This window comes from Chelonia mydas, chromosome 9 (assembly GCF_015237465.2).
Source record: "Chelonia mydas isolate rCheMyd1 chromosome 9, rCheMyd1.pri.v2, whole genome shotgun sequence".
NCBI classification, from domain to species: domain Eukaryota; kingdom Metazoa; phylum Chordata; order Testudines; family Cheloniidae; genus Chelonia; species Chelonia mydas.
The window spans coordinates 2,212,381-2,355,253 of NC_057855.1; the positions used below are offsets into that span (position 1 = coordinate 2,212,381).

General features: G+C 49.2%; 3 protein-coding genes and 1 long non-coding RNA gene across 5 annotated transcripts; 1 reads left to right on the plus strand and 3 right to left on the minus strand.

The window, feature by feature from the left end:
* Nucleotides 1–9,835: 9,835 nt before the first annotated feature.
* On the plus strand, nt 9,836–62,536 carry ATP13A5 (ATPase 13A5). The gene is made up of 30 exons (XM_007069028.4): nt 9,836–9,898; nt 18,654–18,827; nt 19,966–20,112; nt 20,306–20,376; nt 20,467–20,547; nt 21,201–21,270; nt 23,084–23,218; nt 25,280–25,352; nt 26,146–26,277; nt 26,871–27,041; nt 28,792–28,949; nt 29,137–29,325; nt 30,571–30,632; nt 35,044–35,194; nt 39,003–39,086; nt 40,779–40,935; nt 43,294–43,411; nt 43,985–44,109; nt 44,437–44,600; nt 45,555–45,677; nt 46,991–47,070; nt 48,374–48,416; nt 50,499–50,608; nt 50,933–51,029; nt 52,358–52,430; nt 53,501–53,675; nt 54,874–55,076; nt 56,690–56,778; nt 58,771–58,851; nt 62,037–62,536. The coding sequence occupies exons 1-30, from the start codon at nt 9,836–9,838 to the stop codon at nt 62,235–62,237; spliced, it is 3,600 nt and encodes a 1,199-aa protein (XP_007069090.2). The 3' UTR covers nt 62,238–62,536.
* Nucleotides 62,537–63,642: 1,106 nt separating this feature from the next.
* PLAAT1 (phospholipase A and acyltransferase 1) lies at nt 63,643–78,616 on the minus strand. 2 transcript variants are annotated; one of them, XM_043522657.1, is made up of 4 exons: nt 77,315–77,510; nt 73,018–73,156; nt 66,662–66,930; nt 63,643–65,380 (listed from the first exon to the last, which is right to left on the minus strand). In XM_043522657.1, exons 2-4 carry the CDS (start codon nt 73,154–73,156, stop codon nt 65,279–65,281), a joined length of 510 nt encoding a protein of 169 aa, XP_043378592.1. In that variant the 5' UTR covers nt 77,315–77,510; the 3' UTR covers nt 63,643–65,278. The 2 variants fall into 2 exon arrangements, with proteins under 2 accessions (XP_043378592.1, XP_007069084.2); XM_007069022.3 differs by lacking the exon at nt 77,315–77,510 and adding an exon at nt 78,560–78,616 and having other exon boundaries at nt 63,659–65,380.
* A 1,822-nt stretch (nt 78,617–80,438) lies between these two features.
* On the minus strand, nt 80,439–100,752 carry LOC102934211 (zonadhesin). The gene is made up of 17 exons (XM_027831153.3): nt 100,702–100,752; nt 99,734–99,975; nt 98,798–98,962; nt 97,729–97,856; nt 96,734–97,002; nt 95,566–95,774; nt 94,662–94,806; nt 92,609–92,859; nt 91,446–91,575; nt 90,229–90,397; nt 88,905–89,084; nt 86,019–86,149; nt 84,716–84,915; nt 83,455–83,593; nt 82,839–82,979; nt 81,710–81,821; nt 80,439–81,477 (listed from the first exon to the last, which is right to left on the minus strand). Exons 2-17 carry the CDS (start codon nt 99,917–99,919, stop codon nt 81,348–81,350), a joined length of 2,685 nt encoding a protein of 894 aa, XP_027686954.3. The 5' UTR covers nt 99,920–99,975; nt 100,702–100,752; the 3' UTR covers nt 80,439–81,347.
* A 14,684-nt stretch (nt 100,753–115,436) lies between these two features.
* On the minus strand, nt 115,437–119,963 carry LOC119567106. The gene is made up of 3 exons (XR_005226870.2): nt 119,792–119,963; nt 116,088–116,196; nt 115,437–115,528 (listed from the first exon to the last, which is right to left on the minus strand). It is a non-coding gene; the product is annotated as an uncharacterized LOC119567106 (long non-coding RNA).
* Between the last annotated feature and the right edge of the window lie 22,910 nt (nt 119,964–142,873).

The following is a 142,873-nucleotide window of genomic DNA, read 5'->3' on the forward strand; positions in this document are numbered from 1 at the left end:
CTTTTGTTTTGCGTGTGACCTTTAAGCTGGACCTCAAGAGAGCTATTCTTAATGCTTAACCCTTGTAGTTGTTTTTTTAAAATCTAGCAAAATTCCCAGATGTATTTTCTTCTTTTTTTATTAATAAAATTTACCTTTTTTCAGAACAGAATTGGATTTTTGTGTCTTAAGAGGTTTGTCCACATGTTACTTAATTAGCTGGTGGCAACAGCTGATTTCCTCCCCCGCCCCCCTTCTCAGCTCTTCCCTGGAGGGCGGGCGTGAAAGAGCTTGAGGGTACCCCACAGGAAGGAATTCCCAAGGGCACCTTCCTGTTCTCTCAAAGGGGTTTTGCACTCGGGTGGTGGCAGCATCTACCAATCCAAGGTCAAAGAAAAGCTGTAACCTTGGGAGTTTAATACAAGCCTGGAGTGGCCAGTTTTAATTTTTAAAGTCCTTGCAGGCCCCCACCTTCTGCACTCGAAGTGCCAGCGTGGGGAATGAGCCTTGACAGAGGTGACGTTCTTACACCGATGGAAAAACCCCTTCTGTCAGGATAGGATATACCTACACTAGGGTCAGATTGGTTCATGAATCTTTCTACAAAGCTGGGGTGAGTTTCTAGTTAGTGACAAACCCTGACACCAGTCGAATGTCGTGTGGTTTCATATCTTGCTATAAGCATTTCCTACAGTTCTGGGTGGCAGGCTAGTGTAGCTTTTTCCTCCAATCGCATCCCTAGATACCCCAGGATCATTTCACTGGAGGCCAGAGCCGCTCCATAATGTCTGAGAAAGCAAAAGAACAAATCCTAAGAACCCATGTACAGAAACGTATCCGCCCCCGTCAAGTGAGTAGGTAGCTGCAGGAACGCTACAGGCTGGGCAATATCACCTGAATTTGTCACAACTGACATTCATCCAGCAACCGTCACCCCCAGGAAACTTAAAGGGCTTCAACAGCTCCGCCAGCTAAAGGAAGAGATCCCTTTACCTGCCTCCAACACACGGCTGTACCCATGGTGAAATGGGGCAGCTGTACCTGGAGCAGGTGAAGGTGGGAACACCGTGCAATGGCTGGGGCTGGGATGTGAAGAAGAACTGATTGAAATGGCAGTGGGGGTGGCAGGAATAGTAAGTTGGGCACCTAAATAAAAGTGGTGTGAGGATGTTCAGCAATGCTGAGCCGGTTGGAACTGAGCTAGGCCATCGGGTCAGTCATTGCCACTGCAACGAGGCAGGGTGGTGTTTAAGGATGGCAGTTGGTTAGGACCAGCGTTACTTCCCATCTGACCCATAGTCCCTATGCTAGCACAGCACCCTCTCACCAGGCTGGGCACGTGTTCCAAAAGGAGTCACCAACCCCACATCCCCCAGCCATCACCACCGGCTCCAGCTAAATCCTGAACTCTGCCTGGGATGTGAGACTCAGGTTCCCGCTGTCACCACCTCCCTCATGTGTCCTTTTCCTTTCCACCTTATTTCTTCTCTCCTCTCTCCCTCCCTTTGCCTTTTTTTTAATAAGAGTCTGGCTTAGCTGGCCAAGACTGTGTATTTTGCAACACTGCTGTTAGCTTGTGACCAGTCCAGCAGCTAAAAGAAGTGCCTGAGACAGCCTGAGGCTGGTACCAGTTTGCCAGCTCTCGGAGCAGCTGATCAGACCATGTGCCATGCCAGGTCTGTGTCTCTCCAGCAGCCAGGCTGCAGGTGGACTCAGCACCAACTCCAGGAAGTGCATTTTCTGTCTTTGTTCTTTCCTTTCCCCTCTCTGTAAGGCAATTGGCTCAGATTGTAACAACAACAGGCCCTGCCCCTCGCAACAAACCTCCCTTTTCAACCCCAACACGACCTGCTAACACCACCTGAAACATTGTCAGAAGGGGCTGGGGTCTTCATTCTACACACCTTCTCCAGCTCCAGGGACAGTGAATGAGGGCTTCGGTTACCAGGAAAGCCTCACTCGGTCAACACTTTAGCAGCACCACAAAGGAACTCTGTGGCCGAGGCGGAGGCAGGGAGAGAATCCATTTCCCCAGCACAGCATTCAACTGCCTTAACCACGAGACCATCCCTTCTCTTTCTGCAATCCCCTGCCCCAATCACCACGCACCTTCCAACTGCTACAACAAGTGAGGCTGTGGGGGTCTGACCGACAGCTGCTTCCTTCGCTGCCCAACCGGGAGCACATGGATCCTGGGCACAAGCAACAGGTCACCAGGAAATACACCTCATCAGGGCACCTTAGTCTGTTTGCCTCTTATAGGCAGCAGGTGCAAAATGTCCAGAAGCCTTCCGGAAGAGAGCCCCCCACTTATGCTCACCTAGGGTGTGTCTGTATGGGGAAATAGCCCAGAAAAGCCATTCTACACTAGCTAGTCCACTCTAGCACCCCAGGGGCACTAGGAAGTGGATTAAGCCCAAAGGCACTCAGTGCGGAAGAACAGTGCCCACTTAGGGAGTTACTGCAGAATAGCTAGTGCACTTGTAATTCACCCCTAGCTTGTTTTGCAATAACCTCCCCATGGAGACATGCCTTAGAGCCACCACACATTTAAAATCTAGGGGCCAGCTCATGCCCAGTGGGTTCTGGATGGCATTGGCGGCAATGCCCTATGGGGAGCAGCGGGAGCTCTTCTGTGGCTTACGGAGGCAAGTGCCCCTTGGCCTCCCCGATGACTAGGGTACTGAGTTCATTACAAGGCTCCTGCAGGGCTGTGTCCCCCACCCCAGCAGGGCTCCCATCAGAACCGAAAGCTGCCTGCCCCGGCAATGGGACCAGTGTGATCTCCCTGGAGGCGAATGCCCACTCCAGTGCCCTGCTATTGCTGGCAGAGGGAGGTGATGGGGTGAGGGTGAATTCATTTATTTACCAGGTTCATTTGGGGACGTTCTCCAGGGAAACATGCCCTGAATTTTTGTGAGGAACAATCTATTCTCCTCACTCAGTGATTATGAATCTGTGAGCTACTCGTGCCAGATTAATAGACCTTGGGGAAGGGACGGTTAATTCTACAACCACTGATGTTAGTTGTTACCTTTGAACTGAGGCTCATTTTATCGGGCCAAGCTGTCACCTGGGACAGCACCATCATAACCCAGCCCAGTCACATCAGAGAGGGATGTGCTGGGTTTCTGAGTCTGTGTTGCACAATGCTCATTACTCCCAAATACTCACATTCCTTTAGCAGCTACACCCCTGATTATGTTTCTTTGGAACGTGTCTCAGCCCCAAGAAGTCTGATTGCCAAGCCAGCAGGTCCTGTTAGGACAGTGAGTCTGCCTTCCCCCAGCTACCAAAGGAGCCTGACAGAACCCAAGCAACTTGCTCCCCATGTCACAGGCATGCAGATGCTGCAGGGCCAGGCCCAAACCAAGGGTCTGAGCAACAACAGAGGGAGCCGTTCAGCACCTGGCTCTTGGTTACAACCCTGGATTAGTCACTGAGGGCCACAGCACGTCCCTGCCCAAAGGGCTTGCCATGGGAGGAGACCAGACTGGCTGAGCTGGTCTCCGGTGTGTTTTGAGGGTTCAGCGCTATGTTACTCGTGGGGTGACTCAAAGAGGGATTTGGAGGTGTGGAGGGCAGGGGCTTGGCACAGGGGTAGGGAGGGTGTTCCAGGATTGAGGGGCAGCTGCCCAGGCAGCGGGAGGCACAGAGACAAGACAGAGGTGGAGGGAGTGGTGAAGCAGGATGAAGGGGTGAGAAGGCGTGAGAGCAGAGCTGGAGGCTGGGGAAGCCCTGCATGAGGCCAGAATACTGTGGGAAGGCCAGGAGCTTACACCTCATGGAAGTGCGGGGGAATGGGTGAGGGAGGTACTCGGCCAGAGAACAGACAGGAACATGGGAAATGTCCTACCAGATCAGACCAGACGTACATCTAGCCCATGTTCTCTCTCCAACAGTGGCCAGCACCAACTGCTTCAGAGGAAGGTGCAGGACACCCTTAGCGGACAGCTGTGAAATAACCTGACCATAGTTTCTTCCTAACCCCCAACAATTTGAAATTGCCTTATGCTCTGAAGCCTGTAGGTTTAGATCCTGTCTACAAACTTTGTTTTGCACTGTTTCAGGTAACTGAGCATGTTCCCATTAGCCACATAAACATCTGTCCCCTTTTGGAATCCTGCTAAATTCTTCGTCTCAATGATATCTATTGGCAATGAGTTCCACGAGCTAACTACACGCTATGGAAAAAAATTCCTTTTACCAGTGAAATCTGTTGCCTTTCAGTCTCATTGGCCCTGCCCCATGGTGTATCAGGAGTGGCTAAATAGGAGCACCTTCTCTGACAGTCATCATTTTGCATGCCCCACTTCATCCCCCTCTATTCATCTCTACACTCTACACAGTCCTAAGATTTACAGTCTCTCTTCATATGGTATTTTTTCCAGGCCCTTGATCAGTCTTGCAGCCTATCTCTGAACGCTTTCTCTTCCTGCTTTACTGTTACTGAGCTGCGGTGGCCAGTCTTGCATGCAGTACCCAGATGAAGCTGCCCCACTGATTTATATAAAGGCATGGTGATATTCTCCATCCCCATCCTTATGTACACTCACATTCTGTTTGCTTTTTTAACTGCACCTGCACACTGAGCAGAGGTTCAACTGACCTGTGCACGTCCTCTCTTGAGTAGTTACAACGAATTTAGAGCCCAATAAGATGTATGAGGTCTGAGTAGTTCAAACTCTCTCTCCCACCATGCAGTATATTGCATTTACTACCACTGGATTTCACCTGCCCCCTGCTTCCCAATCCCTGGCTCCCTGGAAGTGCACCTCAGCCTTCTGCCACTTGCAGTAACCAGAATAATCTTATGTCAGCTGCAAATTTTGCAGCATCACTGGTCCCCCTGCCCACTTTCTTGACAGTGTGTGGGGAGTAATTCAGTCCTGTTAACCCCAGGGTCTCTTTTCAAGCTATACAGGTGACTTCCTGCCTGGGGCTTTGTTAATGTCTAAGTTTGAATGACACCGAACTGCTGCCTCTGGAGTCACATGTACGTCAGACCCAGCTCCTCTCCTTCCACCTCGCATCCATTGAAACCCTCCGGCACACTCCGTTCTTCCAGCATCTTCCAGCACACTCCGTTTTCATTCCTTGGAAAGTCTATAGGCCTCAGTTTGTCACAGGCAACTTCCCTGCTCTTAAAGTAGATTTAATTCCGCCTAGCTCATGAGCCTTGGCTCTCAGAATAGGACCACTCACTGGGGCGACTGGTTTTGGTGGAAGGACAGAAGATGCCTCTCCACCTTGCGGCCTCTTTTGGAAACAGGTGTCTATACGTTCAACAAAGGAGAACAACTTGTGAGGGTCAGGTCGTGTAAGGTCTAATGGGAGTTGCACACAGGCAAGCCAGCAGCAGAATCCATCAAGCCAGAGCTTGCTGGTAACACCTGTTGGTGAACGTGTGGAACTGAACATGATTATTGTTGAGTGACACGCACCTGGCTGCCATCATTGGGGAAGCTGAGCTGTTAGCTTGAGAAGCACTGCTGTAGCTATCTGATGTGGGGGACCGGCTATTTTATTTTCCAGTGTGCGCGCAGACTGGCAGCCGATGGCTCGCAGACCGGCAGCGGTCTGCGGATCACCACTTTGAGTAGCACTGAGCTACAGTACAAAGGAGCCAATTAATTCCCAAGTCAGCAACGGCAGCGGCACCCCTGGGCTTTGACAGAGCACAACACTGCCCCAGGCGGGTGGGGTGAGAAGCCAGGAGAAACCCCCTTTGCTAGAGTGGGTCAGAATTTTTCAGCTGAAAAATTTTCCCATCAAAAAATGGAGTTTTGATTAAATTTTTCATGGGAAGTTTCTCAACAAAACAAAATCTTCTATTTAGTGCCGCACTGAGCTCCGTGGTTTGCGTCTGTTTGCAAACCCCAAAACATTTTTGGTTTTGGTTCTCAGATATTTAGAGGGGGGGGGGGAGGGGGAGGAGGTTCCCCCTTCCTCACCTGTTTCTACTTTCCACCTTTTCTGGTGGCAAAATGGGAAGGAAAGTAGAAAAGGGAGAGAAAATGGGGGTGGGCGGCAAATCCCCAAACTGAAACTAAATTAAAATTTCAGTTCAATATTTTCATTTACTTTAAAATTCCCCATTGAAAATTATCAAAGAAAAATATGTCATTGGTTTTTTAAAACAGAAAAAAAAATTCCAATTTGTCAAACAACCCTAGCAATTCACCCATCCCTGCTGCAGTGCAGCATTCCAGTGGACACCGCCTCCCTGGCAGAGCCCTCCAGGGCGGACAGTAACTGGAGCACCCTGAGCCTGCACTGGGGTGAATCTTTCCAGAACACTGGTGCAGTGAGATCCGGCAGTGGCCTCTGGGCCAGCTGGAGCTAATCCGACCCCAGGCTGGTCTGTTTTAAAAAGAAGAAAGATGCACCTGGCCATGGGTTTCACTTCTCTAACAGGTCATTCACTGATATTGTGTCGGCCTGTTGATTGTGTATGTTCTAGAATGAATCCCTTGGGAAGCACAGAGGCCTCTGGATGTGAAGCACTATAGTGTCTGGACCCTGCCTGGTACCTTATGTTGTCACAGACATCCGTGCAAAGTGCATGTAAATCTCTAGCAAGCCAGAACTCTCCATTCCCATCAGTGGCAGCAAATTGCACTCACCTGGCATAGAAGCATAGGACTGGAAGGGACCTCTAGAGGTTATCTAGGCCAGTCCCCTGCACTCAAGGCAGGACTAAGTATTATCTAGACCATCCCTGACAGGTGTCTGTCTAACCTGCTCTTAAAAATCTCCAATGATGGAGACTCCACAACCTCCATTGGCAATTTATTCCAGTGCTTAACCACTCTGGCAGTTAGAAAGTTTTTCCTAATGTCCAACCTAAACCTCCCTTGTTGCAATTTAAGCCCATTGCTTCTTGTCCTATCCTCAGAGGTTAAGAAGAAAAAATTTTCTCCCTCCTCCTTGTAACAACCTTTTATGTACTTGAAAACTGTTATTATGTCCCCTCTCAGTCTTCTCTTCTCCAGACTAAACAAACCCAGTTTTTAAAATCTTCCCTCAGAGGTCATGCTTTCTAGACCTTTAATCAATTTTTGGTGCGCTTTTCTGGAATATTTCCCAATTTGTCCACGTCTTTCCTGAAATGTGTCACCCAGAACTGGACACAATACTCCAGTTGAGGCCTAATCAGCACAGAGTAGAGCGGAAGAATTACTTCTTGTGTCTTGCTTACAACACTTCTGCTAATACCTCCCAGAAAGATGTTCGCTTTTTTTGCAACAGCATTACACTGTTGACTCATATTTAGCTTGTGATCCACTAGGATCCCCAGATCCCTTTCCACAGTTCTCCTTCCTAGGCAGTCATTTCCCATTTTGTATGTGTGCAATTGATTGTTCCTTCCTAAATGGAGTACTTTGCATTTGTCCTTATTGAATTTCATCCTATTTACTTCAGACCATTTCTCCAGTTTCACCGGATCATTTTGAATTATAATCCTACCCTCCAAAGCACTTGCAGCTTGGTATCGTCTGCAAACTTTGATGAAGATATTGCACAGAACCGGACCCAGAACTGATCACTGCGGGACCCCACTCATTATGCCCTTCCCGCATGACTGTGAACCACTGATAACTACTCTCTGGGAACGATTTTCCAACCAGTTATGCACCCACCTTATAGTATCTCCATTTAGGTTGTATTTCCCTAGTTTGTTTATGAGAAGGTCATGCGAGACAGTATCAAAAGCCTTACTAAAGTCAAGTGTGAAGGATTTCCCAGCATGCCAGGCAAGGGAGGATTAGGCCCACCTAATGAATGAATGCAAAGTTGTATTTTGTAACAATGAAACAAGACAAAAGCTGGCACATTTTTAAACTCCAAGACCTCTGATTTTTGCCTTGATAAAAGACTGTTTTCAACCATGTATCAAACCTTGTGTCAGAAAAAGAATGGACAGGGAACACAAAGTAATATAATATTTATATTCCTGCCTCAAGCTAATACCTAATAACCACCTCTGCAAAACACGGGGCTGGCGAGTAGGAATGGGACAAGACTGTTTAAAATACAATAACTCCTCACTTAACATTGTAGTTATGTTCCTGAAAAATGCTACTTGAAGCGAAATGATGTTAAGTGAATCCAATTTCCCCATAAGAATTAATGTAAATAAGGGGGGTGAGGTTCCAGGGAAAATTTTTTCGCCAGACAAAAGACTATATTGTATATATATATACACACACATATACACAGTATAAGTTTTAAATAGACAATTTAACACTGTAAAATTTAACAATTTAACAGCAATGGTGATTGTGAAGCTTGGTTGAGGTGGTGAAGTAAGAGGGTGGGATATTTCCCAGGGAATGCCTTACTGCTAAATGATGAACTAGCACTCGGCTGAGCCCTCAAGGGTTAACACATTGTTGTTAATGTAGCCTCACACTCTACAAGGCAGCAGGAATGGAGGGAGGGGAGGCAGCATGACAGAGAGAGACACAGACACACACTGTGTGTGAGAGACGCGCATTGCCCCTTTAAGTATGCTGACCCCACTCTAAGTACATTGCCTTTTTAAGTAGATCAGCAAGTTGAGACAGCAGCTGCTGCCCGCAAGCTCCCTCTGTCCTGAGCCCTGTGGTGTCTTCCACCCCCCACAGCTCTGTGGAGAAGGGGTACAGGAGTGGGGGGCAGGGAGACACTCCGCCCTTGCACAGCAAGCAGGAGGCTCCTGGGAGCAGCTCCAGGGCAGAGGGCAGGAGCGGCACATGGCAGTGGGGGAGGGACAGCTGAACTGCCCGGCAATTGATCGCCTGCTAGGTGGCTGCCACACAGCGATCTTAGGGGAGCTGATGTGGGGACTGCTGGCCCACCCTGGCTCCAAGCCCCACCAGCTCGCTCCAAGGGGCTGCTCTTCCTGCAAGCAGTGGACAAAGCAGGTGGCTACTAAACAACATTACAAGGGAGCATTGCGCAACTTTAAACAAGCATGTTCTCTAATTGACCAGCAACGTAACAACGAAACAACATTAACCGGGATGATGTTAAGTGAGGAATTACTGTAATGATACATGCAGAGCCGCCCTGCTGCTCCTCTCTTGCCAGCAGAACTCATGGAGGGTAACCCCCCTCCAGGTCCCTGCTTTGCAACATTTCCCACTGAATGCCACTTGCAGGTCTGAGGGTCATCGGCTGTTTGCTTGACCGCACATAACACATCCAGCTGTACCAAAACCATAGTTCTGTACAGTGCTCTGAACCATGGGAAATTTGGATCATAACCACATCCCGGCTTCCTTGCCTGGGCCACACCAAATCCCAGACTCAAACTTTGGGGGAACTCTTCTTTTGAACCACAAATGGAGACTTCTCTCCAATGAAATGAACCCGACTTCAGTAGCCCAACATCTCCCAACTTCGGGATCCAAATCTGTGTCTCTCTATGGACGCTAATTCCCTCCAATGCCTTGTCCTTACTGATCTGCTCTGATTTCCCTTCAGTTTGTCAGCTCCTGTTTGGTTCTGAGGTGCCCAGAACTCTAGGCGGGCCCAGCAGGAGGCATGACTCACTTGCTCCCTCCCTCATTTTGCCTTTGGTGGTGTCACTTTAAATGGTAATTTTCACATGACTGAGCAAAATAACACTAGATGGGAGAGGCGTGCAGGAGTTGCATAAGTAAATACCTGAGAGCTTTACAGGCGAGAATGGATTTCCTTCCTGTGTTGCCAGTTCAAAAACAAAGGTGCATGCTCGGGGATTTTTAGAGGCAGTGGATAGGACCATGGTGAGAACTAACTGATGTCCTGAGTTCAAGTCAGTAGCAGCATCCGAGACCTCTCTTCCCAGCCAAGAGACAACTCCCTGGAGTGAAACTAACCCAGACTGATGGAAGAAAAGTCCTGGAAGGATCACCATGCATTGCTCAACCCCAAAGAGGAAAACGAGCTGGTAAAGGAAGGAGGGGGGTGATTTCTGGTTTTCTTTTACACCTCACTGAGCCCTCTCAGCCTGTGCCATTTCCAATGGAGCTCTGTATTTTCTACAGCTAAATTCAGCATTCAAAGTGGGCTTGGTGTTTTCAGCATAGGTTCTGGTTGAAGGCTGAATCAGAGGGTCAAACCCTGAGGTCATTTATTCACTGATGTCAGTTGGGGTTTTTTGCCTGAGTAAGAACATCAAGATTCAACCCACAGAAATGAGAAAGGAAAAAGACCTAGTGCCCCTGCCAGTGAAGGACTGTTCTGACCAGTACTTTTCCTCAGGCTTTCTCCAGTCTAATCGTAACATCCTTAGCAATGGGGCTTCCACCCCTTCACAAGGGACACCACCTTGCAGGTGAACAGATCACAGGGAAGATGCTTATAAACTGGCCACATTTTTCTTTTTCCTTGGTTGAAGTCAACCCTGTATAGTTCTTCCAAGCTGGGACTGAGTCACTCTTGCTGAGGCACACCCTGCTGCAATCTTGCATAAGGATTTCTGGGGTCCTACCCTCCATGCTGTAAGTCGGGGGGTGACTAAGCTTTGCCATTGCAGCCCCCAGGGTGGAATCCCATTGCTCTCCAGATGTGCTTGCCCATCTAACCCCTGTCTTCAGGATGCTTTTGTTAATGTTCATAGAATCAGCCCTATCTCTTTTTTGTGGTGAGCGTTCTTGTGTGACTGCCGCATTTGGGGGAGGTGGGAAAGGTGGAGCAGGGGGAAGTGCTTTGGAAGTACAATTACTTCCACATTTTAGCAGCTCATGCAGTGTGCACAAAGGAGTGGTGGTGGGGAGAGCGAGAGAAGGGGGCTTTCTCCTCCCAGGCACTTGTGCAAGGGGTAGCTAGAATCCGGGTGCTCATGCTCTGATGCTGCAGCAGTCTCAGTGCCAGATGCTCCTGAGGGACTAGGAAAGGCGAGTTGCCGTGACCCTAACCCTTCTGCATCCACTGCAGACAGCTGCTGGGAGGGGCATGTGCTACACCCATTGACAGTAGAGCAGTGTCCACTCTCTCCTCACCCAGCCCCCCGAGGACCTTTGAGCCTCTGTCCTCTGCTAGCAGAATGCCCCCAGGAGCTGCTTCTCGGGTTTCCCCCTGATGCAACTGTAGCTTTTTACCCAACCCCAACTTCCTAAGAAATATAAATCTTATAGCTGAGCTTTGTAAATTACAGTATTTTAGCAGCGCCTTTTGGCGTTAAGCAGCATCCCTGAAGAGAGCTGAGGGTCTCAATCCAGTCCCTGGTGAATGGCAGGGGCTCCTATATCACATACAGGGCAAGATGGCGAGGTTGGATGTTTTAATGTCTTGTTGGCTAGCCCGGGCACATCATCCAGCTACACTGAAGAATGATTCTTAGCCAAATCAAGGCTGTCAGCAGACTTTGCTGGTGTCATGGCCAGCAGCTGAAAATAACTTCACCACAACCAACGAAAAGCATTTCTCAAAGTTCTAATTCCTGTACAGTCAGAAAAACAGACATGCCGAGACCACCTGCAACAGTGGCCTCTGGGGCGTCCCAATGCTGTTACAAAGTTATGGGCTGTTTCCTGGGGGGTGCACAGATGAAAGGCTTCCGTGCACCTTTCCCCTCCCTTGCAGACGGGGCAGCCAGACTGCTCATGAGTGCCAGAGGGAGCAGGAGGAATCCTCCTCTTGCTATTACCCCTTTGAGAGGTTATCGTTACAAGTCCTAGCCTCGCACGGGGCCTGTACTCCCCAGCTACACCGTGTCTGGCCCCAGTGGGGGGTTAAAGGATGTCTCTCTCTCTCTCACACACTCTCTCTCTACCTTGCACAGTGTGGCCCTTTGGTTGCACTCGTCTGTGGCAGGGAAGAGCGTGTGCTCAGGAGGTTGAAGGCTCCAGCTCAGCACATTCTGTGCCAGTTCCTCAGACCAAGAGACAAAGCGCTGCTGGAATGGGGCTGAGTTGCCATGGGAATGTGTCACAGCTCTGCTTGCCAAAGCCATGGCCGCCTGATTCCCAAGTATTATGTTGCCTTTAGGTGGCATCATCCTGCAACATCTTTAATGCCACAAACAGGTTCCTAGGCTCAGCAGAAATGATCCTCAATGTCCTGTCTTTTCCCTCAGTTCCTCTCTTCTATACGTTTTATCGCCTGAACGTTAAGCATTCGGCTTCCAGAGCAGTCTGTCCATACATTATCACAGCTGGCTCCTCTTGTGCTGGATCTGTGTTGGGTGATCCTGTCGATGGGATGCGGGGCATAGGGTCAACAACGTGGTGTAGAACCAAACCCCACTTTGGCTGCTGAGCAAGTGTTTACCTGCTATGGCAACACTAAGTCAGGAGGATCTGGACCTGTTCCATCCCATTTCAACAGCCTTTAATATGCCCTGCACCAGGAACCTTCATCAGCTGAAGATCTGCCCAATTTTCTTCAGGTTTTTAGCGCACGTTTTCTTTCAAAGGCTCCACTCAGGGCTCAACTTAATGAGCACTCAGCAGCTTCATGGGTCAGGTCCCAGGAGACTGGGGAGCTGCTTAAATCGAAGCACGGAGACTTGACAGTGAGGTGCTTTATTGTGAGCTTTCCCAACTGTGTGTGCAGTGCATGGGCACATACCCTCATTCCTATGCTAGGTTCAGTGTAAAACCTGGGATGCGATCTCTGGGGGCAGTCTGTTCTTTGGTTGTTCTAAAGTCCTGGTTGGGCACTTCGAGGGGATAACCCCAAGAAGTTACATCAGTTAGTACAGAACATAGAGTTCACCAGCATAGATGAACACTAGTGTCTCATCAGCTTCCAGGTTCAGCAAAAGGTGTTAATTTTAATCTATAAAGACCCATTAGATTTGGGACCTCCTTTACGAGTGCCCACCTCTTTATGCGCCATCACAAAGGACAAGGTCAGCGGAAGCCATTGGGTTGTTCATAGTCCATTTATTCGGAAGAAGGGGAGGCAGGCTGTTTCAGTGGAGAGAACACAGGCTCTGATAGCCTGCTAGTCTGGTTCAGATGGGGAATGGCCCATGGCTCCTCTTTCCACCTAAACTACTGTTTGATCGATGGAGTAGCATTCCTCTGGCAGGATGTGGGCTGTCCTGCACAGCATTCGGTCTTTGAGTGTGCCTCAGAGATCAGAAGCCACGACGATGGGCACACAATACATTGACTTTAAGAATGCAAAAGCATGATCTACTATCAATTGTGAACTCCTCCTTTGCAGTCCAACTTGTTCAATATAGTTCAATCAGGCTTCAGGGGACACAGAATTAGAGAGGCCACATAGCTGGACATGCTGCCATGTTTTTTTATGACAGCCAGTCCTTTTACTTCTCATCCTCGCATTGCTCAGCATCATTTGGTCTAATTAGCTAGTGATGAGCGAACTAGTTCCACTGGAGCAGTGGTTCCCAAACTCGTTCCGCTGCTTGCACAGGGAAAGCCCCTGCCGGGCCGGGCTGATTTGTTTACCTGCCGCGTCCGCAGGTTCGGCCAATCGCGGCTCCCACTGGCCGCAGTTCGCTGCTCCAGGCCAATGGGAGCTGCTGGAAGCGGTGGTCAGTACGTCCCTTGGCCTGCGCCGCTTCCAGCAGCTCCCATTGGATATTCTTATTTCAGTTTAACCAGGCTTTAATTTAAATTGATTAGGAACAGGTTTAAGCTAAATCAAATAAACCACTCTCAAACTGAACTAAGAGTGTCTACACAGGTTCTTTATGTCTGTTTAACTAAATAATTTTAAAATCCCACCTTAGATTTAACTGGTGAAACCTACTTGCTAGGAGTTCGGCTTCCCTAGCCAAGTTCCAACATGTGGAATTACATTCTGTTTTCCTAAACTCCCTGTGGTTTCCACCAGATATGATCTTCTTTGGTTTCTATCCTGTAGAAGATTAAGCAGTTGAGACTCCCTCCCCTACCCCATACAGAGGTGGTTGTATTTCAGTGCTGGAGTATGTGATCCCTACTATAGTGAGTATATTAAGATTACAAGTGCTGTTAAGCAGTTTGAGAATCCTTCGGGATGAAATAAAATAGAAATTTTCTTTTTTAAATGTACTTATTAACAGAGGCTGGGTCTGGGGATTCACATACCTCCAAACAAGTGGGGACCTACAATGCCCTGTGAGTGGTTTAAGTAGTCACCTATGTTTTATTTAGCTTGCGTGGATGACACAATATTGCGGCATAATTTGATTCTCGGAACCTGATTATTACTTGCAAAACCTTTTAAATGTGGGTGGCTGGCAACATTTGCTCTCCTGAGCGAGGCATTACTCTCAGGGATTATGAAGGTGGGAAGAGGAATTAAGAGGATTTATAGTCATGTGGAGCACACTGTGTTGAACCCATGTGAATTTCCTCCAGTCATTTCTGAACATGGGGTCTCCCTTGTCTTAGCTGACTCAATCCTAAAGTGGGCCCAGGTAATTCTCTGAGGATTTTCCCAGGGAGAGAGAGAGAGGAATAGACCCTTGCAGTCTGGAAAATGCATATTGGCAAAAGAGAAGGATCTGTAAAGGTGCAGCAGAAGAAAAAAAACAACCCTAAGTCATAATGACAAGCAATGGAAATGACCCATCCAGTTTTAAAGTCCTCCTCCACTGCCTGGGGTGGTTTGTTCTTTACAGACAATAGAGTTATACAAGATTTGAGTCTATAGATACAGTTGCTCATGCCAGAGGAAATGTAAGTAGTTTGTGTATAGCTGGGAGAGGGATGAAGAGTAAAGATGGGCGTGAATCCAAGCATCAAAATGTGCATATGTCTGTCTGATGTTTCGGAATCTGGCTCAAGATACAAATTGTGCAGTTGGTCCTTGTCTCAACAGAGATTGAACCACACTGCAGAAATTCAGAGTGTTTGAAACCAGACTGGAATCAAATGTCTTGGGCCTTTCACTAGCTAAAAATTTAAATAGGATGGATGTGTGACATACCAGGATACAATCCAGAGCAGTGGGGGACTGTGTCACCCCTGCCCTGCAACCTGGGGTGCCTTACAATGCCTTGCTGAATTAGTTCCCATCTGGGCCGCTCACAAACAGCCTTCCAGAATGCATGCCACACCCAGAGTATCTGTGTGTAACTGCAGCCTGCCAGCCACACACGGGTTATACCCTGGCTCTCACCAGCCTTGGTTATACTGCAGGGTGACCCCAATACACCCCCAGTCTTACATTTCTGGGGAGAAATCTATGTCCTGTACTGCCCAGCCCTCTCCTGGACAGTACAAAATATGTTAAGTCCATTATTCCTGAAAGTGAATAATACCAATTCTGTAACCTTTCCGTTGTAAGCTGGTTAATCAAAATCCAGCCCGTTACGGATTCACACATATCATTGAACTCTACAAACAGGCAATATTAATCAGAGCAAAGTTCTGAAGTGAACATATAGTTCCCATTCACCTTGCAGGACCTGAGAAGTTTGTGATCTCTGTTTCATGCTTGTATTTCAAATGAACAGATGGAAGAATATGCTGACCCTTCCCTTTTACACAAATCCGATAGAGATTGATAGAGAATGATAGCTCTCTACAGATTTTTTTTTTAACCAACCAAGAGAATTTAATAGAAAATTATATTCTTCCTATGGGACTATATATAAAAAAGAAAGAAAAAGAAAGGATTTCACTCACCATTTAAGTCAGCAGATATTTTTTCTCGGTAATCCGATTAAGCTTTTGGAGAATGCTGTTGTTTTAACTACTATTAAATTCCATAGGACTTTCCCATAAGGATTTGGTGACTGTTTGGGGTCTAAGCTTCCTCGGAGTCCAGTCACCTTAAAACCTGCGTGTGTCTATAGTTTGCACCTGCGTGAGCCATAGAATCACAGGACAGAAGGGATCTCGAGAGGCCCTCACGTCCAGTCCTCGCCTCCCCTACCCCAAGTGACAAGATGTAGGTGTCTCCTCCCTACACTGCTGAGTATGAACACGGGAGCGACCGACCAAGCTATGGCCAACACCCCCCGCTAGTGAGGGGTGCGCTGGATGTCACAGGGTGACTCAAATGCCCTCCGCTCTTACAGAGAGGCAGGTAGATTTCTGCCTGGGTGCCGTCTCCCCAGGTGTCCCGCGGATGGTCTCTGGGAGGTGGCGGTCCCGGGAAAGGCGCCAGGGGCACATGGGCAGCGGCTCCGGCAGGAGGTGGCGGGTTTTTGTGCCTCAGAGGTGGCAGCCCGGCCTCCGGCTGGGTGCTGGAGGAAGGCAGGGGGAGCGCGGGAGGGGCGCAGAGCAGGGCGGCTGGCGGTGTCGGCTGGCTGGGCGGCCGTTCTGCACCGAGAGCCAGGGCGGGTGCCAGCGCGGGTGCCAGCCTGGGCGCGCTCCCTGGTTTGCGGTGCCTGCCCCGCGGCGCCTCAGGCCGGCCTCTCCCGAGGGCGGAGGGCCTGCGGCCTGGGGGAAGTTCCTCCTCCCAGCCCCACAGGGCCCCGCGCCGCGGACAGGCCCCCGCGGTGCAGGCCGGCCTGGGGCTGGCGGCTCCCCGGCCTGGCGGAGCGTGGCAGGCCGCAGGCTGGACGGGCGGCCCTGGCGGCCTCACAGTCCCACACCTGCCTCCTGGTCGCCAGGTGCGGCAGCACCAGCACCGCCCCCTCCAACCCCGGCCGCAAGCCCTGGGCCGGGCACGTACGGCCGGGGGGAGATGGACCCTGGGGACGGGGCGGGCGGAGGAGGGCGGGGCAGATGGGACACCGTGTGTGGGAGTGGGAGAGCCACACCTGGCGCGGGGGGGACAGGTCCCTGGAGGGGCAGAATGTGAGGGAGGGGAGGAGGGTGGGGACACGGACAGGCCCCTGGTTTGGGGAAGGGAACTGTGTGTGGGGTGGAGAGACAGGGCCTGGGTGGGATTGGGGAGGGGGCTAGGAGGGTGGGGACACAGACAGGCCCCTGGTTGGGAACTGTGTGTGGGGTGGAGAGACAGGGCCTGGGTGGGATTTTTGAGGCAGGGGGAAGGGAAACAGGACTTGCAGGGGCAAGAGGAGAACGATGCGTGTGTTGGGTAGGGAACCAGGCCCTATGCTGGCAGTGGGGTGATAGAGACAGGGGCTGGGCACAGGACATTGTGGGAGTGCCCGGACGGCGTGTGTAGAGGACAGACAGGAGTCGTAGGGAAGAAAGGAACCAGGAGTGTTGGGAATAGAGACGGATGCAGGGAGGGGAGTAATCTGCGGGGAAGGGCAGTGGGATGGGACAATGGAATAACGTGCCTTCGTGGTTTGTGTGATGGGGAAGAGTCCAGTGAGCCTCAGTAAGGGGGGTGAGAGAACCAGGAAGTGGGCTAAGAAATAAGGAGAGATACAAAGCAGACTGGGGAAACATTCGAACAGTGAGGGGAAAGGAGGAGCGAGAACAATGAAGGTGAAGATAGGTGGAGGCAGGCAGCAAAAAATAGTTATTCACTTGCTCACATCTGGGAAAAATGGCGTTTGAGGAGCGACACAGACAGAGGCTGCTGCATGCACTTTCATTGGAACTGCTGTGCCTGCCGTACAGCGCTGTGCTGAGAAGGGTTGGGCCTTCTGGCCCTATGCAGAAGGGTTGACCCCTCTGGCACTATGCAGAAAGGATCTCATTTGTACTCACTTTGGAAACGGCCTTTCAGTGTCAGTGAAGTATTGGCTGTGGAAATCCAAGTGGACACTTTGTGAATCAGCAGATCTTCCCAGTAGTTGGTTTGCAAAACACCAGCCTGGGAGCTACTGTAGACTGGGGAAGGAGCAGACTCAGGGGGTGAAAATCCTGGCCCCTATTAAAGCCAACAACAAAACTCCTGCTGGGCTTCAGTTAGGCCAGGATTTCACTACACATTTGTTCACTTTAGACAGATTTGTAGGTGTTGAGTTGTGGAGTTATTGCACAGACACCTACCCAGGGTCCTGAGTGCAAGGGATGGACCATAATAAAAGCATTACGAGCTACAGCACACATAATAGGTGATTGTCAGAAGTGTGGACCAAACATAAAGCAGACTAATGTACATGAAAATCCAAGGTGCAGTTGGAGGAGAAACATGGGGATTAGAAAATGCAGTAATAATTTTTTAACAATAGAATGTTATTAGGACTACAACAGCATGCCAGGTTATGAAAGTGGAAGGACAAACAGGGAAGATAATGAAGGATCATAGAAAGGTGCTCAGGGTTCTGTGTATGATTAAGAACCACATTATGGGACATCAGGCAGGAAAAAAAAATTGCATCCTTAATTATGTATATGGCACCCAGATACTACATTGATAGCACATTAGAAACTCAGAGATATACTATTCAGAACCACGAAAAGTCTTCCTAACTTCAAGGGGGTTTCTGTCCTGCAGGGTAGATTCCCTGCAGTAACACAAAGTTCCTGTACAAATACACTCCACTGCTGCAGGGTAGCTGGGGTTTTAAGGCTCTGAGACTATATATGAATTAGATAGGTAGAAGTATTACTGTGACAGACCAGCTGGATTATGGCAGGGAAAACTATAGGATCAAGCTAATTCTTCAAAGCTACATGGATGGAAGGTTGAGAATGGGCCTTTCCTTCCATATTAAATATGTGATACTGCCTGGTTTTGGTGGGTTTGGTGTATATTTTGCCTTAATTTTAATGACATGTTTAGCTGATACACAATTTCATCTCCCAAACTGAAAACGTGGTTGCTTAAAGGGGGTGTATTAGCTAGAAAGTCTTTGCAGCTCTGCCCTTTAAAACAAGTCTCAATGTCAAACCGTTTCAAAATAATGTCTTGTCTTTGTCCCACAGGAGATATTTGGCTACAAAACTCAAGGCTGCCGGAGAGCCATGTGCATTGCTGGATATATCTTCTCCTGTGGGGCTCTTCTCCTTCTGTTTTACTGGAAGCCAGCATGGGATGTGTGGGCAAACTGCATCCCATGTAACTTGCAAGAAGCAGATGTCATATTGCTTAGAACAACAGTAAGTGCACACTATAAAATGTACTTTTAACTGGACATCTTATTAATTAATTCATATAAATATAATATAATTCATATTCATTTCACACACACACACACACACACACACACTTAAGCAGCCTGTCCTACTCTCTCAGTGTGTAATAGCAATTTTCTAGTATTTTCCAGTGTAAATACTTGAGTTCAGATGTGGACTGGCAGGGAGAAGTCAGGCATTTGAGGAGCCCACTAACTCCAAATCATTTCCATACAGACATTTTCAGGGAAAGTGATTCAAAACTATTGTGCAGAGGTTAGGGTTACACTAACTAGAATTCAGATACTTTACCACTGAGCATTAGATGCCTCGTTTACACTGCATATCCCCATTGCTTAACCACTAGCATTAGAGTAGGTCTCATTCCAATGTGATTACTGCATAACACTGCAGAATGCTAACTTCTTCTGTATTTGCTTACCCTACCTACCCCCAAGAATGCAGAAGACAGGACACAACAGAGGGGTCAATCCTAACAAATATGGTTGAGCCTATCTTTTGTGTAATGCATGTGGCTAATATCATGAGAGAAACTCTATAGGATTGAATTTTAGAGAGCTGTATCTTAAGCCTGAGTTACGTTAGACTTCCACTAATTATATCAGTGCAAACACCTAATATGCATTTGATCCCCAATATATGCACTACATCCCGAATATAGATGCACTTAAAACAATTCATAACTTACTGCATTGTTGTAATAGTGATTAATAACTGACCACACCAAGCTAGATTGATTAAAGCACAATTTAAACTGGTTTAAGTGCATTTGTATTTGGCATTTGCACTTGTGTAATTAGATCAAATTTAGTTACACTGGTTCTCATTTTCTACTATAGCAAGGCCTTAGTAATATTGCAGCCCTCATTTTGAGAAACACATGTTTTCCAGGGTCAGGAAGCATGATTAAAATGGGCGATGTTTTAGACCTAGACAGAGTTCACTAGGCGAAGCAGACCGTAATGAAGCTCTCTGTTCTTGGCTCCTAACCAAAAGTTCTGTAATTATGTACTGCCAGTCTCTGCCATGGCTTTACACAGAGACCTACACTAAGAATGTGTCATTCCTTCAAAGCACACTGAACTTTTCTTTATTCCTCTAGGATGAATTTCAAAAATACACCAGAAAGAAGGTGACCTGGATTGACTTGTCCACAATGAATCTATCAGTTAGAGATTCATCAGATAGTCTCTTTGTTGCTGACAAAGATTCTGTCATAAACAGAGCCATAATGAAGCCAGAATTAAAAGTAAGTCATGGATGGATGTATACAATACGTGGTGTTAGGTGAAGAGGCGGATGAAAGCTCTTATCTCAATTTCCTCCTGTGGCTCCCATTAACTTTGACTGGAATTATATCCACACATTAAGGAAGGGAACTGGCCCTGTAATACAGTGAATCTGGGTGTTCTAAGTGGCATTTGTGCTATTTGGTTTTGCAGGTCAGAAGCATTCAGGTACAGAAAATCCGGTATATTTGGGATCTCTCTGTGAAGCAGTTCCAGAAAGTTGGGTGAGTTTAACCACTCGTTACAAAGTTCTTTGAAGAAGCAAAAGCTCCTTTCAGGACATCATTGTTTGAGCTTTCTCATGGTTATCTTAGATCGCTAGATGACAGCAACTCATGTTACGATATACATCACAAGTTTGGAACTGGTCTGACGTGCGAAGAACAGAATATCAGGTACAGTCCACAGCATTTCTAGTCTATTCAGTATTTCAGATTTAAATAGGCATACGGGCCCAATTCTTTTCTTCCGTACTCACATTTCACATCAGTTTATTGCCATTTACTTCAGTAGTAATGTAAAGTGCACTGATGACATTGAGAGGGTGGACAAAAATGAATGCAACTTTCACTCTGAGGAGCATAATCATGAATGTCCTCAATTACAGTAATGTAAATCTGCAGAAATGCCATTGACTCAATGAGGTTACAATTGGCCCTAAGAATGGGAGATGAAGGGAGGAGGTGCTGCCATGTTTCACCAGTCTACCAAGCCAGGCTCACAGCAAGAGTCAGTGGTAGATCAAAGACGCTTTTCGGCCTTTTATAAAACTTGCAGGAATTGCATGAGACAAGTGAACATTGGTCTCAGCATAATTCCACCTCGGATTCAATAGCTTCTTGATAGACTTCTGTCCCAATCAACCATCTGTGTTCTTGATATTACTTTTAAGATATGGTTTTACCATTATTTTATAATGTCATATTTTGTGTGTGTGAATTCTTAGTTACATCAGAGGTCTGAACTGAAAGAGCTAGGGACCTTCTATAAGGGAGTATGCCAGGGAACTTTGTTTCTCTGATATTAACCAATTCATGATCTCATGCAGGAGGTTAGTGTGTGGGCCCAATGCCATTGAAGTTGAAATTCGTCCTATTTGGAAGTTACTTTTTAAAGAGGTAAGCTGCATCTCTACTTTTAAGTCTTGTTATTTGAATCGTAGAATCATAGAAGAGTAGGGTTGGAAGAGACCTCAGGAGGTCATCCAGTCCAACCCCCTGCTCAAAGCAGGACCAATCCCCAACTAAATCATCCCAGCCAGGGCTTTGTCAAGCCTGACCTTAAAAACTTCTAAGGAAGGAGATTCCACCACCTCCCTAGGTAACCCATTCCAGTGCTTCACCACCCTCCTAGTGAAATAGTGTTTCCTAATATCCAACCTAGACCTCCCCCACTGCAACTTGAAGAGATAGCTCAGAAACGTTTTGAGAGTAATATTTCATTTTTCTACCCTGGAATTCAGCAATTGATGGCCTAGATCCTTACTAAAACAAAGCAGTGTAGAAAAAACTCAGTGATACATGGTACAGTCATCCCTTCAGTTATGCCAGTTCCATTCCTTTAACTACAATGGAGTTATACTGGTATAACACAGAGGACAATTTGACCCTTTATGTACAGTTTAAAAAAAAATAGATGGCGCATTAAAAAAGAAAAATGTGATTGCTGGGTCTTGTTCTGGTCTCGTTGTCACTGTGGTATAAATCAAGAGTAACTCCACTGAGTTACATTAGTGTAAAGCTTCTGTAAGAGAGAAATCAGGACTATTCTGCATATGAGCACATCCATATAGGGTGTAGCCACACTACTTCCGATTAGGAACTCATTGTATCTCATACGATGAGCCAGACATGAGCAGTACCTTGATGGGTGACCAGCCACTTTCACAGCAAGTGGTGTTGGTGACTGAGTACTTGTTCCCTCGGGGTCAGTACTAGATTGATACCCATCCTGGTGTGAGGAGTCACCATCTTTAAGACGAGGTGTACAATTTCAGGTTTGATCATTAATAATCCAATAGCACGTTTTGCAAGGATAGAGGTTAGCCGAGTGTCCTACATTCTGTCTCCTTAAATTCTCCTTGTCAATTGAAATACAGAAAGTATTTTTGACTTTGTATCCTAAACTATTCGTTCATAGTGCTGTACCCTGCTAAACAGCTGCTGTTTCTCTGCAGAAGTGACTGCATTCAGTATTGAGTGCGGGAATTGTAATGCCCAAGAGAACTCCAGGAGAGCACTTTAAAACAGGCTAGTTAATTTGAACTTTACACGGGCATGCAAGTGTGCAGCCTCATGCGTGACGGTTTTTAGGACTGTGCCTCTAGGCAGGTCTCTGAAAGCTGTGGTGCTTTGCACAAGGAAGTGTCCGAGAAGGGGTGCCCTGGTGGTAATATTGGCTGGGCTGCTACTGTATTGGCTGAGCGTACATCTTTGTTTTGCTCCTGACCCTTCATTCCTTACACCTGGGTGAATATTTGTGAAAGTGTGTTCCCATAATTTTCATTCAGGAGTTAAATTTTTCAGTAAATTATTTACTCAGTGCTAGCCTTATGCAGGCAAAGATCCCATTGCCTTCAGTGGGTATGCTGACTTCTCCAGAATGGAGCCTTTAGTTTAATGACTGAAGAGAGGGCTAGTATCTAGACAGCTTGAGACCACCAATTCATTTTGGAGAAATCACTGCACAGCCACCAGATGGCAACTAGTTCTGAGCCAGATCAAATTGACAAAGTGGAGGTGAAAGCGATCAGTCCCCTGAACCACCATGGGAGAGCGTTGGCTTGTGACGAGCACCACAATTTTGTTTTAAATTACACTGAAAAGATTCCTTGAAATCTCTGGTGAAACCTTTTCATCTTGTCCCACGTGTAAGCGGCCGCTGAACAACCCGTGAATTTCTCCTGACGGTGTGATACTTTTGTGTTTGCAGATTTTAAATCCCTTTTATGTGTTCCAAGCCTTCACTCTGACTCTGTGGCTGAGCCAAGGTTACATCGAGTATTCCATGGCTATCATAATCTTGTCAATCATTTCTATTGGCTTAACAGTGTATGATCTCAGACAGGTAAGGCTGCTATTCGTGTCATCAGTTTCCCAGTTCAGCCAGCAGTAATACTTTCATTTCTCTCAGACACAGAATAAGAAGCAATTTCTGCACTCAGTGCTTTTGGTTAGCTGGTATTATTGCAGATTCCACAAATTCACTGAAGATTAGAGTTGGGCCATCCATGAATTTTGAATCCAGCTTCGATTTCCCCAAAGTGCAAGGGGGTTCAGAGCCTGCAAATAACAGGCCTTAACATAAAAAAAAAATATGTGGGAGTAGTTTTAAATTCTCAGATGAGTTAATACATCTCTGCCTTTTAGACACATCTTCCAGTAACTTCACTTTACCTCAGTCATTCTCTGAGGAAAAAGATATTGTATTTTTCAGATGAAGCCACAAAAATGTTCCGAGTTGGCCTATGCACCCAAAGCTAACATGCTTATCCAAGATGTACCCGAATTGCTTCATTTAGTCTGCATACCAGGCTTAGAGTTTATTAGTTCAACCTGATGAGGTACTTGCTCACTGGTCTGGGATCTCAGCACTTTGCAGGACCAGGCTGTTTGTGAGGACAAATACTCCTAACATTTCTGGCACTTCCTGCCTTTAAGTCAGGCTAAAAGTACAGAGAATAGCCTCTCCTGGTATTCAGAGCTGCCAGCCATCTTGGCCAGGCAGCGAACTCCGACTGCGAAAAACTATGCAAAGAAAAATAACCCTATTTTCAAAGCTCAAGGAACAGGCAATTCAGGCATTTGGGACAAGGTTCGGCTGGGTGGTAAAGTAGTTTAATTTCAGCAGTTTGGCATTCCATGGTTTGCAAACGGAGTGACATAAATGCATTGCTGAGGTGGCAGTGGAAGGGGGAGGCAGTGGGAAAGTCAGCTTTCAGACTTCCGACTGACTGTCATCTCGGTGCAAGGGACACTGCTTTATCACTTAAACATGGGTTGTAAACCATGTGTAACAAGCTACAGTGTGAGTCACCAGTGAAAGATGGCCCTACGTCTGTTACATATGACCTCCACTGAATTACTAAGTCACGTACTTAGAAGAATTGAATCCTAGAGCAAGTGATAGTGGGCTCTGCCCTGTTCACCACCACCCCGGAGACAGATGATCTACTGTCCTTGTTGGAGTAGATTATGGCACTGAGTTACTTCTAGTTTGTTACTGTCCTAGCTCAAATGCACAGCACAAACCTCACACAGGTCTAAGCAAGCATACGGGTGAAGCAGCCCCAGTGTGGCATTTCAATTGTTGTGCACATCCAGCATTCCAGGGCACCCAGAACGCAAACAATGGGCTAGGCGGTGTTCTTGGGCAAGGTCAAAGTCCAAGCTTTTAGCATGAAGAGTGACAGCTTTTTGAGCCTCAGGGTCTTCTTCCAACTGGTATGAAGTTTTCATAAGAAGAACACTGATTAAGAAGCCCACACCTATGACTAGATTTTATAAGTAACTTTTAAATTAAGGTGACATATCCCTGCTACAATACTGTACACAGCCCAAACCTGTGATACTTCACCTCATCAGGTTAGAACTCTGGATATGCAAATTGCTAAATTGGATTACAACCAGCCACCGGCCATGTAGAGATACCTAGCTAAAATGACCAAAAGTATAGATTCTGTTTCTGTTTTTTTGCAGTAGTAACCTCTGTAATAACTGTATATTTACACTCAGTTGTTCTATTGAGCCCCTTTCTAGCAGGGAAAAAAATGGACCAACATGTGGAAATTCACTACTTGGGGATTGGAAATGTCATTGAAAACAGCTTGATTCATTTCTTAGTGTTGCAAAGCAGGAGTAACTTTACTGATGTGAAATTTGAATGAGTGGAAAATCAGGCCTCAATACACTGTACAGCTTGTTCTGTTGTCTAACTAGGGGAAAACCTTTTGAACACATTTCCTGATTAGTAAGGAAAACATAGGGAGTATGAATCTTAGCACTTATAATCCAATTAAGTTCAGTTTCACTATTATGAAGCTTACTCTTGATCACTAAAGTATAATGTTTTGCTTGGCACAAGTTCTGTATTAGTATTTCAAGACTTAATTTGCTACCCAATCAACAGCAATCTGTCAAGCTGCATGACCTTGTTGAGGAACACAACAAAGTCCAGGTTACAGCCTGCACAAAGGACGAAGGTAAGTGATGTCCAGTTGGCCTTCTTCCCCCTACCCCTTCTAATTCAATAGAGGGTCAAACTCTGCATTTGGAAGTACACAGACATACTTAGGCTTATCTGCTTGCAGGTGTATTTCAGTATCAAGAACAAATTGGGTAAAGTAATTCTATAGTACAGTGATTAGGATGTTAGCCATTGACATGTGAGACAAGGGCTCAATTCCCTGCTCTACTACAGGGTTCCTCACCTCAGTTTCAGAGTAACAGCCGTGCCAGTCTGTATTCGCAAAAACAAAAGGAGTACTGTGGCACCTTAGAGACTAACCAATTTATTTGAGCATAAGCTTCCGATGAAGTGAGCTGTAGCTCACGAAAGCTTATGCTCAAATAAATTGGTTAGTCTCTAAGGTGCCACAAGTACTTCTTCACCTCAGTTTGTCTCTCTGCACCTTGGTTCTCTATCTGTGCAATGTGGATTACACCCTACCTCCCAGCGATGTTGTGAGGCTGAGTCCATTAGGGATTGTGAGTTGCTCAGATACCATGGTAATGGGGCCCATAGGTACCTTAGGCAGGTTCTCTTATCCAAAGCAATTTATAGACATTAACTAATTAAGCCTCAGAACATCACTTCAAGGTAGGCAGGCAGACAAGTGTCTTCACTTGTACCACTGTAGATCCATAAGTGTGGTTCCTCCGAAACCAAACAATGGAGGAAGGCAGGTTGGTTGTGTAGTGCAGGCCTTAATATGTTCCTGTGGATCATAACCTGCGTCTAAGTCAACACTCACTTCATTTTATATTTTACTATAGGTTGCAAAAAGCTGGAGTCTCGTTATTTGGTCCCAGGAGACATCCTTGTTTTAGAAGGAAAGAAGCATTCTTTGCCATGTGATGCTATCCTGATCGATGGAGGCTGTATTGTAGATGAAGGCATGCTCACAGGTATAAACTTGGATTTTGATTTGTCTTTTGTCTCCATGCAGTTCCTTGCTCTCTCTCTGGAGATATGTTTTTATCAATTCTGATTACAAATCGTTTATCCTATGTCAGAATGAGTTGTTGCAAAATAAGGAAAGACAGTGTTCTGAATAATTTGCAGTCTCCTTGGGAAGGGCTTCTGATTAGTTCTAAATTGCTCAGCATAACTCAATTTCTTACTAAAAATGAAACCAGATCTATGTAATGTATTGTCAGGAACAGGAAATACAACAAACACAAAAAAATTGTTTTTAAATGCTCGGATGTTGTAATGCGCTCTGCACACACTTCAGCAGCAGAATGCAGTGTCACACATATACACTTAGCCACTATAAAACTGTGTCTATCTGAGGGCAAAGTTTGACCCACGTCTTTAGATTGAAAACTAGGGAGGTGTCTGAAGTGCTCGGATTTTAAAAATCGTAGCCATCATTCAGTGAATTTATTTATTTATTTATTAAAAATTCTTGCTAATAGGGAATGTGCAATTTATATATATTCAGAGTCTGATGGAATTTAAATACATCCTAACTGGAACTGTACAACATGATCTTTAGGTGAAAGTATTCCAGTCACTAAAACCGCTTTGCCCCATACTGAGAACACCAGGTCCTGGAAAACACATAGTGCAGAGGATTACCGAAGACATGTCCTCTTCTGTGGAACAGAGGTCATCCAGACCAAGCCCACAGGCAAAGGACCAGTGAGAGCTGTTGTGCTGCAAACTGGTATTTATTTTTGATTTTACTGGTCAGGGTGGTGGGGACCAGATGGCCCAGGGGACATATAGTAAAGCTACATCTCTGGTTCAAATCCAGCCCATGTCAGAGACTGGAAGTTATTTATTCCCATCTGATGGTTGTGTTTTGGTGGGTCTCAGTCTAGTTCCTAGTGGACAGGGGCCCACATTCCAGACGACCAGTGTTACTGGGCTCCCTCGACGGCAGTCTCAGTAGATGGGCCTGGGTTTGTCTACTCACAAAACCCTCTGGGGGCTTGTCTACAGACAAAAGCTTTAACCAGACCATTATAAAGTGGTGCAACCTGCAGTTATATCAGTAGAAAGGTTTCAGAGCAACAGCCGTGTTAGTCTGTATTCACAAAAAGAAAAGGAGTACTTGTGGCACCTTAGAGACTAACCAATTTATTTGAGCATAAGCTTTCGTGAGCATCCGAAAGTGAGGTGAAAGTGAAGTGAGCTGTAGCTCACGAAAGCTTATGCTCAAATAAATTGGTTAGTCTCTAAGGTGCCACAAGTACTCCTCTTCTTTTATCAGTAGAAAGGTGCTTTATAGCAGTATAGCTATTCCCATATGGGAAGGGAAATAAGATGTATATATCTTTATACCGGTGTTACTGCATTCGCACTAGGGTTTGTACAGGTATAACTATTGCAGTCACCCAAAATAGTTATGGCAGCACAGTAACTGCGTGCAGACCAGACCCAGGTACGCTGCCAGGATAGCACAGGAAGCGTGAACGGCCACTGCTGGGTTCTGTATCTCTTCCTTTCGCACTGACTAGTGGACCTCGATCTCCATGGCTGTCAACCTGGCACCTTTCACCACTGCTGACAGCTTTTTAGAAAGAAATCTCACTATTCCCGTTTAATGTGAGTGAGCTGATCTATTTTGGTAAATAAAGAATGTTTAGTCCACTGCAGTCTGAGTTTTATTTAATCACAGATGACATTCACCCCCTCCCTCCATCACACTCGCAAAGGCTGAGTAAGCTATCTTACTGCACGGCACTAGGGGTGTGTCTCTGCTGCATCTGGGAGAGAGCTTCCCATCCCACAGACTTGTGCAAGCAGGGTTCACACTAGTACACTAAAAATAATTGTTTAGACGGTGATTTACATTGCAGCTGAGGCTGGAGCTTGCACTCACACGCCCGCCCCATCCCTCTAGACTTTAGTGCCTGAGCTCCAGCCCGAGCCACAATGTGAAAGCAACATCTACACCGCTGTTTATAGCACGCACTCTGCTAGCACAAGTCTGTGGGCCCAGGCTGGGAGCTTGCTCCCATATGCAGTGTAGACGGAGCCTACGGACTAAAGCCCAAACCCACAGACAAGGTCCTTTGTGGCTGCTATTCCAGCCCTACTACAGAATAGTGTCTCCTGCTTCCCCTCTGTGCTCCCAGTATAGGGGTTCCTATAAGCATAGGTACAATGACTCTTCCCCAGGTCTCTCCCATCCATGCCTGTGCATTCAGAGCAGGGGTGAAATCCACCTCCCAGAGGCACAGAGTGCACTGAGGGATCGGCTACCACCACCCATGTGAAGGTGTAAAGTGGGGTGTTATGACACGGAGGATCTTTGACTGTTGGTGAATTTCACCCTACATGAGCTGGCCAGATATTTTGTATTGCCTTCAGAAAGTCTTTATAATACTATCCATCTCCTAATTCAATTGTGTTCAACCTATCATGCCATTAGATAACATATACAATTTGTGGTTATTGTCTTAATATAGGGTTCAACACAGCCAAAGGCGATCTGGTGAGGTCCATCCTCTACCCCAAGCCCATGAATTTCAAACTCTACAGAGATGCCTTAAAATTCATCATAATCCTTACATTAATTGGTGTGCTTGGACTGATCTATACAGTATGTGTGTATGTACAGCACAAGGTAAGTATTAGTAATGTGATAATGGAATTCCTTCCCCACTGAAATTCCTTTCTTCTGAACCCTGAGTAAGGCAGGTGTTTGGAACATCACATTGCACATACAGCTTCTGTTCAGATAGTCCACGCTTTTGAACCTTCAAAGAGTAAAAATATCATCAACAGGTTTGTTGTGTTTGTTTCTTTTCCAGAAACCAGTAACTGAAACAGTGGTAATGGCGCTACTCCTCTTCACTTCTTCTATCCCTCCTGCAATACCAGCTGCTTTGACAACAGGGATTGTTTATGCCCAAAAGAGGCTGAAGAATAAGAAAATTTTCTGCATCAGCCCCCAGAGGATCAATATATGCGGGGAAATAAACCTGGTTTGCTTTGACAAAGTAAGAAATGTATTATGGCTTTTAAAGCAAGATTGCTACAATAGATTTTAATGCTTTTTGCAGGTTTGGGATTCTATTAATGCCATAAATGTTCTTGGCACTTTTGTTCTTGCTCGTTCACAGCCAAGAAGTCAAATTCAAGCTGCCTGCTCTGGGTATGTTGGACCCAGGACCAGCACAAAGCTTTCCAGGCAGAACCCTCTTCAGGGAGCTGAAGGGGTGGGGGTAGTAGCCACACAGGCATGCGTGCCACCACACAGCCTGCTTGCCAGCGAAGCATGCTCTGTGCCAGCTCTGGGGCATGGTGCAGAGGGACCCTGGGATCTGTGCTTGCCTAGGAACCATCACATACAACAAAGGTCATGGAGTGGCCTGCTATTTCACACCTGTCCCCAGCCCCAATATAGATTAGCTCCTGAAAGCCCAGTTTCTCAAGTGTCCCTGTGGTCTCTGAGAATCTCTTTCCTGTGCATGTTTGCAGGAAGAGGCTGGGTTCAACTGCTGTGGAGTCCCCCAACCTCACAGAGTTCACACACATCACTCCACCTCAGGCAGGAACAACCAATGCTGGGGCTCTGTGTAGGGCTGTAACTGGATCAAATCGTGGTCCCCACCCCCAGGCGGACACTGCCTCCAGACTGGGACCAAACCCTGGTTCCCCCCAGACACTGCCTCCAGATTCATCTCTGGATCTTTCTTTGGTTTTTACATTAATTCTGTTGTCTTTTAACACGTGGTGAATAATATAACTCCAGACACTGAAACTGTCCTGAAAACAATGGGACAGATTTACAGCAAGTACGAACCAGCGCAATCCCACTGCACTGTGTGTAATTGTGCCAGTTTAGGTAAGCTGGGAATTTGGTCCATAATTTCCTTTTATCCCCAATGTTCACGCTTGTGATCTAACACCCCTTTCTAAATTCCTGAGATGTCTTGACTCTCTCTGCCCAGAACATACCATTTAATTTTCATGTTTTCAGCTATACAAGGCCAGCTCCTGGGCTGGGATGAACCAGTTCAGCTCCATTCATTTCAGCAGAGCTAGGATGATTTTCACAACTGAGTATCCAGCCTCCTGCAGTTTGTTGTAAATGTATTGTTTGTATTCCTGGTTCTCCTCTCAACTACAGCAGTTTTACACTGGCATGACTGATTTCAGTGCAGTTTGATTTACACTAGCTTTAGTCAGAGAATCAGGGCCTGAACTTCTAATAAAATAATCAGATGTTTGTTTGAACCTAGACTGGCACCCTAACAGAAGATGGACTGGACCTCTGGGGGCTGATCCCTTCAGAAGGAAGCTGGTAAAGATCTTTGTCCACAAATGGATTTTGTATTTTGGGATTGTGTTTAGTGATTGGCAGATCTCAGCTATATTGTCTAAACAGCCAAGAGTTCATCCAAACCTTACCCATGAGGGAGCTTCCTCATATGCCCAGCTATAGTAAAGAGAGGGGCAATGCGGTCTAATGACTAGGACAGTGGCGTGGGAGTCAAGAGAACTGGGTTCTCCTCACAGCTCATTCCCTGGCCTGTTGGACAAGTTGCTTTGCCTCTTTCACTTCCCTCGTTGTTCTGTCCTGTCTAGCCAACCATCTGTCCCCCAAACAACTTTAAAAATAAATTAAATAACTACTTAGGCCACTGTTAACATCCAGACCACCCTCAACAGACATACCTTACCAGCCAAGCTCATCAGACTTAAACGTTCAGACTCCACCCCTCTGCAACAAATTCCATTTCAATTCCCCTTCCAAAATTTTTTGATAGCCGGAGGTGACAAGTGGTGTGTAATTTCACAACTTGTTTATTACAGCCAAAAATCAGTTGTTTATTGTTCATACCATGGCTATAAAATTAATTTTAAACCCACATTGCACTGCGCATATTCCATTTGGCTCAAATACATTTGAGGAAAGATTAGCTGCCCATCATCTTTCGCAGGGGATCAGCATATGCATTATATCAACATCCCAGACTTTAGCAGTGGTTGCCAACATATCGCGTACTTCAGCACAGAGGAGATAATTGTATCATGATGAGTGATAAAGTGAGCCAGAAAGTTGCAGTGCTGTAAAGTGCCAGTGTAGACAAGCCCCAAGAGTCTCCCACAGGGCAGAGACAGAACATTTTCTTTGGCAGAAAGCTCAGAAACCACAAAAAGGAAAATAGCCCTGAATAATGTCATGATTATTTCACTTGAGTTAACTGTGCAGTTCAGTGTAGTCAGTGTTGCTGTGTCTGTGTTGGTCCCAGGATATGAGAGAGACAAGGTGGATGAAGTAATGTCTTTTATTGGAGCAACTTCTGTTGGTGAGAGACACAAGCTTTTGAGCTTACACAGCGCTTTTCTTCAGGTTCTGGCCACCGGGTGTCTCTTTCACCAATAGAGATTGGTTCATGTGACAGGGTCGGGCCAGATGGCTACAGGAGAGTGATAGAAGGCAGATATATTAGCCCCAGGTTAAGTAGGTTCCTTTTCCCTGGGTAAGGTAACAGGGAAGGTTCCAGAACAATCAGGAACCTTCTGGAAACAATTAAGACAGACAGGCTTATTAGAACACCTGCAGCCAATCAAGAAGCTGCTAGAATCAATTAAGTCAGGCTAATCAGGGTACTTTGGTTTAAAAAGGAGCTCACTTCAGTTTGTGGTGGGCGTGTGAGGAGCTGGGAGCAAGAGGCACTAGGAGCTGAGAGTGAGAAGGCGTACTGTTGGAGGACTGAGGAGTACAAGCATTATCAGACATCAGGAGGAAGGTCCTGTAGTGAGGATAAAGAAGGTGTTGGGAGGAGTAGCCCAGGGATTGTAGCTGTCGCACAGCTGTTCCAGGAGGCACTCTAGACAGCTGCATTCCACAGGGCCCTGGGCTGGAACCCGGAGTAGAGGGTGGGCCCGGGTTCCCCCCAAACCTCCCAACTCCTGGTCAGACACAGGAGAAGTTGACCTGGACTGTGGGTTCACAAAAACCACGAAACTGAGGGCTGCCGTGAATTTCTGAGGCAAGCAAATCCACCAATAAGCGCAAGACCCACCAAGGTAGAGGAGGAACTTTGTCACATCCAGTAAAAGATATTATCTGCAAATAAAATTGACATTGATGTACTAGAAAATTCTATAAGGTGTCAACAGGGGCATCATTTCAGATTTTGAAATCAAGGTGGACATCACACATTTCCAACAGTTGACAAGAAGATGTGAGTATCAGCTGACCCAGAAGTCACCTGCTACAAGACAGGCCCAACAAAGAAAGTAACAAAACGCCACTAGCCGTCACCTGCAGCCCCAAGCTAAAACCTCTCCAACGCACCATCAAGGATCTACAACCTATCCTGAAGGATGACCCATCACTCTCACAGATCTTGGGAGACAGGCCAGTCCTTGCTTACAGACAGCTCCCCAACCTGAAGCAAATACTCATCAGCAACTACAGACCACACGACAAAAACAATAACCCAATAACCAATCCCTGCAACAAACCCCATTGCTGACTCTGTCCACATATCTATTCAAGGGACACCCCCATAGGACCTAACCACATCAGCCACACCATCAGGTGCTCGTTCACCTGCACATCTACCAATGTGATATATGCCATCATGTGCCAGCAATGCCCCTCTGCCATGTACATTGGCCAGACTGGACAGTCTCTATGTAAAAGAATAAATGGACACAAATCAAACATCAAGAACTGTAACATTCAAAAACCAGTAGGAGAGCACTTCAGTCTCCCTGGATACTCAATAACAGATTTAAAAGTGGCAATTCTTTGACAAAAAAACTTCAAAAATAGACTTAAATGAAAAACTGCAGACCTGGAATTAATTTGCAAACTGGACACCGTCAAATTAGGCCTGAATAAAGACTGGAAGTGGATGGGTCACTATAAAACGTAATTTTCCGTCTCTTAATATTCAGCACTTCTTGTCAACTGTTGAGAATAGGCCACTTCCATCTTTATCGCATTGGCCTCGTTAGCACTGACCCCACACTTGGTAAGACAACTCCCATCTTTCATGTGCTGTAATATTTACACTGCTCACTGTATTTTTCAGTCCATGCATCTGATGAAGTGGGCTGTAGTCCACGAAAGCTTATGCCCAGATAAATTTGTTAGTCTCTAAGGTGCCACAAGGACTCCTTGTTGTTTTTGCTGATACAGACTAACATGGCTACCCCTCTGAAACCTATGCAGTTTCAGTAAAGGAATTTCACTCAGCATGTGAAATGTCCTTTTGTACTTTTAAACAAGATAAAAGAACAGCAAGAAAGCTTATACAGCATTTAACTGCTTTAAAATGCTTTATAAGCATTAGTTAATTAATTTGCCAAATTACAGTAGGAGTCCAAGGGCTTATCTAAGTTGCCTGAAATGGAACAGATTTTGGTGGCTCACAGAGACTACGGGATCCACAATGCAATGCTGCTTTTGATCTCATATTGCCATATTCAACATTGTTGAACTCCACATGGGTTGCATTTCACCACGTCTGATTTAGTAGTAAAGGAGGATAAATAAATTATAGCTTCTTTTTACCATGCTCACCTCAAACTTAATGGGCCTCCTGTTAGTTCAATATGCCATGTAGCAGATACATTCTAAGAAAACAGACAGTGCTAGGCTGTGTAGTAGGTACATGTCCTAGAGCCATAGGAAAGAGAGAAGAATCAAGATTATAGTGGGGGAGAAATAATCCAGGATGAAATTGCAAAGACTTCACTCAGCCCAAACTGATTTATGCTCCGTTTCTGCCTCAGGCAGGAGGAGAGAGCATATTCAGGGAATGTTGCATTACACTGCAATGTTCGGGGCCTGAGTCTCTTCTGACTTACCCCAGTGTAAATCAGTGGAGTAATACAGGTTTTAAAACAGGTGTAAGTGCGAGGTGTCTCAGGTCCTTAGATATTAAGGCCACTTATATAAATGAAGGGGTTGGACATAATTCTCTGCACTGCACCTTGTGTCATCATTTACACTTGTGCTGGGTGGATGTAAAATGTTAACAAGTCAGAATTCTCCACTTACACCAGCAGTGGCCCTTCACAGGTGTTGACACCGAGGTAAATAATAACTCATAGTGCAGGGCCGTGGAGAATCAGGCCCAGTGAAGTCAAGCGTGTCACTTTGACACTTCACCAACACTCTGTTGGGCTCCCAACAGGAAACTGTTCGGTGGGATGTTTGTAGTGTTGTAGCAGTGTTGGTCCCAGGATATGAACGAGACAAGGAAGGGGAGGGAATATCTATCTTTCATTGGTCCAGTAAAAGATATAACCTCACCTACCTTGTCTCGCTCAGTGAGGTGTAGCAGACTACAGGAAGCGTCATCACTCTTTTCTGTTGTGTCTTAAGTTTCCAAGATATCTCTTTTAATAAATAATATCAGGAGTTGTCAAGCAGGGCTCTAAAGCTCCTGTGTTAACTGTAGTATTCATACCCGATTCCCTCAGAGATTATCTTTCCAGTAATAACAAAGTATGAAGCTCAAATGTAAAGCTCCATGCTAATTATGTTTAAGATACCTTTGGCTCATTGAGCAGATTAGGCCTGTATATCAAATGGACTGGGGCCTGGATCCTCAGCTGCTGTAAATAGACATAGCTCCACTGAAGTCAGCCGAGAGGAACCTGTTTACACCAGTTGAGGATTTGTCCCCGTGAATCTAAACATTTCTATTTGTAAAGAAATTGGACACTAACCCTATGTTTTAAATCAGTTTCCAGAACGTCCACAGCTTTGCCTCTGGTACTCCTTTGCCTTGGGGACTGCTGTGTGGAGCCATGGCGAGCTGTCATTCACTCGTAGTTCTGGATGAGAAGATACAGGGAGACCCACTGGACAAGAAAATGTTTGAGGGCACTTGCTGGGTAACGTGACAATTATTCTAACTGCATGTACATAGTATGCAAATCCTTGAGAGCATTCCCTTAATCATCAGGCAAGCAACTACATAGCCTGGTGGAAGAAATATGTAATAACTAATGAAATTCCAATGCCATGTCTACGCAGTGCTGTCATAACCCCATAGTGTAAACGCAGGCTACAGTGACAGAAGGGGTTTTTCAATTGCTGTAGGAATGCCAGCTCCCCAAGTGACAGTAGCTAGGTCAACAGAAGTATTCTTCCACTGACCTACCTGTTTCCACACAAGGGGTTAAGTCGACATAGCTACAGTGCTCAGGTGTGTGGATTGTTCACACCCACCAAGTCTCAGTTCTCAGTCCTTTTGATGAAAGATCTTTGTTTTCCCAAAATCTTTGGAACAAAAAACCAGATCAGAAGAAAAGAAAATCAAGGCACTTTTTAAAGTCACTGGGCCAAATCCTGTTCTCAGTTACACTGATGTGAATCTTGCACAACAAAGCTGATTTAAGATGAGTTACTATAGTGTAACAGAGCAGAACCCGACCTCCCCCTGCTTGCAGTGAAGGCTTTGGCAGTGTGTTTCAACAGGACATTTAAAAATCTCCCCCACATGGTGGATGCAAGAAAGGAAGGTGGATGAGCTGTGCTGGCTGTGAAAATAAGTTTGAGTGTAAACCTATTCATTGTGTTGGATTAAATCTGCAGAGAGATGTGAGTTTCCCACACTGAGAACGAGGTCTGAGTGGAACAGAGCATGGTTGTGGCTGAGATTCAGGCTGAAAGTGGGGAAACTGAGGCAGCTAAGGAGCATTGCCAAATCTATGGTATCCACCCAAAGGCTGGAAGTGCCCAAGTATACAGTAGCTGCTTAGGAGATAGCAGAGGTAACCACAGCCAGGAAGAAGGGGAGGGACTTCTTCCCCCACTCTGACTGCCTGATGATCCGTGAATTGTGAATCACCCTGAGCAGGGTGGGGAACACATGGGAAACTCAGTGGGGTGGGGATGTCAGTATACTACCTCCTCCCCCAGAGAGCTTGGAGTGATGCCACAGTGGTCCCCAAGCCCTGACTACCAGGAGGTGGGGCAGAGACAGGAATTGGCAGTGGGGAAGATGCTTCCTCGGCAGAGGGTTTGGATCCCTCAGCTATTAAAATCACTGCACAGTTAAGAGCATCCCTGGCTGGGATGATTTAACTGGGACTTGGTCCTGCTTTGAGCAGGGGGTTGGACTAGATGACCTTCTGGGGTCCCTTCCAACCCTGATATTCTATGATTCTATGATTCTATGATTTGCAGAAAGCCAGCCTTACCTTGCTCCCCCCACATGCCCAAAGAGTTACTTCCTATAATACCCAATGGGTGGGGACCCCCAAGATCCTGCTGAGTGGCTGACACTTTGAGAAGCAGAGGGTCACCAGCCTCACTCTCCAGAGGCTGGATGGGAGGCAGGAGTGGAAAGCCCAAGTCTCAGGTTCACTCCCAAAGGTTTTGGGGAGTCAGGGCTCAGGCATGGACGGCTGGTGACCCAGCCATTATGGGAGGCTAGCCCCTGGCCCCTCCCCTCCTGCCCAAGTCCTGTCCCCCCTCCCTCTCCCTTTTTGTTCCCCCCCAGAAGCCCAGAGCACCCCCACCACGGCTGGGTGGCATGGCTGCAGTGCCCCCAGCACCTGAAGCCCCGGAGCACCACATGGGCCAGGGCAGAGTGTTGGGAACTGCAGGGGAGGTCTGGGGGCAGAGTGTGGGTGGAACCACGCCAGGCTGTTTAGGGAGGCACAGCCTCCCCCAGCCTATGATACCTGCCACCCATGGCTAAGGGGGCATGTGAGAGCTCTCCCACTGCATATCCCTCCAGTAGGTACTAAGAAAAAAATATGGGATGGTTATCAAACAGCTCTGTACTGTTTAATGAATAGAGTATGCCAGCTTGTTAGGAAAATGTTTTATATGAATAAAGACATTTGAAATAAGAGATAACTTGCAGATGTGTCTTCCAGGTCACAAGCCTATGGCCTTCCCTAGGATACTGGTCTAGTATCCTTGCTGTGTCCACTTTTAAAATAAGGAGAGATGGAGACCTGGGAAACATCTGATTTGTTTTTATGAAAGACTGTGACTCAGTTTCCCATCTCATCTTGTTACCTGCCGGGTGTGAAAGTGTTAATTTCTTTTTTGGAACAGAACAAGCAATGCAATGTCTGTGGGGATGCTTAGTCTATTCATGCTTCTGATATCAGGAACTAAAAATCATTAGGGGGTAATTAATGCAAATCCTTAGACAGGTAAACAAGGCTATAGGAGTACCACCCCCTGGGGAAATTGCATACAGTGGTTTTGACTAGCAGACAAAGAACTGAGAATTGTATAAAGTGGGCAGCCTGCTATGGGTGAAGAGTCATTCTCACTCGCTCCAAGAACTGATAAGAGGGACAGACTACAGAAAGGGTTCGCGGGACATTCAAACCTACTGGGGTCTCCATGTGGAAGATGGGCGACTCCTGCTCAGACGGGCATTCACATCACCTGGGTATAGTTTTCAAGTTATGTTTTCTCTCTAATGCTTTGGTTCTAAATAGATACTCCACGGTATGACGGCTGGCTGGTCATTGGTTAGCCCTGCCATAGTGGCCAGGAGAGAGAAGGTTGGCAGATGCTGAACAAAACTCAGACTTGTTCAGGTGACCAGTGAGTTGTAGGAGAAAATGGCAGCCTAAATCCCTGGTCTGGAGGGAGGGGGAGGCAGGTTTCTGCCCAGAGAGGGGTGGTGGGTACAGGCCTGAAACCCAATTAGGGTGCCCTCAAATAGGCCATGAAAGGGTCAGATGTACTTACCTCAGAACGATGACAACCCTCAATCCCACAGAGCCCCATGACTCTTCCTTCATGGTCCTTTCTGCCCCCTCCTCCCCCAAGCAATAGCAGCATGGCTGACCTGTGGCTGTGCAGTATATGATGGAGACACTGAGCATAATGGAGAGGAGAATTTTGACCTAACATGGGTGAGGACACATTAAAGGCCCTTTTCTAAACACTGCCTTCCAGATGCACCTGTGCTTTTTATAGAAGCGTGTTACTTTGTTGTTTAGCACTCAGGAGAAGTGGGCATTACACTCTGGGACTTACTAACAGAGAATAGGTGTTCACAGCATGAGCCGATGAAAAATGTGATCTCTCATAACCATAGACACCCCAGATTGTGGTTGGCAGGCACCTCCCAGTGTGTCTAGCCAAATGCTCTGACCAAAGCAGGAAGGGTCCAGTACTACTCTTTCCAGAGACTCACCTAACCTGTTTTAAACAAGGGATTATGACATAACCAATTGGTTCATTGTCTAAATGAGTCTAGCTTCAACATCTTGTAAAACCCATGAATGTTAAATTTACCTGTATTCCATCACCCTTTGTGTTTACACTGGTGACAGACATATGAAAGCATGGATGTCATGTATGAGCACCCATGGGATCAGCCCAGGAGAGCTGAGATATCCAGCTTCTGCTGGCAGTTTTGTGAGCGTGACATTTTGAGTGAAAGGTATGTTTTCTGGTTGGTTGGCTTTTGTTTTTTTGCATTCTCACAGAAAAAAAACCAAACCAACCTCGTTTGTGAAATATTGCAAAGCCACATTTCAGAAGTGCAAAGAAACCAATATGAAATGGTGAAAACTTGAGCACAAAGTTTAACCCCTCAAAGACTGGAACTTTTGCACATCCCTAAGTATACCTGTGGCCATAGGTGTAGGTTGAATATTTAAATGCTTCCTGGTCAATGTCCTAATTTTATTATTGGTGTAATTTCCTCCCCCCCAAAAGGAAATGGAAGATTCCAAAGCTCATAGTAAGGTTGGAGTACCAGATACAAGTGTAATCGTTAAACCAGGACCGAATGCTAGAAATGTGAGTTCTCTGTTTTTAACAGAACGATTATGGTGTGTAAGTAACTTCTAGCAGAAGTAACATTCATTTACCTCTCCGATGTTGAGAATTGGCTGGCAGCTTTAAATTGCCTTAACTGTTCTTTTATGCTATTTTTGCATCTTATGAAAGGTGTCCCTGTAATGGGGTCAGCACCGGCCTCTCACGAGTGCCCCCTTCTCTGACCGACAGTGCCTGCAATCTTTCAGTTCTTTTCAGCAGGGCAGCACCCACTTCTCGCGAACGCCCCCCTCCAACCGATGGATCTCTCGGCAGGTCTTCAGTGATTCAGTCCTCTGGCCGAGTTGCGTACACTGTCCCCCACTTCCAGAATACACCGTCCAACCGGGCCTATCTCAAAGTCCTCAGTAATGATCTGTAGCCCTCCCTGAGCACCAACACCTCTGTAGCCCGCCCCGGTCCTCAGTCTGACCAACAGGGCCTATCTCAATACCTGAGTTGGCCAGCTTACATGTGAAGTTCCTGCTCTGGAGTGGAGCAGCATTCCCAGGGCTTCCTCCCTGCGGACTCTTTGCCTGGCCTTTAGTCCTCTGACCCCAGCTCTCCAGCTGGGTCAGTCTAGTCAGCCCCCTTCTGGGAGGTAACAGTTCCATACATAGTCCCTTCCCCATGGCCTGTCTTAAGTGAGTCCTGGCAGCTAGCCAAAAGCTATTCCCTCACTTCCCCAGTCCCTGCCAGCAACTACGTGCCTTAACCCTTGCAACCAGACAGGGGCATCTCCTGCTTCCCCAGTCCCTGCAAGCAGAGTGCACTCACGCTCCCTGCAGCTCCTTTTATATGCGCCTGCTGGACCCTCACTGGCTGCTCCCTGAGTGGCTGAGGCAAAAACTATTTGCTATACTGGTAGCAGCAAAGTTTTCCTGCATGTTTCTTTCACACACTTGGGAAGAGTCTTAGAGATGAAAAATAGACAGACATTCTAAGAGGTAAGGACAGACGCCTCGAGAGGAGGACTCTAACATTACGACAAAGCAAACGTGCTTTTCTAGGCTATTCAAAGTGAAACCTGTGCAGGGAACAGCTGACACAACTGGATATTAACAAATCACCTGAACGGGATCAGATACCCTGGTTACCAGACTGAACTAATCTATAGGAAGAGGCATATGCATTGTAACACACTGAAAAAAAAATAAACAGAACACTACAGGTATTACTTTACTCCAAGCATTTCTCCCTTAGCTCTCAAAGGGTTTCACACAAATAAATGCAAAATGGCTAATGAAAGGCAGACTAGAACAAAGCACAAAACAGGATGGAAAGCATAGGCTGACTATCAGGGAGGAAAAAACCCATGGAGGTCTATAAGCTGTGGAATAGTTTGCCACAGGAAGCAGTGGTAGGAAGCCCCATCTTCAGAGACAATTTAAAAGCTAGCCGGGACTGAGCACTGAAGAATGTGCTATAGGGAACAGCCCTGAATTTTCTATGGGAAAGTGTATGGAAATAGATTAGATGTTGTGCAATTTGTGTCTGGTCCCTGTGAGCCCATGTGCTAAAGGTAGCAAATGAAATGCCCTCAGACTAATTAACTCAACTCCAGAGAGAATTCACAATAGGAAACAAATACCAGTCTAGCCAAAGGATAGATTTTCTGTTTGCAAAATGAATTGAGCATCTAATTAACATCTTACCTTCCCGACCTTTCCTCAGACTCCAGTGGATGGGATAGCAATCCTACATCAGTTCCCATTTTCCTCCGGGCTGCAGAGGATGTCTGTCATTACCCAGCAGATTGGGAAGGACCCGTATGATCTGTATATGAAAGGAGCACCAGAAATGGTGACCAGCTTTTGCAGACCAGAAACTGGTATGGAAACGTATATATGTGTGTAAATATATATATATATCTTTATTTTTGCTCAGTCCAAAAGGGAATTGCCCTTGAGAGTTACTGTGCACCTGTAAATCTCATTGACACAGTTACCATGGCCTTCTTGCACGGTCCAGTCGCTGGTTTGATGTACAGTAAGATGCTATGATGATTTACTCTATCTGAGTTTCATTGACGTACATAGTGGAGGATTGAGCCCATAACTGGATGTTAGCATGTCCAAATACCTGATTTAGATATGCAGTCATGGTAATTGCACGGGCAGTGGCATGCATATCTTTGATTAACAAAAGAGGTAAGAGCACAAGTACGGTTTCCAGATGTACATTCAGTACTGTAAGACTGACCTGTCTCACAGAAGCTTTCAATCTGAGTGGTGGAAGAGGAGCTACGTGAATGTAAATTATTGTTAACAATAACTGCTGTAGAAAACTGCCAGCTTTCTTTTTTCATTTTTGAGATTTGAACCAGGGCTTCCATTCTCATTCTGCTAGCAAACATAAGCTCTTTTTTTATTGTGAAAACACCACTAACAACTTGAAACTCAGATCAGATTCACTGAAACATTTTCCAAGTTTCATGAAGATTCTGAGCAAACATGGGATGGAACCAATGTATGGCTTTGTGCTTTTGAATGGCGCTGAACGGAAACCAGGTGAAAATGGATTTGCTGAGACACTCTGGGAGATTCTGGGGAATGATGGGAGGGTGCAGCTTGGCCATCACAAGCCTAATTACATAAATCTCTGAAATGAGTTTCACTCAGTTCTATCAGTCCAAACAAGAAAAGCATCTTAAACTGATTCCTGTTCTGGTTTTTCAAGTTTCTGAACTTCTCCTCTTATCCAGCCATTTTAGTTTAGGTGTTGATTCACAGTATAAAAAATAATTAGGCACTATACAATGCAGCTGCACTATGAAACACTGCTTTTTTCCCCAGGTTAAATAAGTAGACCATCCTAAAGTTACATTTGCCTTTAAAATCTCTGTATGGAATTATCAGATCCAACTGTAGATTGCAGGCTTGAGCCTTAGCTACTTCCAACTCACACTGTGCACAACTGAGGGAGGGACAAGAGGCAAAAGTAGCTTTAATTCACTTTTGTGCCTCTCTTGGTCCTGGGCCTTCCCCCCCACCAGTGTAAATTATAGCAGTAACAGAAGCCTCTCATGTCTCTGTCCTGGCCTGGGCCCAGCCCAGCCCATTCACAAAGCCAGCTGCTTGCCATCAAAGAAAGCTCCCACTGAGGCATAGAAATATTAGGTGATTCACCCAAAAAGTTACACAGCATTTAAGTGGAAGAACTCAGACTAGAAAGGGGCAGAGCAGGGTCAAACCTGAGGTTGAGAGTAGTGGAGAAGTTCATAGCCAAGTTCCAGGCTGGGGTCAATACCAAGGACCAGAGTCCAAGTCAGGGTCCAGATAAGGAGACGAGATCCACATCAAGGTGAGGTCAAAGCCAGGCATTCAAGGGCAGACATGGTCATGGTGGCATAGAAGATCCACACTGTTGCCTGAACACTTCCCAGAATGTCCTGTGGGTTTACATAGGGTTGGGTGCCAACCAGGAGCCATGAGGCTGCTGCTTGTCAGACTCTTTGAGGTGGGACTTTTTGTGGGCTGTGGCCAGAGCAGTTGTGAATAGTGGAGCGCAAGCTAATTACAGCTGCCACTGGAAGTGTTGCATGCCTGGCAGCTCTGCATGCCCAGGTTCAAGACCTGCTAGGCCTTATGTTATCCCCTTTCTATGGGCACCCTCTGCTGGCCTGGGTTTGCCAGGATGGGCTATGTGATGCTGTGGCCTCCCCACACTGGCCCTGACAAGACTGAATTAAGCCAGACAGGCCCAGGAAACAAGGGAGATATTTTATGAAGAGGCTGCTAATTGGAAGCAAGATCATAGGTGGGTTTTACTGTGGCATACCAGAATACAATCCTTACCCGGGGGGAGTGGGTGGGCTGTGACACTCCTGCAGCCATAGGTGCCTTACAATGCCTTGTTGAAGTAGCTCTCCCCTGGGCTGCTCACAAACAATATGCATGCTACACCCTGAGTGACTACATTCAGGCTCTCACCAGCCTGGGTTATACTGCAGGGTGATCCCAACATGCCCCCAGTCCCAGATTTTCCCTAGAAATGTATGTTCTGTACTGTCCAGTCCTCTCCTGGACAATACAAGTTATATTAAGTCCATTATTTCTTTAAAAAATAATATGCACACAACTTGTCACCCCAGAGATTAAGCCATAGAAGACAAGAACCAAAGACTGGATGTTCTTTAAGTCACTAAAACCATAAGACTTGCCCACATGTTCTTTTCTCCTCTAAACAGTCCCAGCTGATTTTGTAAAGGAGCTTAAGGTTTACACGAACCAAGGTTTCAGAGTGATTGCACTGGCACATAAAGCACTAAACATGGGAAAGGATGTGGAACTGGACAACTTAGAGAGGTAAGCTTTGCTAATGTCCTGTTATCACTACTGCATACCTCTCCACACCAACTCTGCACGACCTGCCAGTGGAGAGGGATCCGGGAATAGCTAAGCCATTTAGCATGATCCCTACACTGCTAATTGCCAAGTAAGCTAATGGGTTAAACTCAGCCCCCATGACCTTCATCTTTGCAGTAGCTCTGTGTTGGCGTGCTGCCAGCCCAGCATGACAAGCAGCTGGGGATGGGAGCAGAAAGGAGGCATGTCTCCTCCCCATGTACGCTGTCTTCCAGGGGGTACAGCAGATTTCTGATCCTGAAGATATGTGGCGTCTGTGTGTGTGTCCTGGCTACGCTTCCTGCTTAGTCCACATGACCATGTTGTGGAGGCATGGCAGTCTGTGGAAAGCTGTAGAAATGTAAATGAATCAGCTTTGCTTCGAATTCAGTATGAGTTACGTTTCACTGGAAAGAAAGGTGCATTTCCATCCCCGTGTGGATTCTATATAAAACAAATGCTGCACTGAGACTCTCCTCCCGACCCAAACACTATCAAAACAATCTCACTGGGTGTTTTTATCTTCATTCTCAGGAAGGAGGTGGAGTCTGACCTCACGTTCCTTGGCCTTCTGATAATGGAAAATCGGCTGAAGGCAGAGACCAAGCCTGTCCTGGAAGAACTCAGCGCTGCCCGCATCAGGAGCGTTATGGTCACAGGTATCGTCTCTGGGCCTGATCCTTGTAGCCCTCCAGGTACAGAACTCCCACATTGGACAGCAGGAGTTCCATGAGCCGATGGCTAGCAGGATCTGGTCCACAGACTTGCTGCCCCTGTTACATTAGCTCTAGATTAGTGCAACGCCACTGAATTAAACAGTTACAGCAGCATACCCGTGGTGTAACAGTGGAGAATCAGCCCTCTGGTCTCTAGAAAAAACTGAGGAGAGAAAAGTGGGGGTGGGCAGAGTGTGTAGCACAGTAAAGTTACAGTAGACGGAAGAGCAGATTTGTTGCCACAGTCTGCCTCACTTGTTTGTTTTCCAGGTGACAACCTTCAGACAGCTGTTACTGTGGCCAAAAGTTCTGAAATGATTTCCAAGACCAGCAAAGTGATTCTCATTGAAGCAAGTGAACCAGAAGGACCCACCCCAGCATCCATTACCTGGCAACTAGTGGAAGATAGCAAACAAAATGCATCTGGAATCACTGTAAGCACAACTGGGGGTGTTGGTCACTTTTCAAATGCTGATGGGATTTAATGAAGCCTTGAGGCTTTTAACATGTGAAAAGTGGTTTTCTTACTGCTTTGCCCAATAGGCTTGAAGTGGCTGTGACATGAAGGGACTGAGGAAACATGAAGGATTTTTTTTTAAATCTTCCATCAGCTGGGGGAGTGATATTTGATATAGCCATCAGCTCAGAACAACTCATAAAATATAATAGTAAATAATAATAGTACTCTGCAGATATATAAGCATGTCTCATTCACCCAATAGGGCTCTATGGTTAAATACAACTAGAAACATATGTTAAAAGAAAAGGAGTACTTGTGGCACCTTAGAGACTAACCAGTTTATTTGAGCATGAGCTTTCGTGAGCTACAGCTCACTTCATCGGATGCATAGCATATCATGGAAACTGCACTATGCTATGCATCCGATGAAGTGAGCTGTAGCTCATGAAAGCTCATGCTCAAATAAACTGGTTAGTCTCTAAGGTGCCACAAGTACTCCTTTTCTTTTTAAGAATACAGACTAACACGGCTGTTACCCTAGAAACATATGTTGTGTCTGGAAAAAACTTCAGTGTAATTTCTATAGCATAACTGACAATCACGTTGGTTAACGTAGTAATTAACAAGTGTTAGATCACAACTAAGTAGTCACATGGAGACAGAGCCACAAAGTTTTACAAAGGGGTGGTAAGTGAGGTAAATATTTTCCCCATTTTACTGATGGAAAACTGAGGCACAAGGTGGTTAAATGTCTTTTCCAAGGTCTATGACAAGGTGGACAGTGGAACCCAGGTTTCTAGATTCCATTTCTCTAGCCACTAAGACCGCAATACAGTCGTGGTTTGAGCAATTACATTTGTCCCCTTCATTAATCACACGTTAAGACACTATGATCCCAGTCTAAGAGTAACTCTTGTCTGATTTCTAGGACACATGTGTTAATATTGAGGAAAGGACAATTCCTGAAAGGGAAAGCAACAATTACCATTTTGCCTTGAATGGAAAATCCTATCAGGTTATAGTGAAGCATTTCAAGAGTTTGCTGCCAAAAGTAAGTTTGCGAGGAAACAAAGAGCTGTTTCTTACAAAAACTTTGAATTTCAAAGGTGCTATACTGATAAACAGGTGTGAGAGTCACTCAGCTCATTCTCAACAAAGAGACCATGACCATGCAATGGCCCCCGTGTTCCCCAACTTTATCCTGAATGTTCTTCTCTTAGCTGGTCTCAGTGTTCATTCTGCTGAGGATTCAAATAAGAGTGACAATTGTGGGGTGAGCTATATAATGGAATTACCACTTTCCTTTAGAATTTAATTAAGAACATCAACTCATTTCTTGTCGGCCACCAACACAGCCATTGACTAGTGGCCACTATCAACCTGGGCTGCATTTGAACTGTGAAAATTTGAACTTAAAAGCAAAAATCGTCACCTCCTGCTGCCCACCCCATGATACATGCAGTGACCACAGAGGTGCTCTTTTAAAATCTCTGAGCCAGATTTTCAGCTGTTGGAATTCATTGTAGTGCCATTGACTTTAACGAAGCGACACACCAATTTACACCAGCTAAGAATTTGTCACTGTCTGTTGTGCAGTTCGAAAATCCTACTATAACATCATGGTTTCACATGAGCAGTATATAAAGATGGCCCATTTAGGGCATTTTGAACGTTCATCTGTCTCACAAGGAGATAAGAGGAAGCACAAAATTCATTTAATTGTAACAGTCTAATTAGGGAAACACACAGGCATGAATCAGCATTTCTAGAGCTGTGGTAGTAACTAATAAAACTGGTCACTAGCGCTACTGGTGAATGATAACAGGATCACATAGACTGGCGATCCTACTTGATCCTGAAGAGTTGAGCTAAATTTAAAGGGATACTGTTCATGGAGCAGGAAAATGATCACACAGAGATGGGATCACATTGCAAACTCCTACAGGCTGATCCAAAGTCTATTAAAGTCATTGGAAAGACTCCCATTGACCTCAGTGGACTTGGTGTCATGCCTTTATTTTGGAACTGGATTTTTAACACTTCGAAGTTTGTGGGTCTTGTGACCCTGGGTTTCGGTACAGCTTTTTATGAGAAGAATCAGGTTCAGATTCCAAAAACTCCAACATGTGGGGGGAGGTTCAAAGTGGGGGGTTTGGTCCAATGCCGTCTGTAGATCAAAGAAGAAAAGTGAACGGTTTTATAAAAAGCAATAAGATGCTATTGCAGCTGATTCAGTAATGAAGCAGGGCTGAATTCTCCCTTATGCTGCTAAATATCATACAAGGGACACTGGATTCCTAACAGCGCTAAAAATATTTGTTTGTTTTTTTTCAATCTAGTACCTCAACGTTCTTCTCTCTACAGATACTAGTGAATGGGACTGTTTTTGCTAGAATGTCTCCTGGGCAGAAATCCAGCCTCGTTGAAGAATTTCAAAAACTGAAGTAGGCTCAGTAGAATGTTTTGTAACCATAATTACAACAGATACTGCCACACGGAGAAGTAAAGCACAGCGTATCTTTACGTTTGATTACAGAACTCAGCTTTCTCCCCCTCCCTTTCTCCAGGCTTAAAACCTCTATGTACCCTCTGAGCTCGCAGTGTATGGTCCCCTTCCACCCAAATTCACACCTAATCTATCTATACACAACTGTAGTGACTTTAGCCTTAGACCAATGTTAGCCATTACACTCTACATTATAATATATAAAAGGCACCATTAAGCACGAGTGGCAGGATGAAATAAAAGTCCATGGGTCAGATTCTAATTTCAGTTACCACAGCGTAGCTCCAACTGAGCTGAGTGGAGTTACCCCAGGCTGCGAAAAGCAGATCAGAATCTGGCACATGATACTGGACTGAAACTGGCTCATTCAGGCATTAATGTTGAAATTAATGTTTCCCATGGCCAGATGTCACACTGTTTGTAAACACTGTCTGCAATGCAGAAGCAAGAGAAATACTTTTTGTAACTTTTTTAAAGTAAAATGATTGCTTCTGATGCAATGACCACTCTGGAGATTGAAAACTCTGCTCATACACTGTTAAGGTAGTGCAGAGCAGGGACAAAGACAGCGTAGGTTTCCCCATGCTGAACACTGCAGTCTCCTTTGTTACTCAGTAATGGGTCACACGACTGAACTCTCAAAACCACTTTCTAGCATGTTGTATAGATATTAGTGCAGAGGTTCCCAAACCTGTCTGTGAAGAATTGGCTGGTTACATGGTGATGGGTCTGCCTCTTTCCAGCCGCACTCAATGATAAAACTATGGTATAGTGTAATTGGATTTTCAGAAAGCCTTTGACAAAGTCCCTCAGCAAAGGCTCTTAAGCAAACTAAGCAGTCATGGGATAAGAGGGAAGGTCCTCTCATGGAGCAGTAACCAGCTAAAACATAGGAACCAAAGGGTCGGAACAAATGGTCAGTTTGGAGATAGGCAAATAGCGGGGTCCCCCAAGGAGCTGTACTGAGATCTGTGCTGTTTGACATATGCATAAACGATCTGGGAAAGTTAAAATGTAGGCAAGTTAAAAACAAAACACAAAATTGGAGTAAGTACCATATGAAAACAGCCACCTCTAACCCGACCAACACACTCTCCTGCAGTAGGGCAGTAGGTGAAGTGTAGTCAGTCACCTCTTCGTTCTGATGTGACATATTTGAAGATCCTAAATGAGTGTATGAAAGAGTATGTTAAATGATAAAACAAAGTTCACCTATTAATTTTTTTCTTTGTTCCTCTCAGTTACTATGTGGGTATGTGTGGAGATGGAGCCAATGATTGCGGGGTATGTAGAAACAAAAATCCCTCATTCTCCTGAAATGGTGTCCTTCCTTTTGTCTTTCTGCCAAGTGCCATGAAAAGAGTAGCTTAATCTACTGCCATGAAACATTCTAACTGCACTGTCCAAATGAGGTTGTCAGAACATACAATATATCCTTCAATGTGTCCCTTTTAGAAACATTCTTTTATGGAATTCTTCATGTAAATGTAAATCCAACTAGAGTTATTCATTGTCAAAAACATTGGATAGGAATGTTCCTTTCTTATATTTTTACAGTGTAATCTTCTGGGATGCATGGTGGAATAGCCTAGTCATTAACTATAAATAGGGCCCTATCAAATTCATGGTCCATTTTGGTCAATTTCACGATCATAGAATTTTAAAAATTGTAAATTTCATGGTTTCAGATAAATATGAAATGTCACAGTATTGTAACGGTGGGAATCCCGACCCAAAACGGGGTCCTGGGGGGGATCGCAAGGCTCTTGTAGGGGGATCACAGTGTTGCCATCCTTACTTCTGTGCTGCTGTCTTCAGAGCTTGGCAGCCGGAGGACGGCTGCTGGCCAGGCACCCAGCTCTGAAGGCCGCACCCCGCCAGCAGCAGCGCAGAGATAAGGGTGGCAATACCGTACCCTGCCACCCGCATTTCTGCGCTGCTGCCGGCAGCCGCACTGCCTTCAGAGCTGGACTTCCAGCGGATAGCTTCAGGGCTTCCTGCAGCTGGGGGAGGTTCCTGGAATGGCATCGGGAGCAGCCCCTGCGGAGGAAAGGGAAGTCCTGGCCCTCTGCAGCCCGTCCGGGACTAGCAGCTATAGCCCAGCACGCAGTAGGAGCCCCTGGCTGGGGCGCCCCCAGCCCTGACCCTCCCCAGCTCCAGGCCCAGCGCTTGGGAGTTAAAGGGGCAGTGGGCTGGCTGTGTGTGTATGGGGTGCGTGTGACCACAGCGCCACCCTGACCATGGGGCCCTGGGTGGTCACCCGCTCACCCACCTGTAAGGCCAGCCCTGCCCCAGTCCAAAGTGACGACCCCCCACAAACTAGGCCACCCTCACTTCTGCGCTGCTGCTGGCGGGGTGCTGCCTTCAGAGCTGGGCTCCCGGCCAGCAGCGGCTATTCTCCAGTCACCCAACTCTGTGAAATCTGATCTCCCTTGCATTAGCCAGATTTCACAGGGGAGACCAGATTTCACAGTCCAGGGCGTGTGTTTCACAGCCGTGAATTTGGTAGGGCTCTAACTATAAAATATGTTAACTGGCTTTACACAGCTTGGCTCACAAATCACTCACGTATTCTAAGGGTACTGAACAGGAAGTTTGAAGGTATGAATAAATTCAAGGGAGTTCACAGACAGTAATAAAAAATGAGTAGGGGACGGGAGGGGTTGATCTAAGAGAAAAGATCAGATATAACACTGTGGCCAAGAGGCTACTTAAGCCAGGTCTACACTACAGATCTGTGTCACTATAACTATGTCGCTCAGAGGTGTGAAAAATCCACACCCCTGAGTGACGTAGTTATATTGACCTAACCCCCCGAACAGACCGGGCTACGTCAACGGGAGAGCTACCGCCTCTCAGGGAGGTGGAGTAACTATGCCAACGGAAGCAGCTCTCCTGTTGGCATAGAATCATAGAACTGGAAGGGGCCTCGAGAGGTCGTCTAGTCCAGTCCCCTGCACTCAAGGCAGGACTAAGTATTATCGAGACCATCCCTGACAGGTGTAGCGTAGCATAGTAGCGGCTTCGCCCGTGCAGCTGCGCCACTCCAGCACTGTATGTGAAGACACGCCCTAAGAAGGGAGGTAACAGCCTACAGATTTTGGAAGGGTGTAAACAAAGCAGGCAAGGAATTAGGGTTCAAACGGATACAAACAGGAATCATGGGATGAAAAGAAGGAAGGGAAGGAAAAACCTCCTGACAATGAGGTTACATTAGACTTTGGAATAGAGGCAGATCAGTTTGAAACAAGACTGGACAAAACACCAGAAAACATACAGGACATACTGTGAGGAGCAAGTTCACATGGGCAGGGTGATGGACTCTGTAGTAATGCCTTGTCCTGCTCATACACTGGTGTATTTCAGGCTTTGAAAATGGCCCACGCAGGGATATCACTGTCAGAGCAGGAGGCGTCGGTGGCTTCGCCTTTCACCTCGCAAATCCCCAACGTAGAGTGTGTGCCCGAGCTGATCAGGTAAAGCAATCTCACCGTGGGCTTTCTGCTCTAGTACGTTATTTACACACTGCTATTTCAAAGCACTGCGTCAGGACTGTTCCCTATGCAACTTCTGTTTCCTGTAGTCACACAACAGTCACCACCTACCCTGAAACCTTTCGTGCAAAATCAGGAGTACACTCACATATAAATATCCAAAATGGGTCCTGAAAAAACACAGTAAATTTCCTCGTAACACCGTGAACTAAAATTCAAACAAACTGAGCTGCCTTGCTTAGGCAAAGCCCCTATAGCGCTTAAAATTCTTGTTCTATAGTCACCATAGAATTTTTTTCCTAACAGGGAAGGCCGTGCTGCTTTGGTTGCTTCTTTTGCTGTGTTTAAGTACCTGACCCTGTACGGCCTGACTCAGTGTATCGGCACTGCTTTGCTTTACTGGGTATGTGTCTAAAACCAATCTCTCATCAATGAGCTGTGTCTTTCTCCAGATTGTAATCCTTATTAACAGCCCATAGCTAGGAAGAAAAATTCTGCATTGCTCCAAAGTATTGTCAAGGTGTTACGAGCTGGGTAACAAATAGTGGAACTCAGTCACATTTACTGTTACGGGCAACAGAATGAGTCCTGTGAAAATGGGCCGGTTCCCCCAGAAGAAAGGGAAAACATCAGAGTAGTTAGGAGTACTCACCAGCTGGAAGAGAAGGAGACACAGCAAGCAGGACTGGTAACAAAATGGCTCCTTTAGGGGTACAGCTGCCTCACTTTCCAAATTTAAAGGGCCAGTCCCCACAAAGGAATGCTGGGGAAAGCTCTTATGTGAGAGAAGATAAGGAAGACGCTGTAGGAGGAAGGGGTTTCTTCTGTGTGTCATTGCTTGAGCACAAGACTATTATTATTATTATGTAGGAGAAATACTGAAATCCTTGTGCAAGTTCTACTCCTGCTGAATTATGCATGTGCTTCCTTTTGCACAGGTACCATAGTGTCAAGGAGCTCAGTGGGGCCCCTCACGTATGTAAAGTGAAGCACATGAATGTTTGCAGAGCTGGTGCCTTAGTAAACACAGTAACATCAGACGCTGGTAATGTCACAGATAGAGCAGACAAGCACAGCCGGCAAAGATCCTTCATGTGCAAGCACAGACACTGCAGGAGATTGCTATTGTAGTATTTAAATCCGCGCATAGCTAGTGTATTGCTATTTAAAAAAATCAGCTCTGCAGGACTTATTGATTAAATAAAATAACTCATCTGTTTTCATATCAGAATAGCTGAAACCAGTTACTAAGTCTTAACCCTATATGCACGGCCACCAACTTTGGTTTAACAGCTTCGTCTGTGTTCCCCTCACATTGGACAATGGCAGGCCTGGCAGCGCGGCCACTCCCACTGAAGTTACCGCCAACTGTATGTGCTTTGGGCAGGGCTGAAACTGGCCCCGTCATTTGTGTCAGTTAATGGAACCCTGCACAGGGTCAGCTCCTTAGCTGGTGTACAGTGGCACTGACTTCAGTGGGGCTGTGCTGTGCAGCTGGTCCATCAGACTTACCGGGCTGTGCCTTTTGACTTGAGAGTACTGGGAGTGGCATTATGTAGCTCTGAAGTCATATTAAATATTATGCTTTCCTAGAGACAGGACAAAGATAAACTGGTCTGGGCTGATACTCAACTGGTGGGTACCATGGAAATGTGTATCATAATGGAATAACCTTAACAAACCTGCTATCATGGGAACCTTGGATGAGCTTTTTTTCTTTCTTTCTTTCAGCAACTACAGATCTTTGGGAACTACCAGTACCTTGTGCAAGATATTGTCATCACCCTTCTGGTTTGCTTAACAAGTAAGCAGCTCAGCAAAGGGTGTGCTTAAGTCTTTGTGTGTGTAAACCATCGACTTCGCTTTCTTTTAGAAATCTAAAAAGCGAGCCACATTCTGCTGATACTTACACCATAACCACTGACTTCAGTGGGGCTACCTGGGTGGAACTGAGAGCCGGGTTTTGCCCAGAACCTTTTGGCCCAGAACCCACAACCACAGTTCTCCTGTTCAGAGTATTCAGCATTCAGACACCTACGGCAGCTGGAAGAGGAAGGGTGGGCTGATGATTAAGACACTAGGCTGGAACTCTGATGAGCTGGGGTCAAGTCCTAGCTCTGCCATAGCCTCCCTGTGTGACCTTGAGTAAATCACTCTGTACCTCAGTGCCCTATCTGTTAGTGGAGACAATAATGCGCCATTTCGCCCACTGTTTGCATACCTTGCCTATTAGATCATAAGCTCTTTGTGCAGGGGCTGGCTCTTATTGTGTATCCATCACGTAGCACTGCAGGGCCTGGTCTTGGCTGAGGCCACTGGGCGCTATGGGAAAACAAGTAATTGATAATCATACAGGCAGAGGCTGTCAGACCAGGCCCGTGGAAACACAATGCAGGACCTATAGAGACCCTTTGAGAGGGCAACAACCCGTAGCACTGAGGTGTGATGTTTTCTGTGGCAATGTTCAGACTCCGGTGCTGATTTTGAATGACAATGGGCCAAGGGCCAATAGGACTAAACCCACTGGCTCCCAGCAGGTACTTAAGCAGCAGCGTCAGAGGGCCAGGACATGGGAGTGAGCAGGTGGTGGTGGAGTAACATGCATTGCTTTGCTGTTCAGCGTGGTGCAGTTTATCTGTTGAAGGGCTGGAGGGCAGGATGTAGCCACAGAAGCAGTCATGGCAGGGCGAATAAGGCCACAGCTTTCCCATTTATACTGGACAAACCTTGCAGTCTTCACACGTGGGCAAGTCAGTGTGCTGTACATGCAGAAGGGCTTTCGCCTCAGGCTGGGACTGGTCATGCGCCCCGCCCAGCAGTGGAGTAGCCAGGGCTGCATTGTCTCTGAGAGGAAATGTGTGTTCTCTTTTTCAGTGAGTTTGACCCAGGCCTACCCAAAGCTGGCCCCTTACAGACCTCCAGGGCAGCTCATCTCTCCTCCTTTGCTGCTCTCAGTCATTCTCCATACGGGCATTACTGCAGTCATGCTGGTCTGTGGCTTCCTTTTCGTGAAGCAGCAGCCTTGGTACTCAGAGATGGCCAACCACAGGTAACTCCTCTGCTTCCCATTTCTAATCCCAGTCTCGCAAAATCCTGCTGCCAGCCGAGACAGCATGCTGGAATACGAGACAGTACTGCACCATTTGGGGGCAGTGGGCACTCACCAGGACTTCTCCATCCTTCACCTAGTCACACTCCACATCCCATGCACACTGTAGAGTCGGCTGTGGAGTGGCTGCCTGCGGCCTGGCATGGGGAACAGATCCAGAAGCCACTTTCTTCCTCTCATCTATTCATCTCCTTTCTTCTATGAACTTGTTCCTTTCTGCAGCATGCAGCAGAATGGAGCGTCTAGCCCAAAGTGAGAATATTGCTATTAGCCTTATGCATGTAGTCAACAGTGAATAGCCAGGACCGTGAAGCAAGCTGGTGCTAATGCAAGCAAAAAGATAAACGGACCCAAACCTCAGTTTCATGTTGTCAACAAACAAATCCACTTCTTGCTCTCTGCTTCCCTCCATGCTGCCCTCTCCTGGTATCCTGTTGTGAGATGGCTTCTCCTGGGAGCATAAGACGACCTTGGGTTTGATTCTCCCTTCTCTTTCATTAGTGTAATTTGATTAACTTTAGGGGGGAGACTGTTGTAACGGAGTGGGGAATCAGGCTCCTTCTCTGTGTGTTATTTAGTTTAAAATCTCTCTCCAAATCCAGGAGCCCTTTATATCCTGTCATCATGGAGAAATGCACATTCAGGGCTGAAAATATGGCAAGGGTTTGCAGTGGGAACTTTCCCGGATTAACAGGGCTATGACTGGGCCCCTTTATTGCTGATGATGTTCTGTACTTTAATGGTTGAACACTTGCCAATGAATGTGGAGGCTGCTAGGATGCCAGTTACCATCGCTGCCCCCAGAGCACAGGCGTTAACCAGGTGGAGCAGAGAGGTTAGGCCTTTTTGAAACAGAATTAAACATAGCTTTTATTCTGGTGTGTGACACCTGGACATTACAGTGATGGGCGCAGTAGAAACACAGAGTGGATAAGTTATGATAGAGAAAGCTGCTTTATTCTAGCCAGCCACAGCTTAGCAAGTGCCTCATAAATACTGAGGAGTCCTTGTGGCACCTTAGAGCCTAACAAATTTATTTTTATAACAAACAAGGACTCCTTGTTGTTTTTGCTGATACAGACTAACATGGCTACCTCTCTGAAACCTGTCCTCATAAATACTGGTGATTCTTTTGCAGAGAGTGCCCTCCAGCAAACCACTCCCTGTCTTCTGTCAGCACCATTCTAAATAGGAATGGAACTGCAAATGCCAGAGATGTCCCCAGCAGCGTTCTAAGCTATGAAGACACCACTCTATGGCCACTAACTACAATCAACTGCATAATTCTAGCATTTGTCTTTTCCAAGGGAAAGCCATTCAGGAAACCCATCTATACTAACTGTAAGTATAACTGCATTAATACGTGCTTTCCAGATATTTACTCAACACGGACAAATAGTTTGCTAAGAGTAATGCTTTGATTTACCTCCACCTTTTGTGATTTAACTGGACTTGAACCCATGACCAGCATAGCAAGCTGTTATTGATGGAAGACAGCTCCCATTTCACCAGCTGGAGGCCAGACTCAGCCAAAGCCCCAAGTGTAGGCTTTTTCACCAAGGTTAATTTTTATACCAGCATGACCCGAGAGAGGCGAACTGGCCCTATTTGGGAAGTGGGCGTTTAGAGAGCAACACAGCAATTAATGCCAGAACTGTTTGTTAAAATTTGAAGACAGATAACAAAAAGGGGGAGATTTATTTGCTGAAATTCCATAAGCAAGATCTCCTTGCGATCTTTGAGGTACCCAGCTCTGTCCGGCATACGTTCTGTGGGACAGGAGCAGAAAAGTCTGTGATAAAGGCACAAAATTGGATCACTTTCATTTGAGTTCTGCTGAGTGATTGAACGACCCCTGATTAACAGATAGCTCCTTTCTGCCTGCAGCTGTGTGCTTAGAGAAGCAAGAGGAAAGCTTTGCTCAGCCACAGGAGGGTTAATTCCAGTGTGTACTTTAGACTGGAGTAGGCCCCAAGGTGTTCTGTAGAGCAGCAGTCGGTGGGTAGCTGCCAGATTTCAAGCTCCCAAGCCGAGTCTGGTGAAGAGTCTTCTTCTATGCTGACAAACAGGCACAAATGCTCTTAATGGGAGCTGCCTTTTGGCAAATGTTACAGTGCTCCTGCAAGGCGCTGCTGACATCCAGCTTCCTCACCTCTCCTACATGCTTCACCCTGCTCTGGAGGGTGTCACAGAGCAGTTTGCTCGCCATGGCCCATTCATCCTCGGCTGCTTTACCAAGGCAATGACCAAGGCTGCCTCTTGGTGTCAGCTGTGGCAGCATTTTTTGTGATGTGGATACCTGGCCACTTGGAATTGCTCTGCAACCAGCAGCGCCTTGCACTTGAGTAGGCAGAATGGCAACAGCTTTCATGCATAGAGGGTATGGGCAAGATACATATCAGCAACCTGGAAGCGTAAGGCTCTGTGTCTGATTAGCAAGTCCCTGAGCCATCCGGCCCTTACTTCAGGGAATACTTTCACCCAGGTAACACAACACCACTGAGGATCATGTGCTCCCATAGTCCATGTGTGGAGTTCACCCTCTCCTCACTGGTTGTGCATATGGATCAGAGCATACATCGGGAATAAAACCACCTGTCATTTGAGACCATGTTATCCTGGTGAGAAGCTTGTGTCTCCACAGGGTGGCTTTTAGTTTACACTGGTTGAATTAGTTAAAGCCTGCATTTGGCAAATCGCCCAGGCAGTAACACCAATGTGCACTTTTAGTGACAGAATGGGTGTGGAGTCTCATTCTTGTTTCAGTTCTGCAGCTCCCTTTGTTTGCTGGTAGAATTGGGAAGTTTTGCTAAACAAGGAGATGTGCTGCATAGCAATTCTGCAACACATCACAGGAGCTGCCAGCCCTTTATAAATAATAACCCAGTCCAGTAGCAGGGGTTTTTCTGGTTACCAAAACACTTCACAGTGCCACAACGCTCTTGTTCCCCCAGACATATTTTCAGTCCTGCTGCTCATCCAGCTTGGAATTTGCCTTTTCCTCCTCTTTGCTGACATCAGTGCTGTATACAAGGGCATGCTGGTAAGTGGAACTGAAGGTGCGTGTCCTTTTCACCCTCTCTGCATTTTGATCAATTATAGAATCATAGAAATGTAGGGCTGGACGGGACCCCTTCTCTGATGCAGGACCATGTAAATCTAGACCAGGCCTGACAGGTGTTTGCCCAACCTGTTGTTAATAGCCTCCAGTGAAGGGGATTCACAACCTCCCTTGGAAGCCTAGTCCAGAGTTTCGCTTCCCTTAGTGTTCGAAAGCGTTTGCTAATATTGAGCCTAAATCTCCCCTGCTGCAGATTAAGCCAATTGTTTCTTCTCCCACCTTCAGTGGACATGGAGAACAATTGATCACCGTCCTTTATAACAGCCCCTAAGATATCTGAAGACTCATCAGGTCCCCCTCCCAGTCTGCTTTTCTCAAGACTAACCATGCCCCATTTTTTAATCTTTCCTCATAGGTCCGGTTTTCTAAAACTTTTTATCATTTTTCTTGCTCTCTTCTGGACTCTCTCCAATTTATCCACATCTTACCTAAAGTGCCGTGTCCAGAACTGGACACAATACTCCAGCTGAGGCCTCGCCAGTGACTAGTGGAGCGGGACAATTGCCTCCCGTGTATTACATATGATACTCCTATTAACACCCCCCGAATATTAGCCTTTTTGCAACTGCATTACCTGGTCGGCTCATATTCCGTTTGTGACCCCCCAGAACATCCAGAACCTTTTCAGCAGTACTGTCCCTTAGCCCGTTACTCCCCGTGCTGTAGTTTTGTATTTTATTTTTCCTTCCTGAGCACAGTACTTTGCACTTGACTTTATTGAATTTCATCTTGTTGAATTCAGACCAATTCTCCAATTTGTGAAGGTCATCTTGAATTCTAATCCTGTCCTCCAAAGTACTTGCGACCCCTCCTTCTACAAATTTTATAAGCACTCTCTCACTCCACTGTTCAAGTCATTAATGAAAATATTGAATAGTTCCAGACCCAGAATTGACCCTGGCAGGACTCCACTACATACACCCTCCCAGTGTGACAGCAAACCAGTGATAACTACTCTTGGAGCAGAATCCTTCAGCCAGCTGTGCATCCACCTTTGCACAAGCAATGCAGAATGTGATCCATGAATCTGATGGTATTACAGATTTATTGACAGATTTGGCCATGCTCCTGCTCTAACAGAAAAACTCCACATTGTTAAATGGACATTTTGTCCATGGAGTGACTGCAGGGCAGGGCTCCGATTGGGGTACTCACAACCAGGTAGCAAAATGACAGAAACCACCAGGCCTGTATTCTACATGGGATATTCCTGGGCAGGGAGTCCTAACTACTCCCCTGCCAGCACCCATCCTTCAGGTGTGATGCAACCATTGGCTAACTTTCCTCCGTGTCGATATAGCAGAAACTTCTGTGGAAAGGTATCCGTGTTTAATGCACTCATCCTTAGAATACAGGTGCATGGTGCAGAGAGCTGCTTTCTGCCTTCTCCCCAAACAAGGACAGCCTGAACATTGGGGAGGAACTTCCCCCAATCTCATTGGAAAGGCATGCCATAGCGGGAGGGAGTACTGCGTATGCCACTGGTCCTGACAACTCCTTTCCAAGCACAGACAAGGAGGAGAACGGAGCCTTCTTTACACAGTTAGTGGGCACTTCATCCTTCCTTTCCCCTCCACCCCACCCCACCCCACCCCATGATCTTAAATAGGGTTTCATTAATGTTCAGTGCTGAAGCAATAACTGCCTTGTCTGCCACTAAACCCATTTCAAGCAGCTGCTTTAGATACATTTAGGTCATTTGCACCCTAGGAAAGCAAAAGAACAGGATCCGTGTTTTAACATGACTTAATCCGTTCAGGGATCTCTGAGAAGATAAGATGGCACTAAGATTTCTTTAACTTTAGTGCTGATCCATGTAAAAATAAAACTAGTTGGTCTTACAGACTGTTAGAAATCCATGAGAATCTTAAAACCATATTCAAAATCAAATGACTTGCATTTCTTTTCCAACAGCTTCTCTGCACTCCAACGATCTGGAGGGTTTACATCTTAATCATGCTGTTTGTCACATTTTGTGTATCGGTCTTTGTGGAGGTGAGTGTTTTAGTTTACCCATTTTCCTCAGGACCATGAAGTCTAGCGGAAGTGCTGAGTTCTCCCTGTTCAAATACGACAGGGGGGATAGCTGGCGTGGTGGAGGTACTGCTGAAGAGGATCCGGGGGGTCCAGTGGAACACAGAATGAACGTGTGCCGACAATGCGATGCAGCTGCAAAAAGGGCTAATATCACTCTGGGGTGTAGAAATAGGAGCACAGGCGCCGACTCCGTGGGTGCTCTGGGGCTGGAGCACCCACGGGGAAAAAATAATGGTGGATGCTGGGCAGCCACCGGCCAATCAGCTGTTCGGCAGCAGGCGGGAGGCGCTGGGGCGAGGGGGCAGAAAGAGGTGGAATGAGAGTGGAGTGCGCTCAGGAGAGGGGGCAGAGCAGGGGCAGGGCTTCAGGGGAGGGAAGAGGCGGAGCGAGGGTGGGGCCTTGGGGAAGGGGTGGAGTGGGGGCGGGGCCTCGGGGGTGGAGCACCCACCCCGAAAGAAGAAAGTCGGCACCTCTGAAGAGGAGCGGTGTATGTATGACACAGAAGGCAATTATCCTGCTCTGCTCAGCACTGGTGAGGCTGCAGCTGGAGTCCTGTGTGCAGTTCTGGGCACCGCACCTTACAAAAGATGTGGACAAACTGGAGTCCAGAGAAGAGCAACTGTCAGGCTCTGAATTCTAGGCGGTCAGGCCTGGCAGCTGGAGCGGCAGTCTAGAACAGCAGTAAGGGCCAAAGCTGGACTGAGAGTCAAGAGAGGCTGAGAGCAGCAGTACCTGGGATGCTGGTACCTGGGGATGCGCCGTGGGTCAGAACTAGGCTCAGAGTCCATAGACAAGCCCAATCAGGATTGTAGTCACAATCTGGAAGCAGACCGAAGGTCAGAGCTGGGTTGGAGTCAGTCCAAGGGCCTGGGTGTCAGGAACTGGTCAGGAACAGGGCTGGAGCAAGGTCAGAATAGGGCACAGACAAGACTGAAGAGGGCTGGAACAAGGCTCGGGCAAGGGTGGGGCAGGAACAGGGGCAGGATCTAGGGCGGGCTATAAGCACAGGGTTCTGTAACACTCCGAGGCAGCAGGAGAGTTCGTAGCCGAGTAATGCTGCTGTTGCACAGACTAACTTGTGGCTCTGGCGGTGAGAGTGAAATACGTGTGCCCGGGGTTATCTGATCCAGGCCCTGCCCCAGGATAGACTGCTGCAGCACACCTGAGAGATGAGACACTGCAGGTTCTGCTGGAGGGGTGAGTCATTGTACTACTGAGCATCTGGGGTGGGGAATGGGTGGGCAGAAGCCTGCCCACATGTAAACGACCCCCCCAGCCAAAGGGGAGGAGCTACTGGACCCAGAGCTCAAATAATTCCAGGGACAACATATGTCCCCCGGGACGGGAGTCAGGGTCACAGAGTCAAAAGCAGGGATCCAGAGGGGGACACTGAGCAGAGACCCCTGAACACCATCCACTGCTCCTCAAAGGCGTCCAGGGAGCCGGTGGACATGCCCAGAGGAACTCTGCCCAGAGACGTGACCTAAGGGAGGATCAGAAATAGGCCCCACAGTCACAGAACACCTCCCTGTCCAGCTTCCTCCTCCTAGTATGGGGGACAGCTGCCTTGCCCAGCAGCAAGAGAAGGTTGATGAGGAGGTCTCGTGACTTCGTGGGGCCATAGATGGGGTTTCAGAAGTGCCGCCAGAACCTGAGGAGGAGATTCTGGAGGAGCTGGAAAAGGGGCTGCAACTTGGCACACTCGAGGTAGATATGCGCCAGGGTCTCCTCTTGCCGCAGAAGTGTCAGGTGTTGGATAGCGGGGTGAACTGCACCAGGTACACACCTGTGCTCCCGGCTCCTTGAATGAGCTAGGTGAGTCATTGTAGCTAAGTGAGCAGCCCGGTCTGGCTGCGGGTTTGCCTCACAGCAACAAAATGATAAAAGGTTTAGAAAACATGGCCTCTGAGGACAAGTTCAAGAAACCGGGCATGTTTGTTCCTGAGAAAAACACCCTGAGAGGGGGACCTGCTGACAGTCTTCAAATATGTGAAGGGCTGTTCTAAAGAGAATGGCGATCAATCGCTCTCCATGTCCACTGAAGTTAGGACAAGCAGTAACAGCTTAGTCTGTAGCCAGGGAGATTTAAGTTAAGTATTATGAAACTCTTTCTAACTCTCAGGGGAGTTCAGCTCTGGGACAGGCTTCCGAGGGAGGTCGTGGAATCCCCGTCATGGGAGGTGCTTAAGAACCGGCTGGACAAACCCCTGTCAGGGATGGTCCAGGTTTACTTGGTCCTGCCACAGTGCAGGGGGCTGGGCTCGATGACCTCTTGAGGTCCCTTCCAGCCCAACATTTTCTATGATTCTTCTTTCCCTTTCAGCTGCAACATTATCTTCCTTTAAACTACGTACCCTAAACACTTCTAATGCAAGTAACCTGATAAATAAACCAAACCCCATTTCTGCACACCTTGGTGTGCGGACTACAATGCTCCTTCTCTTTGTATTCCCTTTGGAAGCATGAGACTGAACATATTCAGAGAAGACGAGCGAGTCCTAAATCACCTGCTGGAGAACAGTGCTTGCAGACAGTAGTTTGTACCACGGCATGTTTCCATACCAGCGGCAGACATTTGGGGCCAACTTCTTAAAAACTGCCCCCTTTGTGCCCCCAATATGCGGATGCAAACAGCTAAAGGCATGGTTTGTCATTGTAGGAGTGAGAGCTCACAAATTAGGTACTTCAACTCGTAAGTGACGTTTGTTGGCACAGCATTGCACCTCCAGTTATTTGTCCCTGCCAAGCTGAAACCTCACAAAAGGAAGGTTACGGTCAGGTTGAAAATCAGGCCCTGTACCCTTCAGATAAATCAAACTGAAATCCCTACATTGCATGCATGTAACAGGAGATGCTGCTTGTAAACTGGGAAGAGAGATTAATGTAGCACCGGAAAGTTGCATGCTTTGTCATTCCAATGTAACAAGTGAATAAGGACCTGACCCTACCTATCTGGAAGCCTGGAAGAGTTTGGGGTGCACATGAGTGCGGGATCAGGCCCTGGCTAGGCAATATTCCTGTGTGTGAGGGCAGAATTTTACCCACGCTGCTTTAGTAGTGGGGGAATGGCAGGTGTAGGCCTCCTCCACTCACTTCAGAGCTTTAAGGGGAGCCAGTATTAGCAGCTCTATTTCACTTCACAGGATGTCATCCTGCAAAACAGACATCTCTGGCTGCTGATTAAGAAATGCTTTCGATTCCGGTCTCACAGCCAGTATCGGAAGTGGCAGAGGAAGCTGGAGAAGGATCCAAACTGGCCTCCTTTGAAGAGAAAAGACTTTGCAGAAAACAGCAAGAATGAAATCTACATCAACCCAATCTATGAACACGACAAAGAGAACTAGAAGCCAAAGATGACAACTTGTCCTACTTTATATTGAACCTAGAATATTTTCAGTTTCATTGGTAAAAGATTCAGGGGGGTTTGTGTAAACACACGAACCCAAAGTCATTGGAGAGATGCAGGCAGTGTCTCTTACAGCTGTACCCTTGACAGGAATTATTTTATGGCGAATTACCATTTTTTGTGAAGCTTTATTGACCATTTGAGCACTTTTTCTGTCCAATTACAAATATGCTGAAGAAGATTAGAGTTTTGCAAACTTCCTGTAAAACAATGAGCATCTGATTCTCCGCTGTTGCTGCCAGGCTAGTCAATGTACTCTACTAAGACTCTTGTGTAAGCTGCCAAACTACAATTAAAAAAAAATAGAGTTGATTTTTCCTGGGGTTTTGCTTTTGAAGTTCTTTGGGAGAATTTCAAGCTGCAGGTTTGGGGGTCATGTTTCTTTGATCCCTGCATAGCACTTCATGAATTTGGGTGGTGTATTGGGACTGCATGACTTTTCTGGGCATGGGGAAAGACGTGTATGTAAATTTGCAAAATCCAGCCCAATATGGAAACCTAAAGACCAAATGGCAAAGATGTGTTGTTCAGAGAGAAAATTTCTTCCCTACCTGAAGGAGCTAAAGATGCGACAGGTGACGTACGTAATCCCCACAAAGCCTGACGTTATCCCCACCCAGACCCCCACATCATCCCCACACAGAGCTGCATCCTCCAGTTCTTGCACAGGTACTGGCTGCAGAAATGGGACCAGTGAGGAGTAGCCTACTGTAATGCAGCGGATGAAGGCCTAACACACTGAAAATTTTCCCCTAGTGGCTGGGCTGGGGGTGGGCATAGTCACGCACAGTTATATTTATACTAAGGAGAATGAGACACATTCTCCATTCACATCCCTCACAACTTTTCAACAGTGCAACCCCAGTGACTTCAGTGTGGAGTGGGGTAAATTTGATTTATAAGGCTTAGGCCTGGCTAGGGAAGATCAAGTTTTAGTCATCTCTCAATCTAACCGCAAAAACCTATCCATTGCAATGGGAATTTGCAGGCAGAACCAGAGAGAAAACACCTGTTACTTCGCTGTCCAGAGTCTGATTTTCCCTGGCTCAGACTCATATGACTGAACCATGTATACATACTGCGCCAAATTCAGCCCTCATGTAACAATCATGTCTCTCCACTGAGTTCAAGGGATTAAATGAGGGGAATTAGTGCAAAGTCTGGTCCTCTTTGTTTTCACACCCACCTTGCTGATGGTGAAAGTTGAAACAGTGCAGTTCAGGGCTCAGACATCATCCATGCATGAGAGGCTGAGCGCCTACAGAGCTTGGTTAAATGCAGCTCCTTTACTCGGAAAGCGTTTACCCGTCCAATAACATCTGCCGAGAAATGGCCCTTGGCTACACAACATACGCTCAGATTTATTTTCGGATTTATTATAATAGGAAGTAGGCGTTTGTTTGTTTTTTGCTATATTTAATATCCAGTTTAGTTTAAGAAGAAAGGGAAACACTAGACAACAGTGCACTACAATATACACCCAGACGTCAGACTCAGTCCCCCAGACACGGAAACAAGTGTCAATAAAAAAGCTCTGATTCAAGTAGGGACGTGTTCAACAGCAGACAACACTCTGCAGTAAGTACCCTGAGCCGGACCTGGGGTTGGCCTGCGCACGACTGCAGTCCATGGAGTGGCACAGCGTGACAGCCAGCACTGGAGTTAGTATCTTGTTTTCAGGCTTCAAAGAACAGTTCCAAACCAGTGGGCCAGTTACACCAGCTGCTAGCCAGTGAGAACGCAGCTAAATCACTCAAGCACAAAACCAGAGTCATTACAAAAAACCCAGGTGTCACCCACATGGGACTGGAAAGTGAACCGATGCTAACAGAATCTGCAATACACGCAACTTGCTTTCTTTGGCACATTCCCCACACCACTTCAGGAATGCTGTATCTACCCTCCAACCAGCAGGAGGAAACGCCCAAGAACTGAATTTAAACACGGGCTCAAGCTCAGTTTCTGGCTGAGGCTCTGGGGGGTGAACAGCTCCAGACCAAGGACTGGTTTTGCAGGATTTAGAGTTATTTTCCCAATCTTGGCTCACGGAAGGTCCAAGCCCCAGGGGTCACTAAGGAACCAGGAGAGGTAGGGTTCAATGCTAGCAGGTACCCGCTATAGCAGCCCGTCTGAGCACGGGCAGTCTAGAAAAATAGTGGGGGCTGGGCAGGAGCGCAGAGTAGCCAGAAAATGCTGCGGTCGCGTTCTTGGTTCTGCCCCCCCTTGGTGGTCTGAGAGTGAGCTAGACCGGTCCAGAGGAACAGCACGCAGGAATCATTTCACAGGTGGGAAACAGGTCTGTTTCTTAAAGCGAAAGAGCATCACATCCAAGACAAAACACTCATTTAAAAATAAAAAGGGACCCTTCTCTCCCTCTTCAGGAGAAGGGACCTGCTCCTGCATCCCATCTCCTGTGGCCTGGAGAGCAGCTGTGGGTTCCAGCATCGCAGGTGCAGCATACGCCCTGGTGCACAGTACCACACCACACAGCACACACCACAAATCTAAGCAGTTGGGATTTTCCACTTGTAAAACCCACCGGTCGTGGGATGGGGAAAAGGCCCCTCAGAATATTTGTAAGTTCCATTAATATTCTTTTTAAAAACACATAAAAACATTTCTCCAAACAGGTAAAAAAATATAAATTATTCACTGAAAAAACCCAGCAAGTCAAGTCTATAAAAACACTGTCAGCAGCAATTGTGTATAAAGCTCTTTTGTTGGCTCACGGGCCCAGTCACCAGCAAAACAGCACCAATGAGGATGAAGAATTTGCCAGGGAGTCAACTGAGGCTAGCAAGAAAATCATTATCTGCAATTGAATACAAGTTGCTATGACAAAAAATACAGCTAGTGACCTTGGCAACAGTGACGTCCTTGGCAACAAGCGTCTATTGTAGCTTTATCCGTGGACTGAGCTGGTTCCATTCCAATCTGGAATCCAACCATCACATGCTGTAAGTTTACCATGGTATGTGGTTAATAATGCCGCTCCCTGGATTTGTTCTGGAAAAAGCCCAGCAATGAGACGGCACCCGCAGCAGCTGTTACAAACCCAATGGCACTGATTGCTCTGTTAGCCTGCAAAGGAAACACAAAGCTGCCTGACGACATCACGAACGTTGGGTTTTTCACACTTGAACAATCTCTCGTGATGAACACAGTGGATACAAGAGATGCATGCACGAGACAGAGCAGAGCCGGCCGAATGCTGATCTCACAGTACACTGGCTTCCTGCCTGTGGAATTCAGGGACTTCCAAGTAACTACTGATTTATGCAAGCGTGAGATCAGAATCAGGCCCAGGACTCATGCCAGGAGGTCACTCACCTTTGAGCAAAGCAATGTCTGCTCTGCACTCAGTCCACAGACAGTACATGAGGTCAAACGCTGCTCTCAGTTATGCCACTGTGAATCTGGAGTGAATTCCATTGACTTCATGGTTATCAGAATCTGGTCCTCAGCTTCTCGTCCTGGGCCTGATCCAAAGCCCACTGAAGTCAGTGGGGGTCGTGGTCAGGCGGCATATCGCTCGCCCTTGTGGCCAGAGGCAGGACGGGTTTAAGAAGCACATTTTCAGTTGAGTGCGCAGGGGTTTCTCTGCACAGCTCGATAGCAGCGTCCCCAATGCAAAGCCAGTAGAGGCCACGGGGTTTAAACCTCCCCCAACAAAACACACCCAGAATTCACCACAACAGGTTTAAATTGCTGGGACTTCCATATACCAGGTTTGTTCTTGACAAAACCTGCAGTTAACAAAACTTGCCCAAGTCCATGCAGGTTTCTCTGCATCAGGGAGAAAGGACCAGATTCTGCGTGAGCTCCACACTGAGAAAACGTCCCCCCTCGCTTTGGGAACTTGTGGAAGCCACCCCCGCAGCCCCCAGATATGCTGCTGGACAAGGGCATGCTGGGATCGCAGCTGGGGAGCAGCTGCTACCCCTGGGATAATGCAGCTTTGAGCAGAGAAGAGCCTCACTCGCTACAAACAGGGGGGTTCAGCCGGAGGAAGTGGGACTCCTTAGCAAGCTGTGCGGCTGAGCGAGTCCTGCAATCAAGGCAGAGCAGCCGGCCAAAGCCAGGCAAGGCTCAGCGGCTCTGAGTTTGCAGCGTGCACTGCATCCCACCCCACCAGCCCTTCCCCTCGGAGGGAGGACCATGCTGCAAACTGAGCGAGAAAAGCCCTAGGTGGTGGCCTCTTTGCACAGAGCTTGCTGCAGGGCTGGTCAAGCTGGTGCCGTGTGGACACGGTGCAGATCCTGCGGGACACCCGGGAGGAGAGGGGAGTAGCGCTCCCCGTGCAGGAGACGGCAGCCTGCCTGCCCCACACTCAATGCAGCTGCATGCCCACGGCACCCCTACCTGCTCGGAGACCCCCTCCCCATAGCGCAGCAGCGTCACAAAGTGCTCGCAGTTGTTGCCGAGGAGGTCGTAGGACACCTCCTGGCCGATGAGGAACTCCGAGCGCCGGATGATCTCCTCCACGGGCAGCGGTGTGTAGGCGTTGTCGTACTTGTTGTTGATTCTGTACGTGTCGCTCCCCACCACGTCCTTCAGGAGCTGCATCTTCACCAGGGCCTTCCTACTGAACACAGACTTGGCACTCGCCAGCGACGACGCGGCCCCTTCCTCTGGGAAAGGCAGAGACAAGGCTGAGCCGGCTGGCCGGAGTGCAGGACAGCCACAGCACCAGCCGTCCCGCTGGCCACGCTCGGCTCACTCAGGGTACTTCCCCTGGGGCCAAGGGGGGAACCCAGAGCCTGCCCTGGGGTGCCTGCCCTGCGGGGCGGGGGGAAATGAGACCAGAATCTGGCCCCTCGCGACCAACTGGTAGTCAGTCCTTCTCCGAGTCGAACGATAATGACAGAAAGGGGCTGCCCCTAGGGGGAAGGGGTGGGAGAAGGGGCCATCCTCCTCTCGGCCCTCATGCACTGTGGAGGGCAGTCCTAGTCTTCCTCTCACCTGAGCACAAGGACTGCATGAGCCACCCAGAGAAAGGGACACAGGCAGGGCTTGATTTGTGCCAGGGCTGAGCCCCGGCACCTCTGGGCCCGGCACCTCAGAGCCCTGGCACCTCCGGGCTTACCACATCAGTTATGGATAAGGCTACGATTTAGTCACAGGTATTTTTAGTAGAAGTCATGGACGGGTCACGGGCAATAAACAAAAATTCACGGCCCATGACCTGTCCACGACTTGTACTATAAACACCCCTGACTAAATCCTAGGAGCTCTGGGGGGTGGGGGAGCGGCACGGGTCGGGGGGCTGCCCCAGGCCCCACTGCTGCTGCTCGGGGGCAGGGCCGGACTAGGGTTATGAGGGGTCTAAGGCTAATGGGAGGGAAGGGCCTAAGTATGAATTACCGTATTGCAAAAACAATTATGAAGTCATCAAACATTTATCTACGTACATATTTACATATTATTTATTTACGACAAATTAACAAGTTTATTCTACTCTCACTACACTCAATTCTTCAAACAAACAATTTTTCCCCCTAGCTTTAGCTGTGGCAAAGTCATGAATGATGTCATCATAATCCAAAGACCTGACGATTTCATTCTCAGTGCTCAAGACGGACAAAACACTGAGAGCTCTCGAGTCATGGTGGATCGAGGACATTTCTGACCCTTGTGAGACGAGATGGAACAATCTCCACTACAGCTAGTGATCATTAGTGACAAATACAGCCGTAAGGCAGTTTCAACATTCGGGAGCCATTTGATCACATTGGGCTCAGTGATAACTCGGCACATCCAAATAGATTTGCTTTCGTCATCTTTTCTCTCTCTCTCTGAGAGTGATGTGATGTGAATTCAACAAACTGGAGAAACTCTTTAGTAAAATCTACTGGGACATTGTCTGGGAACTTCTGACACAGACGTTTGATACCTTCACTGACTTCAGAACTTGAAATGTTAGGCGAAAAATGTGTCCATACACTAAAGGTTTTGTCAATATTTTCATAAGCCTCGGTCCAATATTCTAATGAACTCTTCAGTTTGTCAATGATTGTGATGAAGGTATTAACTCTGGAGGCCTCCTTGTCACTGAATGAGTGGGCAGTTGCATCGTTGCATGTCTTCTGTCTTTTCCGGCGTTTGGCTGACTTATACTCATGGTTAGCAGTCCTTGCAGCCCCCTGAATTTCATACTCATCAAAACTATCCCGCAATTGTTGAAGAACATTTCCAAGACTCCTCATTAGATTTACAGCAATGGAAAGGTCAATCTGAGCACTTTGCAAGCTTAGACTGCACCTGCTGAATGGCTGAAGTGTATCATTCCAGACCTCACACAAAATACCAGTTTCCAAAGTGTGCATTGCATCACTCAGGATCTTTGCATCTTTTCTTGTTGCTGATTTTTGAGATTCATCATCCCTGATGCTCTCTAGCTCTCTAGCGCTTCAAGGATGTTGGGGTATCCCAGAACAGCTGCAGGCACAGCTTCAGTGCTGGCATTCCACCATGTCCCTGAGAATGATTTGGGCACTGGGCATCCCTTTGGTAGCGAATCTCTAAGAATTGTCCAATGACTGGTTGATGCAGAGAAAAGATTGTAAAATTCTTGGACAAATCCAAAAAACGAAACTGCTTCAATACAACAATCCACGGCAGACTGGCCAGCAAGGGTGAGAGAGTGGGCAGCACCTGGCATGTAACCAACCAAAGCATTGCGCTCTTTTAGCTTTGCCTGCCTCCCTGAATATTTGCCACTCATACTGCTTGTATTGTCATAGCTTTGGTCACGACAAAGGCTGATGTCAATCCCATTTTCGGTGAGGAAATCGAGTAGGTACGAGGCAAGTTTCTCCCCTCTGTGGCTGATGATGTTTATGAAGGTCTCGAAACGCTCAAGTGCTCCACTAGGTAGCACGTAACGCAAGATGACCGTCAGCTGATACACATGTGACACATCCGTCTGTTGAGTCATGTGATATTTCACACCATATTCTTTATGAAAATATGCTTATGATATGAATATGACATAACTGAGATGTACTTTATGCAAGATGGGTCTTGTAAGATCATTGGAAAGATTATAATTTACTGAATGTGATTATCCAATCTGTATGCCTGTATCATTTCTATATCTGAAGTTAGGAATATTGACTATTATCTGTATTTCAACTATGCTACTTTGGGTGACGCCCACTGCTAACACTTCAGGTACAACAACAGAAAAGCCAGACAGGGCGGATGGCCCATCAGCAAGGACAATGGGCTGTGAAAAGCTTGGCCTTCCTGTGGACGCTCCATACTGCCACTGAGTCATGGACACTGTGATACTACAGGGTCAGGTGGTCTTGTCACCTGATACTAAAACATTACCTGGGACTTCTTGTAACTTCCCACTGGAAGGGAAGGGGAGTCAAGTTTGGGAAACAAAGGATTTCCGCCTTATGTAAATCCTATTTAAGGGTGGGGAGGAAGGCAAACAGGACTCCTCCTCTCCATGGCCTGTCTGCCCAAGAAGAAAGACCGCAAAAGCCACCTGAAGGGAAGGCACGGGAGAGTCCAGACTGAGATAGGGTCCAGTCTGAAAAAGAATATAACTGGAACTCTGAACCACAGAAACTTTGCAACTTGCCTAAAGTAACATTTAGGGTGAGAATTTACATTTTGCATCTTAAGTATATTGAGCTTGGCTTGCATATTTTGCTTTATTTGATCAGTAATCTTCTTTGTTCTGTCTGTCATCTCTTATATTCACTTAAAATTCACCTTTTGCAGTTAATAAAATTTGTTTTGTTTTATTAATATAACCCCGTTTATGTAATTTCTAACTGGGGGGGAAAGAAGTTGTGTGTATCTCCCTCCACATTGAGGGAGGGGGTGAATTTCTTAAAACCTTTGGGTTTGTATCCCTTAAAGGAAGTGGGCGCCAGAGTGTTGGGGCAAGCCCCTAAGGCTGAATCATTCCAGAGCGGATCCCTGTCTCTCTGTGCAGCTGGGTGTGGCCCTGCCTGTGTGCTTGGCAGGAAGAGGCCTGTGAGCTGAGCCCAGCAAGGCTGGGTAAAGGGGACCCAGGCCGGCAGAAGAGGCTGACTCAGTGGCATCCCAGCACATCCGGTGACACCACAAAGGGCTCAAACCTGTCACATGTCGATGGACATTGAAAAAAAATCCCACACAGAATCATAGAATATCAGGGTTGGAAGGGACCTCGGAGGTCATCTAGTCCAACCCCCTGCACATGTGCAGAATTCATGTCACCCACAGATTTCTTTGCTTCCCTGTCAGAAGTCAGATGATTTAGTTGGGGATTAGGTCCTGCTTTGAGCAGGGGGTTGGACTAGATGACCTCCTGAGGTCCCTTCCAACCCTGATATTCAATGATTCTATTCTATGATTCTATGAAGGTCTCTCAGGTCCAGGGTGAAATTGAGAGCGACCCCAAGCAGGACCAATCCTCAATTTTTGCCCCAGATCCCTAAATGGCCCCCTCAAGGATTGAACTCACAACCCTGGGTTTAGCAGGCCAGTGCTCAAACCACTGAGCTATCCCTCCCCCCCACCAAACTTTGATCTCATCTACAATGGCTGAGAGCGTCGTCTTTCCCAGCAATGCAATGAATTAATCACAAATAGTCTTTGATAGATATGATGTACGGCCTTTTCCACAATCTGCATGTTGATTGATGTGCTGAGCTAAGAAAGGGTGGAACTTAGCGATTAGCTCTAGAACACCAAGGTAATTGCCATTGTGTTTCGATCCAACAGTCTCATCTGAGCCTCGGAATGGCAGACCACGTTCAGCAAGAAAAACTATGGTTTCAACTACGTGTCCGAGAACGTTCTTCCAAAAACTGGTTTTCCATTTGGGTATCAATTCTGCCACTAACTTTCTTTGGGGTATGGTAGCTGCTAACGGACAATGTATGCTGCTCACTCATTGCATGACTGGTAACGTATGCAGTGTTCTTCCAACCCCTGAAGCCTTCGCAGAACGTTCCCCACTTTTTGGTATCAGAAAACAAGTGGCAATAAAAACACTTCACTTTCTTCTGAGAAGGCGAATAGATGAGCCATTCTCGCTTGCCAGTCTGTTTGTTAGGCTTCCCATAGTCAAACATTGGTTTGGTCAGATAATGATTCTGATTGGTGTACTCTCGCGTTGTCAATGAAAAGTCAGCAGCTAGACTGTGGCATTTCTGTGGGCCCGTCTCAGTCCAGTGTGCCATGAGCTCTTGAGAAGTGGTGTCCCACTCGCCTGGATCGCTGGAGAAGGATGTGTTTGTATTACGATCACTGGGAAAGTCTTCGGGGGGGGGGGGGGGGGAAGAGACTTCAGCCAGAGAAGTCACAGAAGTCAAGCTGCTCCTTTTCATCAGGGGCAGGCCTGGCAGGTTCACTTGGGCTGGTATTCGCCTGGACTTCCCCGCCATCAGACTTAGTAGGAGGAAAAAACATTAGGAGAGAAGGAGTTCCTTCCAGCACTGCATCTTGTCTCTGCCGTCTTTCTTCGGCCTCCTTCCATTTCTGCCGTCCTCCTTTCCTCCGCATGGTTTCTGTTGGCCAGTGTAGGCCTACTGTGTACAAAGCTCAGTCTGGCTTGGGCCCACAAACACTTCCTTAGCCCACAAAGACAAAATCACAACCACCATCCATTGAATTCACCATCTGGATGGATTCATTTGTACAAAGCAATATCTAAAGAGACAAAAAATATCTGAGGGCCCCGCTACCAGATGTTACTTCAATATGGAAAGGAGGGCTACAGTAGGGCCTAAAAATAGAGGGCCTAAGGCTACAGCCTTATTAGCCTATGGGTTAATCCGGCCCTGCTTGGGGGTGACCCAGGGCCCTACCGCTGCTGCCCTGGGGGTGGGGGGTGGCCCGGGGCTCCTCCACTGCTCCAGAGCAGTGTCCGGGACCAGCTGCCGGTGGCCGCCCAAGCAGCGGGAGGTGCAGCTGGCCCCGGGACCGCCACACCGGCTGCTGCAGAAATCACAGAGGTTCCAGACAGTCCCAGAATCGGGGACCTCCGTGAAAGACTCGCAGCCCTGAGTTCTGAATAAAAAAACGGCTTGAGCCCCGGTACCTCTTTCATTACAAATTAAGCCCTGGACACGTGGTCCCTTGGCACCAGCCAGCGGCGCTGGAGAGACCCTCTCAAGGGGGACTGGGAGCCCGGCCATGCCCCGGCTGCTGAGAGCATGCTGAGGCACAGCGTCTCCCGCAGGGCAGCTCGCTCTACCCCCACCATGGGACAGCGCCGGTAGGGCAGTGAGTCCCAGGACGGCCACTCCCACTGCCCAGACCCCGCTGACCCAGGTAACTGAGCAGCCACACCCCGTTCACAGCCTGGGGCAGGGCCATTCACCCAGCATCTCAGGGCCCCATTGTGAATGTCACCGGAGTCCCCACGCCCCAGGAAGCGTTACGGTTTTAAAGAGGTGAAGTTAAGTGACGTGCCTGAGGTCACCCAGCGGCCAGTAGCAGAACTAGGAACATCCGTTACACTGGCCACTGAGCCCCACTTCCTGCCCTCAGTCCCATCTGTATCACAGTCCTGTACAAGACTCCCAAAGCCGCCCGCTATTCCCAACTCACAGCCCTTTCCGAGGGACAGACCAGGCCAGGACTGCCAGAGCGCGCACCCTCTGCCCCTTTTATCCGAGAGCCGCGGCATTCACCCTGCATGTGCGCAGCCGCTCTGGCTGGCCGGGAACGCTCCTCCCCCCAATGAATCAACGTGGGGCAGCTCTTACCAACAGGCGCCACATTGATGATGTACCCATCCCCCAGATACAGAGCCCAGTGCTGATAAGCCGGCCGGAAAATCTCGATCAGGTCCCCGGGCTGGGGGTTGCCCAGATACGCCAGACTGAAGCTGTCATTAGCCGCCATCTGCAATGGGACAGACAGAGACACCAACTCTGAACGTGTCCCTCCCTGTTCCACTCAACACGCACAATGCAGGAGGGGTCTGGAGTGTGGACAGGGAACCACTTAGGCAGGTACCAGGAGACAGTGGAGGAACAGAACATTTAGACTGAGAGTTAGCATAAATTCCTGACAAGGTACAACATACTTACAAAGCATGCAACTTTCTTCCCTCCGGTGGCTGGAGGGTAACAGCCTGCTACTGCTACCAGCTCATATAACTGTTCCTTTGGCTCTGGTGGCAACGAGTTCGTGCTTTGGTCTGGGACGCAAACCCTGCTGGGGGCTGTTGCCAGGGCAATCCTTCCCCTCACCACTGGGACAATTTGAATTGGACAAGGCACTATCGACCTGCTGGGGGAAGAAGTCACTGCAGCAGGGGATGGGCTAGAGGAGATGCCATCCAGGGCCTTTTCCATCCCAAGCTTCTATACTCCTGGGGGAATTCTGCACCCAAATAATAAAAATTCTGCACCAAAAAATTAAAAATTCTGTGCACAATATTTTAAAATTCTGCATATTTTATTTGTCAAAATAATGCAATATAATCATGCCAGTTTCAATTATTTTGGTAATTTATTTAAACTACAATACAATGGATGGAGAATTGGAGTGGGGCGGATTGGAGGAAATCCCCAAACTTCCTTTGTCTAATAGTAATGTAGCTTGGTTTGACCCTTTATTTCCAGTTATTAGGCAACAAATATATGGAGCCATATGCTCAGTGTTACATCATAGGCAACTGAAGAGCAAGTGAGGGATGGAGAATTTATATTGGCTATTGACCATCTCCAAAAAGGTCAGCACCAAACAGTTCATGGAGCACATTTTGATAGGAATTTTTTTCGCTCCAAAAATTTAGACCATTTCTAATCTCCAAAACACTGTAAGCATTTCTAAAGCCATGATGTCCTTTACACCACTCTGGCAGTGTAAAGGAGCCTTAAAACTTTTACACCTGTTTCATATTCCTGGGGGAATTCACAAAGACAATGGGAACAATTCACTAAGCAGGCAGGCTGCTACGTTCTGCTCTGCCCCACGTCTACCTCCTAAGAAACACCCCCAAGCCCTCCTCTCCATGCCGAGCGTGTTGCGATAGCGAGCAAGAGGGACAGAGCGTCTCTCTCTCTCATGCATGACTGCACAGCCCCCCACCCACACCCCATCCCATCCCAGCAGTGATTTATGTCTCTATCAGCTACTCCAGGCGCCCGAACCAACCTGCCTGCACTGCCAGGGAGAGGTGCATGACCACTCTTGCGGGCTTCCCTTTGCGTCCCCACAGAAAAATGGCTTCATAGAATCATAGAATAGAATCATAGAATATCAGGGTTGGAAGGGAGCTCAGGAGGTCATCTAGTCCCACCCCCTGCTCAAAGCAGGACCAATCCCCAACTAAATCATCTGACTTCTGACAGGGAAGCAAAGAAATCTGCGGGTGACATGAATTCTGCACATGTGCAGTGATGCAGAATTCCCCCAAGAGTAGCTTCTACCCCTAAGTGGCTGCAGGCCAGATTCTCCCTCCTCTCACATGGGAAACTCTGTGAGGTTACAGGTGCCTGCTAGTGGTCCCCAACCACCAGGCTAGAGAGTTATTCCTTCCCTCCCTCAGTATTTAATGTATCCACAATGGAATGGCTTCATCAGGAGGCACTGAAAGAGCCCACCCCAGCACACTATAGCCAAGCAGTTAGGGGACCAGCAGGGGTGTGGCCCAGCCCTGAACCCACATCTCCCGCATCCTAGGCACTTGCCCTGAACAATGAGCTATTGGCTGCTCTGGGGTCGCTCTCAATTTCACCCTGGACCTGAGAGACCTTCCCGAGGAATGTCTCCTTGAAACCAATACACTGCCATGAAAAGTTTCAGTTTTGACAAATCCGCTTTTTCCAACAAAAGAAAGTTGTGTTGAAAAACTGCAAACCTGCTCGAGTCCCTCCATGAGAATCTCCGGTGTTATTTAAAAGAAAAAGTAAGTTTTAGCCCTCATGATTGCAGAGAAAAGCTGGAAAATGTGGCCCTGAAACTCTCCAAACTCAGAAGGCAAATAAAAAGACCCTAAAATTATTTTACTTTTAACTTATCATGATTCTTAAGCCAATTTCAGGATAGTGTGGGACCAGGCACATCACGCTATCATTTGGGGTTGGTGAGATTGCGAGCAGGATGAAGAGAATAACAACACCTACCGCCTACTTAGCACAGATCATCTGTGGATCTCAAAGCACTTTACAAAGCAGGTCAATGTCATTATCCCCATTTCACAGCAGGAGAAACTCAGGCACCGAGAGGTGAGGATTTCCGCCTGATGGATTTGTAGTTGGGAAGATTCAATTACAATGGACTAAATGGAGAGAAGTGAGCAGCAGTAGAAGAATGTGTCAAACTGAAACGTAAGCTCTACAGGGCGGTAATTAGGCCTGTACTGGTGCCTGGCTCCGAATGCTGGGCATTGGGGAAGAATCGGGGCAGATCTTGAAGAAAGTGGAAATGAAAGAGTTGGATGGATGCCTGGAGCTACACTGATGGACCATGTTCAGAATGAACAAATCAGGGGAAGTGGGAAGATGGCACCAACTACAGAAAGGCTGAGGAAATCCAGGCTTAGGTGGCTTTTGGCAAGTGCCAAAAACAGGGTTACATTTAGGAATGGAGGGTCAGAGAAGGGTTGGAAGACACAGCATTAGATGAATGGATGTCATGGGCCAGGATCTGATTAGCCGCGGAGTTCCCGAGGAATTGCTCCAAGGCAGACTGGAATGGGGGAGCAAAAGGACTCAAAGAGGCCAGCCAGGACCGGTGGGACTAAGGCTACAAGAGGAGGAATTCGAACCCAGAACAAGCCGGAGTAATAGCAGTGCGGTCTCCACATATATCCAAATGGCGATGCCCATTGGATCTGTTTTGCTCGCTGGAACAAGGAGGTCAAATTCTCCAGGCTCAGCTTTGCAGATGTTTCTGCAGAACAGTTATTCAAATCCATTTTGTGGGGCTTCTCCTCTGTTTTGACACAAATCATTTCAGAAACCCTGCGCCTCCTGGCTGCGTTCGGAAGCAGGCCTCACGGGGGAGAGCAGCTCTGGCAATTACAGGAGCAATAAGGGTGGTCTTGCTAATCAGCCTAATTTCCCCTTCCTTAATGTTTTGCCATGACTGTTTACCACCTTGTTTAGCAGCCTGCTGAATAAGCCCCCCTCAGCAACCGCGTAATCCTCTCTGGGCTTCCCAGGTACTGCGGTGACGGCCACTAGGATAAAACAGTAACGCCGGTGGAGAGGACCCACATTCAGCACGTTTGGTCTTTACTCTTCACTCCCTCCTGCCCGCCTTGGCTCACAAGTGCTGCTCTTCTCTTTGCCTGCAGCGACTGCCCATGGTGCTCAGTGCCCGTGCCACGCAGCACCCACGCCATGCAGCGCCCATGCCTCGCAGTGCCCAGTGCTCAGCACCCACGCCACGCAGCACCCATGCCACGCAGTGCCCATGCCACGCAGTGCCCACGGTGCTCAGCACCCACACCACGCAGCACCCAGGGCTCAGCACCCACGCCACGCAGCACCCATGCCACGCAGTGCCCATGGTGCTCAGCACCCACGCCACCCAGCACCCATGCCACGCAGTGCCCATGCCACGCAGTGCCCACGGTGCTCAGCACCCACGCCACGCAGCACCCATGCCACGCAGTGCCCATGGTGCTCAGCACCCACACCACCCAGCACCCAGGGCTCAGCACCCACGCCACCCAGCACCCATTCCACGCAGTGCCCACGGTGCTCAGCACCCACGCCATGCAGCACCCATTCCACGCAGTGCCCATGGTGCTCAGCACCCATGCCACCGAGCACCCAGGGCTCAGCACCCATGCCGCTCAGCACCCACTCCACGCAGTGCCCATGGTGCTCAGCACCCTGACCCCCCAGTCCTGCCTTACCCCGGGGCAGCCGGAGGATCACCCACAGCAGCAGCCAGGGCAGCAGGGCCCGGCCCGGGGCTGGCACCACGCCCCCCTCCCCCCCCCAGGCAAAGCGGGGCGCGGGGGCGACTGTTCCCCGCGACGCCGGGGCAGGACCTTCCCAGACAGACGCCGCCCGCCTTGGCCCGGGCCGGGGCACTCACCCGGGGGAGCGCTGCGGGATTGGTGCCGGGAGCAGCTGGGGGGCCCCGCGAGCGGCCCCCGGGCTCCGGTCCCAGCCCCGACACGTGTGTGACCCGGAGAGCCCCCGAGTCAGCCCGGCCCGGCCCGGCCCCGGCTGACAGGGACACGGACACGGACTCACACAGACACACACACGGAAAGCGCGCATCCACCGCGAACACACACACACACACACGCTGCCATCACTCAGCGGCAGCTGCCTCACACTCACACACACACTCACACACGCCGCGAACACACACACAGACACACACGCTGCCATCACTCACCGCCAGCTGCCTCACACACACACACACACACACACACTCACACACGCCGCGAACACACACACAGACACACACGCTGCCATCACTCAGCGGCAGCTGCCTCACACTCACACTCACACAGACAGACACACACTGACTCTCTCTGCAACACAACCGGCCTGTTGCCGGCGGCAGCTGCCACGCGAACCAGGCGCCCCCCCCCCCCAGCGGCCCCAGAGCCCGGGGGGAGCCGGCGGGGGGGCAGTCGGCCGGGGGGGCGGGTTCGAAGCTCGCCTTGCGGCCCCAGAGCCCGGGGGGAGCCGGCGGGGGGGGGGGCAGCCCCCCATCACGGGCCGGGCCGGGCCGGGCCGGGGGGGGGGCGGGTTCGAAGCTCGCCTTGCGGCCCCAGAGCCCGGGGGGAGCCGGGGGGGGGGGCAGCCGGCCGGGGGGGCGGGTTCGAAGCTCGCCTTGCGGCCCCAGAGCCCGGGGGGAGCCGGCGGGGGGGGGGCAGCCCCCCATCACGGGCCGGGCCGGGGGGGGGCGGGTTCGAAGCTCGCCTTGCGGCGTCCGGCCCGGAGGGAGCGGGCAGCGGGCTCGGCCCCGCGGCCCCCAGGCAGGCGGAGATCCGGGCTCGCTCCGTGCAGGGGCCCGGAGCCAGGGGAGCCGGGCCGGGGGCTTGGCTCGGACCTGTCCCCCTCGCCCTCGCACAGGGCGCAGGGGGGCGACCCGCACCCGCCGGGGAGTGGGGCCCTGCGCCGTCTAGGGGCACCCAGACCCCTTAGAGTCCGCCCCGCAGCCCCGGCTGTCGGCCCACGCCCGGCTGGGTCCGGGGCCAGCCCCCACCGGCGACTCCGACAGGCTGTTCCCCGAGGCCGGAGCAAACGGGTTAATCTCTTTCCGAGGGTCCCGGTGCCACTTGAGGGGACAGACCAGCTCCCCCCGACGGCGTGTGGGTCACACCTGGCGGGAAGGAAGCTGGGAGTGGCCCCCTTGGCAGAGCTGGGGGCTGGAGGGAAACCTGGGATCTTGTTTTCATAGCCCGTCCCAGCTCCAGCCCTGCCTCATCCCAGACCAAGCCCCCACCACGCCCCCGCCCCAGTAATGCTGCCGGGGGGCCTCATGGACTGCCCCATTGCTGGGTGTTTTGCCCTGGTGCCCCCACGCCTGGCCCATGGTCTCCGTCCCGGAGTTTTCTTGGATCTGTCGGATACCAGGATCAGGGCCCAGACCTCGCCCTTGAGTCTGCTGGCCGGGAGGCGGGGGAGGGCGCGGAGGGCGGGGGTGATGTGCTGGCGGGGCAGAGCAGGGGGGCTGCCCTGTTCTGTACCGGTTGGAGGTTCCTGCCCGCGGAAGGATGGCCAGGAGGAGATTCCCCCCAGGGTTATTTAATGAGGCTTTTTGCTGCGCACGTCATACTTTTACATGCAGTATCCCACCGCAAGGCCCAGTGACTCCACTGGAAACAGTGACATGGCACCAGGGGACGTTATCTAAGCTCGTCAATCTACTGCCCTGTCCACATGGCCCCCCGAGTGCCTCCCTGGGATTAAAAGGAGACGCAATGCCGTGCACACACGTGATCCTGTGCATTCACTCCAGGACAGCTCAGCTGTTCCTCATGTCACACTGGACAAACACTCCCTCCTTAGGGGGTCAGTGGGACACAGTCACCCCTGCAACGCGCTCTCTGTGTCGGACTCTCTGGCACTGATTCAGGCGTGGGGAGTGGGGACAGCTGTCCCAGCCGGGTGGGGTGGGGAAAGCTCTTTTCCTTGTTGAGGAATTGGGATTCAGGAGCCCTGGGAGGGTGAGGGTGACATTGGTTCAGTGCTTTCCACCTCTGCTGCAGGGAGATAAAGGGTGGGGGGTTAATCCCTAGGGGGCTCTCCAGGGATCCGTGGGTGCTGCTGTTCCACCCTCCCCTTCACCCCGTGATGGAACGATCTGGGGGGAGTTCTGGCCGGGGAACTGCACAGAATCTCCTCCCCTGCAGCCACATGTTCAGTGCTTGGTTTTTGTAACATCAGGTAAAGTCCTACTAGTGAGGTGAGTCTGATGCTCTCAGCTGATCGTGTCCAGCAGGCATCTGTGGCCTGGGACAGTGGCATGGGAACAGGTTCCCTGTGGACACAGCAGGAAGCTGCATGGGGGAAGCTGGCTTTGCACCCGGCATCCGGCTCGCTCTGGTGTGATCAGAGATTAAAAGAAAACAGTTCGGAGCGACACAAGTATGAAGCCTCTGGCAGCTCATGTCAGAGGATCATGGGACCCATAGGAGAGGGAGAACAATCATACTTTTTACACGGTGTCATTCTGAAGGGGCACTGCTGACACGGACTAGTTCATTCCGTGCCACAGAACGCTGCTGTGCGCTTAGTTTGGCATCGGTTCAGGCCTGAATTGTTGACAAGGTTTTCAGTGGGGAAGTGAGGGAATCCTCACTGCAATCAAGTGGGAAAAGGTACAAATCCATGGAAACCCAGGAATCTGCTCTAAATGTGCGAATATGGGCCTGGCAGCTCAGGGAGGCCTGTGGTTGGATCCTGCAGGATCCTGAGTTCCCTCAGCTCCTGCTGGCTGCAATGGGCACTGAGTGTGCTCAGCGCCTGATGAAAGCTCTCTGAACTATGCAGAATTGGGCTTTTAGCATGTAGGAGAAAGAGTCTGATCATTGTCAACAGGCAGCTAGTTTGGAGCAGGTGAAAATGAGGCTTTTATAATTGCCACGAAATTCCGATGGCGACAGTGCTTGTTTGCCAGAGCAGGTCCCTAACCCTGTTTGGTTTTATTTTCATTAGATAAGAAATATAAAGCCTTTCCCCCCCCATTTATATCCACTTCTCTCCTCAATAGCTGCACATTCTGAATGTACAGACAAAGGCCATGTTCTTGAATGTGCTGGCAGAACAATGCACTTTTCATCCACCCAACCATTCACGTAGCTTCCAAATACTCTCCTGGCTGATGGGCAGAGCTGGATTTACACTTTACGTGCCCCTAGGCACAGCATCTTTAGTGCCCCCCCTGCCTACAGCTGACCTTAGTGTTGCACACCGTTTCAGAGAGGTAAGGTGCCCCTAGAATGCCAGCGCCCCTAGGCACGTACCCACTGTGCCTAATTGGAAATCCAGCCCTGCTGATGGGATGTGAATGAATCAGCACATAAGAGAGTGTGCACACACATAAGGGGGCAGCGTAATGGTTTTTAGAGTAATAGTAAGTAATATTCCAGCAGGAACAAAGGAGAGACTTAATTATTGCTCATCCCCTATATAATTGACAGCAAACCTGAAATTCAATGGAAGACCAGCAAAGAGATCCTGATCCAAACCTCCTGGCATAGTCAAGGAAACCCACTGATGTCAGTGGATAATTGTACAGAGCCAGCACTGGGCTCTCTGGGCTGACGTGGGGCGTTAGTGGTGTCTAGGCCATGTGGGAAGTAATTGTTGCTAGGCCTTGTGCGGGGTGAATTCCATCCAGTCCCGACTCAAACGAGCAGTGCACCTGAAGTCAATGAGATCTCTAGTGTGAGTCAGGACGAAGTGGCTTCAACAAGGGTTTGCAGGAGACATTAGGAAGAACAGAGCATATTAGAGCATTCAGAAATACAGTGGTTTATTAGACATTATTATTGTTTAGGAAAGGGTTAGAAACACTTGTTAGAATACAACAGCAAAAAAAAACAACAAAAACAAACAGATGGAAGAAAAAAATGCCAGTAATTAAAACGTGACTGATTTTCATCCTACTCAAATGCAGCATTGGTAAGGGAAATGTAGTCTGGCACACGTGAGTTCTGGTCCAGCGCATCTCTTGATTGGGTCAAAGACGAATTCCTCCTTCTGGGGAATTCCAGTGACTTTTTCCTGTTAATTCTGTAAAGAAAAGTTAACAAGAAATAAAAAGCTGCACTCCTCTTCTTACCGGCGGTGCAACAGAGATCAGACACTGTTTAAAATGGTGCCTTGAATAGTCTGGCCCACTCCTGGCTGTTCTGGGTTTGAGGCATGATGTACATAGTGTGAATGCTCTGAGAGCTGACAAACCCTGAACTGGGGGAGATGCCCCTCGGCCCTGCTGAGCTGCAGCAGTTGGGAAATGCCGTACCTTAACCTGGATAGCCACACAACCAGGGAGATGATCGCAGCGAGGACGATGATTCCTGCTGAAACTCCCACAATGATGTAGACCAGAGAGTTGCCAGGTTTCGATGGGACAACTGAGTGAGAAATACGAGCCTGGTTTAGTACACAGGAGATGAGTGCAAGGGAACAGTGCTGGAAATGCCATCTCAGACTTACTATGGAACTGCTAGCTCCATGATCCAAACAGCAAATGTGTCTGTCTGTCTGACTGACTGACATTGTGTAGATGGGCTTCTGGAATGCAAGCCTGGGACAGATCCAGGCCCCAGTGCTGCCCAGCCCTGGGCTGGACCATCTCTCCAGCGAGCTACCAGAGCTAACAGCTGTTCCCCATTTGGAGGTCTAACTTTCTTCCCTCCAAACAGAGCACCCCCATGTGCGCCTCGGTAATCTGGCGCACACCCCTTCTGCAGCCACAAGGGCAGGGCGCTGCAGGAGGCTATCCTACGGCATAACCCAGTGCAGAAGCACAGGTACCTGGGCGTGATGTGAACTGCTCCTCGGGCAGGGAGCGTCCGAGCCCCGTCTCTGTGATGCCACCCAGACACAGGTGTGCCAAGGCCTCTCCTAACTCCTGCAGGGTGTGGAGCTGCGACCCCGCTAATGGCGACAGGCTGTTCTACTAAGCAGCCGTTTGTTAATGTGAATATGCCATTTGGCTGGAACGCCTCCGTCAGCACTGCAGAGCATGCGTCCTGCTCCACGCAATGGGAGACCTTCCACTGACCTCAAGGGGACCACGACGCTGGCCCTGCAGGCCCTTACACACAGGAGTACTCTAAAGGGCTTCAGTGGGACTACTCACACGATCAAGGGTTTGCAGGATTGGACCCTTAGACCAGTGTGGTTAAATCTAGTGCCCTAAAACGTGGCATGGGCCTGATTCTGCTCTCTCATTGGCCTCACTCCACTGCCTTCAGCAGAGCAACTCCTGATTTGCACAAGTGTAACCGAGAGCAGAATCAGGTTCTGTATGTCCTGGTCACGTGGCCTTTCTGTGACCTTTGGGCCACACTGTCCATACTCAGCGCACAAGGTTTCTGCTGCTGCAGCACTTAACTTTCGAATGACATTCAAAATAGCTGTTTTACCTGGTGTTTCAGCCTCACAGAGAGGCCCCTCGTATCCGTCAGGGCACGCACAAGTGAAGTTGGAAGAGCTGTTGCTGGATTCGCTTGTATCCTCAATACAAGTCCCACCATTCTCACAAAGATTCTGCAGACATGGGCCAGCTAGAGAAATGAGAGAGAAACAGGTCAGCATCTCAGAATTGCCTACCCCGGTGATGCTTTCTGCTGTAGGTTCCAGTAACCAGTCATACTGGACCAGCCCTGTATTTTTAGGGCACTACCCTTTGGTGATTGCCATCCCATATCAGCTCAATTGAGGATGCTCGTCCTGTGCTCCAGTCAATGGTTTTTCCGTACAAGGCTGGTGCCACTGTCCCCACATAACACAACAAGGTGTGGGAGGGGATAGCTTTTATTGGACCAGCTTCTGTTGGTGAGGGAGATGAGCTTTGGGCCACTCAGAGCTCTTCCTCAGGTCTTCTTCCCGTATATGACCTCACCCACCTTGTCTCTCTAACATCCTGGGACCAACACAGCTACAAGACCCTCCACAGTGCTGCATTTCGCTGGTAGACAAACACACAGCAAAGACTTCACAGCCCCAGAGACCAAGCAGCGTGGTTAGGAATTGACTCACGTATGTAGCATCCGCGGGTGAAGTTAGCGATGGCACAGATCTTTCTGCTGGAACACGCTGCCCGGGTGCAGGCAACGCTGGAACTAGTTGTGCACTCACAAGCCTGAGAGCAGTCATCGGTCACAAACGTTTCTCCAGTCTGGAAGAGAACAGCTAAGGTGTAAAGGCATCTAATCAAATCAGCCAGGACAATACGAAGGATGCACTAGGGACGCAATCCTGTTCCCACTAAGTCTATACCAAATGTCCTGTTCACTTCAGTGGGAGCAGGAGTGGGCCCTTTGCGGTTGGGTAAGGTACGTACAGAAAGCAAACCAGCAGCCTAGGGACCCCGGTAGCCTGGGAAGCCCTAGGCCTGCTCCTAAGGACTAAAGCAGAGCCCAAGTAAAAAGGTCACCCAAGGGTCTGAGAATGAGTGATGGATCCTCACCCCAGCTCAGTGCCCTGTGCAGCCAGGCAACATCCAATTAGAGCTTGGGACCAGAGACAGCAGCAGCTGCAGCCCGCTGCACTCCCATCCTATGGGGGCTTATGGCCACGTAGCTCTGTGCCACGTGCCACACCTCTGGCAAACACCCGGCATGTTCCTCTGATCCTCACAGAGAGCTGTCTTGAATAGTGATCTGTTCAGGTTTAGTCCTGGTGCACATCAGAGCTATAGCATTTAAACCTCAAGCCATGAAGCTGCTTCCATGAGGTCTGAGCCTGCCTCAGGGTGCGCCTCAGTTCGCAGGGTCAGGCCCTATTTGCAGAAATCTTCATGCAGGGTCTAGTTCTGCAAGATTTTGAGCACATCCCATGTTAGCGCCACCTCATAGGATCAGGCCCACAGCGAGGGTACTAATCCGGACTTTTGTAACTGGATTTTTACATCTTTGGAACCCCAGGGTATAATCTTACTCTCGGATTCCCATGTGTAATTATTCAGAGCAACCATGGGACAGAATGAACATGGACTTCGCAGGGCAAGCACATGGGATCCCAGAGAGCATGCTCTTACTGCAGTGCTCTGCATGCTTCCCGCAGACAGCGTGTCAGAGATACACTGGCGGTGCTTGCTGTTCCCTTCCTTTGCCTTCCCTCTCTCAAGGGCCCAGGATGTCAGGGCATGAACTGCTGTTGGCTGCTAACCGAGAGCAGCATGCTGACGAGAGCGGGAAGGAAAGGAAATCACTAATGGGGGGAGTAATACTCGACACCAGGTGCTGATCACCTCTCAGAGTGTGCCAGGCTGGCATTCCTCAGGCACTTCCTACCATACCTTATAATATGTGTTGAGGAAGCTGCAGCCGCACTCCTTGTAGGGCACGCAGTCATAGCCACTGAGAACGTATCCAGGGAGGCATTCGCAGCCTTCGACACAGGGCGACTCGCACTCGGAGGAGGCCACCAGGTTGCCACAGGAATCTGGGCACGCAGTCATACAGCTGCTGTACTTGCTGTTTGGGGGACACTGCATCTCTGCAAGAAAAATTGGGAGAGCCAAATTGTATCAGGGCGCTACTACACATGGGGACATACGCTGAGCCTCGTGAAAATCCCCACTGTGCTTTCAGCTGGAGAAGGCGTCCTTCCTCCGCAGTCCTGAACCACTGCTGGGTGTTATTTATATATTGCCCTTCCTACCCCAGAGGTGGCTGCATTTCAGGGGTAGGTGAAATGGTCCATATATGTTTTAGAAGAACATTCAAGTTGCAATTCAGGCACTCGAGAGTTAGGAAATGGCAGAATTAATCTTGCACATGCTTCCTGCTCTCAGGTCTGCGGATCAGTGATCTCAGTGCGACTGTTCACATGCTTAAAGTCAGCCATGTGCTTAAGTACTAGAGCTGGTGATCGGGAATTTTTTGGTGATCAGGTTTTTCACCAAAAAAGGTGGATTGATTGAAACCAGCCCTGTTTGCAAAGCCCAGGTGGTTCTGTTGAATCTTCTAACTCAAAAAGTTTGGGGGAAAAGTTTCAAGATTGTTAAAATGGGATTTTCAAAGTGAAAAGATTTGTTTTTTCAAGGCAAAATGACTTTCTGTGCCAAAATGGTAGTAAATATGGACTAAAAAAAGGCCAAGGCTGAAGCAAATCATTTCCAAATTATCAAATGGCAGGGATTCAATTGACCCAAACAGTTTTTTTTTCTTTTCAGATTTTTGGTTGGTGAAAATTTTCAAGATTTGGCTTTTCATCCAGATTTGGGATGGGAAAATTACACAGTCTCTTAAAGAATGTTCGTAAGACAGAAAAACAGTTTCTCTCCTAGCTCTGTTGAGTAGCTGGCTGAAACAGGGCCTAGGCGAGACAAGCCAGCCTAGGACTCAGTAAGACAATTCAGAAGAGGGAGAGCAGGAGGGGGCTGGTTGAGCCAGCATGCCAACTGGCCCGTGCCCCTGGATCCATGCAAAGACACCGCAAGAGCTGAGGGGAGGATGGAGTTAGGGTTATTTTTAAAGCCCAGTAAAGAGCTGACTCTTGGCAGCTTCCAGGTAAAGAACCAGACCTCAGATCCTGGGGGATCTTCCCAGCGGCAAACCCTGATTTCTGGGTCCTATAAAGGGCTCTTCTATTCTCACCACAAGGCGTCTGCGCTCTCCAGTTTTCCAAAGTGATCCCGTTCTCCTGACAGACCAGTGCGTACTGCTCCAGGTGCCGACACAGCACAGCATTGTTCTCGGCTTCCACACACAGATCAAAGGCACAGCCCCTGTGTGCAACATGAGAAGGCATTCATGCCGAATGCAATAGTTACTGCTTTTCCCCTGCTTCCACATGGGGCCCTTTGCTGACTGAGTAGCGTGAGAGAGGAAACAGTTGTGGGTCCTTGGGAAGATGAGGCCATTTGTTCTACAGTGGCTGCAGCTAACATGCAGCATATGCACATACGCCCACGCAAGAAGCAGGGACATGAGTATTTCAGAGCAGGGCCATTCCTTCGGCCTCTCTGTTCCTGTTTGCTGACACAGCTGTTTCAGATTGATAAGGGGCGGCATTTTGCTAGGAGGCGAAGGATTTCCTAGTGCAGCTATGTTTGAGAGCACACACCCATACACACACTCCGGGCAGGTCTAAACGCTGCATCGGCGCAGTGGAGGGCTTCAGTGAAGATGCTGCTATACCGACGGGACGGGAGAGCGTCTCCCTTCAGCGCTGTTAATCCACCTCCCGGACAGGCTGTAGCTATGTCATCTTGAGACACTCTCCCGTCAATATCGCGCTGTCTACACGGGGTTAGGTGAGTATAATGACATTGCTCAGGGTGTGTAATTGTATTGATCTAAGTTTATAGTGTAGACCTGGCCTCATCCCACCCCCCCCCAGACCCGTCCCATATGCACACTCACCATTAACATTGATCCACTGTGACCCTGTCACCTGACCTCATCATCTTGAACATTGGCCGGATTTTCAGAGTTGTCTAATGCCTGTAACATTCCTCTGACTTCAGTGTGTGTGTGTGTGTGGGGGGGGGCAGGTGCTAAGCCCCTCTAAAAATCAGGCCCTTACTGAGAAGACAGAGCAGACCATCCAGGGAAGTTCTGAGGTGTCGAGTGAGGAGTTTCATTATTCGTTGGCAAATGAATAGGGGGCCTGACTCCTTTCAACTAAAGTCCCTTCACATCACTCTGGCAGCATAAAGGGGCCATACAGCGGGTGTTAACTGTGTTTGCACATCCAGTGTATGCACTGTTGTGGTAGATGTGGGTCCCATGACATTTACACGCTGACGGAAGGATCCCAACTGCAGGTGCAGCCTGCTAGGTGCAGGAGCCTTGGCAGGCCTGTGTCTGTGCCTGTGATGGGATGAATCAATGGGATCCCCAGAGGTTTCAAGTGAGTTACCAGCAAACTGCAGGATGCTAGCAGAGGCCCGAAACATAACCGAGGAAGTTCTCATTGAAGCCAACAGGGCAAATGACTATGGTCCTTGGGAGATGCCTGCGTGGTACAGGCAAGAAGTGGCACTGACAGTTTCAGCCTTTTTGGCAGGAGCATAAAGGCTGCATTTTACAAGTCACTAAACATTACAGCTGGAATTTCCAAAGGAGCCTATGGGAGTTAGACACCCGAATCTCACTGAATTTTAATGGGTGTTGGATTCCTAAATTCCTTAGGCTCCTTTGAAGAATCCAGCTTGTATGCCGCGTAGGTGTGGCCGTGTCGGGCCCAGGATGCTAGAGAGACAAGGTGGGGGAGTTGGTATCTTTTATTGGCCAAATCCCTGTTAGTGAGAAAGACAAGCTCGTGAGCCACACGGAGCTGAAGAAGAAGTGTGTGGCTCAGAAGCTTGTCTCTCTCACCAAAATACGTTGGTCCAATAAAAAATATTCCCTTCCCCACCTTGTCTCTCAGAAATCTAGCTTGCAAGTGTAAGGGTTACCCGTGCAAACATGGCTGTGCAACAAAAGGGGAAAGCTACCTGTGGTGGGGCAGCTGCCCACTACGGCAGAACAGGGGTTCAAGGCAGCCCTGGCGAGGGCTGCGGCTGGGAAAAGCAGTGAGAGCAGCTGAGGGAGTAGCTGACCACAGCTGTGGCCAGCTCAGTCCGGGCCCAGCTGGCCCTGATAAGAGGGCTGGGGGCCAGGAGCTGGAAGTGTCTCTCTCTAGCCCTGGCCTGGGAAGGGCTGGCTGCCTGGGAGCAGGGTATCTGAAGCAGAGCAGTGCTGGGAAAAAGGGCAAGAGGAGCTGGGGAGCTCTAGCCTGGTAAACCCCCAGGCTGAGGCCTTGTTAAAGGCCCAAGAAGGTTCTGGGGCTGCAGAGGGGCAGCCCAGGGATGGGCAAAGGCAGCAGGTCCAACCTCCTTGCCAATGATGAGTGGCCATTACAGGCTGCAGTCTGCCCCAGGGACAGGGGGCTAGATGATGGCTGGCAGTAGCCACTGACAGGGCTGGCACCAGGCACCAGCGTTCCAAGCAGGTGCTTGGGGCGGCAGTTTGAAAGGGGGGGCTGTTTTTCCGCGGCGGTGGCAGTTGTTTTCACTGCTTGGGGTGGCAAAAACTGTAGAGCCGGCCCTGGTCATTGAGGCAAGGTGGGTTTAGAGGGTTGGGGGTTCCCCCGGGAGGGGAGACCCAGAGTGTGGGGGTACTGTGGGGGCAGAACCCCGAGGTAAAGGGGCACCGGGGTCTGGGAGGGACACTGGGCCTGAGGCAGGTGAGCCACCTGCCAGCAGAGGGCACTCCCAGGCTGGAAAAGAGCTAATTCCCAGACGACCAGCAGGAGGCGCCGCCGGTGGCAAGTCTTCGCTTTGCTACGCTACCTTTCAGAGCTAGGGATAGCGCGAATTCCTCATCAGACAGAGACACAAACATACCCTTGAAAAATGCTCAAGCAGAATCTTATCACTTGCTAATGCAAATCTTGGGCCTGAGTCCCCCTCAATTTCCAAGGACTACACTGGCAGCACTTGCCAGGATCAGGAGAGAATAACAGGAGAACAGCGTGTGTGTCTCTAAGGTACTCACATCTGGAAGAACTCGACGGAGACATTGGACTGACACTTTACAAAGGGACCTTTTGGATCGGTAAGAATCCCACACTTGGAAGTGGCGTTCACAAGGCTCAGCTCACGGGGATCGCAGCCTCCAGCGAGCCCTGTGTTTAACTCGACATTGTCAAGCTCCTCGTCTGAAAGGACTTCTCGCCTGCAATGAATAAAAGATTGACTGACCATCCGTTTTCTCGGTATGTCCAGCATTCACCTGAATATGCTCTTGGTAGTACAGTGAGCTAGTGCAGTGCCATGGGCAGGTCTAAGTTTAAGCGGATAGACCTAGGATCCTGGCACCTACGTTGAAGGAGATGGATGAACACAACATCAGAGGAGTATTACAGCGCCTCCACAGGATCTCACCGGTTCCTGGATTTTAAAGTCAGACGGGACCGTTACGACCATCCAGTTAGATGTCCTGCAAACTACAGGCCAGAGATTTCACCCAGCAATTCCTGCCTCCAGCCCACTAGATGCCTCTCAAGGGGTGGCCACAATGACACAGCTGAACTAGGACAATTGTATCTCGAAGGTACCATCACTTTTCAATGCCAAGGGCGCTAATGGACCATTGCCAGGTGCCTGAAGGCCAACCTGACTCTGTGTATCTGACTCCTGGGACACATTTGGGTCGCCCCGGGCCTGTATATTGTTTGCTTACGTTCTACCGGACAGCCTGCTGCAACAAGCAGTGTTCTAACTCATGCCATCTGCTCTTTGACTATCAGGGGAAAAAACCCTCTGGGTCAGGGACTTAACGGTGGGTCAGCACTGTCCATGTGGCTGGGAAGGGAGCCTAGGTAGGGAAGCGAGGAGGTGCAATGAATTGACACCATCGCCACAGCAGCCTGCTTTGGCAGGGATCACGGCAGTCCCTGACAGAATCCCAGAGGGAGGGCAGATGCTGGCAATGGAGCCTGCCCTCCCTTGGATCATCCCTCCCAACAGGCAGGGAGGAGTAATTGACACCTTCCTGCAGAAAGGCCTGAGAGTCCAGCTGGACACAGGGTCTGAGTCACCTCTCTATCCCTCTGGGTTTATGGGGTTGACTCCTTGGAAGTCATTGGCATGAAACTGGACCAATGCAGTGATGCCTCAGGCCCATGCTCTCCACACGCAAGGGCGCTGTCACTTCCTCACCTTAGCAGTGAGCAGGACAAATACATAAGTGGACCCAGAGAGGGAGAAGAAAGATCAGAGATGCACTACGCAGTGCATTACCTCCTGGAGCATTAACTAGGGTTTAATGAACTCCTTTCAGGAGCCAAGTCTGGTCTGTATATATGTAGGGCCAGTACCTGCGCCGGGAGAATGTTCTTGTGATGGGGACTTTCCAGCTTTCCCCAAACACATCCACATCCTTCACTTGAGTGCCATCTGGCTTGGTAAAGTCGTTTTTATACTTCCCATCAAAGTTGCCGCACAAGCCTTCGACTTTGTTCTTGTAGGTGTTGGCCAGGGTTATATCTAATGGGGGCCAGAAGGAAAAGCGGATAGAAAGAAACTCGTAGCCACAAGTGCACAGGGGACACAGAACGGAAAGTTAGGCAGCCCCCCAGCATGAGCCATGCCACAGGCTGAGAATGTGGCAGGTGCCCTGTGCATGGGAGACAGACCTGCATTCAGAACTCCTCCAGGGCTAGGCCCACTTATACGGGCGACATAAAGGGAATCACTGCTCGTTGATAATAATTACCCTTATTTATAGGACACCTCTGCCCAAGGGCTCCTACACAGCCCACATACTTGTGCGCACATCTCACTTTCTCCCCCACACACCCTACAGACTGACATATACCCTCGACTCACCTCTCCGATACAGTCCATCTGCTCTGGAATGGTACATCTACACTGCAATGGAAGACCTGCAGCACGGCCGCGGCTTGCCCAGACCAGCTGACTCAGGCTTGCGGGGCTTGGGCTGCCAGGCTAAAAATAGCAGAGCAGATGTTCGGGCTCGGGCTGAAGCCTGGAATCTGAGGCTCTGTGAGGAGGGAGGATCTCAGAGCCGGGGCTTCAGCCTGAGCCTGAATGTCTACACAGCTATTTTTGGCCCTGCAGCCCAAGCCCCGCGAGCCCAAGTCAGCTGACTCAGGCTCTGGAGCTCAGTGCCCTGGGTTTTTTATTGCAGTGCAGATGTAACCTAAGGGATCTCCCACCCTGCAAGGTGAATTCTATTGAATATCATTGAGTTCTTGGAAAACAGACCTTCCTTTCCTGCAAGACAGCTGGGATTTTAAGGCTTTGGGACTATGATTCGGTGTATAAACACCTTGGATCCACGCCCCGTTCTACCCAAACCAATGATGTTCTGGGGGTCCAGACAGAAGATGCCAGTATTGCTGTCTCTCTAGTTCCCGGGAAATAATTTGTCACCGGTTATCTGGGATTTTATATTACAGAGAAGAATCATGCAGTTAGACAATGCAAGTTCACAATTTACTTTGGGATTGGAATCTCCGATAGGACATGGCATTCAATGCATTCTACAGTGAGTTCTCTTGGTCATTCTTACCTAAGTTTTCAGCACCATCATAGCTGATCGATAAGCCAAAATCTGTCTCCATGTAAATTCTTGTTGGTCTCTGGTATATGCGAAGACCTTCATGAGGCTGGGCAGGGGGGATGGTTTTCACTCCATCCAGCTAACAGAGACAGAATTATTTATAACTCAGTGGACAGATCAAATTCAGACCTGCTTCCAGCGGAGGTATGTAACACTCAGCTAACCTTTCCTGTTGTCAGGTTTTGTAATGAAATTTTCAGACAGCGATAACCATAAACAAATGATGTTCATCTCCTCACTGTAGCTAAATGCTGTGTGGAAAGAAGCCGGATTGATCTGAATTTCAATATTTTCATACCACTCTGGGAGCCCTCTGGGGTTTGGCTAGAAAAGACAGTGACTAGGTTTTACTGCCAGAAGTGTTAGCAGCAGCAGCAGCTGCCTGTCTCTGGGGGTGCCTCCCAAGACCAACCCAAGCTGCCCCATTTGTGATTCCACGCTGGGAAAGCACATCACGCTGTGCCAGGCAGAAATGTGACCCATTGTTGGGAATAGCTGACTTGTTGGGTCCAGAGTGCAGTGTTGTTTACTGACCTGCCTGAGCGAGACTGGGAGCCAGGAACTCAGGGATTTTAAACCCAGCTCTGACGCTGATATCATCAGCAGGTCCATTGACTTCTCAGTGGCTCGGTTTCCCCATCTATAAAGTGGGGACCATTATCCATATTTACCTACCTCACAAGGCAGCTGTGGGAGATACTTGCTTAATCTTTGCAAAGTATGATGAGAAGCTGAGACACTGAGAAGCTTTGTGTGCTAGTTAGTTTGCAGAAAGGGCTCAAATATAGTGGTGCGTATTCTGTGAAATGCCTATTTAAATACAGCCCCGCATCTGCACTCAGGCATTGTTCCTGAGGCCAGCATCAGACTTCACTCTGAGCAAACACGAGACAGAGTTTCCAGTGGTTACGCTTAAAGTCCATTTTGGAACCAGACAGCAGCATTTATGTTCTTCATAGGCCCATTCAGAGACCATGAGACATTCTGCTGCAGTCTAGAAACCCTAAGTGGCATAATCAGCACACCTTACAAATGGTCAGGAATCCCTATTGGTCACTCCACATTTTTTGATGTTACAGCACTAGGAGTGTGCAGCTTAATGCACTTCTTACCACAAGCTGCTTCTTCTGCCTGAACCACACTGTGTGATTGTAAACGGTGACATGTATCTCCTGGAGGAAAGAAATGTGGGACACTCCAGGGAAAAGCTTGTTCTTTCCCTCAATGCTGAAGGATGGCAGGCGGTCGGGGATGCTGGAGACAGTCTGAGACAGCATGTATGTATGTTTGCCTTGGAAGTGATGCATCAAGCCATCAAACGTCAGGTAGTGTGGATCTCCAATGATGAGGCACTTCCCAAAGCCTAACAGAGAACAGTCACATTAACCTCCAGCGTATATGCAGAGCCCAGTCAAACAGGGCCGAGTCTGTGCTGTGGCTCAGTTTTAATAAAGGGCTGGTGAGTTATGACATGCTTTCCTATGAAAGCTACGATAGGTGCTCAGATACCACAGTACGGACACACAGACCGGCCGGCAGATGGTGAAACTCATCTCTGTGCCGAGAGCCAGTGGAAGTCCTCTGGGCTGAAGCAAGGTTTGAGTGGTTCACAGGCCCTGTGAGATGTGCATGGCACATACGGTTCCTCTGCAGAGGGGTGAGTCTCACCATGACAATGCAGTGGGCTTAAAGTGGGCTCGAAGAAGTGCCAGTTCGGTCATTGCCCAACAGCGGAATTTCAATAAGTTGCAACACAATGTTGGGGCCTTTACACCTTGTGTCTATGTTTGAAATGACACTTTGTCCGGCTCTGACCTGCCTCTCACCTACCTCTGAGGTCTTTGTATTTATTGCTGTTTGCGAGACCTTGCAACCAGCTTTTAATGTGTTGGATAAAAGCAATAAAGGGGTAGGATGTGGCTGACCCCCATGAAAGTGCACAAAGGAGAAGGACGGGGTGCAAGAAGGCTTCTCCCCTTTTCCATCCGCCCATGCAGGGGCCAGCCACAATCCAAATCCCAGTGCTCTCCTAAACACAGGCCCTGCTTCCTTCTGGTGCCACAGGAGTGCTAGGACAGCTCACATGGGGAAGGCAAGAGGCTGGAGTTTTATCATCCTTCCACACTGGCCAGCTACACGGCAGAAAATATGCCACCCTGCTCTGCAAATCACAGCTGGGGAATTATTTGCTTGGCAATGAAATACAAGAGCATCTCTAGCAGAGCTGGTCAGACATCTGAGAAACTGATTAATCAAATCAATTATTTGATGAGAAACAACCCAATCCCTTGACAGCCACATTCAACAGGTAACATTTGTCCAGCTCTGATCCCTGGTGATATTTTTTTTCCTCTTCTTTCATTGTTGTTCTCAGGCTAGCCATGCACTGGAGGACAATGGAGTAATTGCCAATGGATTCATAGGCACTAGTCTTTCCTTCTTTTTAAACTTCATTCTCCGCTGTAATCTGAATTTGACCTTTGGCAGAGATAACATAGGAACTTGTTGCCTTTTGTATCTTTGTTACCAACCAAATATCAGGTTAGTTTCTCCTTAAAAAAATACATCTCAATCTGTTGTTCCATTTTCCTCCACAAATTCGGTGTCTGTTAGGAGAACACATCACTCAGAGAGTGGAGACCTTGCCATGTTCTCCGATCAGTACCATACTATCACTCAGACAGTCAGGACTGAAATGGAATTATACTTATTGCAAATGCAGGCCTGATTCGCCACGGCTCTACTCCTTGCACCATCACATCCAGAGGGGCAAAGTCAGTGGAACGTCTGTGAGCGTTTTATGCCCACTTTGCCCCAGCTTTCTGCAGGTGAAAAGGACAACACATGGAGCAAGGCCACAGAGGGTCAGAGCCCTTGTGTTCTGTCATGTTTGGAAAATGATAAGTGAATTTTCTGTTACAGAAGCACTGGGGGCCAATTCTTGTTTACACTGGGACCCCTTTGCACCGCAGTGGCAGTGTAGAGCGGCCTCAGGGTGGGCACACGTTACTGTTACCTCTGCTTCTAAGGTCCCCGTGCACTGGTAAATGGCCCTCCCTTGTGACACAAACAATGGCTGCCTCCGGCTTGGATACACTGGAGGGTGGAATGGACTCTTGGTGCCCACCCCCGCCCCCACACCTGCCAGGACCTAGATGCACATACCTGTCGGTTTACACTGGTATTTCCCCTTGTTGTTGAGAATACAGATCTCCCAAGCATCACAGCCATAGAGCTGGCACTGGATGGTGTTGTCCTTCTGACACTTGCATTTGTGGCTGCAGTGGGGTTTTATCCAGCTCTCCCCAGCCTGTGGGAACGCATGCAGTGTTAATGATACATGACACTGCTCTTCTTCAGGTGTGCAATACAAGGTCAGCAGCAAAGGAAGTGAACTGTAATCGACTGTTCAGGCCATTCCTTGACTGCCTAATCAAGGCCAAGTCTCATGGAGAGCCCATGCGGGGATACCAGACTCCGTTGGCTGCGTTAGGGCCACAGAGAAATCTTGAGAGCTTCGCTTGTGCCCTGACAAACATATACAATGTTACCTCTGGATTCACTGCAACAGACAGTCTTGTCTTTTCTCTACCCTGCTACACTACAGTGACAACAAAGCTGAAGACCTGCTGGTCTTATTGCCTGGTGTGTGCTAATTTAGACATAAAACAGGACAGGGCCAAACATCCAGAGAGACCTTTGGCAAATCACCAGCAGCCACATTTTCAAAAGGGGCCACTGATTCTGGGGCCTCTGTTTCGGAGGACCCACCTAAGATACTCAGCGTGGGGGATGGACTCGATGACCACTGGAGGTCCCACCCAGCCCTGTGTTGCTATGATTCTATGATCCCTTGGTTCTGATTTGCCAAAGCACTGAGCACCTGCAGCTTCCACTGGCTTCATCTGGAGCTGCAGCTGCTCAGAAGCTCTGCAAATCAAATCCAAGGTGTCTCCGTTTAGTCACTGCAGATTTATTTCTATTTGACCCACCAGGGCAGCAGGCAGATGCTCCAGCAGCTATTTACAGCTGTTAAAGCCGATAATCACCTGGTACAGAAACTACTTACGCTGTAGTAGTTATCTTCATCATCCCTGCAGCCACAATCGCTCAGTAGTACACACTGGTCATCGCTAAGCACGTAACCCTCATTGCAAACACAACCTTCCGTGCATTCTGCTGGCTTTTCACAGAGGGAGGACGCATAAATATTATTACATGTGGCTGGGCAGGGAGAAGCACACTCAGTGTAATAGCTGTTGGATGGACAAGGCAATGCTGTGTGAAGAGAATAAAAACAGCGTTATTACAAAATGCCAGAGAACTATTCGATGTTCCAGAGCAGACATGCCTGGTGCTGACTGGAAGGACTTGGATGGCAACAGAGCACTAAAGGTTACTTCTTTATGATGCAATGGTGATGGCATAGTTATGGATTCATTTATTGTTGAAAACAGGTAAGCCCCTCAGAGGCTGTCAATTCAATTCTAGCATGAGCACGTCTGAGTTTCTGGGCATTGCTCTGAGATGTGCTTTTCATCAGTCTAGTTCAGTATCACATCTAGTCTTGGTCACTATTCAAAAAATAAACACAAGAAAAGTGTGACGGCCAGATCCACCAGTGTGCTCCAGCGGCTTTGCATTGCTCCGGTGACCCAAAACAGCCAGAATCATGGTTTAACTGACTGGCAACATTTGTATTTCTGTCTCTTGCATTGCGGGAGTGGTACAAGCTAGCCAGAGTGTGCAAGCAAATCTGGCTCTTCATATGCAACAGACCCTTAGTCCTTCCTCCAGCAACACGGCCATGGATGCCTAGAGGAGTTTGGAATGAGTCCGAGCCATGTAAGGACGGCAGCACTAGGCTCAAAGGGCTCATGCTCTCTAGTCTCCTTATCTCCCTTCTTCATTGTAGCCTTGTTACCGTGTCTACCAACGTCCTCTCGGCTGCTCAAACCAACCCACCACAGAGCTGCTTCTCAGAAGTGGGCCTAGTTGTGAATGCTGTTGATCACTTTTAACTCCCATTGACTTCAGTGGGAGATGCAAATGTTCAGGATTTGGCCCAGCTATGAACACAGGCCCATGCTGTAACAGAGTCCTAACTGCAGCTAATGACACTGTATCTTCCTGGCATCTTTGATTTGTTAATTAACCACCCAGCTAACACCGCTTGTTAATTCTCACGCCACTGTCAGCCATTGAAATGCCAGGCTGTTTACGCTGAGTCTACTTACGGCAGAATGTGCTGGTCCTCCATTTAATGATGACTCCCTGCTTCTTGCAGGTGTCCACGTAGGCCTGTGTGATGGCACAGAGAGTGGACAGCATGCCATCATATTTACACATGTCGTAGATGCAGGTCTGGATGAAGAGGTCAGGCTCAATCAGATGGTGACATGGTTTGAAGGTGTCCGACTTTAAAACATTGCACTGGTTTTCAATGCCTGGCTTCTCCTCTGCGGTGCAAGGTGGGCCCAGCTCTTCTTGTGTGTCTGGCAAGCAGCTGCAAGAAAGCACAACACGGCATGTTTCAGTTTGGAGAGGACCGTGCAGGCTGACACCCAGGCTGGAATGTTGGCTGCTGGTGAGAGGAGCCAAATGACGGAGGCTGCAGTGTTCTCTCTAGTCACCATATGCCAGGAGCACCGCCGGCTTTCACCACCCCATCAGCGTGTCTCAGCCCTGACACAGAGGGACAACCTCCCTAAGTTGTTCAGATGCAATGCTCATGCAATCCTTGGCATTTCTGCTGGGACTGCCCGTTCAAGCTAACTGGGATGTCCATTAGGGAATAACCGATACCACTAGTTCACTTCACTTACACTATCAGAAATATTAGTGACTTCAGATTGTTATTGAATGGGACTGGATTTGACCTGACAAAATGCTGGTGAGCGGTTCTGTAGCTCATTGGTAAATCCTTGAGCCACTCCTACACACATAACAGATTTCACTAACTTTCATCACAGAGGGGAAAAAAGCTTTCACCCTATGCCTCTGTGACCTTCGAGACTTAAGAACCTCTTTCCTTCTGGGGCAGTGGCCTTTGCTGGAGACCCAACAGAATGCCAGCTTCTCAAAGAAGGTGCAGAAGATACACCAGGCAGCATGGCCAGTGCATTTCCCTCTACTTGGCATGTTTTAGAGCAGGGATGTGGTTAAAATGTCTGCAAGGGAGCATGTGATCTGAATCAACCCAAGCGGGGGAATGAAAAAGAGCCACGTTTACCCCGCATCACTGTCGGCTTCCACTTTCCAGCTGTTTCCAAACTGTGTGACATTGTTAGCCTGCATGCCATTGGGCATGAGCAGCTCATCCCCACGCTGGCCATTATAGTTACCGCACATGCCACATACCTACAGCAGAAGAGAATAAAATCATAACCAAGGGGCTCTCATCCCATCCCCACTGCTGACCAAGGAAAGATATGGACAAATATTGCGAGAAATCGGTTAGTAACTTGCACAGCGCTTCCCAGTTCAAGCCGTCACTGTAAAATCTTAATGCACCAATGGAAAAATGAAATGATATTGCAACATATCTGTGGCTCCCTAAGACTTCCTGGCATTTGCCTTGGGAGGGGGCACGCACTCCCTCCAGTAGAGAGGAGGCTAACGAGCTCTTCTGGGCTGAGTCAGCACTAACCGGCCACACCTGGAAGGCTTGGGAGGCCTGGAGGGAGAAAGCTTAAAAAGAGAGAGCCTGCCGTCGACAGGAGCAGTGACCAGAGATTGCTGGCTACAGGGACAGATCAGCAAAGAGGATGGCACTCGCAGACCTCGCCGCCCCTGAGACTGGATGGACCAGGTATGAAGCAGGGGTGACCCCAAAGGCGGAGCTGGAGGCAAGCCCTAACCCTGATGAAAGACACTGAGCCTGCAGAGAAGCCAGACTGCCTGAGAGATGGACCTTTTTTCACTCCCTCACTCGCGGAGGGAGAGGGACAGGGGCCTTTTTGTTTGTTTGTTTTGTCTGGAGAATCCCTTGTGCGCCACAAAGAGGGGAAGGACGCTGTAAACCACTCAAATTGTGGGGGACTCGGGGGGGTAGTCTCTGTAACTAACTGCCAGCTATGCACCCAGTTCTGTCATTTCCTGTAACTATCCCTTTGAAACACCCGTAGCTGGTTGTAAAAAGGAAAAGAGAAGAAAACAACGGGTGTGTGCAGGCAGCGTTACTGCAAGCAGTAATAATAAAGCAAGAGAAGAAAATAAATTCTAATCAAACCGCAAAGCAGAAGAAGAAAATCCAAGCTTTGAAGTGATGCCTTTTATTTTCTTAACACACTGAATCTCACCTTGGAGAAGTAAGATTCTGGGAGGCTGATTTCCAAGTGCTGATTTCCATCATATTTCACTAGCAGTCCAAAGTCAGCTTCCACCACCATGTAAATGCCCACATTTCCTATTGACACGCCTCGTAATCGGTTCTTTACCGGAGTGTGGACTCTCTCCTTATTGAGCTGGTGACAACAGACCATTTGTCAGCATAGAACATAGTCACCTAGTAACGTTCTTTCTGCTCATAGTTTATTTTCTCCAGGGGATCTGGAGGATTCCCCAACAGAACTTTAGCCCCTTCACAATTCCAACCTTTGAGGCCTCATGGGCTGCAGCGACCACACTTCTGGCCAAGGATTGGACAGAATTCCTATGTCATGCCTTAGCCAGGCAGCTGGAAGGGTCACTGTTGGGGCCCAGGTCCCTCCCCACCAGCCGGGCTGAGTATACATCTCCATTTAATTTCTGGTTCCTGGTTAGCTAATGCAAAAGAATGTCATCCAGTCTCACCTGGTGCGGCTCTCTGTGACCGCAAGTGTCTAAGCCATATAGAGATGTTTGAGTCCGCTACAGCTTTTGACTGTGAACCCTGGTTCTTTAGCTAGTTCAGGCAGTGGAAATTTATGATATTGGATCCAGAGATTCGGGGATCAAGCCCTGCAGACAATGACTCACGAAGGGACATTGGTGCTGCAGCATACTGCAAATAGGTGCTGCAAGAAATTACGTGACATCTCAATGTCACCGTCCTGGGATACATGCGATGGGTGAGGCAAAACCTTTCCCTGGACCGACACAGCGACACCTGCACCGCACAGACCGTGATACACATGGCTATCAACGAAAGGCATGCCTGTCCCTTACTAAAATGTGAAGATCCCTTTTCCGAAGGCTGTTTTTCTGTGCTGCTTTTAAGTTATCTGATCTCAAAATACAACAGTCCCACTACGTACCAGGATTGCCTTATTCTTCTGAAGGGTGATTCGGTTGCCATAGATGTCAATGTAAACCTCTTTGAGATACGTGGCCCCTCTTTGTCCTCGGTCTTCGTTTTTGCCACTGATAGTCACAGGAACGACACTGCTGCTGTTGCAGACTCGGACCAGGGTGTAGGTGCAGGTGCCCAGGAAGGTGTGCATCACTTGGTCAAAGGTGAAGTAGTGGGGATCTCCTGCCACCTGACAGGATGCTCTCCCTGAAGGTTAAATAAATGTCCAGTGACTTTCGAGGATTTTATAGTGACCTCGGCTAATTAACAACTTCTGTGTTAGTGACGGGTGTCATCACTATGAAAGGGCCTGAAGTGGGCTCCAAGGGCCTGATCTTGCCCCTCCTTACTAAGGCAAATTCCCACTGAAGACATTCCAGGTTAATGCCAGTCACATTCAGGGCCAATTTTTTGAGTGAGATATCTCAGCTGATCTGCACAAAAACGTACACACTGGTAGCTGTGCCAGAAAACGGAGACGTGTTCCTGCTCCTGCGGGCTTTCTGCACAGTGCAGATGACCTGTGTCTACCCCTGTGCGCAAGTACTTGACAAGAGCGATTTAGGCTCCTGGTAGTTTTTAATTTGCCTCCCCTCCTCACAGCCCATTGGTATTTTCCTAAATCAACCCCTTTGAGTTCATCGTTTGCATTTGTGGCATTGGGTGATTTGGGGCTTGATTCTGCATTCCCTACTCAGGTCAAACTCCAGTGATCCTGCAAAGGTCTATGTTCACTCCCACAGCAGGGGAGGGAGCTCTGTGATTGCAAGATAGGGGATTTGTCTTTGAATGTCTCTTTGCACTGGCAAGAATCAGCCGTCAGCTCCTTCCTGTCCATCACATAACAAACAAGGTATCTGGAGAAAGCCCTTCTGGCCCAGAAAGGTCTAATTACTCAACTCACATCTGGAATCATTTTCAGGGAGAACTCACCAGGGGAGTAACAGCCCAGCTCCCCGTCCTGAACACCGCATTTCTCCAGCTCTCCACACGCCCAGGCTGTGCAGGTGATGTTGTTATTGCTGTTGCAGGTGCAGCGCTCAGTGCAGGCGTGGTGGGTGAACCAGCTCTCACCCAGCTGTGAGAGAAAGGAGAAGCACTTGACTAGATAATCATATAAAGTCTATCGACTAGTGTCACCCGAGTGCATAATCAAAGGAGTTTGGATTAGTTAAATGCCTGTGATACTCTCCATGCCATTAAGTGCCTCCAAAGAGAGACAGTGTGGCCGAGGAGATGGTACCCAGGCCCAGGCCTCCTGAGACATAGGTTCCAGTCTTGGCTCTGTTGCTGGTTGATCTTAAACAAATCACTTGATCACTCTGTGCCTCAGTTTCCCCATCTGTTACACAAAATTGACCTCCTTTGAAAAGTGCTTTGAGACCTGATCTTGAAAAGTGCTTTATACAGTAAAAGCTAGGAATTGTTATTATTTACATGAACAAACACATCCACAGAACCCACTGATCTAAAATCAGATGAAGTGAATCTGTATTAATTGTTACTAGTTACAGTGACAGAGAACAAACCCCAAATTCTTTCAATCAGTTTCAAGATGCTCAGGATAACCTGCCTGATGATAGTGCTTGTTTCCATCCACACAACCGCAGCTGCTCTCCGGCACACAGGTGTCTCCACTCAGAATGTAGCCTTCGTTACAGAAACAGCCTTCCACTGGTAAGGAGCTGCAAGGGCTAAATGCAGAGGGAGTCACACAGGTGGAAGGACACCTGCTCCCACAGCTATTGTAATGGCTTCCTCCCGGACAGGAGATTGCTGCAAGTGAGAAGAAAAACCCACATCACTGAAAGGAAAAGATCCCAAAGCAATTCTCTTGAAACTTCCCCTCTTTGTTCCAGGAAAGCAAAGGGTGGTTAGAATGCTCTGCATATGGTGACTGCTCTGTGCTGAGGTTTTTCTCCAGGGACAGAGTGGAAACCCTTTGTGCAGGGAAGGACAGACAGACAGACTAATGATGCCTGGTCGGGGACCGGTTGTATCCAGGGATCGGAAATAGGCAACAGGATACAAGTCCAGCCTTTCACCTATTGACGTGGACGTCGGCTGAAACGCGCCTCCGGTGGCTTGTCTCTCGCAGCGCACAGCTGGCTGGTGGCCCGTGGAAAGCAGCCGAGATGGGTCACCGGTGTCCAGTGGCTTTCCACGCTCTGACTCTGGAGAGTCCTGTCCTTCTGCTGGTTGGCCGTTCACTCCCTCCCAGTCTCCACTCTTCCCCTGCCCTCCGCACACCTGGCCTTCCCCTCTGCCCCTACCTCCTCCCTTCACTGTCCCCTCTCCCGTCCTCCTCCCTTTGCACCTAATCCCTTCCCGACAAACCAAACCAACCAACCCAATCCCGGCAGGCCCAGGTCATTTACAATCCAGACCCCTGCTCACTCTGCTTGTGTCTTACTCCCTCCCGCAGCCTGCGCCTGTCTTGCCTAGACAGAGTGCAATGGGGCTTCGGAGCAGGGGCTGTCCTCTGTTGCTTAGACAGTACCCAGAGCAATGGGCCCCCAACTCAGCTGGGGTCCGTAGGTGCTGCTCAAATATACAGAAGAAATCATACGAACAATTTAGGGATAAGGAGGAGACTTTAGTGGGGGCACAATGCCCCAAGTCTTCCTACTGCAGGGTTTTTTGCACCTTCCTCTGAAGCAGCTGGTGATGGGGGCCGTCAGAGACAGGATCCTGAGTTTGCTGGCACATGGCTCGGTTCCAAGAAGGCCCTTCCAATGGGGACCGCTTATTGCCTCGATAGGAGCTCTCCAGAACAGAGCTCATGCACCCCGTGCACACAAGGTGGGGGAAGGTCGCCCTGCTGCTTCCTGGGCAGCAGCTGTTCTATGGGCTAATGGAGCAATGGTGGCCCTGATTCTCCTCTGGCTGACTCGAGCTTTACACTGGAATACCTCCATGGACTTCAGTGGATACTGCTGATTCGCACCAATGGACGTGAGCAAAGACACAGACCCTCTTCCTCTAAAACTGCCAGGCTAGTACCTTTCACAAGGACTTAACATTCCTTCTTAACAATTACAAATAGAAGGGACTGTGGGGAGTTTCACTCGAGTCGCGGCTACTGTTGCTTGCACGGCAGCTCCCCAGACTGGAGACGCTCTTTGGATAAACAGAGCATTTCAACCTCTTATTTTACCAGCGCTAAATTTGGACAAATTAATACTTAGATGCTTTGTGAGGCTAGGACAGATTCAGTCTGAATATTGTACCTAACCTGACAGGATCCAGTGTAGAACTGGACCAGACTTAGGGCAAGAGAACGGAGAGACCATCCTCAAAGCATGACAGAAGAGGAAAGTCCATGCCGTCAGGGAATACAGGAAGCTCTAATTTTAAGAGCTTCTTGCATGATGAAAGTTGAATTCCAGAACTTAATAGAGATCAATTACAACACTCACGGCACAAAGTATTACTTCTCCATTCTCTGCAGATCCCAGCATTTGTGCACGACTCTGCATAAGCCTGCAGCCCATTGCATAAGGACACTGTCAGCTCCTTAGTGTGACACATGTCGTAAACACAGTTTTCCAAGAAAATCTCTGGAGCTACTTTGGCGTGACAGTCCTTGAAGATACCTACGTTAAGTCAGGAAAGAAACAGAATCACCGAAGGGAAGATGGAAGAAGCCTAGCGGTGTCACTTACCATCCCCTGTCATGGCAAGGAGTCAGTGCTCCCTGGCCAGTGTAGGCTGACCAGCTCGCTAGACTCAGCCAGACCAAACCTGGAGCTGAATACACCCAAACACTCATGAGATTTGGCTCAGTTTGGCTTAGGCCTGTCTCTACCTTTTGCAGGGTAAGTACAACGTCACTCAAAGCGGACACGCTTGTTCTTGATAGAGAGCTAGCAACGCCCTGGTAGTTACTGTTTCCAGAGGAGGGAAGGCCTAAAGCACTTCAGATACCCCTGTAAGAAAGCGGGCAATGGGGGCCACCGCAGTATGTCTCTGCTGCAGCAGAGTGCAAGTTAATGGGAGCTCTGTGCGGGCAGGAGCGGCAGAACGAGGCCCTCGAAGTGCAATACCCAAATAATCCTCACATCTTAATGCCATCTCAATGCACGATCCAGTCTGAGCAGGTAACTCAGGGCAACTCCTGGGGCTTCTAGTTCAGCTTTTGGCACTGGGGGCCATACACATGTCCCTGGGGACTCGGGGCCGTGGCCCCAGGGAGTGAGGTCGGGACGGAGGCAAGGGCAGGCTGTCATTGGGAGTGATTTCAATCAGCTCGCCCAGGACTCAGCCACGGGCATCGTACCTGTTGGGTCGGTGATCATGCCGCAGGCTGTGTCCTCCCTCGCTTCGCTCTCCAGCTGGGGGTCACAGACCAGCACTTGGTCAGGGGAGCATCTGGCAAGAGAGAGAAAAGCTTCTGATGAATGTTTCTTTATTCCCCCCGGGCCAGGTCTGGACAGGACGATGCCACGTCTGCCCAGCAGGGATGACTTGATTCCAGCCACAGAGCGGAATCCAGGCTCCCTGAAAGGCTGTGTTCTGCCCCCACTTCCCCCACCACAGGAGGGGGCTCCCATTCCCGCACTGGGCACCTTGGGGTGCTCCACGACTCAGACGGAGTTGCATTAGGGGTGGAACACGCTGCTGCGGGAACCAGTGGATCGGTCCGGCTCCAGACTGGGACAGCAGGTGACCTCCCACCCACCAGCAGGTCTTCCTGGACTGGGGGACAGCAGACCTCCGAAGGCAGATGGTAGCAGGCCAGCCACTCACCGCCTGCTTATGCTCAGCTGGGGAGGGGGCTCTTGGGTGTACGGGAGAGGATGGTTGTGCTCAGCCCCAGGAGGAGCCGAGGTGGTGGAGCCCTGGATGGGCGCCCTGCGGATGAGTAGGCAGCATGCTTTCCTAGAGCTTTTGTAGTAAAGACCCCCTGATTAGCGTCCTTCTGTACGTACATGGTGTTATTCTCTGCCACCAGCCAGCTCTCTCCAAGCTCCGTGGAATCTCCCGCAATGCTGCCATTCGGCTTTAGGTTGTCATCCTTTGCATCGCCATTGTAATTACCTATCCAAAATGAAAAACGTGTAGAATACTTGAAATTCACAACTTCACAATGCACACTAGCGTGTGGTTGTCAAACACATTGTAATGAACCGGCTAGGGTGTATGTGCACCAGTGCCCGCTCCGGGAAGGAGTACGAACTGCTCCCTACGCGGCTCAGACGCCGCACTGCTCACAGCTGAGGAAGATTCCACGGGAGATTAAATGGTAGAGGTCTGTGTGTTTGGAGCAAATGGTTTGGCGTTCCGATTGTGTCAGATCACACGGTGACTCGGGTAAATGGGTGACAATACAATGAGAACTAACCCTCACCCTTACACTCAAATTCTATCATTTCCGAGGCTTAGAACCCCTGGGGGTAACACTCAAGGAGACGTCATCCCACGGGGAATTTCCAGTCCATCCAGATCCAGGGAGAACCAGAAAACTCACAACACATCCTACTGTTGCAATTTAATTCCAGGTGTTGGGTTTTCTGTGCAGGTGGCTGGGTGGCGTTGGTGGCCCCTGACCTACAGGAGGTGAGAGTAGATGATGTGTGGTCCCTGCTGGCCTTAAGCTCGAGCACTCCAATTTTCATAGCTCCATTTTCATCCCAGAGAAATGTGGATGAGCTTCCGATAAGAATCTGGGCTGCTGGACGGTTATTCACGTATTGGGGTCCATTGGCCCTTTAAGCCTAGAGGCAGCCAGAAGACTCTGTTCCAGGAATACAGGAAGGAACAAAGGCAAAGGAAATGGCCTAAGCCAGAAGCGAGGAAGCGGTCCTAGGGAATGAGTAGTTGGATGGGAAAACCCAGGACGCTGCGCCTGTAAGGGACCGGGCCTGGGAATTCCTGTAGTGTAGAGCGGGACAGGGCTCCTCTCTCTTCCAGCCAAGTGGGAGGAGCTCTCCCTAGGAGGGCAATACGTATGCTGCCTTCTCCCTCAGAACAGGGACAGGCTGACAGGAGAAGGAAGCCAAAGCAAGAAGGCTGAGCTCCAGCTGAGAAGGGCTGGGAACGGTAGCTTCCCCAGGAGCAGACGGGCACAGAAGGAGAGCCCTGGGTGTGGAAGAAGAATCATAGAATCACAGAATATCAGGGTTGGAAGGGACGTCAGCTTTGCACTGTTTCTTTTTAAAAAGTACCCCAGACAGGAGTGCGCATAGCCACAAACTACACCATCTGCTCAAGAAAGTCTCTCAAAAAGCACAAGAACAAATCCGCACAGACACACCCCGAGAACTCCGACCAGGGGTATTCTATCTGAGACCCAAGATCCATAAACTTGGAAATCCTGGATGCCCATCATCTCAGGCATTGGCACCCTGACAGCAGGATTGTCTGGCTATGTAGACTCCCTCCTCAGGCCCTATGCTACCAGCACTCCCAGCTATCTTCGAGACACCACTGACTTCCTGAGGAAACTACAATCCATCGGTGATCTTCCTGAAAACACCATCCTGGCCACTATGGATGTAGAAGCCCTCTACACCAACATTCCACACAAAGATGGACTACAGGCCGTCAGGAACAGTATCCCCGATAATGTCATGGCAAACTTGGTGGCTGAACTTTGTGACTTTGTCCTCACCCATAACTATTTCACATTTGGGGACAATGTATATTTTCAAATCAGCGGCACTGCTATGGGTACCCGCATGGCCCCACAGGATGCCAGCATTTTTATGGCTGACTGAGAACAACCCAGGAACCTATCCTTGTAACAAAGCCCGTTGCCAACTGTGTCCACTTATCTAATCAGGGGACACCATCATAGGGTCTAATCACGTCGGCCACACTATCAGACGCTCGTTCACCTGCACATCTACCAATGTGATAGATGGCATCATGTGCCAGCAATACCCCTGTACCATGTACATTGGTCAAACCGGACAGTCTCTATGTAAAAGAATAAATGGACACAAATCAGAGGTCAAGAATTATAACATTCAAAAACCAGTCGGAGAACACTTCAGTCTTTTTGGTCACTCGATTACAGACCTAAAAGTGGCAATACTTCAACAAAAAAACTTCAAAAACTAGACTCCAACGAGAGACTGCTGAATTGGAATTAATTTGCAAACTGGATACAATTAACTTAGGCTTGAATAAAGACTGGGAGTGGATGTGTCATTACACTAAGTAAAACTATTTCCCCATGTTTATTCCCCTCCACCCCCGGCCCCACTGTTCCTCACACGTTCTTGTCAACTGCTGGAAATGGCCCACCTTGATTATCACTACAAAAGGTTCTCCCTGGCCCCGCTCTCCTGCTGGTAATAGCTCACCTTATCTGACCACTCTTGTTACAGTCTCTATGGTAACACCCATTGTTTCATGTTCTCTGTGTATATAAAATCTCCCCACTGTATTTTCCACTGTATGCAGCCGATGAAGTGAGCTGCAGCTCACGAAAGCTTATGCTCAAATAAATTTGTTCATCTCTAAGGTGCCACAAGTCCTTCTTTTCTCATAGCCACAATGGGGTGCTCAGGAGGGAAGCAGCCCTGATACATCCCTGTTGACCCTGCTGAGGTTCAAGTATTGCCAGGCTTGTCTCCTGGCAATCTAACTGGTCTCTGCTTGCTTCAGAGCGGAGTTTCTCACTCATCACCCACGTGTGTAAACCTGGAGTCTCCTTTGCTGTGTCACTACATCAGAACTGGGTCTCTTACATGCATCAAGTACATGTCTCTGACCTCTCTCTGGCATCTGCTCTATTCCGTCTTGATGGACTCTCAAGGGCTCGCTGTGATTTGTGTCCTGCACAGCACCCAACATTTGGTTGCGCTTGACAAAGAATACCAAATAACTGTGGAGATTAAACATGAAAAGGACATACACTGGGTTATCTACTCCATCTCCTCGGCTACTTCAGCATTGGTCCCCAGGGGACCATTTTCGAAAGCTTTGTCTTGCAGCAGACCCACCTTCTACTGTAGCTGGACAACAAAAAGCAGCTCTAAAAAGAAGGCTCAGTGATCAGAGAAGCCTTTGCCCGTGCTCGGACTGTAACTACGACAGTGCTGAGACAGTATGCATCTGCGAGTGCAAGGAACAAGACAGCAGAGCAGAAAAGCTCAGGACGGCTCCTAAACAGGGATTTGGAAATCTGTCCTGACCCACAAGAAGGGCCTTAAAGTTTTCTTCTCGTTTCCAAGTTGAAAGAAATGAAAAGCATAGATTAGGCCGGATAGTCCCAATCAAAGAGGGACAGACACGCTGCGATGCAAATAAGAGAAAAAAGATACGAGGGGACCTGGACCAGAGGCATCCAGGGTAGGACTGCGATAATATTTAGACTGCAGTTTATGAATGTGTTGAATGTGAGATTCCTCTCCTGTTAAAAATGACATCTGCAGTTGTCATTTCTGACACCCCAGTTAAAGCCTGGGTAACCAGATTTCTTGTAAGTTACGTTTGCCAGGTACCCGGACAATGATGGTTCCTTCAATCCAGTGCCCGACATCGCAGTCCATACAAGACAGACTAGATTACTCTGGGATAAACAGAACAGGGGACAAAAAAACCCAACCAATCCCCAAACTGCATGATTCATTGAAAAGCTCCTGATCGTATGACTTGACGGTACTCAAGAACAGGGATACTCACCACACAGGCCACAGAGCTGGCCCTTGTAACAACCGGACACTGAGACCTCCACATAGTGATTGCCGTCAAATCTGACCCAGAGTCCAAAATCAGTTTCCAAAAGCACGTAGCGCCCGCTGATCTGGACCTTGATCTTGTTTTCAATCACCACGGGCAGGTTCCTTCTGGTGCCATTCACCTGAACAACACGTTGGGAAAGTCTGGTCACGACTAGGTACCCCCATAATTCCCAGTGAATCGCCCATGAATAGTCTAGCCAACGAGTTCGCTGGCAGGAATGTTCTCATTCACACCGGGAATTTGGAGGAAATCTGACAGAAAGTTCACAGAAAGCCATTTTCAACTGCCAAGCCTGAGTATTCTCCGTGGAAGCCTCATTCTAAGAAGCACACCCAACCAATGAGAAAACAGAAACCCACCATGGGACCTTTACGTCCAATCAAATGTCTCGATTTTTGCAGGTCTCAGTGTAAGCATGTCAGATGATTAAAATACTCCTTTTAAATAACATTTCACTTACAGTCACTTTCCCGTTCTTCAGCAAGGAAATCTGAGTTCCATAGACATCCACGTGCACGGACTTTACATAGGAAACTTTGGTATTGGAGCCCCTGTGCTCATTGGTGGTGGACACGTCAAAGGGTGGGAGCCCCCTGGAGCCGTTGCACACTTTGGAGAGGGTGTAAGTGCAGTTTCCCATGAAATGGTGAACTCTGCCATCAAACGTGTAGTAATGCGGGTCCCCTGAGGCACTGCAGGTGGCACGGCCTGAAAAGGAAGAAACGTGGATTTATCCCCTGCAAATCCCTCCCACGTAACTGCACCCCTGCCACTTGCACTCCACCGAGCACTTCATCTTGGTGCGCACTTCCTGCGCACGCCACTTGAGGGCTCACAGAAACAGCATCGACCAGGAACAGAGCGGGGAGGAGCCAGGCAAGCTGCCCCATCCCGAAATGCCATTGTGCTGTAACTGGAAGACATCTGCGAGGTTCCCTGGAAACTCAGGGAAGTCGTCCTCCCTGATGTGGGTCTTGATCTGGTGATGCGGAAACTAGGCTGAGACCTTCCAAACTCATTTTCCCTTCTGATCGGGGACAAGATCTGAACCCTGCTCTCACAGGGGGAGTGGGCCTTGGGAAGAAGCTGGAGTGGTCACCGTCAGGTCATATTAATTTCTGTAAGTGCAGATCTCGCGAGAGGAAGCTCCCATGTATAGCAACCCATTTCGCCACTTGAGAAGCTAAGTGACGAGCACAAGGCTCCACTACAAGTCAGTGGCATCCCACAGAATAATAACAAGATGACGTGACTCCCTGTATCCTGCTTTCACCAGAAGTGACCACTTCCTTTTACAACCAATACAGTGTTCATGTTCCTCGGCTATACCCAGCAATGTGATTTCTGAACACCTAGGAAACTGAAAATCGCATTGTGGTTGCGTGAAACCCACTGGAAAGATCTCATGGATTTTTCAAACTCTATTACCTAGAAATGGAGGACACAGAACCAAAAATTCATTGTTCAAAAAGAGCGCTCTTGGTATACGTTGAATCTCAGCTCTAACACTAAGGCTTTGGTTCTAAGTTGGAGCCAAACCCAGAAGAGACGTAGTAAACGGAAGCATATAAGATGTGGTTAAGTGCCTCTGAGAAGAGTTTGCAAGAGTGTGCTCTGTCCGGTCTGACCCCGAGCACTAGGGCTAGCCCCAGGTTGTCCTCCAGCAAGACTCAAAGGCTTAGACAAACCTGCACTAGTTCCACACTTGGCTAGAGCTACCAGCTGCTTTACCATTTGTAAGGTGAAAAGGTTTTGGGTCGCACCGATGGAATAACTCTACCTGGGGGACTGGTCAGCATTACCGTTGGACTTGCCTTCCGAAAACATAAATGTGGAGTTTTCAAACAGTATTATGGTGGAAACGTAATCTGCAGTCAGGCACCAATTTCTCACCCCACATGTGAATGGGGAGGAGATTTGTCCAACACGGAGGAACCCACGTTACCTGTCTGACAGGGCTCTGCTGTCGTTGGAGTTGCTGTGGTCGGGGACTTGCCTGGCAAAATATACAAAGGAAATAGCATGAAGAGGTTGGTCACTCTGTTCTGTGAAGAGTAGACTAGGACGACACTTGAACAGTTTCCTCTTAGACTGGCAATGATCATGTGATCAGGAGACATGTGATTCGAGAAACACTCAGCGCATGGCATATCTCAAAACGCAATAGCTCTAATAACGCCTCACGAGAAACAGACGGAACGTGTCTTTACCCGCCACCCACCTCCACCCCCAGTCCTCCCCTGTGAGCAGAGAGAAGGATTTATTCTCAGCCACAGTCTCCTAGCAGATTTACCTGTGGTGCTTATTGGGCGGGGCGGAGTGGTCTCCGAAGCAGGGCTTGTTCCTTGCACTGTTGTAGACTCTAACAAGAGATGATCACAGCATTGGTTGGTGAGAACCAGGAACCCAGCGTGAGGTTCAGTAACATACACGGTGGGAACTGGGGACCCTTCTCCAAAATGAACCGTTCTGCCTCCCAGATGTTACGTTCTTTCAAACCTCATCTGCACCCAGCCACCGAGTTCACAGCCCACCAAGAAATGTCTAGGAGATTGAGGACGCACTGAGAGGTCCACCTTACCTGATGGACTGGGGCCTACTGTGGTTGGACTTGAAGTCGTCGAGGCGCCTACTGGAAAAAGATACAAAGACATTGACGTTGAGAGGCTGGTCATGCTGTTCTATGAAAAGTGCCATAGGATAACCATCGGAAGCTCTTTATTAGACTGCAGATGACCATGTGTGAGAAATGTGATTCTAGAAACACAGAGCACATGACACGTACCCAACCAGCAACCAGCATCCAGAGACTTGTCATCCTCAGAGACACCTGTTATGCAAAACGCCTGCGACCTGGTAGCTGTGCCAGAAAACGGAGAGGTGTTCCTGCTCCTGGGGGCTCTCTGCACCGTGCAGATGACCTGTGTCTACCCCTGCGTGCGAGTACTTTGCAAGAGCAACTTAGACTCTTGGTACTTTTTAATTTGCCTTCCCCCCTCACAGCCCATTGGTATTTTCCTAAATCAACCCCTTTGAGTTCAACGTTTGCATTTGTGGCATTGGGTGATTTGGGGCTTGATTCTGCATTCCCTACTCAGGCCAAACTCCAGTGATCCTTCAAAGGTCTATGCCAGCTCCACTCCCACTGCAGGGGAGGGAGCTCCGTGATTGCAAGATAGGGGATTTCTCTTTGAATGTCTCTTTGCACTGGCAAGAATCAGCCGTCAGCTCCTTCCTGTGCCATCGCATAAGGGATAAAGTATCTGGAAAAAGTCCTTCTGGACCAGAAGCGTCTGATTACTGAACTCACACGTGGAACCTTTTTCAGGGAGAACTCACCAAGGGGGTAACAGCCCAGCTCCCCGTCCTGAACACCGCAGATCTCCAGCGGTCCACACGCCCAGCCTGTGCAGGTGATGTTGTTATTGCTGTTGCAGGTGCAGCGCTCAGTGCAGGCGTCGTGCGTGAACCAGCTCTCACCCAGCTGTGAGAGAAAGAAGAAGCACATGACTAGATAATCGTATCAAGTCTATCGACTAGTGTCACCCACGTGCGGTGCTTTGCAAACTCTGGGTCGTGACCCAGTCCTGGGTCAGGGAATGGAAGGCGCTGGGTCGCGGCACCTCTGGCCAGCCCCCGCACCGGGCTGTTGAAGTGCCGTCGGCGGTGCTTTTCGGCTTAGGCCGGCTAGTCCCAACCCATTCCCCCACTGCGCAGCGCCCCCACAAACTGAGTGCGGGGCTGGGGGGCGATGCCTGTGGGCGAGAGCCACGCAGAGCCGCTGGCGTGCCTCCTTCGAGGAGCCAGACATGCTTCTGGATGTTTCTGGGGCCCAGTGTGGTCTGCGGTGCCAGGACAGGTGGGAAGCCTTCCTCTGCACCCCAGCTCCCTCCCTAGTGAGACACTGTGGCCCAGGAGGAGGTGTCCGGGACTGGGACACTTGAGACCTGCGTTCTAGTCTCAGCACTGGCCTGCTGGATGAGCTTACGCAAGCCATTTGACCGCTCGGTGCCTCAGTTTCCCCTTCCGTAAACTGGAGAGAATGATACCGACCTCCTTGGTAAAGCGCTTTGAGATCTGCTCTTGACAAGAGCTAGGAATGGTTATTATTTACATGAACAATTAGATCCATACAACCCACTGACCTGAGCCCAGAGGAAGTTAGTCTCTCTTCATTAATTATGATCAGTTACAGTCACAGTGAAAGAATCTGGGGGTTGTTGTATCTGTGTCTAGGTGCGCAGGGTAACTTGCCTGATGATAGTGGTTGTTTCCATCCACACAACCGCAGCTGCTCGCCAGCACACAGGTGTCTCCACTCAGAACGTAGCCTTCGTTACAGAAACAGCCTTCCACTGGTAAGGAGCTGCAAGGGCTAAATGCAGAGGGAGCCACACAGGTGGAAGGACACCTGCTCCCACAGCTCTTGTAATGGCTTCCTCCCGGACAGGAGATTGCTGCAAGTGAGAAGAAAAACCCACATCACTGAAAGGAAAAGATCCCAAAGCAATTCTCTTGAAACTTCCCCTCTTTGTTCCAGGACAGCAAAGGGTGCTTAGAATGCTCTGCATATGGTGACTGCTCTGTGCTGAGGTTTTTCTCCAGGGACAGAGTGGAAACCCTTTGTGCAGGGAAGGACAGACAGACAGACAGACTAATGATGCCTGGTCGGGGACCGGTTGTATCCAGGGATCGGAAATAGGCAACAGGATACAAGTCCAGCCTTTCACCTATTGACGTGGACGTCGGCTGAAACACGCCTCCGGTGGCTTGTCTCTCGCAGCGCACAGCTGGCTGGTGGCCCATGGAAAGCAGCCGAGATGGGTCACCGGTGTCCAGTGGCTTTCCACGCTCTGACTCTGGAGAGTCCTGTCCTTCTGCTGGTTGGCCGTTCACTCCCTCCCAGTCTCCTCACTTCCCCTGCCCTCCGCACACCTGGCCTTCTCCTCTGCCCCTACCGCCTCCCTTCACTGTCCCCTCTCCCTTCTTCCTCCCTTTGCAGCTAATCCCCTCCCGACAAACCAAACCAACCAACCCAATCCCGGCAGGCCCAGGTCATTTACAATCCAGACCCCTGCTCACTCTGCTTGTGTCTTACTCCCTCCCGCAGCCTGCGCCTGTCTTGCCTAGACAGAGTGCAATGGGGCTTCGGAGCAGGGGCTGTCCTCTGTTGCTTAGACAGTACCCAGAGCAATGGGCCCCCAACTCAGCTGGGGTCCGTAGGTGCTGCTCAAATATACAGAAGAAATCATACGAACAATTTAGGGATAAGGAGGAGACTTTAGTGGGGGCACAATGCCCCAAGTCTTCCTACTGCAGAGTTTTCTGCACCTTTCTCTGAAGCAGCTGGTGATGGGGGCCGTCAGAGACAGGATCCTGAGTTTGCTGGCACGTGGCTCGGTTCCAAGAAGCCCCTTCCAATGGGGTCCGCTTATTTCCTCGATACGATCTCTCCAGAACAGAGCTCATGCACCCCGTGCACACAAGGTGGGGGAAGGTCGTCTTGCTGCTTCCTGGGCAGCAGCTGTTCTATGGGCTAATGGAGCAATGGTGGCCCTGATTCTCCTCTGGCTTACTCCAGCTTTACACTGGAATACCTCCATGGACTTCAGTGGATACTGCTGATTCGCACCAATGGACGTGAGCAAAGACACAGACCCTCTTCCTCTAAAACTGCCAGGCTAGTACCTTTCACAAGGACCAAAACATTCTTCCTAACAATTACAAATAGAAGGGACTGTGGGGAGTTTCACTCCAGTAGCGGCTACTGTTGCTTGCACGGCAGCTCCCCAGACTGGAGACGCTCTTTGGATAAACAGAGCATTTCAACCTCTCAGGCGCTCTTATTTTACCAGCGCTAAATTCGGATAAATTAATACTTGGATGCTTTGTGAGGCTAGATCAGATTCAGTCTGAATATTGTACCTAACCTGGCAGGATCCAGTGTAGAACTGGACCAGACACAGGGCAAGAAAATGGAGAGACCATCCTCAAAGCATGACAGAAGAGGAAAGTCGATGCTGTCAGAGAATACAGGAAGCTCTATTCTTAAGAGCTTCTTGCATGATGAAAGTTGAATTCCAGAACTTAATAGAGATCAATTACAACACTCACGGCACAAAGTATTATTTCTCCATTCTCTGCAGATCCCAGCATTTGTGCACGACTCTGCATAAGCCTGCAGCCCGTTGCATAAGGACACTGTCAGCTCTTTAGTGTGACACATGTCGTAAACACAGTTTTCCAAGAAAATCTCTGGAGCTACTTTGGCATGACAGTCCTTGAAGATACCTACGTTAAGTCAGGAAAGAAACAGAATCACCGAAGGGAAGATGGAAGAAGCCGAGCGGTGCCACTTACCATCCCCTCTCATGGCAAGGAGTCACTGCTCTCTGGCCAGTGTAGGCTGACCAGCTCGCTAGACTCAGCCAGACCAAACCTGGAGCTGAATACACCCAAACACTGATGAGATTTGGCTCAGTTTGGCTTAGGCCTTTCTCTACCTTTTGCAGGGTAAGTACAACGTCACTCAAAGCGGACACACTTGTTCTTGATAGAGAGCTAGCAACGCCCTGGTAGTTACTGTTTCCAGAGGAGGGAAGGCCTAAAGCACTTCAGATACCCCTGTTAAAAAGCGGGCAATGGGAACCACCGCACTATGTCTCTGCTGCAGCAGAGTACAAGTTAATGGGAGCTCTGTGCGGGCAGGAGCGGCAGAACAAGGCCCTCGAAGTGCAATGCCCAAATAATCGTCACATCCTAGTGCCATCTCAATGCACGATCCAGTCTGAGCAGGTAACTCAGGGCAACTCCTGGGGCTTCTAGTTCAGCTTTGGGCACTGGGGGCCATACACATGTCACTGGGGACTCGGGGCCGTGGCCCCAGGGAGCGAGGTCGGGACGGAGGCAAGGGCAGGCTGTCATTGGGAGTGATTTCAATCAGCTCGCCCAGGACTCAGCCACGGGCATCGTACCTGTCGGGTCGGTGATCATGCCACAGGCTGTGTCCTCCCTCGCTTCGCTCTCCAGCAGGGGGTCACAGACCAGCACTTGGTCAGGGGAGCATCTGGCAAGAGAGAGAAAAGCTTCTGATGAATGTTTCTTTATTCCCCCCGGGCCAGGTCTGGACAGGACGATGCCACGTCTGCCCAGCAGGCACGACTTGATTCCAGCCACACAACGGAATCCAGGCTCCCTGAAAGGCTGCGTCTGCCGCCACCTCCCCCACCACAGGAGGGGGCTCCCATTCCCACACTGGGCAACTTGGGGTGCTCCACGACTCAGACGGAGTTGAATTTGGGGTGGAACACACTGCTGCGGGAACCAGTGGATCGGTCCGGCTCCTGTCTGGGACAGCAGGTGACCTCCCACCCACCAGCAGGTCTTCCTGGACTGGGGGACAGCAGACCTCCGAAGGCAGATGGTAGCAGGCCAGCCACTCACCGCCTGCTTATGCTCAGCTGGGGAGGGGGCTCTTGGGTGTACGGGAGAGGATGGTTGTGCTCAGCCCCAGGAGGAGCCGAGGTGGTGGAGCCCTGGATGGCCGCCCTGCGGATGAGTGGACAGCACGCTTTCCTAGAGCTTTTGTAGTAAAGACCCCCTGATTAGCGTCCTTCTGTACGTACATGGTGTGATTCTCTGCCACCAGCCAGCTCTCTCCAAGCTCCGTGGAATCTCCTGCAATGCTGCCATTCGGCTTTAGGTTGTCATCCTTTGCATCGCCATTGTAATTACCTATCCAAAATGAAAAACGTGTAGAATACTTGAAATTCACAACTCCACAATGCACACTAGCGTGTGGTTGTCAAACACACTGTAATGAACCGGCTAGCGTGTATGTGCACCAGTGCCCGCTCCGGGAAGGAGTACGAACTGCTCCCTACGCGGCTCAGACGCCGCACTGCTCACAGCTGAGGAAGATTCCACGGGAGATTAAATGGTAGGGGTCTGTGTGTTTGGAGCAAATGGTTTGGCTTTCCGATTGTGTCAGATCACACGGTGACTCGGGTAAATGGGTGACAATACAATGAGAACTAACCCTCACCCTTACACTCAAATTCTATCATTTCTGAGGCTTAGAAGCCATGGGGGTAACACTCAAGGAGACGTCATCCCACGGGGAATTTCTAGTCCATCCAGATCCAGGGAGAACCAGAAAACTCACAACACATCCTACTGTTGCAATTTAATTCCAGGTGTTGGGTTTTCTGTGCAGGTGGCTGGGTGGCGTTGGTGGCCCCTGACCTACAGGAGGTGAGAGTAGATGATGTGTGGTCCCTGCTGGCCTTAAACTCGAGCACTCCAATTTTCATAGCTCCATTTTCATCCCAGAGAAATGTGGATGAGCTTCCGATAAGCATCTGGGCTGCTGGACGGTTATTCCACGTATTGGGGTCCATTGGCCCTTTAAGCCTAGAGGCAGCCAGAAGACTCCGTTCCAGGAATACAGGAAGGAACAAAGGCAAAGGAAATGGCCAAAGCCAGAAGCGAGGAAGCGGTCCTAGGGAATGAGTAGTTGGATGGGAAAACCCAGGACGCTGCCCCTGTAAGGGACTGGGCCTGGGAATTCCTGTAGTGCAGAGCGGGACAGGGCTCCTCTCTCTTCCAGCCAAGTGGGAGGAGCTCTCCCTAGGAGGGCAATACGTATGCTGCCTTCTCCCTCAGAACAGGGACAGGCTGACAGGAGAAGGAAGCCAAAGCAAGAAGGCTGAGCTCCAGCTTAGAAGGGCTGGGAACGGTAGCTTCCCCAGGAGCAGACGGGCACAGAAGGAGAGCCCTGGGTGTGGAAGAAGAATCATAGAATCACAGAATATCAGGGTTGGAAGGGACCTCAGATTTGCACTGTTTCTTTTTAAAAAGTACCCCAGACGGGAGTGCGCACAGCCACAAAGTACACCATCTGCTCAAGAAACTCCCTCAAAAAGCACAAGAACAAATCCGCACAGACACACCCCGAGAACTCCGACCAGGGGTATTCTATCTGAGACCCAAGATCCATAAACCTGGAAATCCTGGATGCCCATCATCTCAGGCATTGGCACCCTGACAGCAGGATTGTCTGGCTATGTAGACTCCCTCCTCAGGCCCTATGCTACCAGCACTCCCAGCTATCTTCGAGAGACCACTGACTTCCTGAGGAAACTCCAATCCATCGGTGATCTTCCTGAAAACACCATCCTGGCCACTTTGGATGTAGAAGCCCTCTACACCAACATTCCACACAAAGATGGACTACAGGCCGTCAGGAACAGTATCCCCGATAACATCACGGCAAACTTGGTGGCTGAACTTTGTGACTTTGTCCTCACCCATAACTATTTCACATTTGGGGACAATGTATACTTTCAAATCGGCGGCACTGCTATGGGTACCCGCATGGCCCCACAGTATGCCAACATTTTTATGGCTGACTGAGAACAACCCAGGAACCTATCCTTGCAACAAAGCCCGTTGCCAACTGTGTCCACTTATCTAATCAGGGGACACCATCATAGGGCCTAATCACATCGGCCACACTATCAGAGGCTCGTTCACCTGCACATCTACCAATGTGATAGATGCCATCATGTGCCAGCAATGCCCCTCTACCATGTACATTGGTCAAACCGGACAGTCTCTATGTAAAAGAATAAATGGACACAAATCAGAGGTCAAGAATTATAACATTCAAAAACCAGTCGGAGAACACTTCAGTCTCTCTAGTCACTCGATTACAGACCTAAAAGTGGCAATTCTTCAACAAAAAAACTTCAAAAACTAGACTCCAACGTAAGACTGCTGAATTGGAATTAATTTGCAAACTGGATACAATTAACTTAGGCTTGAATAAAGACTGGGAGTGGATGTGTCATTACACTAAGTAAAACTATTTCCCCATGTTTATTCCCCTCCACCCCCGGCCCCACTGTTCCTCACACGTTCTTGTTAACTGCTGGAAATGGCCCACCTTGATTATCACTACAAAAGGTTCCCCCTGGCCCCGCTCTCCTGCTGGTAATAGCTCACCTTACCTGATCACTCTTGTTACAGTCTGCATGGTAACACCCATTGTTTCATGTTCTCTGTGTATATAAAATCTCCCCACTGTATTTTCCACTGTATGCAGCCGATGAAGTGAGCTGTAGCTCACGAAAGCTTATGCTCAAATAAATTTGTGCATCTCTAAGGTGCCACAAGTCCTCCTTTTCTCATAGCCACAATGGGGTGCTCAGGAGGGAAGCAGCCCTGATACACCCCTGTTGACCCTGCTGAGGTTCAAGTATTGCCAGGCTTGTCTCCTGGCAATCTAATTGGTCTCTGCTTGCTTCAGAGCGGAGTTTCTCACTCATCACCCACACGTGTTAACCTGGAGTCTCCTTTGCTGTGTCACTACATCAGAACTGGGTCTCTTACATGCATCAAATACATGTCTCTGACCTCTCTCTGGCATCTGCTCTATTCCGTCTTGCTGGACTCTCAAGGGCTCGCTGCGATTTGTGTCCTGCACAGCACCCAACATTTGGTTGCGCTTGACAAAGAATACCAAATAATTGTGGAGATTAAACATGAAAAGGACATATACTGGGTTATCTACTCCATCTCCTCGGCTACTTCAGCATTGGTCCCCAAGGGACCATTTTCTAATGCTTTGTCTTGCAGCAGACCCACCTTCTACTGCAGCTGGACAACAAAAAGCACCTCTAAAAAGAAGGCTCAGTGATCAGAGAAGCCTTTGCCCGTGCTCGGACTGTGACTATGACAGTGCGGAGACAGTATGCATCTGCGAGTGCAAGGAACAAGACAGCAGAGCAGAAAAGCTCAGGACGGCTCCTAAACAGGGATTTGGAAATCTGTCCTGACCCACAAGAAGGGCCTGAAAGTTTTCTTCTCGTTTCCAAGTTGAAAGAAATGAAAAGCATAGCTTAGGCCGGATAGTCCCAATCAAAGAGGGACAGACACGCTGCGATGCAAATAAGAGAAAAAAGATACGAGGGGACCTGGACCAGAGGCATCCAGGGTAGGACTGCGATAATATTTAGACTGCAGTTTATGAATGTGTTGAATGTGAGATTCCTCTCCTGTTAAAAATGACATCTGCAGTTGTCATTAGCGACACGCGAGTTAACGCCTGGGTAACCAGATTTCTTGTAAGTTACGTTTGCCAGGTACCCGGACAATGATGGTTCCTTCAATCCAGTGCCCGACATCGCAGTCCATACAAGACAGACTAGATTACTCTGGGATAAACAGAACAGGGGACAAAAAAACCCAACCAATCCCCAAACTGCATGATTCATTGAAACGCTCCTGATCGTATGACTTGACGGTACTCAAGAACAGGGATACTCACCACACAGGCCACAGAGCTGGCCCTTGTAACAACCGGACACTGAGACCTCCACATAGTGATTGCCGTCAAATCTGACCCAGAGTCCAAAATCAGTTTCCAAAAGCACGTAGCGCCCGCTGATCTGGACCTTGATCTTGTTTTCAATCACCACGGGCAGGTTCCTTCTGGTGCCATTCACCTGAACAACACGTTGGGAAAGTCTGGTCAGGACTAGGTACCCCCATAATTCCCAGTGAATCGCCCATGAATAGTCTAGCTAACGAGTTCGCTGGCAGGAATGTTCTCATTCACACCGGGAATTTGGAGGAAATCTGACAGAAAGTTCACAGAAAGCCATTTTCAACTGCCAAGCCTGAGTATTCTCCATGGAAGCCTCATTCTAAGAAGCACACCCAACCAATGAGAAAACAGAAACCCACCATGGGACCTTTACGTCCAATCAAATGTCTCGATTTTTGCAGGTCTCAGTGTAAGCATGTCAGATGATTAAAATACTCCTTTTAAATAACATTTCACTTACAGTCACGTTCCCGTTCTTCAGCAAGGAAATCTGAGTTCCATAGACATCCACGTGCACGGACTTTACATAGGAAACTTTGGTATTGGAGCCCCTGTGCTCATTGGTGGTGGACACGTCAAAGGGTGGGAGCCCCCTGGAGCCGTTGCACACTTTGGAGAGGGTGTAAGTGCAGTTTCCCATGAAATGGTGAACTCTGCCATCAAACGTGTAGTAATGCGGGTCCCCTGAGGCACTGCAGGTGGCACGGCCTGAAAAGGAAGGAACGTGGATTTATCCCCTGCAAATCCCTCCCACGTAACTGCACCCCTGCCACTTGCGCTCCCCCGAGCACTTCATCTTGGTGCGCACTTCCTGCGCACGCCACTTGAGGGCTCACAGAAACAGCATCGACCGGGAACAGAGTGGGGAGGAGCCAGGCAAGCTGCCCCATCCCGAAATGCCATTGTGCTGTAACTGGAAGACATCTGCGAGGTTCCCTGGAAACTCAGGGAAGTCGTCCTCCCTGACGTGGGTCTTGATCTGGTGATGCGGAAACTAGGCTGAGACCTTCCAAACTCATTTTCCCTTCTGATCGGGGACAAGATCTGAACCCTGCTCTCACAGGGGGAGTGGGCCTCGGGAAGAAGCTGGAGTGGTCACCGTCAGGTCATATTAATTTCTGTAAGTGCAGATCTCGAGAGAGGAAGCTCCCATGTATAGCAACCCATTTCGCCACTTGAGAAGCTAAGTGACGAGCACAAGGCTCCACTACAAGTCAGTGGCATCCCACAGAATAATAACAAGATGACGTGACTCCCTGTATCCTGCTTTCACCAGAAGTGACCACTTCCTTTTACAACCAATACAGTGTTCATGTTCCTCGGCTATACCCAGCAATGTGATTTCTGAACACCCAGGAAACTGACAATCGCATTGTGGTTGCGTGAAACCCACTGGAAAGATCTCATGGATTTTTCAAACTCTATTACCTAGAAATGGAGGACACAGAACCAAAAATTCATTGTTCAAAAAGAGCGCTCTTGGTATATGTTGAATCTCAGCTCTAACACTCAGGCTTTGGTTCTAAGTTGGAGCCAAACCCAGAAGAGACGTAGTAAACGGAAGCATATAAGATGTGGTTAAGTGCCTCTGAGAAGAGTTTGCAAGAGTGTGCTCTGTCCGGTCTGACCCCGAGCACTAGGGCTAGCCCCAGGTTGTCCTCCAGCAAGACTCAAAGGCTTAGACAAACCTGCACTAGTTCCACACTTGGCTAGAGCTACCAGCTGCTTTACCATTTGTAAGGTGAAAAGGTTTTGGGTCGCACCGATGGAATAACTCTACCTGGGGGACTGGTCAGCATTACCGTTGGACTTGCCTTCCGAAAACATAAATGTGGAGTTTTCAAACAGTATTATGGTGGAAACGTAATCTGCAGTCAGGCACCAATTTCTCACCCCACATGTGAATGGGGAGGAGATTTGTCCAACACGGAGGAACCCACGTTACCTGTCTGACAGGGCTCTGCTGTCGTTGGAGTTGCTGTGGTCGGGGACTTGCCTGGCAAAATATACAAAGGAAATAGCATGAAGAGGTTGGTCACTCTGTTCTGTGAAGAGTAGACTAGGACGACACTTGAACAGTTTCCTCTTAGACTGGCAATGATCATGTGATCAGGAGACATGTGATTCGAGAAACACTCAGCGCATGGCATATCTCAAAACGCAATAGCTCTAATAACGCCTCACGAGAAACAGACGGAACGTGTCTTTACCCGCCACCCACCTCCACCCCCAGTCCTCCCCTGTGAGCAGAGAGAAGGATTTATTCTCAGCCACAGTCTCCTAGCAGATTTACCTGTGGTGCTTATTGGGCGGGGCGGAGTGGTCTCCGAAGCAGGGCTTGTTCCTTGCACTGTTGTAGACTCTAACAAGAGATGATCACAGCATTGGTTGGTGAGAACCAGGAACCCAGCGTGAGGTTCAGTAACATACACGGTGGGAACTGGGGACCCTTCTCCAAAATGAACCGTTCTGCCTCCCAGATGTTACGTTCTTTGAAACCTCATCTGCACCCAGCCACCGAGTTCACAGCCCACCAAGAAATGTCCAGGAGATTGAGGACGCACTGAGAGGTCCACCTTACCTGATGGACTGGGGCCTACTGTGGTTGGACTTGAAGTCGTCGAGGCGCCTACTGGAAAAAGATACAAAGACATTGACGTTGAGAGGCTGGTCATGCTGTTCTATGAAAAGTGCCATAGGATAACCCTCGGAAGCTCTTTATTAGACTGCAGATGACCATGTGTGAGAAATGTGATTCTAGAAACACAGAGCACATGACACGTACCCAACCAGCAACCAGCATCCAGAGACACGTCATCCTCAGAGACGCCTGTTATGCAAAACACCTGCGACCTGGTAGCTGTGCCAGAAAACGGAGACGTGTTCCTGCTCCTGGGGGCTCTCTGCACCGTGCAGATGACCTGTGTCTACCCCTGCGCGCGAGTACTTTGCAAGAGCAATTTAGACTCTTAGTAGTTTTTAATTTGCCTCCCCGCCCCCAGTCCATTGGTATTTTCCTAAATCAACCCCTTTGAGTTCAACGTTTGCATTTGTGGCATTGGGTGATTTGGGGCTTGATTCTGCATTCCCTACTCAGGCCAAACTCCAGTGATCCTTCAAAGGTCTATGCCAGCTCCACTCCCACTGCAGGGGAGGGAGCTCCGTGATTGCAAGATAGGGGATTTCCCTTTGAATGTCTCTTTGCACTGGCAAGAATCAGCCGTCAGCTCCTTCCTGTGCCATCGCATAAGGGATAAAGTATCTGGAAAAAGTCCTTCTGGACCAGAAGCGTCTGATTACTGAACTCACACGTGGAACCTTTTTCAGGGAGAACTCACCAGGGGGGTAACAGCCCAGCTCCCCGTCCTGAACACCGCAGATCTCCAGCGGTCCACACGCCCAGCCTGTGCAGGTGATGTTGTTATTGGTGTTGCAGGTGCAGCGCTCAGTGCAGGCGTCGTGCGTGAACCAGCTCTCACCCAGCTGTGAGAGAAAGGAGAAGCACATGACTAGATAATCGTATCAAGTCTATCGACTAGTGTCACCCACGTGCGGTGCTTTGCAAACTCTGGGTCGTGACCCAGTCCTGGGTCAGGGAATGGAAGGCGCTGGGTCGCGGCACCTCTGGCCAGCCCCCGCACCGGGCTGTTGAAGTGCCGTCGGCGGTGCTTTTCGGCTTAGGCCGGCTAGTCCCTACCCATTCCCCCACTGCGCAGCGCCCCCACAAACTGAGTGCGGGGCTGGGGGGCGATGCCTGTGGGCGAGAGCCACGCAGAGCCGCTGGCGTGCCTCCTCCGAGGAGCCAGACATGCTTCTGGATGTTTCTGGGGCCCAGTGTGGTCTGCGGTGCCAGGATAGGTGGGAAGCCTTCCTGTGCACCCCAGCTCAGCGGCTCACCAGGACCTTCCGGAGGTAAGCCCGTGTCCGAACCCAGTGCTCCAATCCCATGCCCCAGCCCTGAGCTCCCGCTCATGCCCTGCATCCCAAACCCTCTATCCCCGGCCCCAGCCGAGAGCCCTGAGTCCCTGCCACACCCCAACCCCCTCCCCCAATCCTGAGCCACCCCCAAATCCGGAGACCTCTGCTGCACCCCACAGCCCTCAGCCCTAGCCCAGAGCCTGCACCCCCCAGCTCAGAGACCTGACCCCTTCCGCACCCCAATCCTCTGCCCCAGCCAGAGCCCCATCCCGCACCCTGAACCCCTCATTCCCGGCCCCACCCCGCAGCCCTCACCCCCACACCCCAATCCCCTGCTCAAGCCCTAAGACCCTCCCACACCCCAAACCCCTCAGCCCCAGCTCCGCTGCGTCGCTGGTATCAACAATTTTCTTCAACTGGCTCACCAAAACAAGAGTTTCAAAACTCCTGCCCTAGTGGATAATCAAAGGAGTTGGGAACAGTTCAATGCCTTTGATACTCTCCAGGCTACGAGCTCCCTCCCTAGTGAGACACTGTGGCCCAGGAGGAGGTGTCCGGGACTGGGACACTTGAGACCTGCGTTCTAGTCTCAGCACTGGCCTGCTGGATGAGCTTACGCAAGCCATTTGACTGCTCGGTGCCTCAGTTTCCCCTTCCGTAAACTGGAGAGAATGATACCGACCTCCTTGGTAAAGCACTTTGAGATCTGCTCTTGACAAGAGCTAGGAATGGTTATTATTTACATGAACAATTAGATCCATACAACCCACTGACCTGAGCCCAGAGGAAGTTAGTCTCTCTTCATTAATTATGATCAGTTACAGTCACAGTGAAAGAATCTGGGGGTTGTTGTATCTGTGTCTAGGTGCGCAGGGTAACTTGCCTGATGATAGTGATTGTTTTCATCCACACAACCGCAGCTGCTAGCCAGCACACAGGTGTCTCCACTCAGAACGTAGTCTTCGTTACAGAAACAGCCTTCCACTGGTAAGGAGCTGCAAGGGCTAAATGCAGAGGGAGCCACACACGAGGAAGGACACCTGCTCCCACAGCTCTCGTACTGGCTTCCTCCCGGACAGGAGATTGCTGCAAGTGAGAAGAAAAACCCACATCACTGAAAGGAAAAGATCCCAAAGCAATTCTCTTGAAACTTCCCCTCTTTGTTCCAGGACAGCAAAGGGTGCTTAGAATGCTCTGCATATGGTGACTGCTCTGTGCTGAGGTTTTTCTCCAGGGACAGAGTGGAAACCCTTTGTGCAGGGAAGGACAGACAGACAGACAGACTAATGATGCCTGGTCGGGGACCGGTTGTATCCAGGGATCGGAAATAGGCAACAGGTTACAAGTCCAGCCTTTCACCTATTGACGTGGACGTCGGCTGAAACGCACCTCCGGTGGCTTGTCTCTCGCAGCGCACAGCTGGCTGGTGGCCCTGGAAAGCAGCCGAGATGGGTCACCGGTGTCCAGTGGCTTTCCACGCTCTGACTCTGGAGAGTCCTGTCCTTCTGCTGGTTGGCCGTTCACTCCCTCCCAGTCTCCTCACTTCCCCTGCCCTCCACACACCTGGCCTTCTCCTCTGCCCCTACCGCCTCCCTTCACTGTCCCCTCTCCCGTCCTCCTCCCTTTGCAGCTAATCCCCTCCCGACAAACCAAACCAACCAACCCAATCCCGGCAGGCCCAGGTCATTTACAATCCAGACCCCTGCTCACTCTGCTTGTGTCTTACTCCCTCCCGCAGCCTGCGCCTGTCTTGCCTAGACAGAGTGCAATGGGGCTTCGGAGCAGGGGCTGTCCTCTGTTGCTTAGACAGTACCCAGAGCAATGGGCCCCCAACTCAGCTGGGGTCCGTAGGTGCTGCTCTAATATACAGAAGAAATCATACGAACAATTTAGGGATAAGGAGGAGACTTTAGTGGGGGCACAATGCCCCAAGTCTTCCTACTGCAGAGTTTTTTGCACCTTCCTCTGAAGCAGCTGGTGATGGGGGCCGTCAGAGACAGGATCCTGAGTTTCCTGGCACGTGACTCGGTTCCAAGAAGGCCCTTCCAATGGGGACTGCTTATTGCCTCGATAGGATCTCTCCAGAACAGAGCTCATGCACCCCGTGCACACAAGGTGGGGGAAGGTCGCCCTGCTGCTTCCTGGGCAGCAGCTGTTCTATGGGCTAATGGAGCAATGGTGGCCCTGATTCTCCTCTGGCTTACTCCAGCTTTACACTGGAGTACCTCCATGGACTTCAGTGGCTACTGCTGATTTGCACCAATGGACGTGAGCAAAGACACAGACCCTCTTCCTCTAAAACTGCCAGGCTAGTACCTTTCACAAGGACCAAAACATTCTTCCTAACAATTACAAATAGAAGGGACTGTGGGGAGTTTCACTCCAGTAGCGGCTACTGTTGCTTGCACGGCAGCTCCCCAGACTGGAGACGCTCTTTGGATAAACAGAGCATTTCAACCTCTCAGGCGCTCTTATTTTACCAGCGCTAAATTCGGATAAATTAATACTTGGATGCTTTGTGAGGCTAGGACAGATTCAGTCTGAATATTGTACCTAACCTGGCAGGATCCAGTGTAGAACTGGACCAGACTCAGGGCAAGGGAACGCAGAGACCATCCTCAAAGCATGACAGAAGAGGAAAGTCGATGCTGTCAGAGAATACAGGAAGCTCTATTCTTAAGAGCTTCTTGCATGATGAAAGTTGAATTCCAGAACTTAATAGAGATCAATTACAACACTCACGGCACAAAGTATTATTTCTCCATTCTCTGCAGATCCCAGCATTTGTGCACGACTCTGCATAAGCCTGCAGCCCGTTGCATAAGGACACTGTCAGCTCCTTAGTGTGACACATGTCGTAAACACAGTTTTCCAAGAAAATCTCTGGAGCCACTTTGGCGTGACAGTCCTTGAAGATACCTACGTTAAGTCAGGAAAGAAACAGAATCACCGAAGGGAAGATGGAAGAAGCCGAGCGGTGCCACTTACCATCCCCTGTCATGGCAAGGAGTCACTGCTCCCTGGCCAGTGTAGGCTGACCAGCTCGCTAGACTCAGCCAGACCAAACCTGGAGCTGAATACACCCAAACACTGATGAGATTTGGCTCAGTTTGGCTTAGGTCTTTCTCTACCTTTTGCAGGGTAAGTACAACGTCACTCAAAGCGGACACACTTGTTCTTGATAGAGAGCTAGCAACGCCCTGGTAGTTACTGTTTCCAGAGGAGGGAAGGCCTAAAGCACTTCAGATACCCCTGTTAAAAAGCGGGCAATGGGAACCACCGCACTATGTCTCTGCTGCAGCAGAGTACAAGTTAATGGGAGCTCTGTGCAGGCAGGAGCGGCAGAACAAGGCCATCGAAGTGCAATGCCCAAATAATCGTCACATCCTAGTGCCATCTCAATGCACGATCCAGTCTGAGCAGGTAACTCAGGGCAACTCCTGGGGCTTCTAGTTCAGCTTTTGGCACTGGGGGCCATACACATGTCACTGGGGACTCGGGGCCGTGGCCCCAGGGAGCGAGGTCGGGACGGAGGCAAGGGCAGGCTGTCATTGGGAGTGATTTCAATCAGCTCGCCCAGGACTCAGCCACGGGCATCGTACCTGTCGGGTCGGTGATCATGCCACAGGCTGTGTCCTCCCTCGCTTCGCTCTCCAGCAGGGGGTCACAGACCAGCACTTGGTCAGGGGAGCATCTGGCAAGAGAAAGAAAAGCTTCTGATGAATGTTTCTTTATTCCCCCCGGGCCAGGTCTGGACAGGACGATGCCACGTCTGCCCAGCAGGCACGACTTGATTCCAGCCACACAGCGGAATCCAGGCTCCCTGAAAGGCTGCGTCTGCCCCCACCTCCCCCACCACAGGAGGGGGCTCCCATTCCCGCACTGGGCACCTTGGGGTGCTCCACGACTGAGACGGAGTTGAATTAGGGGTGGAACACGCTGCTGCGGGAACCAGTGGATCGGTCCGGCTCCAGACTGGGACAGCAGGTGACCTCCCACCCACCAGCAGGTCTTCCTGGACTGGGGGACTGGGGGACAGCAGACCTCCGAAGGCAGATGGTAGCAGGCCAGCCACTCACCGCCTGCTTATGCTCAGCTGGGGAGGGGGCTCTTGGGTGTACGGGAGAGGATGGTTGTGCTCAGCCCCAGGAGGAGCCGAGGTGGTGGAGCCCTGGATGGCCGCCCTGCGGCTGAGTGGGCAGCACGCTTTCCTAGAGCTTTTGTAGCACAGACCCCCTGATTAGCGTCCTTCTGTACGTACATGGTGTGATTCTCTGCTACCAGCCAGCTCTCTCCAAGCTCCGTGGAATCTCCTGCAATGCTGCCATTCGGCTTTAGGTTGTCATCCTTTGCATCACCATTGTAATTACCTATCCAAAATGAAAAACGTGTAGAATACTTGAAATTCACAACTCCACAATGCACACTAGCGTGTGGTTGTCAAACACATTGTAATGAACCGGCTAGCGTGTATGTGCACCAGTGCCCGCTCCGGGAAGGAGTACGAACTGCTCCCTACGCGGCTCAGACGCTTTTTAAGAAACTAGCCCCAGACGGGAGTGCGCATAGCTAAAAACTACACCATCTGCTCAAGAAACTCCCTGAAAAAGCACAAGAACAAATCCGCACAGACACACCCCGAGAACTCCGACCAGGGGTATTCTATCTGCTACCCAAGATCCATAAACCTGGAAATCCTGGATGCCCCATCATCTTAGGCATTGGCACCCTGACAGCAGGATTGTCTGGCTTTGTAGACTCCCTCCCAGCCCTCCCAGCTATCTTCGAGACACCACTGACTTCCTGAGGAAACTACAATCCATCGGTGATCTTCCTGAAAACACCATCCTGGCCACTTGGGATGTAGAAGCCCTCTACACCAACATTCCACACAAAGATGGACTACAGGCCATCAGGAACAGTATCCCCGATAACATCACAGCAAACCTGGTGGCTGAACTTTGTGACTTTGTCCTCACCCATAACTATTTCACATTTGGGGACAATGGATACCTTCAAATCAGCGGCACTGCTATGGGTACCCGCATGGCCCCACAGTACGCCGACATTTTTATGGCTGACTTAGAACAACACTTCCTCAGCTCTCGTCCCCTAATACCCCTAACTCTACTTGCGCTGTATTGATAACCTCAGCCTGGGCCAGTCCACACAAGAGATCCAGTTCCTGGACACTATGGTGCTAATAAGGGATGGTCACATAAACACCACCCTATACTGGAAACCTACTGACCGCTATGCTTACCTGCATGCCTCCAGCTTTCATCCAGACCACACCACACGATTCATTGTCTACAGCCAAGCTCTACAATACAACCGCATTTGCTCCAACCCCTCAAACACAGACAAACACCTACAAGATCTCTATCAAGCATTCTTACAACTACAATACCCACCTGCTGAAGTGAAGAAACAGATCGAGAGAGCCAGAAGAGTACCCAGAAGTTACCTACTAGAAGACAGGACCAACAAAGAAAATAACAGAACGCCACTCTCCATCACCTTCAACTAAAACCTCTCCAAAGCATCATCAAGGATCTACAACCTACCCTGAAGGATGACCCATCACTCTCACAGATCTTGGGAGACCGGCCAGTCCTTGCTTACAGACAGCCCCCCAACCTGAAGCAAATAGTCACCAGCAACCACACAACAAAAACACGAACCCAGGAACCTGTCCGTGCAGCAAAGCCCGTTGCCAACTGTGTCCACTTATCTATTCAGGGGACACCATCACAGGGCCTAATCACATCGGCCACACTATCAGAGGCTCGTTCACCTGCACATCTACCAATGTGATAGATGCCGTCATGTGCCAGCAATGCCCCTCTGCCATGTACATTGGCCAAACTGGACAGTCTCTACGTAAAAGAATAAATGGACGCAAATCAGACGTCAAGAATTATAACATTAAAAACCAGTCGGAGAACACTTCAATCTCTCTGGTCACTCGATTACAGACCTAAAAGTGGCAATTCTTCAATAAAAAAACTTCAAAAACAGACTCCAACGAGAGACTGCTGAACTGGAATTAATTTGCAAACTGGATACAATTAACTTAGGCTTGAATAAAGACTGGGAGTGGATGTGTCATTACACAAAGTAAGGTTTCAGAGTAACAGCCGTGTTAGTCTGTATTCGCAAAAAGAAAAGGAGGACTTGTGGCACCTTAGAGACTAACCAATTTATTTGAGCATGAGCTTTCGTGAGCTACAGCTCACTTCATCGGATGCATAGTAAAATTATTTCCCTTTGTTTATTCCCACCCTTCACCCCCCCACTGTTACTCACACGTTCTTGTCAACAGCTGGAAATGGCCGACCTTGATTACCACTACATAAGGTTCCCCCACGCCTCCGCTCTCCTGCTGGTAATAGCTCACCTTATCTGACCACTCTTGTTACAGTCTGTATGGTAACACCCATTGTTTCATGTTCTCTGTGTATATAAAATCTCCCCACTGTATTTTCCACTGTATGCATCTGATGAAGTGAGCTGTAGCTCACGAAAGCTTATGCTCAAATAAATTTGTTAGTCTCTAAGGTGCCACAAGTCCTTCTTTTCTCATAGCCACAATGGGGTGCTCAGGAGGGAAGCAGCCCTGATACATCCCTGTTGACCCTGCTGAGGTTCAAGTATTGCCAGGCTTGTCTCCTGGCAATCTAATTGGTCTCTGCTTGCTTCAGAGCGGAGTTTCTCACTCATCACCCACACGTGTTAACCTGGAGTCTCCTTTGCTGTGTCACTACATCAGAACTGGGTCTCTTACATGCATCAAATACATGTCTCTGACCTCTCTCTGGCATCTGCTCTATTCCGGCTTGCTGGACTCTCAAGGGCTCGCTGCGATTTGTGTCCTGCACAGCACCCAACATTTGGTTGCGCTTGACAAAGAATACCAAATAATTGTGGAGATTAAACATGAAAAGGACATACACTGGGTTATCTACTCCATCTCCTCGGCTACTTCAGCATTGGTCCCCAGGGGACCATTTTCGAAAGCTTTGTCTTGCAGCAGACCCACCTTCTACTGCAGCTGGACAACAAAAAGCAGCTCTAAAAAGAAGGCTCAGTGATCAGAGAAGCCTTTGCCCGTGCTCGGACTGTGACTATGACAGTGCGGAGACAGTATGCATCTGCGAGTGCAAGGAACAAGACAGCAGAGCAGAAAAGCTCAGGACGGCTCCTAAACAGGGACTGGGAAATCTGTCCTGACCCACAAGAAGGGCCTGAAAGTTTTCTTCTCGTTTCCAAGTTGAAAGAAATGAAAAGCATAGATTAGGCCGGATAGTCCCAATCAAAGAGGGACAGACACGCTGCGATGCAAATAAGAGAAAAAGGATACGAGGGGACCTGGACCAGAGGCATCCAGGGTAGGACTGCGATAATATTTAGACTGCAGTTTATGAATGTGTTGAATGTGAGATTTCTCTCCTGTTAAAAATGACATCTGCAGTTGTCATTAGTGACACCCCAGTTAACGCCTGGGTAACCAGATTTCTTGTAAGTTACGTATGCCAGGTACCCAGACAATGATGGTTCCTTCAATCCAGTGCCCGACATCGCAGTCCATACAAGACAGACTAGATTACTCCGGGATAAACAGAACACGGGACAAAAAAACCCAACCAATCCCCAAACTGCATGATTCATTGAAAAGCTCCTGATCATATGACTTGACGGTACTCAAGAACAGGGATACTCACCACACAGGCCACAGAGCTGGCCCTTGTAACAACCGGACACTGAGACCTCCACATAGTGATTGCCGTCAAATCTGACCCAGAGTCCAAAATCAGTTTCCAAAAGCACGTAGCGCCCGCTGATCTGGACCTTGATCTTGTTTTCAATCACCACGGGCAGGTTCCTTCTGGTGCCATTCACCTGAACAACACGTTGGGAAAGTCTGGTCACGACTAGGTACCCCCATAATTCCCAGTGAATCGCCCATGAATAGTCTAGCCAACGAGTTCGCTGGCAGGAATGTTCTCATTCACACCGGGAATTTGGAGGAAATCTGACAGAAAGTTCACAGAAAGCCATTTTCAACTGCCAAGCCTGAGTATTCTCCGTGGAAGCCTCATTCTAAGAAGCACACCCAACCAATGAGAAAACAGAAACCCACCATGGGACCTTTACGTCCAATCAAATGTCTCGATTTTTGCAGGTCTCAGTTTAAGCATGTCAGATGATTAAAATACTCCTTTTAAATAACATTTCACTTACAGTCACTTTCCCGTTCTTCAGCAAGGAAATCTGAGTTCCATAGACATCCACGTGCACGGACTTTACATAGGAAACTTTGGTATTGGAGCCCCTGTGCTCATTGGTGGTGGACACGTCAAAGGGTGGGAGCCCCCTGGAGCCGTTGCACACTTTGGAGAGGGTGTAAGTGCAGTTTCCCATGAAATGGTGAACTCTGCCATCAAACGTGTAGTAATGCGGGTCCCCTGAGGCACTGCAGGTGGCACGGCCTGAAAAGGAAGGAACGTGGATTTATCCCCTGCAAATCCCTCCCACGTAACTGCACCCCTGCCACTTGCGCTCCCCCGAGCACTTCATCTTGGTGCGCACTTCCTGCGCACGCCACTTGAGGGCTCACAGAAACAGCATCGACCGGGAACAGAGTGGGGAGGAGCCAGGCAAGCTGCCCCATCCCGAAATGCCATTGTGCTGTAACTGGAAGACATCTGCGAGGTTCCCTGGAAACTCAGGGAAGTCGTCCTCCCTGACGTGGGTCTTGATCTGGTGATGCGGAAACTAGGCTGAGACCTTCCAAACTCATTTTCCCTTCTGATCGGGGACAAGATCTGAACCCTGCTCTCACAGGGGGAGTGGGCCTCGGGAAGAAGCTGGAGTGGTCACCGTCAGGTCATATTAATTTCTGTAAGTGCAGATCTCGAGAGAGGAAGCTCCCATGTATAGCAACCCATTTCGCCACTTGAGAAGCTAAGTGACGAGCACAAGGCTCCACTACAAGTCAGTGGCATCCCACAGAATAATAACAAGATGACGTGACTCCCTGTATCCTGCTTTCACCAGAAGTGACCACTTCCTTTTACAACCAATACAGTGTTCATGTTCCTCGGCTATACCCAGCAATGTGATTTCTGAACACCTAGGAAACTGACAATCGCATTGTGGTTGCGTGAAACCCACTGGAAAGATCTCACGGATTTTTCAAACTCTATTACCTAGAAATGGAGGACACAGAACCAAAAATTCATTGTTCAAAAAGAGCGCTCTTGGTGTACGTTGAATCTCAGCTCTAACACTCAGGCTTTGGTTCTAAGTTGGAGCCAAACCCAGAAGAGACGTAGTAAACGGAAGCATATAAGATGTGGTTAAGTGCCTCTGAGAAGAGTTTGCAAGAGTGTGCTCTGTCCGGTCTGACCCCGAGCACTAGGGCTAGCCCCAGGTTGTCCTCCAGCAAGACTCAAAGGCTTAGACAAACCTGCACTAGTTCCACACTTGGCTAGAGCTACCAGCTGCTTTACCATTTGTAAGGTGAAAAGATTTTGGGTCGCACCGATGGAATAACTCTACCTGGGGGACTGGTCAGCATTACCGTTGGACTTGCCTTCCGAAAACATAAATGTGGAGTTTTCAAACAGCTATTATGGTGGAAACGTAATCTGCAGTCAGGCACCAATTTCTCACCCCACATGTGAATGGGGAGGAGATTTGTCCAACACGGAGGAACCCACGTTACCTGTCTGACAGGGCTCTGCTGTCGTTGGAGTTGCTGTGGTCGGGGACTTGCCTGGCAAAATAAACAAAGGAAATAGCATGAAGAGGTTGGTCACTCTGTTCTGTGAAGAGTAGACTAGGACGACACTTGAACAGTTTCCTCTTAGACTGGCAATGATCATGTGATCAGGAGACATGTGATTCGAGAAACACTCAGCGCATGGCATATCTCAAAACGCAATAGCTCTAATAACGTCTCACGAGAAACAGACGGAACGTGTCTTTACCCGCCACCCACCTCCACCCCCAGTCCTCCCCTGTGAGCAGAGAGAAGGATTTATTCTCAGCCACAGTCTCCTAGCAGATTTACCTGTGGTGCTTATTGTGTGGGGCGGAGTGGTCTCCGAAGCAGGGCTTGTTCCTTGCACTGTTGTAGACTCTAACAAGAGATGATCACAGCATTGGTTGGTGAGAACCAGGAACCCAGCGTGAGGTTCAGTAACATACACGGTGGGAACTGGGGACCCTTCTCCAAAATGAACCGTTCTGCCTCCCAGATGTTACGTTCTTTGAAACCTCATCTGCACCCAGCCACCGAGTTCACAGCCCACCAAGAAATGTCCAGGAGATTGAGGACGCACTGAGAGGTCCACCTTACCTGATGGACTGGGGCCTACTGTAGTTGGACTTGAAGTCGTCGAGGCGCCTACTGGAAAAAGATACAAAGACATTGACGTTGAGAGGCTGGTCATGCTGTTCTATGAAAAGTGCCATAGGATAACCCTCGGAAGCTCTTTATTAGACTGCAGATGACCATGTGTGAGAAATGTGATTCTAGAAACACAGAGCACATGACACGTACCCAACCAGCAACCAGCATCCAGAGACACGTCATCCTCAGAGACACCTGTTATGCAAAACGCCTGCGACCTGGTAGCTGTGCCAGAAAACGGAGACGTGTTCCTGCTCCTGCGGGCTCTCTGCACAGTGCAGATGACCTGTGTCTACCCCTGCGTGCGAGTACTTTGCAAGAGCAATTTAGACTCTTAGTAGTTTTTAATTTGCCTCCCCCGCTCACAGCCCATTGGTATTTTCCTAAATCAACCCCTTTGAGTTCAACGTTTGCATTTGTGGCATTGGGTGATTTGGGGCTTGATTCTGCATTCCCTACTCAGGCCAAACTCCAGTGATCCTGCAAAGGTCTATGCCAGCTCCACTCCCACTGCAGGGGAGGGAGCTCCGTGATTGCAAGATAGGGGATTTCTCTTTGAATGTCTCTTTGCACTGGCAAGAATCAGCCGTCAGCTCCTTCCTGTGCCATCGCATAAGGGATAAAGTATCTGGAAAAAGTCCTTCTGGACCAGAAGCGTCTGATTACTGAACTCACACGTGGAACCTTTTTCAGGGAGAACTCACCAAGGGGGTAACAGCCCAGCTCCCCGTCCTGGACACCGCAGATCTCCGGCGGTCCACACGCCCAGCCTGTGCAGGTGATGTTGTTATTGCTGTTGCAGGTGCAGCGCTCAGTGCAGGCGTCGTGCGTGAACCAGCTCTCACCCAGCTGTGAGAGAAAGGAGAAGCACATGACTAGATAATCGTATCAAGTCTATCGACTAGTGTCACCCACGTGCGGTGCTTTGCAAACTCTGGGTCGTGACCCAGTCCTGGGTCAGGGAATGGAAGGCGCTGGGTCGCGGCACCTCTGGCCAGCCCCCGCACCGGGCTGTTGAAGTGCCGTCGGCGGTGCTTTTCGGCTCAGGCCGGCTAGTCCCTACCCATTCCCCCACTGCGCAGCGCCCCCACAAACTGAGTGCGGGGCTGGGGGGCGATGCCTGTGGGCGAGAGCCACACAGAGCCGCTGGCGTGCCTCCTCCGAGGAGCCAGACATGCTTCTGGATGTTTCTGGGGCCCAGTGTGGTCTGCGGTGCCAGGACAGGTGGGAAGCCTTCCTCTGCACCCCAGCTCCGCGGCTCACCAGGACCTTCCGGAGGTAAGCCCGTGTCCGAACCCAGTGCCCCAATCCCCTGCCCCAGCCCTGAGCCCCCCCTCATACCCTGCATCCCAAACCCTCTATCCCCGGCCCCACCTCAGAGCCTGCACCCCCAGCCGACAGCCCTGAGTCCCTGCCACACCCCAACCCCCTGCCCCAATCCTGAGCCACCCCCAAATCCGGAGACCTCTGCTGCACCCCACAGCCCTCAGCCCTAGCCCAGAGCCTGCACCCCCCAGCTCAGAGACCTGACCCCTTCCGCACCCCAATCCTCTGCCCCAGCCAGAGCCCCATCCCGCACCCTGAACCCCTCATTCCCGGCCCCACCCCGCAGCCCTCACCCCCACACCCCAATCCCCTGCTCAAGCCCTAAGACCCTCCCACACCCCAAACCCCTCAGCCCCAGCTCCGCTGCGTCGCTGGTATCAACAATTTTCTTCAACTGGCTCACCAAAACAAGAGTTTCAAAACTCCTGCCCTAGTGGATAATCAAAGGAGTTGGGAACAGTTCAATGCCTTTGATACTCTCCAGGCTACGAGCTCCCTCCCTAGTGAGATACTGTGGCCCAGGAGGAGGTGTCCGGGACTGGGACACTTGAGACCTGAGTTCTAGTCTCAGGACTGGCCTGCTGGATGAGCTTATGCAAGCCATTTGACCGCTCGGTGCCTCAGTTTCCCCTTCCGTAAACTGGAGAGAATGATACCGACCTCCTTGGTAAAGCGCTTTGAGATCTGCTCTTGACAAGAGCTAGGAATGGTTATTATTTACATGAACAATTAGATCCATACAACCCACTGACCTGAGCCCAGAGGAAGTTAGTCTCTCTTCATTAATTATGATCAGTTACAGTCACAGTGAAAGAATCTGGGGGTTGTTCTATCTGTGTCTAGGTGCGCAGGGTAACTTGCCTGATGATAGTGGTTGTTTCCATCCACACAACCACAGTTGCTCTTCGGCACACAGGTGTCTCCACTCAGAACGTAGCCTTCGTTACAGAAACAGCCTTCCACTGGTAAGGAGCTGCAAGGGCTAAATGCAGAGGGAGTCACGCAGGTGGAAGGACACCTGCTCCCACAACTCTCGTACTGGCTTCCTCCCGGACAGGAGATTGCTGCAAGTGAGAAGAAAAACCCACATCACTGAAAGGAAAAGATCCCAAAGCAATTCTCTTGAAACTTCCCCTCTTTGTTCCAGGACAGCAAAGGGTGCTTAGAATGCTCTGCATATGGTGACTGCTCTGTGCTGAGGTTTTTCTCCAGGGACAGAGTGGAAACCCTTTGTGCAGGGAAGGACAGACAGACAGACAGACTAATGATGCCTGGTCGGGGACCGGTTGTATCCAGGGATCGGAAATAGGCAACAGGATACAAGTCCAGCCTTTCACCTATTGACGTGGACGTCGGCTGAAACGCGCCTCCGGTGGCTTGTCTCTCGCAGCGCACAGCTGGCTGGTGGCCCTGGAAAGCAGCCGAGATGGGTCACCGGTGTCCAGTGGCTTTCCACGCTCTGACTCTGGAGAGTCCTGTCCTTCTGCTGGTTGGCCGTTCACTCCCTCCCAGTCTCCTCACTTCCCCTGCCCTCCACACACCTGGCCTTCCCCTCTGCCCCTACCGCCTCCCTTCACTGTCCCCTCTCCCGTCCTCCTCCCTTTGCAGCTAATCCCTTCCCGACAAACCAAACCAACCAACCCAATCCCGGCAGGCCCAGGTCATTTACAATCCAGACCCCTGCTCACTCTGCTTGTGTCTTACTCCCTCCCGCAGCCTGCGCCTGTCTTGCCTAGACAGAGTGCAATGGGGCTTCGGAGCAGGGGCTGTCCTCTGTTGCTTAGACAGTACCCAGAGCAATGGGCCCCCAACTCAGCTGGGGTCCGTAGGTGCTGCTCTAATATACAGAAGAAATCATACGAACAATTTAGGGATAAGGAGGAGACTTTAGTGGGGGCACAATGCCCCAAGTCTTCCTACTGCAGAGTTTTTTGCACCTTCCTCTGAAGCAGCTGGTGATGGGGGCCGTCAGAGACAGGATCCTGAGTTTCCTGGCACGTGGCTCGGTTCCAAGAAGCCCCTTCCAATGGGGTCCGCTTATTTCCTCGATACGATCTCTCCAGAACAGAGCTCATGCACCCCGTGCACACAAGGTGGGGGAAGGTCGTCTTGCTGCTTCCTGGGCAGCAGCTGTTCTATGGGCTAATGGAGCAATGGTGGCCCTGATTCTCCTCTGGCTTACTCCAGCTTTACACTGGAATTCCTCCATGGACTTCAGTGGCTACTGCTGATTTGCACCAATGGACGTGAGCAAAGACACAGACCCTCTTCCTCTAAAACTGCCAGGCTAGTACCTTTCACAAGGACCTAAACATTCTTCCTAACAATTACAAATAGAAGGGACTGTGGGGAGTTTCACTCCAGTAGCGGCTACTGTTGCTTGCACGGCAGCTCCCCAGACTGGAGACGCTCTTTGGATAAACAGAGCATTTCAACCTCTCAGGCGCTCTTATTTTACCAGCGCTAAATTCGGATAAATTAATACTTGGATGCTTTGTGAGGCTAGATCAGATTCAGTCTGAATATTGTACCTAACCTGGCAGGATCCAGTGTAGAACTGGACCAGACACAGGGCAAGAAAACGGAGAGACCATCCTCAAAGCATGACAGAAGAGGAAAGTCGATGCTGTCAGAGAATACAGGAAGCTCTATTCTTAAGAGCTTCTTGCATGATGAAAGTTGAATTCCAGAACTTAATAGAGATCAATTACAACACTCACGGCACAAAGTATTATTTCTCCATTCTCTGCAGATCCCAGCATTTGTGCACGACTCTGCATAAGCCTGCAGCCCGTTGCATAAGGACACTGTCAGCTCCTTAGTGTGACACATGTCGTAAACACAGTTTTCCAAGAAAATCTCTGGAGCTACTTTGGCGTGACAGTCCTTGAAGATACCTACGTTAAGTCAGGAAAGAAACAGAATCACCGAAGGGAAGATGGAAGAAGCCGAGCGGTGCCACTTACCATCCCCTCTCATGGCAAGGAGTCACTGCTCTCTGGCCAGTATAGGCTGACCAGCTCGCTAGACTCAGCCAGACCAAACCTGGAGCTGAATACACCCAAACACTGATGAGATTTGGCTCAGTTTGGCTTAGGCCTTTCTCTACCTTTTGCAGGGTAAGTACAACGTCACTCAAAGCGGACACACTTGTTCTTGATAGAGAGCTAGCAACGCCCTGGTAGTTACTGTTTCCAGAGGAGGGAAGGCCTAAAGCACTTCAGATACCCCTGTTAAAAAGCGGGCAATGGGAACCACCGCACTATGTCTCTGCTGCAGCAGAGTACAAGTTAATGGGAGCCCTGTGCGGGCAGGAGCGGCAGAACAAGGCCCTCGAAGTGCAATGCCCAAATAATCGTCACATCCTAGTGCCATCTCAATGCACGATCCAGTCTGAGCAGGTAACTCAGGGCAACTCCTGGGGCTTCTAGTTCAGCTTTTGGCACTGGGGGCCATACACATGTCACTGGGGACTCGGGGCCGTGGCCCCAGGGAGCGAGGTCGGGACGGAGGCAAGGGCAGGCTGTCATTGGGAGTGATTTCAATCAGCTCGCCCAGGACTCAGCCACGGGCATCGTACCTGTCGGGTCGGTGATCATGCCACAGGCTGTGTCCTCCCTCGCTTCGCTCTCCAGCAGGGGGTCACAGACCAGCACTTGGTCAGGGGAGCACCTGGCAAGAGAGAGAAAAGCTTCTGATGAATGTTTCTTTATTCCCCCCGGGCCAGGTCTGGACAGGACGATGCCACGTCTGCCCAGCAGGCACGACTTGATTCCAGCCACACAACGGAATCCAGGTTCCCTGAAAGGCTGCGTCTGCCCCCACCTCCCCCACCACAGGAGGGGGCTCCCATTCCCACACTGGGCACCTTGGGGTGCTCCACGACTGAGACGGAGTTGAATTAGGGGTGGAACACGCTGCTGCGGGAACCAGTGGATCGGTCCGGCTCCTGTCTGGGACAGCAGGTGACCTCCCACCCACCAGCAGGTCTTCCTGGACTGGGGGACAGCAGACCTCCGAAGGCAGATGGTAGCAGGCCAGCCACTCACCGCCTGCTTATGCTCAGCTGGGGAGGGGGCTCTTGGGTGTACGGGAGAGGATGGTTGTGCTCAGCCCCAGGAGGAGCCGAGGTGGTGGAGCCCTGGATGGGTGCCCTGCGGATGAGTGGGCAGCACGCTTTCCTAGAGCTTTTGTAGCAAAGACCCCCTGATTAGCGTCCTTCTGTACGTACATGGTGTGATTCTCTGCCACCAGCCAGCTCTCTCCAAGCTCCGTGGAATCTCCTGCAATGCTGCCATTCGGCTTTAGGTTGTCATCCTTTGCATCGCCATTGTAATTACCTATCCAAAATGAAAAACGTGTAGAATACTTGAAATTCACAACTCCACAATGCACACTAGCGTGTGGTTGTCAAACACATTGTAATGAACCGGCTAGCGTGTATGTGCACCAGTGCCCGCTCCGGGAAGGAGTACGAACTGCTCCCTACGCGGCTCAGACGCCGCACTGCTCACAGCTGAGGAAGATTCCACGGGAGATTAAATGGTAGGGGTCTGTGTGTTTGGAGCAAATGGTTTGGCGTTCCGATTGTGTCAGATCACACGGTGACTCGGGTAAATGGGTGACAATACAATGAGAACTAACCCTCACCCTTACACTCAAATTCTATCATTTCTGAGGCTTAGAAGCCCTGGGGGTAACACTCAAGGAAATGTCATCCCACGGGGAATTTCTAGTCCATCCAGATCCAGGGAGAACCAGAAAACTCACAACACATCCTCCTCTTGCAATTTAATTCCAGGTGTTGGGTTTTCTGTGCAGGTGCCTGGGTGGCGTTGGTGGCCCCTGACCTACAGGAGGTGAGAGTAGATGATGTGTGGTCCCTGCTGGCCTTAAACTCGAGCACTCCAATTTTCATAGCTCCATTTTCATCCCAGAGAAATGTGGATGAGCTTCCGATAAGCATCTGGGCTGCTGGACGGTTATTCCACGTATTGGGGTCCATTGGCCCTTTAAGCCTAGAGGCAGCCAGAAGACTCCGTTCCAGGAATACAGGAAGGAACAAAGGCAAAGGAAATGGCCTAAGCCAGAAGCGAGGAAGCGGTCCTAGGGAATGAGTAGTTGGATGGGAAAACCCAGGACGCTGCCCCTGTAAGGGACCGGGCCTGGGAATTCCTGTAGTGCAGAGCGGGACAGGGCTCCTCTCTCTTCCAGCCAAGTGGGAGGAGCTCTCCCTAGGAGGGCAATACGTATGCTGCCTTCTCCCTCAGAACAGGGAGAGGCTGACAGGAGAAGGAAGCCAAAGCAAGAAGGCTGAGCTCCAGCTTAGAAGGGCTGGGAACGGTAGCTTCCCCAGGAGCAGACGGGCACAGAAGGAGAGCCCTGGGTGTGGAAGAAGAATCATAGAATCACAGAATATCAGGGTTGGAAGGGACCTCAGATTTGCACTGTTTCTTTTTAAAAAGTACCCCAGACGGGAGTGCGCACAGCCACAAACTACACCATCTGCTCAAGAAAGTCCCTCAAAAAGCACAAGAACAAATCCGCACAGACACACCCCGAGAACTCCGACCAGGGGTATTCTATCTGAGACCCAAGATCCATAAACTTGGAAATCCTGGATGCCCATCATCTCAGGCATTGGCACCCTGACAGCAGGATTGTCTGGCTATGTAGACTCCCTCCTCAGGCCCTATGCTACCAGCACTCCCAGCTATCTTCGAGAGACCACTGACTTCCTGAGGAAACTACAATCCATCGGTGATCTTCCTGAAAACACCATCCTGGCCACTTTGGATGTAGAAGCCCTCTACACCAACATTCCACACAAAGATGGACTACAGGCCGTCAGGAACAGTATCCCCGATAACGTCACGGCAAACTTGGTGGCTGAACTTTGTGACTTTGTCCTCACCCATAACTATTTCACATTTGGGGACAATGTATACTTTCAAATCGGCGGCACTGCTATGGGTACCCGCATGGCCCCACAGTATGCCAACATTTTTATGGCTGACTGAGAACAACCCAGGAACCTATCCTTGCAACAAAGCCCGTTGCCAACTGTGTCCACTTATCTAATCAGGGGACACCATCATAGGGCCTAATCACATCGGCCACACTATCAGAGGCTCGTTCACCTGCACATCTACCAATGTGATAGATGCCATCATGTGCCAGCAATGCCCCTCTACCATGTACATTGGTCAAACCGGACAGTCTCTATGTAAAAGAATAAATGGACACAAATCAGAGGTCAAGAATTATAACATTCAAAAACCAGTCGGAGAACACTTCAGTCTCTCTAGTCACTCGATTACAGACCTAAAAGTGGCAATACTTCAACAAAAAAACTTCAAAAACTAGACTCCAACGTAAGACTGCTGAATTGGAATTAATTTGCAAACTGGATACAATTAACTTAGGCTTGAATAAAGACTGGGAGTGGATGTGTCATTACACTAAGTAAAACTATTTCCCCATGTTTATTCCCCTCCACCCCCGGCCCCACTGTTCCTCACACGTTCTTGTTAACTGCTGGAAATGGCCCACCTTGATTATCACTACAAAAGGTTCTCCCTGGCCCCGCTCTCCTGCTGGTAATAGCTCACCTTACCTGATCACTCTTGTTACAGTCTGCATGGTAACACCCATTGTTTCATGTTCTCTGTGTATATAAAATCTCCCCACTGTATTTTCCACTGTATGCAGCCGATGAAGTGAGCTGTAGCTCACGAAAGCTTATGCTCAAATAAATTTGTTCATCTCTAAGGTGCCACAAGTCCTTCTTTTCTCATAGCCACAATGGGGTGCTCAGGAGGGAAGCAGCCCTGATACATCCCTGTTGACCCTGCTGAGGTTCAAGTATTGCCAGGCTTGTCTCCTGGCAATCTAATTGGTCTCTGCTTGCTTCAGAGCGGAGTTTCTCACTCATCACCCACACGTGTTAACCTGGAGTCTCCTTTGCTGTGTCACTACATCAGAACTGGGTCTCTTACATGCATCAAATACATGTCTCTGACCTCTCTCTGGCATCTGTTCTATTCCGTCTTGCTGGACTCTCAAGGGCTCGCTGCGATTTGTGTCCTGCACAGCACCCAACATTTGGTTGCGCTTGACAAAGAATACCAAATAATTGTGGAGATTAAACATGAAAAGGACATATACTGGGTTATCTACTCCATCTCCTCGGCTACTTCAGCATTGGTCCCCAGGGGACCATTTTCGAAAGCTTTGTCTTGCAGCAGACCCACCTTCTACTGCAGCTGGACAACAAAAAGCACCTCTAAAAAGAAGGCTCAGTGATCAGAGAAGCCTTTGCCCGTGCTCGGACTGTGACTATGACAGTGCGGAGACAG

What these genes read in the sequence shown, in the direction of transcription:
- ATP13A5 (XM_007069028.4), top strand. Translation starts at nt 9,836, where the DNA reads ATGGAAGAAAAGTCCTGGAAGGATCACCATGCATTGCTCAACCCCAAA. An exon ending in AGCCTGCACAAAGGACGAAG is followed by an intron (nt 25,353 to 26,145) that starts GTAAGTGATGTC and finishes ATTTTACTATAG; the next exon opens with GTTGCAAAAAGCTGGAGTCT. An exon ending in GTGTGTATGTACAGCACAAG is followed by an intron (nt 28,950 to 29,136) that starts GTAAGTATTAGT and finishes TTTCTTTTCCAG; the next exon opens with AAACCAGTAACTGAAACAGT.
- PLAAT1 (XM_043522657.1), bottom strand. Translation starts at nt 73,156, where the DNA reads ATGGCGGCTAATGACAGCTTCAGTCTGGCGTATCTGGGCAACCCCCAG. An exon ending in CATCAATGTGGCGCCTGTTG is followed by an intron (nt 66,931 to 73,017) that starts GTAAGAGCTGCC and finishes TGCCTTTCCCAG; the next exon opens with AGGAAGGGGCCGCGTCGTCG. An exon ending in GGGAGGGGGTCTCCGAGCAG is followed by an intron (nt 65,381 to 66,661) that starts GTAGGGGTGCCG and finishes TTTCCTTTGCAG; the next exon opens with GCTAACAGAGCAATCAGTGC.
- LOC102934211 (XM_027831153.3), bottom strand. Translation starts at nt 99,919, where the DNA reads ATGCACACCTTCCTGGGCACCTGCACCTACACCCTGGTCCGAGTCTGC. An exon ending in ATACCAGTGTAAACCGACAG is followed by an intron (nt 92,860 to 94,661) that starts GTATGTGCATCT and finishes GTTCTCTGTTAG; the next exon opens with GCTTTGGGAAGTGCCTCATC. An exon ending in TCCTCAACACATATTATAAG is followed by an intron (nt 83,594 to 84,715) that starts GTATGGTAGGAA and finishes GTTCTCTTCCAG; the next exon opens with ACTGGAGAAACGTTTGTGAC.